We start from the raw sequence: 116,760 nt of genomic DNA on the forward strand, positions 1-116,760 counted from the left end.
AAAGAATTGATGCTTTTGAACTGTGGTGTTGGAGAAGACTCTTGAGAGTCCCTTGGACTGCAAGGAGATCCAACCAGTCCATTCTGAAGGAGATCAGCCCTGGGATTTCTTTGGAAGGAATGATGCTGAAGCTGAAACTCCAGTACTTTGGCCACCTCATGCGAAGAGTTGACTCATTGGAAAAGACTCTGATGCTGGGAGGGACTGGGGGCAAGAGGAGAAGGGGACAACAGAGGATGAGATGGCTGGATGGCATCACTGACTTGATGGACGTGAGTCTGAGTGAACTCCGGGAGCTGGTGATGGACAGGGAGGCCTGGCATGCCGCGATTCATGGGGTCGCAAAGAGTCAGACATGACTGAGCAACTGATCTGATCTGATTGATCAGGATGTGGAGAAATTGGAACCTTTATACACTGCTGGTGGAAATATAAAATAGTGCAGCCATTTTGAAAACAGTGGATGTTTTTCAAAATGTTATACATACTTATCATATGACCCAACAATTCTGCTTGGGTATAGGTATATACCCAAGAGACGTGAAAACATATGTCCATATAAAAATTTATACATGAATGATTATGGAAACATAATTTATGAAACAACTCAAATGTCCATCAATTAAAGGATTCATAAACAAAAAGTGGTATATCCCATTTAATAGAATATTTTTGTTGTTTAGTTTGTTGCTAAATTGTGTCCGACTCTTTTGTGACCCCAGGGACTGTAGCCTGCCAGACTCTGTCTGTGGGATTCTTCAGGCAAGAATGCTGGAGTGGGTTGCCTTGCCCTTCTCATTGCGGGGATCTTCCCGACCCAGGGATTGAACCCATGTCTCTTAAATCTCCTGCATTGGCAGGTGAGTTCTTTACCACTAGCGTCACCTGGAAAGCCCCACTAAATGAAGAGAGTCAGTCATAAAAGAACACAATACTCAACATAATATTAGCCAATCAAGTTTATCAACATATAAATAGGATAGCATACCATGAAAAAGAGATTTATCTCAAGAAAGCAGGAGTAGTTCAACATTTGAAAATTAACCACTGTAATTCACTATATTAACAGATTAAGAAAAGCTACACCCATCTCAATAGATGGAGAAAAGATTCAGCATTCACTCATAATAAAAACTTCGGCAAACTAGGAACAGAAGGGAACTTCCTCAATCTGATAAAGGGCAGCTGCAGTAAACTTATAGCTAATGTCGTGCTTAATGGCAAAAGACTGACTGCCCTCCCTGTAAGATCAGACAAGGCAAGAATGTCCACTGGCATCACTTCTATTCAATTTTGTTCCAGATTCAAGTCAGTGAAATAAGCCAGGAAAATGATAAAGTTTATAAAACCCGGAAAGAAAGAACTGTATTCTATTTGTGAAAAGTGAAAGTGAAGTCGCTCAGTCGTGTCCAACTCTTTGAGACCCCATGGACTGTAGTTTATCAGTCTCCTTCATCCATGGGATTTTCCAGGCAAGATTACTGGAGTGGGTTGCCATTTTCTTCTCTATTCTATCTGTAGGTGATATGAATAACTATGAGGAAAATCCCAAAGAATTTACCAAAGTATTACTAGAACTAAAAAGTCGGTGTAGCAGGGTTTTAGGATACAAGGTCAATATATAAAATTCAATTGTATTTTATGTATTAACAACAAATGGTAGGAAATTAAAATTAAAGATCAGTACTATTTGCAAAAGTACAAAAATTATAATAGGTATAAATCTCAAAAAAATACATGTGGAATCTTGTGCTGTAAACTAAGAAACACTGATGAATAAAATCAAAGAAGAACTAAATAGATAGTAATAGTGTTCTTGAATATGAAGCTTCAGTATTATTAGGATATCAAATCTTTCCAATTTGACCTATAGATTCAACGTCAGTTCAGTTCAGTTCAGTTCAGTCGCTCAGTCGTGAACTGAACTGAACTGAACTGAACTGACGTTGAATCTATAGGTCAAATTGGAAAGATTTGATATCCTAATAATACTGAAGCTTCATATTCAAGAACACTATTACTCTCTATGTAGTTGTGACACCAATCAAATCCAACAGGATTCTTTTGGTAGACGTTGATAAGCTGATTTTAAAATTTCCTATGATGGAAAGACAAATGAAATAAGAGTATCTGTAACAATCTTGAAAAAGAAGACTCAATCTAAAACATTCAGTGTATGTGATTTCAAGATTTATTTTAAAACTGTTTCAGTTAAGATAGTATAGTATTGGTGAAATAATAGACACATTGATCAATGCAAGAGAATAGAAAGTCTGGAAATATACATACATATATATATATATGTGTGTGTGTGTCTTATTAAAAGACAGTTGATTTTCAACAAAGATACAAATGCAATTCAATGGAAAGAAGGCAGGAAAGATTATATATCCATATGTAAGAAAATTATTTTCAACCCATACCATAAGTTACAGTCAAGAATTATTCAAAATAGATCATATCTTTAAATCTAAAATCTAAAACTATAAAAGTTCTAGAGAACAATGTAGAAAATACTTATGTGGGTTATTAGTAACCTTCCAAAAAAGAAACACATAGATTTCTTAGATATGACACTAAACGCACAAATCATAGGAGAAAAATATTGAGATCCCCCCACCAGACACATACCTCTTTATTTCCTTGAAATATGAAAGTATATTTTATGATTTATTGATTGTTATTTGTCAGAGACACTAACAGGAACTTAAAAAGAACAATTTATTTTTAAGAGCCATTTTAGGTCCACAGAAAAATTGAATGGAAAGTATAGCATTCTCAGGTACTCCTTGTATTCACTCTTTCACTAAGTGACTTGCATTTAAGATTATTTCATGTCTTTTCATGGTTTGACAGCTTAATTCTTTTTAATGCTGGATAGTGTTCTGTTATCTGGTATACCACAGTTCATTTAATCATTCATCTATTGAAGGACAACTTGGTTATTTCTATGTTTTGGCAATTATGAATAAAGCTGCTTTGGGGGCTTGGCCTCCCTGGAGGTTCAGTGGTAAAGAATCTGCCTGCTAAAGCAAAGGACACGGGTTTGACCCTTGGTCCAGAAAGATCCTGCATGCCATTGGATAAATAAACCCACGAGCCACAGTTACTGAGCCAGTGATCTAGAACCCGTGAGCTGCAACAACTGAGTAAAGCTTGCTTGCCACAACTAGAGAAAGCCCATGCGCAGCAAATGAAGGCCCAGCACAGCCACAAGCAGATAAACACATCTTAAAAATAAAATGCTGCTTTAAACATCCACGTGCAGGTTTTTAAGTGGACGTTAGTTTTCAGTTCATTTGGGTAAATATCAAGAAATGCAATTGCTGAATTGTGTGATAACAGGATGATTAGCTTTGTAAGAAATTGCCAGTTGGCTTCCAAAGTGGCTGTACCATTTTGCATTCCTGCCTACAATGAATGAGTTCCTGTTGCTCCACATCCTCTCCAGCATTTGATGTCTGTGTTCTGAATTTAAGTCATTTTAGTTTAGGCATGAAGTGGTATCTCCGTATTGTGTAAATTTGCAGTTCCCTGGTGACATATGATGTTGAGCATCTTTTCATGTGTTTACTTGCTGTGTGTATATCTTCTTTGATGAGGTGTCTGTTCAGGTCTTTTGTCCATTTAAAATCAGATTATTCATTTTCATATTGTTGAGTTTTAAATGTTCTTTGTATACTTTGGATTACAGTCCTTTGTCAGATGAGTGTTTGGCAAATATTTTCTCCTAGATGGTGGCTTGTCTTCTCATTCTCTTGATGTTATCTTTTACCGAGCAAAATTTTTTAATGTTAGTGAGTTCTTTTATCCATGGGTCAGGCCTTTGGTGGTGTATCTAAACAGTCCTTGTCATACCTAAGGTCATCTAGATTTTCTCCTACATTATCTTATAATTTTATAGTTTTGATTTTACATTTAGGTCTGTGATCCATGTTGAGTTAATTTTTGTGGAGGGTGGGAAGTAGCGTTTCAATATTTTGTCTGTTTGCATGCAGATATCCAGCTGTTTGAGCACCATTTGTTAAAAAGACTGTCTTTGCTCCACTGTGCTGGCTTTGCTCCTTTGTCAGAGATCAAATGTTGCTGTATTTATGTGGGTCTAATCCTGGGCTTTGTATTCTGTTCCATTGATCTTTTCAACAATTCTTTTACTGATATTACAGTCTTGATTACTGCAGCTTCATAGTAAGTCTTAAAGTCAGGTAGTCAGTCCTTTAATATTGAATTGGCTATTTTGAGTTTTTACCTTTCTATATAAACTTTAAAATCTGGTTGTGGATATCCATAAAATAGCTTGTGCATACCTGGGGTAAGCCCCTTTCGGTTGTGGTGTACCACATTCTTTTTATACATTGTCAGGTTTGATTTACTATTATTTTGTCAAGGATTTTTTCATCTATGTTCATGAGAGTTATTGATCTATAGTTTTCTTGAATGTTTTTGTCTGGTTTGATTTAGGGTAATGCTGGCTTTGTGGAATGACTTGGGAAGTATTTCCTCTGCTTTTATCTTCTGAAAGAAACTGTGGGCAATTTCTTTCTTAAATGTTTAGCAGAATTCACCAGTGAACCCATCTGAACTTAATGTTTTTTTTTTAGAAGTTTACTGATCATTGATTTACTTTTGTTCATAGGGAAAGGCCTCTTCAGATTTTCTACTTCTCTTTGTGTGAATTTTGGCAGATTGTGTCATTCAGGGAATTGGTTGTTATCATCTGCTGCTGCTGCTGCTAAGTCGCTTCAGTCGTGTCCGACTCTGTGCGACCCCATGGACTGCAGCCGACCAGGCTTCTCTGTCCATGGGATTCTCCAGGCAAGAACACTGGAGTGGGTTGCCATTTCCTTCTCCAATACATGAGAGTGAAAAGTGAAAGTGAAGTCGCTCAGTCATGTCCAACTCTTCGCGATCCCATGGACTGCAGCCCACCAGGCTCCTCCATCCATGGGATTTTCCGGGCAACAGTATTGGAGTGGGGTGCCATTGCCTTCTCCCTGATATCATCTAGGTTATCAGATTTGTGGGCACAGAGGTTGACGGTTTCCCTCTGTTATCACTTCGATGTCCGTGAGATCCATAGTGATGGCCCTCTTCCATTTCTGATATTAGTAATTTGTGTCTTCTCTTTTTTGCTTAGTTACCCTGGCTAGAGGCTTATCAATTTTATTGATTTAAAAAAAAACAAAAAAAACTAACTTTGTGTTTTGTTTATTTTCTCTATTGATTTCCTGTTTTCAAGTTCACTGATTTCTGTTCTAATTCTTCTTGTTTTCTCTTCTGTTCCCACGTGTGTCTTCCTGTCTGAAACTTCATAGTTTTCATTAAGGCTCTTATTTCTTGCTGTTTATGAACCTCTCTGATTTTAGGTCCTCTTAAGTTGTTTTTTCAGGTCAGAGATTCAATTTGTGAAAGATTAAGAGGTCAAGGGACTTGTGGGAAAAACTTTTCTTCTTCCTACAACAACTACAACTATTACTAAAATCTCCCACTTATTGAATATTTAGCATGTGCTAGGTATTTAAAAAGAAATCTTATTTAATCTTCAAAATAGTCCTACAGGGTAATTAGTATTGTTTTACATGAGGAAAGAAGATTCCAGAGGTAAAACAACTTGCTCAAGTCTGCATACTTTGTATAAGTGAAAGAATTGGGTTATATATATAAATAAATTCACTGCAGATATATAGTCACTGAGATACTGCAACATCACAGGCATTTTAAAAAACATCTTACACTTGAAAAAGTTTTAAGGGTAGTATATTTTGTTTATGAGACAGTGGTGTTGCTTTGTCAAATGAAGGGAATGACTTATTCAAAGGTAGATATTTGTTGATGGGTGAGGAACGGGGAGAGTTCTGTCTCAATTTTTAGTATTAGTCTATGACACAAAACTGGCCCTTTTTTTTTTAAACTAATTAACTTTTATTTTATTTTTTTTAATTTAAATTTATTTATTTTAATTGGAGGCTAATTACTTTACAATATTGTATTGGTTTTGCCATACATCAACATGAATCTGCCATGGGTGTACATGTGCTCCCCATCCTGAACCCCCCTCCCTCCTCCCTCCCCGTACCATCCCTCTGGGTCATCCCAGTGCACCAGCCCCAAGCATCCTGTATCCTGCATCGAACCTGGACTGGCCATTCGTTTCTTATATGATACTATTCATGTTTCAATGCCATTCTCCCAAATCATCCCCCACTCTCCCTCTCCCACAGAGTCCAAAAGACTGTTCTATACATCTGTGTCTCTTTTGCTGTCTCGCATACAGGGTTGTCGTTACCATCTTTCTAAATTCCATATATATGCGTTAGTATACTGTATTGGTGTTTTTCTTTCTGGCTTACTTCACTCTGTATAATAGGCTCCAGGTGATGGGCCCTTTTGGATGCCCATGTGTTTTGTCACTTATAAACTATAACAAATGAGAATTGACATGTTATGTCCCATATTTCACTCAGCCTTTAAACTATGATTTTTTTAAAAAAATGGTCATATCTTATATTGGTTTAGATGAAGTCTATGCATGATACTTCTTCATTCCTTTATATTTTATTTTGGAAAATCTGGCTTGACTTCCTTTAGGAGGTGGGATTGTGATCCAGGAAAGCTCTCAATCCAGCGATAGTGCCATGAATTCAATGTCAAGTTTAATAGCTCCTAAAAGCAGAGAGCTTAAAGCTAGGAGATATACTTAATTATTGACGGTGGAAGCTTTTTTGAGGTTCTTAGTGGCGGAGAAGTTTCCATAGGATAGCAAGGGAGTACTTCATTCCAAGATAGTATTTGCAGTATTAAATTGTGCCAATAGATGGAGAAGTTGTTCCATACAAATCAGAATGCTTGGTTTTTCCATGAAGACTAAAGAAATTCAGGTTTCTGGCAAGTGGAAAATGGATTTCCGCAATAAAAATGTGAAACAGGAAAAGTGGATTACTTATAAATTTTAATAAGAAATAACTTTTAACGGGGACAGGAATTTCACTAATTTCAATTATATCTACACGAAACCCTTAGTACCTCCACTGTTTTTACAATTTAACTGTGGTACTTTTAGATCTGTACATATGCACGTGGGTATGTGTATGTTTATTTTATACAAAATGCTCTTGTACATAAAGGATTTTTAACAACGTACAAAATTTTATAGGATAAAAAAGATAAAACATAACAATTTTAAAGTGGAGCAGGAAAGAATGAAATGAACCTAGGGAAATAGCATGTCCTGACTTGGTTCACAAATCTGACCGGGAGCTTCCTAGCAGCTAATGCTAGTAGGAAGACAGGATCAGTTGCATAATCCAGTGTCTATGACATAAGAACATGACAAGTGCTAGGAGAGTTATAATAATTCTGAGGTATAATGAATATTCTGGAGCTTCCCAGGTAGCTCAGTGGTAAAGAATCTGCCTGCCAATGCAGAAGACACAGGAGATGAGGGTTCAATCCCTGGGTTGGGAAGATCCCTGGAGGAGGAAATGGCAACCCACTCCAGTATTCTTGCCTGGAGAATTCCATGGACAGAGGAGCCTGGTGGGCTACAGCCCTTGGGGTTGCAGAGTCCGACACAACTTAGGGACTAAGCATACCCACACACATAATGATGCTAAGATCAGAAATTATGTTACTTGGGGATTCAGGAGGAGGATGCTATGTCACATAATACATACCATTCTTACCTTAAGCACATTAATACTTAAAAATAATTTTCTTTACTTATTTTTTTATCTTTGGCTGTGCTGGCTCTGTGTTGCTGCTGAGCAGGGGCTACTTTTCTCTAGCTGTGCTGAGCAGGGGCTACTCTCTAGACTTCTCATTGTGGTGACTTCTCATGTTGCAGGGCACTGGCTCAATAGTTGGGGCACATGGGCTTAGTTGTTCTGAGGCATGTGGGATCTTCCCGGAGCAGGGATTGAACCCGTGTCTTCTGCATCAGCGGGGGAATTCTTCACCACTGAGCCACCAGGGAAGCCCACATTAATACTTTTAACATGACTGCAAGTCATCTCGTGTCAGGTGGTGGTCAGTGCTATTCAGCTGAAGGAGTTGTAGATCCAAGAGGGAGGGTTAACACCAGGTACTCCCATACCTGTTGTGTAGCTTTCTGATTTAGTTTAGCTGAAGGATATAATTTCTAATCCATCAATCCTCCATAAATATTATTTCTCTAACTGAGGGGTTTGCTAAGGATGGAGGGTTGCTGTAAAGATGAAATCACGTGTTATATGAAGAACACTTAGCTCTGAGTCTGGAGAGAGTCCTCACTGAAAGCCATCTACAACCAGCGTGAGCCATGCACCAGTCTCGGGCAAAGGGCACACAGTGCTAGCCATGGCTGACTCGTGTGGTCATCTGGGTGGTCTGTTAAGCGTAGCAGTGTAGTTTTCAAAAGTGGTTTGAACTGGAATAGCTTTGACATCCCTTGCTAGAAGGAATTCCTCCAGCCTCATGTTCGCGCATACATCCTAGTTTCAGACCTCTTGTACAAGGCTCCTGGGTCCTGTTCATGTTCCTAGACTCTCTGCACATCTTCTCTAGCTTGCTCTTTCTCTTACTCTGTCTGCGATGTCCCAAGGACATTGCTGCTTCAGATCCTAAAACCCAAGCCAGACTTCTGCTGTCCCAACCATTTAAAAATACTGCTGTCCGATGAGGTTTCCCTCTTTCCAGGAAGGAAGGTTAGACCACAGATTTAAGGTTTTATGGCTTTATTCTTGGTCAACTTTCTGTAATCTGTGAGTCTGTGACATATTTATAAACTTTACAGAGCAGCTTCTGGGGCTGGAAGCTGATTTGAGAAAAGTCTTTCAGCTCCATCCAGTCACCGCTTGCTTTATTCACACGCAGACCCTGTACCTTCAAACATGGAATCATTACAACCTCAGGCTGGATGTGACCAGCGGTCATTTATCCCATCTATCCAATCATACACATGTCCCCCTACATCTAATCTTTCTTAGTTCTCCACTGTATTGCTTGCATATCCTACTACATAGAATGTTGCAAAATAATTTTGCATTCTATAGCCGGATGATATGCTAAAGGTATATTTTTGCTTATATTTCTGCCTGCTGTTTGGGAGAATGTGCCCCGAATTCTGTTTTGTTTCCATTAACCTTTTTCTGAGAAATTACTGACCCTGAGTATTGGAATCTGCAAATGGATTCTTTTAACAACTATCCTGTCAGGATGCAACCTCCGTGTGTTATGTGGCTTTTAGTCTGCAAATGCTTCCTCTTAATGCATCGATTACCTTAAGGAGTATTTATTTGAATGACTTTCCCTGCATTAGGATTTCAGGAATATATCCGTCTCTGCTGTTTTAGGAAAGCTCCAGTCAGAAGGATTTACAGTTCACTTACTTTTATAGCTGGCAGCAGCTATTTAAAACCTTGCTTCTCACTCTTACCTGTCTGAGATCGTCCCAAGTCAGTGATTCTTTGGATTTCTCTGTAGACTTTGCCTTAATCCTATGCACTCAGTCTTAAGTAAGATATTTGTGTCCTGACATATTTTTGCATATTTCCATCATCCTCGAGAAAATCATGCAAACTCTTCCCCAGCTCCATGCCAAACAGAGGCGCACCACTATCATTTAGCCTTGAGTGAGGCTGTGTTGACGGAAAGATCAAAGGATTTTGATCTTATGTGTCCACATGGGAGTCTCTTTATGCTTCAGGGCAGCACTGATATCTGTGAAACAGCTCCCCAGTGTCCCTGTTGGAGGACAGGTTAGGATTGGAGCCAAAAGTTTCACCGGTGGTTCAGTGGTAAAGAACCCGCCTGCCAATGTAGGAGACGTGGTTTTTATCCCTGGATTGGGAAGATCCCCTGGAGGAGGGCATGACAACCCACTCCAGTATTCTTGCCTGGAGAATCCCCATGGACAGAGGAGCCTGGTGGGCTACAGTCTATCGGGTCGCAAAGGGTCGGACACGACTGAGGGACTAATGACAACAGGATTGGATATATTTCTAGAAAACAAATCCACGGCACTCAATCTTGGATCATTTATTATTTTTAGGTGACATTGCCAGCAGCCTGGGACCCTGTAGCAGCAAGCATCAAGTGGGGACCAGGCCCACAGGAGCTGGCCAGTCCTCTGGGGAGATTCAGTGGTTAGGCCTTGGCAGATAAGTAGGGATTTGTCCTCATGATAATGATATTGTTCATTTTCTTCTCTATTTTCTATTATAATAAAAATTAAAAAAAAAAAAGCACACACAAAAAGACCTGTTGTAAACAGTACTTGATTCTTCTCAGTAAGTACACTTCGAAAGCCTTAGAATCTTGGGTATATATTTTCATGTGTATGTATGAGAGAGTGTGTGTATGTGTGTATGTGTGTGTGCATGTGAAAACTAGGGGGCACTCAGGGCACAGAGAAGAGACAGGAGGTGCTGAGGACACTGTAGTGGTAAAAAAATGTAACCAAACTGAAAAAACAAGTGCTCCCAACAGTCTTGCTGGAGAGCCAGCCGAGAAGTCAAATGAATTGCATTTCAGACTCTCCCCGCCGCCACCACCGCCCACCCCCGGCTTGCCCACCTCACCCTAAACTACTTGCATTGTTCTAATTCCTCAACCTGAGTTATTGGTGACAAGTGAAATTAGACAGCCTGGTTTCTAGGTAGCAGGTTGCATTGCAGTGAAATGTCTCCGTAACACCCCAGCCTTTGTCAAATAGCTAAGCAGAGCTGCCTCCAGATGGTATGTGGAGGGTAGACTGTAACCTTTTTGTGCTCATTACCTGTATCTGCACTCATGAGGTGTAACTGCTGGGGAACCAGATGTGCACTGAGAGGCTTGAGGAAAGACCCTTTAGCACAAACAACACCGTGCTGGTTTCGGTCCTGTGAGGAGGTGGTGGGAGCTGGAGATCACGGAGGAAGAGTGCAGATGAGTGGCAAGTCAGGAATGTGTGCCTGTGTGTGGCAGCAGCTAGCGGGTTCTTCAGATGGGATCACTTCCCAGCATCTCTTTATTACACAGAGCAGGGACTTGTCAGCTTCAGTGCCATTAACTCCTTTATATGCCAGGAGCAGCCTTGAATGAGCATGCCAGTTCAGGCGCAAAAGAAAGGAAACTTCTCTACCAGAACATGAAGCCCAGCGCTCACATGTTGATGGAGGAGATGGGAATGGGCTCAGGGAGAGGTGCAGTGAACAAAGGGAACAAGAGACGAAAAGGGAACAAGTATTGTCGTGCAGGGACACAAGCAGTAATGGAAATGGTGTGAAAGAGAAGAGAAATGGAAGAAAAAGAATTTGAAGCAAGAGGTGAAAAGCAAGAGAGAATGAGATTCAGCCCCTTGTTTAATGAGGCCGTACAAACAAGAGAAAAGATGGTGAATGTGATGTCTGGTCCCAGCAAGACTGAAGCAGAGGCCATGAGCTGTGACTTCGAAATGCTGCAGAGGGAACACTGCACAGAAAATGGTGCTCTGTATTTCCTGTATTAGTGCAACTGAGTCCTGGTCCAACGCCAGGGGAAAGTGGGACAGGAAAGCCTCAGGGGGCCGTGATTGGGAATCAGAGGTCTGTGCCCAGGCAGAGGTGGCTCTGGAAGATCTGCCTGGTGCCTTGTTCTCTCAGAGCTGGTCCAGCTAGTTGTAGAGTGATGAGATACATGAAGCTGTCTTCTCACTCTCGATGAGGCTGGTGTAAGGGGAGGAGGAGGAGCAGAAAACAGACATCACAGCTTATCTCACCATTTCTCTTTTCTCATTTATAAAAGGGTAAAACGTGAAAGTATCTAAATCAGAGTCCTTGTGAAGAGTAAGAGAATGCTAAATTAATTAAACAAGGAGGTCATTAGATTGACCTGCACCTATGGGAGCAAACCAAAATCTAAGCCTGTAAATGCCTCAACATTACTAAAGCTAACGGCAGCCAATCAAAACAGCCAGCTAGGCTTTAAGCTATAGCCAATCAACAGTTTTCTTACTTTGCTTCTGCACTTTCTCTGTGTAAGTCTCTCCCCTAACTCTTATCAGTGGAGTGCTCCCAACTGCCTTCAGACTGGCGCTGCTGGACTTAAACAGATTTTTGCTCAACTCTGAAAGTGTTTGCTCTTGCCTCAGTTTCCCTTTTAACAGGAGATACTATAGCACAGTTCCTGGCTCAGCAAATGTTACCTATTTTTAATGCCCATGTCTGTGATCTTTTAAAAAAATGTACACAAACATTTATATAGCAGTTTCAAAAGTAAACGTAATAGTTACAGTATTCACAACAACAAACATGCACACACACAGAAGCATGGAAGGGAGGAACTGCATTAAAATCATAACTGTGCTTACTTTCAGAGTGGATTATTGCTGATCCATCTTTCTACCATGCTTGTCTTTATTCCTACAGTGAACATGAATTACTTTTGTAATAAGAAACACATTATTCTTTACAGAGCTGCAGGAATCAATCCCAAGAAGATCTGCTATCTGTCCTTTTTCTCATACCTCCTCAAACATGGATTCAAGAAGCTCCAACATCAGCCCTTGTTCTCACTGCCCCCGACCCCCGCCATGTGGATTCATTTAAATTGGGGACTTTATGGCCACCCCTCCTGGTTCTTTCTGGGCAGAGGGAGAAGCACATTTGCATTCTGGTAAGAACTGGGAGAAGCTACTCTGTGCTGTGTTGCTCACCTGTGCTTTTTGAAAGGCACTTGGAATTTATAACAGAAGACCTAATTTGCTCACAACTGTGTTGGATAAAGGAGCCAGATTTGCAGGCAATCTTGTATCAGGCATGACTTCCCAGGATCTGCAATAGAAAGGCCAATTATTTGGAGGGCTGTCTCTTTGCCCATGCTTTATTAATCTGTGGGCATTGCCATAAAAAATTGGCTTTTCGCTGAGAAAGCCTTCTCAGGGGGGCTCAGTGGAGCAGCTGCTCTAGACTGGAAATTGCCACTCTCCAACCGGGTGTGCATGTGAACCACCTGGGGAGAGCTGGGCGCGCCCAAACACAAGCATTTGTCAGTGGAGTGATGCTTTCCCTGGGCTCTGTTTGGAAATGCAAGATGTCCTGTTGTGTTTCCATTGCCTTGCTGCTAAAATCCTAGCATCGTATGATATAGTAGAACCTGGTGATTCTAGGTGGTGCTAATGACTTTGAGGAGCAGGGAGGAGGGTGGTGATGTGGCATTCAATTAGGTTGCCACAATCCAACTGGAAACTAACTGGGGAAGCCAAGAAAGAGTTAAGTTAGACGGCTGTGCTGTGAATTGCTCTCTACCTCAACTTAAGCACTGCTTCATATTTTGATCTGCTTTGGCACGTTTTGATTTTGGGCAGGGATTCAGTCTTGTCCATGTTGCCAGAGGCTGTGTTTGTAATAGAGGCATCACATGCAGTGACAGGCTTGTAGAAAAAGCAATCTGTACAGATACAGATCAAATGGGAGCATTTCCATTGAAAAGTGCAGCACGGCTTGCTTTTTGCATCCCACTGGTAACATGACTGCTCACAGTCACATTCAGCAGTGTCCAAGTTTGTTTGACACTCAGTGATGCTGATGGGTGGACCTGGCCTCCCCTGGTAGCCTGGTTCTTAGGTGGAGAGGCTGGATGGGGAAGCTTCCTGAGCAGGAGGTCCAGGACTGGGGATACAGAACCCTGAACACTGGCTGTTCAGGGTTGTTCAAGCCTTGGGCATGACTCTGATCCTTTGTCAGAAACTGACAGTGCGTGACAACTGAAAGCTGAAGCTCTGGGGTTATTCACTCCCTTTATTCCTCATTCTTCTTCTGGCTATCGTCAGTTCTCAGGGCTCCCAGAAGGCAGGAGAGGAAATTTAGGGCATGGTTTCTGGTCTTTCTTTATTAGTGGTCCTGTTGTGGCAGTGGGAAAACTCATGGTATGAATAATCAAATGTTGGATAATTTTTTTTCAAATGCTCTCTCTGCTTCCATTTCCTCCATGACTCATTGCTAGTACAAGTGAACCTCTTTCCACAATGAGGGTGGGGTCTTTAGTTGTGAATTACATATTTGGTTGGGAAAATTTGCATTGATCTATTCTCATGTCCAGTTAGATGGATGAGCAAATTGACTGCTCAGTGTTATTCCACTTTGATTTTTGCTAAGGCTCTTGAAATGTGCTATGTTGACTGATTGGTAAATCCATACAAAAGTTCGATGCATGCCTACTATGCAACAGACCCTGAGCAGACATACAGGGTAACCTGGCCCAGAGCAATTCTGTCTTCATGGAATTTGATCTAATTAAAGGAACAGAATTAAGCAAATGATTAGGAGGCAATATAATAAGTGCTCTGATAAGTCCTTTGTGTCTTAAAACATGCAACAGGGACATTGGAAGGAGCAAAGAAGTTGTTCTAGAGGAACTGACTTCTAGGTTGATACCTGAAGATGAACAGACTTAAGAGATGGGGGACTTCCCTGGTGGTCCAGTGGAGAAGAATCTGCTTGCCAATGCAGGAGACGTGGGTTTGATCGTTGGTCCAGGAAGATTTCACATGCTGTGGGGCAGCTAAGCCTGCAAGATGCAACCAGTGAAGCCCTTGCAGGTAAAGCCTAGCCTGTGCTCTGCAGCCAGAGAAGCCAAGACAATGAGAAGCTCATGCACCACAGTGAAGGACAGCTCCCACCTGTCTCAACTAGAGAAAGCCCTCAAGCAGCAGCAAAGGCCCTGCATAACTGAAAATAAGTAAAGTTATAAAAAACAAATCACTGTGGACAGTGACTGCAGCCATGAAATTAAAAGATGCTTGCTCCTTGGAAGACAAGCTATGACAAACCTAGACAGCATATTAAAAAGCAGAGACATCACTTGGTTAACAAAAGTCTGTCTAGTCAAAGCTGTGGTTTTTTCAGTAGCATGTATGGCTGTGAGAGTTGGACCATAAAGAAGGCTGAGTGCTAAAGAATTGGTGTTTTCAAACTGTGGTGCTGGAGAAGACTCTTAAATGTCCCTTGGACAGAAAGAGGATCAAACGAGTCAATCCTAAAGGAAATCAACCCTGAATATTTATTGGAGGGACTGATGCTGAAGCTCCACCTGATGTGAAGAGCCAACTCACCGGAAAAGATCTTGATGCTGGGAAAGATTGAGGGCAGGAAGGGAGGAGGGTGACAGAGGATGAAATGGTTGGATGGCATCACCAACTCAGTGGGCATGAGTTTGAGTAAACTTCAGGAGACAGTGAAGGACAGGGAAGCCTGGCATGCTGCACACCATGGGGTTGCAAAAAGTCAGACAGGACTAAATGACTGAACAACAACAACAAAATTAAAAAGAGAGAGAAGGGGCAGGGAGGGGCCAGTGTTGTAAGCAGAGGGACCAGTCTGGGCTTCACTTCATAATCCCTTTCTAATGGGTGTGTACATATTAAGAAAGAAAAGTCTTAAGTGAGAAAAAACTTATCTGGTAATAATAAGATGCTTATTAACAGATCTCTTATCAAGCGGAGCTTTATTTAGCTCCCTCTTATGATCATACCCTTTGGAGTTGGTGTTATGGCTACTTACGTGCATCACCAAAGGATCTCTGTTGCCTCTGGAAGGCCTTCGGTTTGCTCATGTCACTCAGGTAGAGGTTTTTTAAGTGACCTTGTTGAATGTTGAATCAAAGAATAAACTGATAAAGAGTATCATAAAATGAAAAAAAAAGAATAAACTGATTCAGGGCACATTGGATATCCAGTCTGTGTCCCAGAGTCAGTAGGGAAGGCAACTGATCTTAATGTGTGATCTTGGCTTTTCAGTGTTACCCGGATTATTAACCAGTGGTGTAGGCCTATCTGACCTTCTTGAAGGTTCTTTTGGCCTCTCTACTTTGATCTGATATCCTTCTTTCTGCGAGGCTCACTGGGTTTAGCCTAGGATGGGCATGTTGGCCTATTTCCTCAAGTATCTCCCTTTAGCTACATTTAAGTTGTTATGTTTGCAGACCTGTGCGTACATTGCTCATTCAACAAATGTTGTAGTTCCACATATTTCAACACAATTAAGAGCTTCCTGTGCCCTGGGCTCTGTGGTACATGCTGAAAGTAGAAGAACGGATAAGACAGGATCTCCGCCCCAAGTTACTGGGAAGTATTGTGTGCCAAGATTCAACTAAGCTGGAGATGGTGAGGGCCTGGTGGAGTGGATGGATAGGAAGTCCCAGCATCAAGATTTTAGGTAGCAGTTCTCCATGACATCACAAGGGAATATGATCTTGGTTCTGGAGCTTCGAAGATAATTTCCATAGGAAATAGGACCTGGTCTCATCAGTTCAGTTCAGTTCAGTCGCTCAGTCGTGTCTGACTCTTTGTGATCCCATGAATTGCAGCATTCCAGGCCTCCCTGTCCATCACCAACTCCCAGAGTTCACTCAAACTCATGTCCACTGAGTCGGTGATGCCATCCAGCCATCTCATCCTCTGTCGTCCCCTTCTCTTCCTGCCCCCAATCCCTCCCAGCATCAGAGTCTTTTCCAATGAGTCAACTCTTCACATGAGGTGGCCAAAGTACTAGAGTTTCAGCTTTAGCATCATTCCTTCCAAAGAACACCCAGGGCTGATCTCCTTTAGAATGGACTGGTTGAATCTCCTTGCAGTCCAAGGGACTCTCAAGAGTCTTCTCCAACACCACAGTTCAAAAGCATCAATTCTCCGGCCCTCTGCTTTCTTCACAGTCCAACTCTCACATCTATACGTGACCACTGGAAAAACCATAGCCTTGACTAGACGGACCTTTGTTGGCAAAGTAATGTCTCTGCTTTTCAATATGCTATCTAGGTTAGGAGATTATAAATTTTTCTCCAACTTTTCTTTTTTTTTTCCTGGTGGGGATGAAGCTCTTTATATTCTTTCAGACTGAGTTCTCTTTGGGTCCTTGACTGATGGGTCTGAGGTAATTTGGAAGGTTTGTACCCACCAGATTCTCTTGGTAACTTGAAAGAATTTGTGTGCTTCTGTGATACTGTGATAGAAGGAGAAATATATACTTGGTCTTTGTACTCAGTTCCTGACACAGAGACCTTAAAACTCTTGTTATTTCTTGAGATAATAGGAGCATTGTTATTATAATATTCGGCCTTAGTCCATAGTTCCTAACCCAAGAGCTTCGAAGACCCTCAGAATCTCTGGGGTGATAAAGTGTCTCTTTGCATGTTAACGAGATGCCTGGTAGCTGGGGGCACCTAGGTATCTTCAGGATGGGGGCTGGTTGCCAGAAAGACCAGCACATGATTAGAGGGTTGGAGCTTTCATCCTTGTCTCCTGACCTCTGGGAAAGACTGTAAATTGAATAAATCATTAATAGCTAATGTTTAATCATGCCTACTTACCTAATCTTTCAGAAAAACTCCTAAGACACAGAGATCGGAGAGCTTCTAGGTCAGTGAATTCATGGAGGTGCTGGGAGGGGGGCACACTAGGAGAGGCCAGGAAGCTCTGTGCTACCTACCCTACACTTTGCCCCATGCATCTCCTTCATTTGGCTGTTTCTCAGTTGTGTTTTTTAGAGTAAGCCAGTAAGTAAACTTTTCCTTTGATCTGTGAATCACTCTAGAAGATCATGAAGCCTAAGGAGGAGGTCATGGGAACCTGGTTTTATAGGGGGCCAGTCAAAAGTTTGGGAGGCCCAGGACTGGCATCTCAGTCTTGTGTGACTGAGCTCTTAACCTGTGGGGTCTGTGCTAACTCTGGGTAATTAGGGTCAGAATTGGATTGGAGACACCCAGTTGGTTCTGGAGAGTTAGAGAATTGGTTGGTGTGGGAAAAAACCCCTGTGTATTAGGTTTCAGAAGTTTCATGAGTAAAAAGTTTGTTGCTGTTGTTCAGTCGCTGAGTCTTGTCCAACTCTTTTTGTGACCCCACGGACTGTAGCCCACCAGGCTCCTCTGTCCATGGGATTTCCCAGGCAAGAATACTGAAGTGGGTTGTCATTTCCTTCTCCAGGGGATCTTCCTGACCCAGGGATTGAACCTGCATCTCCTACAATTGGCATGTGGATTTGTTACCTCTGGGCCACCAGGCAAGCCCCTAAACAGTTTAGAACCTCCAGAAAGAATGCCCAGATGATGATGTATTTTGCTTTCAAGTAAATATATTTTTTTATAAAAAATCTCAAAAATTCATTTGGAGTCTATAACTTTGGAATTTGTGATTCTTTTGGAAACAACTTGGCTAATTTTTATTTTAACATTTTCTTAGAAAAAGGGGCTTGGACAGAAGATAATACTGAGAATGTACAAAAGACAGAAGAAATAAACTGTCTTTAGTAACTCTAGAAGCATGCAAACTTGACATACTAATTCAAAATAATAATTACCTTTTCATAAAGAGAAGTCTGCTAAACAGAAGTCATGCTATTATATATATTGTTAGACCATTTTGGTGCCAGCTTTTTGCTCGGGGAGACTTGAGGTACCTAGTGCTGATTTTCAAGCTACAAATCACCTATGTGTTTTATACAAAGAGACAAATGAACAATGACATAAATCTAATGGGTTGTTTATTTCTAGGAGTAGTGAAAGCTAGAAAACCATGGCAACCAATGTTGTCAGAGATGATGTGCAAAGGACTTAGACTCTTGGCAAAAATGAATTAGAAAAAAAAGTGTGAAAAGTCTTGAAACACTAACAGTTCTAGACAATTTAACTTTTCGTTTTTCATTCTGATGGAGGAGTTACATCTCAGCAGGAGTGGAAGTTACAGTGAAGGGTTATTTGTTGCTTCCTCTACTACTGTTATTTTATAATTCTAAGCTCAGTGGTAGAGGCCCAGTTAAAATCTCATGGACATGTTTTATAGTGAAGATAGTGATAATGATAGCATATGAACAACTCATGAAGAATTCAGTATATGTCGTGTACCTTAAGCTCTCAGATTCTCTCCTTATTAAAGTCATCTCTTGAAATTGAAAATCTCTCAGTTGTGTCCAGCTCTTTGCAACCCCATGGACTATACAGTCCATGGAATTCTCCAGGCAAGAATACTGCAGTGGGTAGCTGTTCCCTTCTCCAGGGGATCTTTCTGACCAGGGATTGAACCCAGGTCTTCCACATTGCAGGCAGATTCTTTACCAGCTGAGCCACCAGGGAAGCCCAAGATTACTGGAGTAGGTAGCCTATCCCTTCTCCAGCGGATCTTCCTGACCCAGAAATCAAACCAGGGTCTTCTGCATTGTATACGGATTCTTTACCAGCTGAGCTACCAGGGAAGCCCTAAAGTCATCTCTTAGGATCTATAATATATGAACTCAAGTAAGCCATGAAAAAAATTATTGTATCAGTTTGCTTATGGGTAAAAGACTTAGCTGTCAAAGCTGAGTTTATGGATGGTGAAATTGCTTTGCTATTTGATAGATATTCTCAGCTATGTTATAAACCAGTTGATCAACCAGAGCAAACTACATTTATTTGTTCAATGAATAATGGTGCCAACTTTCTGATTCAAAAGAGGACAATAATGGGACATGCCAAACATCACAAAGTTTGTCCTTTTTACTGAGATTCAGCCACTTTTTTGAATTAATACTCCTTGAATCTTTTCATGCCTTCAGTTAATTTATATCTGAAAAAATTAATTTTGACTTTTTTTTTTAAAGCCAGTATTCTGGTTGCTTTTACGGAGAAATGGAGTTTCAGAGGTTTTTTACCAAACTGAACTCAGGTTTGCTTGCCCAATACTTGCAGCAAAGCCAATTTTTTGACACAGGACTGTGGTGAAAGAAAGTGTAACATTTATTTGCAGGACACCAAGCAAGGGGAATGGGCAGCTAATGTTCAAAGGACTTAAACTCCTTCATGGCTTTTAAACATGGGTTTTTAAAGGCAACATTATGGGTGGGATCCTTGGGTGCCTGGGTCAGCTCATGAACACTCTGATTGGTTAGTGGTGAGGTAACAGGGTGGTGTTTTGAGAAATTTAATCATCAATATCTGGTTCCCCCCAGTCTAAGGTTTGTGTGTTTGTGGTCAACAAGTAGTTAAGGTTGTCCACTGGTTTTCATTGATGAACTGTTGTTCAGAACATTATTACTTTTCTTGCTTGACTGCTTTTCCTTTGTTTCTGCATTTTCTCACCTCTCTAATCATTAACTGGTTTAGTCTGCTCTCTGAAACTTGAGGAGAACTGAGGAGACTAAACTCTTTTACAAACCAGAAGTAAGGGACATGGAGGGGCTTATATCCAGGAAGGTCCTACAAGGTCCTGCTCAGTTTTGGTTCATACTCCGCAATTCTGGAAGTGCTTCTTTCTAGTCCCTTCATTTTTACTTTGTACATTTATCTGCATTAAAGGTCAGTGAGATTAAACGGGCTCCTGTGTACCCACGCAACTCCGCATGTGTGGGATAGTGTTCCTGGGTGATTGCCTGGCCTGAATGGCCTACAACTGTGGGTGTCTGAGCAGCTGCTGTTTCAGCTTAGCTATTCTTCACCTGGAGAGGAGCAAATGGAAGGAGAGCAAAGGGAACACCACTAACCAACAGTGTGGTCATGTGCATAGAATTTCTGGATGAGCATTAAATGTGGTGGCTTAAATTTATTAATTTATTTTTAAAAATATTTATTTAGTTGTGGCTGGTCTTAGTTGTGGCACACGGGGGTCTTCAATCTTCCTTGTAGCATGTAGGATCTAGTTCATGGGGGCCAATGCAGGAGAACCGGGTTCAGTCTCTGGGTTGGGAAGATCCTTTGGGGAAGGAAATGGCAACCCACTCCATTATTCTTGCCTGGAGAATTCCATGGACAGAGGAGCCTGGTGGGCTACAGTCCATGGGGTTGCAAAGAGTCGGACGTGACTGAATGACTAACACACACACACTACAATACACAGGACAGCTCTCCACAACCAAGAATTAACCCTTCCTGAAGGTCAATAATGCTGAGTTTGAGAAACTCTGCTCTAGTCCATGGATTTTAAGGCAGGGAGCTGGTAGCTAGGCATATAGACATAATAAATGGTACACATAACAGCTGGCTAAAGAACAGAGTCTGTTGGTTTCTTATCAGTTTTTGGCAGTTGTAACCAGTGGTCTGAGGGCTTGAAATTATGTATTTGCTTTCCTTCATTTCTTGATTAGTTACTGAACAGGAAATCCAGAAAGGTCAAGCAGTCCATTTATTTCTATGAATAAACATCAAAAATTCATGAAAAGTGCCAACCAATAAATGCTCAATACAGGGTAACTATTTAAACTGTCATAAAAGTCCACATCTCTTCCTAGATCATTTATGCATTAATTCCTCTATGCACACCCCTTCAGCAAATATTTCTGGTTGTGCGCTTTCGCTTTGTGTACACACGTATCCAACAGGACACTGATGGATGGGAGATGTGGGTGTGTGTTATCGGGCCCGGGCTCACGTTCTCTGCAAAAGCAGTATCTGAAAGGTGCAGGCCGGGCACTGCTGTCTGCTTTCACAGAGACCTCAACTACAGAGCGAGACCCAGGGATCCAGGGAATAGAGCTATCTCTTCCCTGGGGGCAAGACAGAAAATGCAACCCATATAACATTTCTTTAGAAAGGCATCATTCAGTCTTACCTGAGCTGATGGGGCTGGCAGTGCTCACCCATCAGAATAGGCACAGCCTTTTGTCTGAGTTTTACTCTTTCGGTGTGGCTTTTGGACGCGGACTTGATTCTCTGCCTTCTGTTATGAACAGTCTTGAGATAGCACAATGCAGAAAGACACAGAGAGCCGGGTAGCTGATGCACAGATGACAGAGGGAGGGTAGGGAGGCTGTAAGCAGAAGGGAAACTTTCTGCATCTCATTTATTCCGGTGTGAAAAGAAACCATGCCCTTGCTGTTTGGAGAGAAAAGATAAAGAGCATGGAGGAAGAGATAGCTCTATTCCCTGGATCCCTGGGCCTTGCTCTGTAGTTGAGGTCTCTGTGAAAGCAGACAGCAGTGCCCGGCCTGCACCTGTCAGATACTGCTTTTGCAGAGAACGTGAGCCCGGGCCCAATAACACACACCCACATCTCCCATCCATCAGTGTCCTGTTGGATACATGTGTACACAAAGCGAAAGCTCACAACCAGAAATGTTTGCTGAAGGGGTGTGCATAGAGGAATTAATGCATAAATGATCTAGGAAGAGATGTGGACTTTTATGACAGTTTAAGTAGTTACTCTGTATTGAGCATTTAGTCTGCCTGGACCTTTGTTAAATACTGTTTTCATTTAATCCTCATATCATTCCTGCGAGTGAGGAATGTTTATCTTCTTTTCACAGATTAAAAAACTGAAATTCAGAGAGGTCAGCTAGCTGGCCTAAGGTTTTTTTAAAAAAGTAAGTTATTTATTTTAAGTAGAGGATAATTACTTTGCAATATTGTGATGGCCTCTGCCATGTATCAACATGAATTGGCTACAGGCATACATGTGTCCCCTCCCTCCAACCTTCCTCCCTACCCGATCCCTCCAGGTTGTCACAGAGCCTCGGGGTTTGGACCTAGAATGCTAGGTTAGGATTTGACCCCAGGACCCTGCTGCACTGTCTCAGTCCTGTGAAACCTGAGAAAGCAAGATGGTAGAGGAGGTGGAATGGAGTCAGGACTCCTTCAGCAAACACCCTGGGTCCATGCTTTCCAGCAGAAATGCCAGAAGATGTTCTCCTAGCAGGTTTTTTTAAAGTGTTTTTTTTTTTTTTTTTTGATGTGGACCATTTTTAAAGTCTTTATTGAATTTGTTACAATATTTCTTCTGTTTTTTGTTTCGTTTCTTTGGCCCTGAGGCATTCTTTAGCTCCCTGACCAGGAATGGAACCCACACCCCCTACACTGGAAGGTGAAGTTTTAACTACTAGACGTTTTCAACTAGAAAGTTGAACGTTTTCAACTAGAAGTTTTAACTACTAGTTGTTGTTCAGTTGCTAAGTTGTGTCCAACTCTTTGCAACCCCACGGACTGTAGCATGCCAGGCTTCCCTGTCCTTCACTATCTCTCAGAGTTTACTTAAACTCATGTCCATTGAGTCAGTGATATCATCCAACCATCTCATCCTCTGTTGTCCCCTTCTCCGTCTGCCCTCAGTCTTCTCCAGCATCAGGGTCTTTTCAAATGAGTCAACTCTTCACATCAGGTAGCCAAAGTATTGGAGCTTCAGTTTCAGCATCAGCTGGGCCTCTGGGGAAGTGCCTTTTTGGCTGGTTTTTAATGAAGATATAAAAGGATCAGATGACAATGACAGAATACATCCTCTGTTGTAAGAACTGTAGCCTTTTTACAGATATACTTTGTGAATCTTCAGGCCACAGACTGTAGATGTGGTCCACATCACCAGCACCATCCATGCATCACACACTAGACCTCACTAGCTAAAGAGGAAACCCAGCCCCCTGTAAAGCTCTCCGAGATTCTCTGCAAATCTTGCGTTTTGGATAGGTCCTTATGCATATGGCAGGCAGCGTCCTCGCAACACTTGGAATTTCCTTCCTCTGTCTTTGATCTGACCCTGGTCAAGCGCTGTCAGTGCGGCCCAGTCCTGAAGAGTATAAACTCTGGAGTCAGACTTCCACCGTTCTTGTTTAGCCCCTGCCACTAACTCACTTCAAGCATGGACAGTTTGCTTACATCCACTTACCTTATCTATAAAATGACAATAATGATCATGCCTACAGCACAAAAGTTGTAAGGATGAAATGAACAACTAATTCAAAGTGCTTAGCATGGTGTCTTATAAATAGCTCTCCTTCAAGCTTATCTATTAATATTTTAAACTCCACCATACCTTCCAGACATGGTAAGAAATATCTGTGTTTAGAAACTGCCTGGGCAGAGCGCTCTGTAGAGAACTTTCTGTTGGGGACACAGGAGGTTTATGGATGTGAGAGAAAGTGGGGGAAGATATGACTTTCAGCAAAACGTGAGAGACTTTCTCTCACCTTCTCTTCATATCCCCTAGGCATTTTGGAGAATTTTATTGGCCTAAAACTGTGGCTTAACTTTTTATTAAACATTTCATGACAGTGTTATTCCTGCACGTTTAAACATATAAGTTGTATTATATACCTGTGATTTTCTGTTAAACTTTTAAATATATATTTTCAAGGAGGGGACCTTTGGGAATTCTCTGGTGGTCCAATGGTTAGACCTCCACATTTTCACTGCAGGAGGCACAGGTTTGATCCCTGGTAGGGGAACTAAGATCCTATGTGTTGTGTGGCATGGCCAAAAAAAAAAAAAAAAAAAAAGGAGGGGCCCTTTTCTGTGGTGTTAATCAAAATCAAAAGAAAGTTAGATACTCAAAAATTTTAAGCAAAAGTTGAAAATGTGAATTTCTAGTCTTTATCCCCAGAGATTCTGATTTAGGAGATCTGGCAAGGCAGAAATAATTTTTAACAAATGTTTCAGGTTTCTTAGAGGTGAGTGGTCTAGAAAGTGCTAGAACAATAAGGTAAAGTTTGAAGAATTATTTGGGAGAGGTCATCAAAATGTACATAGTGTATAATCTACATGATTCCTATTGCTCTTTGGAGGTGAAAATTTGACGTGGCAGTGCTGAGGTGAGGGAATTACTCTTCCCTCTCCCCAAGTGTTTTCTGGGCCTCCCATTAGATGCCTCATCGCACAACAAAGCCTCACCCTTCCTACATCCTGAGCTGCAGTGTAATTGGAGTTTGAGGTTGTTTCTGTCCACTGCTTCTATGGATCGGGAGTGGTGGGATTAAATGAAACCTGCATTTTTCACTCCCATGCGGAAAATCACAAACTCTAAAGACAGATTTAATGGAAGCAATATTTAACTCTGCTTACAGTTATGGATCTCTGCCTCAAACAGAATCAACTAGTGCTCTTTTTTACAAATAAGAGGATTCACTGTATTCAGTCAAAATGCAAAAGGGATTTATTAACGAAGAATATAAGGAACCTCCAGGTGGGCTTGGAGGCCCTGAAGTCAGTGTTCCAGCACACCTCATGTCTCCTGCTCACGTTGCTAGGGCGGTGGGACAGACATAGCAACCCATACTATAGGTGCTGGCTTGGGACCCTGGAACCACTGCGCCTTCCACACTCCTAGACAGGATGGTTCCTCTGCCAACTTCAAAAGCATAGATTCCTTGTGGAGCTTGCTTCTAATATTTTTCTGTTCTCTCTTCAAAGATTGTGTTTCATGCAGATGCATTATGGAATCTGAGTCACCTGCCTGTCTGATGAAACGTTGAAGCTGGCTGAAGCTAGCTTTGAGAGGTGATGGTTAAGGTTCAGGGATGTTATAGGTTAGTTTCTAAACTTTTGGTAACTTGAAGTAGGCCATAGTAGGAAGATTTACACCATGGAAATTGGCAAGTGATACAAAGCGGTGAAACTGAGAAACATTTGCCATTTGCCATTTGTCATCACCTCATTGCAAGGGATGCTGGGTAGATTTCACAGGCCCTTTGGAAAGGTAGACCTCATAGTGGGTGAAATTCTCTAGACAGGGGGATGCTGTTTAAAATGTGCCACACAACCACTAAAATAGTGAACCACTGCTTTCAAGGTTTCTTCCAAGTGATTCTTGTCAGAGTATCTTTTGGTGTCAGATAATGTGTAGTGAGATAGAACTGCAAATATGCTTCAGGTTATAGCCAGAATTTTCAGGTTCATCTCCTCCATTGTGCACCCTGCCAAGCAACTGTTTCCTTCAAGTTGTTCAGAGTGTTTGTTAAAGGACAAAAGGGAACTGTGAGGCCTTTTGAAACATCACTATGAGGCCCTGAGCCATGTCCATTCAGAGTATGATAGTCTTCTAGCTTGGGGTCTCCAGGAATTATTTCTAGGAGGGACATAAAGAGAGAGACTCCACAGATTAAAATGGTGAGAGAAATGGCCACACGGTAATGATGAGAGAGGTAGCAGAGAGTGCTTCTGTCCCTGAAGAAAGGGTGGGACCTAATTGGCAGACTCAGAAGTGGGAAATCCTATTGGTGAAGAATTTCTCCATTGGGAATAAAGGAGATTGGGCTGGCTAAGGTTGGGAAGATGCCCTGGAGAAGGACATGGCAACAGACTCCAGTATTCTTTCCTGGAGAATCCCCTGGACAGAGGAGCCTGGAAAGCTACAGTCCACAGGGTCACAAAGAGCTGGACATGACTGAAGCAACTCGGCGCAAGGTGTGAAAGTAGAACTACCGTCATCTCGTCGTCCCTTGGGAACCACAGGGGATTGGCTCCAGATATTACCTCCAATACCAACATCTGAGGATGCTCATGTCCTTTGTAGAAAATCATATAGTATTTGCTGGAGAAGGAAATGGCAACCCACTCCAGTACCCTTGCCTGGAAAATTCAATGGATGGAGGAGCCTGGTAGGCTATAGTGCATGGGGTCACAAAGAGTCAGACACGACTGAGCAACTTCACTTTCTTTCTTTCTATAATTCCTATTGGAGAAGGAAATGGCAACCCACTCCAGTGTTCTTGCCTGGATAATCCGAAGGATGGAGGGGCCTGGTGGACTACAGTCTATGGGGTTGCAAAGAGCAAGGCAATGGCACCCCACTCCAGTACTCTTGCCTGGAAAATCCCATGGGCGGAGGAGCCTGGTAGGCTGCAGTCCATGGGGTCGCTAAGAGTCAGACACGACTGAGTGACTTCACTTTCACTTTTCACTTTCATGCATTGGAGAAGGAAATGGCAACCCACTCCAGTGTTCTTGCTTGGAGAATCCCAGGGACGGGGGAGCCTGGTGGGCTACCGTCTGTGGGGTCACACAGAGTCAGACACGACTGAAGCGGCTTAGCAGCAGCAGCAGCAGCAAGCAACTAACACACACACGTATGGTATTTGCATACAACCTATGCACATTCCTCTGTATCCTTTAAGTCATTTCTAGATTATTTATAGCACCTCATACAAGGTAAGTGCTATGCAAATAATTAGTGGTGTGTGGCAAATTCAAATTTTGCTTTCTGGAGCTTTATGTAATTTTTTTTTTTGATCTATAAATATTTTTAATCCATGGTTGGCTAAATCCTCAGATGCAGAACGTGTGGATACCGAGGGCCAACTGTACCTCTGGGGCACTAGTAAAGGGTGAGAAGGTGTAGACCCACTGCCCTTTTCCCTCCTACATCCTGATCTTCTCCAGATGCCAGGAAGAGTCCTGGGGCTTCAGGAAATGCAGGAAAAACTGTAGCCCTGTCCAGGACAAAGAGCTCATGTTGACAGGCCAGATTTGTAGCTGGGTTGCCCCCAGTTAAGATCTTCTGAAACACAAGCATTGCAGGATCATTAGTCCTTCAGTGGACACACAGAGCAGTGGCCAGGCTATGGTGATGCCCAGTTTGGGATGCAGAGGTGTCTCTGGAGCCCTGGAGTAGAGACATAGTTGTAGGTTCCAAGCAGAATGTTTGAAGGAGGATTTTTGTGAAGGATACAAAGCCTTCTCTCAGCCACAAAGGACCCCTCCTCAGTGACCGCACTGACAGCAGCAGCTGTGAGGGGTGCATGGCAGGACAGACCACCCAACCCAGATGGTGCTGGAAGGTGACTTAGGGCACCAGTGGGGAGTCCCTGGCGGGTAACAGTCACTTCACCCACTGCCTATTAAAATCAAATAAAAATGCCACTGATTATAAAAGTTATATATGTTTTTGTGGAAATTAAAAATATTGAGACATATAAAGAAAAAAATTAATTACTATTACTTTGCATGAGTGTATGCAGGCTCACTCGCTTAGTTGTGTCTGACTCTTTGGGGCCCCACGGACTGTAGCCCACCAGGCTCCTCTGTCCATGGGGTTTTCCTGGCAAGAATACTAGAGTGGGTTATCATTCCCTTCTCCAGGGGATCTTCCTGATCCAGGGATCGAACCTGGTCTCCTGCATTGCAGACAGATTCTTTACCATCTGAGCCACCAGGGGAGCCCTTCATAGCCATAATTTTATTTATTTATGTTTTTGGCCACCCTGTGCAACTTGTGGGATCATATTTCCCCCACCAGCAATTGAACCCAAGGCCCTGGCAGTGGAAGCACTGAATCCTAACCACTGGACCACCAAGGAATTCCCACAGTCATCATTTTAAATAATTGTCTGATACTTTATCTATGTATCTTTACATCTTTTCCATTATAAATAAGACTAGGATAAACATCATTTTTCATGTACATTTCTGATTGTTTCCTTAAGTTAGATTTCTAGAATAGAAATAAAATTAACAAATATTTTAAAGTCTTTGGTATGGCCTCCTGAACTAACTTTCTGAGTTACCATCTAGTTTAATGTGTTGAGTATAGCCTAAAATTGTGGGTAAGCATGGGCTCAGGTCAGAAAAGAAGTCGACTTGAGTCCTTAACCTTGCCACTTCCCAGCTGTCTCATTTTGGGCCTCTAGCCCTCATTCCCTTTGCTGTAAGGTGGGCATAGCAATGCCTGCCTTATAGGGAGGATTAAATAAAAGAATGCATGTGAAACGTTTAGGCCATGCTCTGACCCATCTCAAGTGTACTGGACGCTTCTCAGATCAAACATGATCCCGATCTTGCCCCTGATGCTGACACGTGGTAACCAGGTCCACCCAGGCTCCGCCCACCTGGTGCAAACTGACAGCTCCTTACTGCCCTCACTTCCTGCCTCGGGCTTCTCTGACGCCTGAAGTAGGCACTCTGTGTATGCAGCGGAAGAGTGTGAGATTTAATGTCCTGTAGGCTTTGCAGCGACTTAGCAGCAGCAGCAGCAGCAGGCTGGCCCTTGACCACTAGGGGAGCCCTGGCCCCTCACTTCCCTGTCGATGGTTCTGAGAAGTGTTTCCTAAAGCTTCTTAGACGGTGCTATGGGATCAAGTGAGTAGTGGCCGCTGGCGGTGGTCAGTTCTATCCCGCAGGCTGGAGTTGGCTTTCCCTGCTCCCAAGCTCCTCCCCTCGTCCACACTCCTGTCCCTCTGCTTGGGTTCCCAAATACACCACCAGCAACTGAACCTTTGTTTCAGGCTCTACTTCTGGGGAAACCCCGGCTAAGGCAGTTAAGCATCCGTACCTTAGCTTCTGTTAATACTGTAAAATAAGGGAATTCCCTAGCGGTCTGGTGGTTAGGACACTGTGCCTTCAATGCCTGAGGTCTGGGTTCAATCCCTGGTCAGGGAACTAAGATCACACAAGTCACACAGCACTACCAAAAAAAAAATTGTAAAAACATATAATTTTATATGTTTATATATAAAAACATATATATGAGAAGGCAATGGCATCCCACTCCTGTACTCTTGCCTGGAAAGTCCCATGGACGGAGGAGCCTGGTGGGCAGCAGTCTGTGGGGTCGCCAAGAGTCGGACATGACTGAGTGACTTCACTTTCACTTGTCACTTTCATGCATTGGAGAAGGAAATGGCAACCCACTCCAGTGTTCTTGCCTGGAGAATCCCAGGGACGGGGGAGCCTGGTGGGCTGCCGTCTGTAGGGTTGCACAGAGTTGGACACGGCTGAAGTGACTTAGCAGCAGCATGCTGTCATATAGCATATTCTACAGGAAATTCAATTACCTACCAAATATTTCCAAGATTGCCTAGGAATTCCCAGATGCCCTCTCTGGTATTTCTGCACTCCTCTTGCCTTCTTGACATCACTGCTCTTGCCTTGTGCTACTCTTGCCTTCTCAGATTGGCTTCTGCCCAAACTATGAACACACGGATTTTCCCCAAACCCTGCCAGACACCCTTAACCCAGGGTTTTGTGGATGACAAAGATGCATACGAAAGACCCATGTCTTCACTGAATAAGGATATTTTCCTTTTTCTTGGAACAGAGAATTAACAAACTATGGTTGTTAAGGAAATGATACTAAAATCTGTGTTTCCTTTCCCAGAAGATACGTAATGCATATTTTAATAAGGGATGAAAACAAATAACTGTTTCTGGAGGCAAGGAGACAGCTGATTTACTTTCCCTCTTTGACAGGATGGCTCAAGAGACCAGGCTTTTGTTCTCATTTTCATGTAAGTAAACTCAGCTCCATCCTCGACATTACTGTCACTCCCCTGGGCCTTTGTTCTAACGTCATCATTTCCTGAGAGGCTGACTGGAACCCGGTTATAACTGCCCTTTGCTTCTACACTTCCACCAGAGTTGCCCTCTGAAAACACAAATGTGATGATTGTACTTTATAGCTTCAAACCTGTCCAGATAGTGATTGGTCTCTCCATGGGCCCCAGGGTCCCTTATGATCCAACGTGTCCCTGTTTCCCAGCATGCCTTTCTCCACATCTGCTCCCTACCGTGCCCTTAAGCCTCAGGTTCTCAACATTAGCATCAGTTGTGAAATCGTTGGAGATGCAAATTCCTGGATGCACTTCAAACCTAGTCAGTCAGAGACTCTGGGGTGGGGCTTTGCAGTCTGTGCTTTAAGACACTCTCCAGGTGACCCTACGCCTGCTGAAGTTTGAGAACTACCCATCTAAGCAAAACAGGACTGGCCTTGACCCATGAAGGTGTCTGGAAATTCCTACCCTTCTTCAAGAGTCAGTTTATCGTCACCTCTTCCATGAAGCCTTCTCTGCCTTCACCTGACAGCACCTCCCACTCCTTCCTGGGTCCCCACATGACACTTCCATTGTGAGATGTGATACACAGCTTTGCAATTAATGCACTTTACTTGTCCATTTCCTTGACTAGACTCTGAGATGCTTGCAAGAGTAGGAACTGTCTGAAAGCTTGCTCTAACTTTGATCCTCTGTCTATCTGTCTCTCTCTCCACACACACACACACACACACACACACACACTATAGCTTCTATAAAGTAGGAGATCACAGGATCTACTAGAAAGACACTGTTCAAAGTTCATTGGCCATTTCCACCAACCGGAGTCTTTTTGACTGTCTCTCTCTGAGCCCCACCATGAGGCAGTAAAGCCAATTTTGCCCAGATATCAAAGGCACAGATCTGAGATACCTGAGATACCTTAGCTCTTGAGAAAAGGGGGCTGTTATCAGAAAATGGCAACTATAGATAAGTAGTTCCCTTTTTGCTCCATGACCCTGAGTCTCTTTTTTAAAATAAATCAACTGAAACTGTAATTGATTATGTTTTCTCTTCAATCTTAGGGCTTTGAAGACTCTTTACTTAGTAAAACTTAAGTCACTTAAAGAACTCTTGGAATTGCCTGTTGAAGGACACTGATCTGTGTACAGTGTAGGAGAGCAGACCCTTGACTCTCTTCTCTCTGACTGTGGTCTGAGAGGCAATCCTGAACTAGAGACGGTTCTACTGTTAACTCAGAAAGGGAAGTGGAGTCCAGGAGAGCCAGGGAAGATGGAGTGGTGAGGGCCCTGCCTTTACCTTCCTCCCGTAGTGTCTCTGCACCTGTAAAGAGGTTGGGTCCTGGCTTCCAGTGTTGGTAGCCTGGAGGGAGTTTTGCTATTTATGTCTGGAGAGACAGATATATTTCAGATACGTGGTGAATGCAAAGACTTACCAATGGCTAATGGGCCAGGTCTCACTCTGTGTCCTTTATCTAGATATACCCAGTGAGTAGACAGAGCCCGTGTGCATGTGTGCTAAGTCGATTCAGTCATGTCTGACTCTTTGCAACCCTTTGGACTGTAGCCCACCAGGCCCCTCTGTCTATGGGATTTTCCAGGCAAGAATGGGTTGCCATGCCCTCCTTCAGGCGATCTTCTCCACCCAGTGCAGGATCTTCTCCTGTACTGGCAGGCAGATTTTTTCTTTACCACTAGCTCTACCTGGGAAGCCCCCAGAACAGTGCCCAAAGTATAGCAAATTTGAAATAAATCAGGGCTGAACTTTTACAGTTATGAATACCAGAGTTCGTGGGTGCTCAGATGGTAGAGAATCTGCCTGCAATGTGGGAAACCTGGGTTTGATCCCTGGGATGGAAAGATCCCCTGGAGGAGGGCATGGCAACCCACTCCAGTTTTCTTGCCTGGAGAATCCCCATGGACAAAGGAGCCTGGAAGGCTACAGTCCATGAGATTGCAAAGAGTCAGACACGACTGAGTGACTAAGCACAGAACTTTTACAGTTATGAGTACCAGAGTTTGTGGCTACTACACTACATAAATTTACTTTTCCCCTGCAATTGGGGCTTGGATCCTAGGCTTCCATGAAAAGTCTTAATTTAAAAAGAAGAGAAGCAAGCAGCCTATGGCTGCAATATAGTTTTTCTCCAGGCCAGAATCTTTCCTATAAACCATTTGATGAAGTAGCAGATGGCAAAGTTACAACCTTTGTAGCTCTAGGACTTAATAGAAACCACGATCGGCTACAGTAATGGACTGTCTTGGAGCCCAAAATGATACTTTTATTGTGCTCTGATGGGCTTGTCACTTGTTCTGCCTCTTTGTTAATTAGGACAAAAATCCCTATTATTACACATTTTGAACAAAAAATCTTTGGCCAGTATCCTTTAGATTAAATTTGTGTAACTGAATACTCTCTTTTGAGTATTGCTTTAAGAACTGAAAAGGAGGAAAGAGATGACTCTGACAAATCCAGGGCATTTCTAAATAAGCATGAATTGGATTATAATAGGCTCAGTGAGAGAGTGAGAATATGCTGGAATACTTTTTATTCAGCAGAGCTCATCTGGGTCCTGACAGGAATTCCGGGACACAGACTCTCTCCAGTGGATCTCTGAATTTATGCCTGTAGTAGACTGATTAAGGATTGATACGGTTATCATCATATCAGTGGAGTGATGTGATTATCACCTCAGCTTCTTCAGTCTGAAGTTATAGATCCCAGAAGCCATGTATTCTGTTTTTGTGGGATATTGTCTGGATGTGGGCCCTGAATGAATGTCCCTCTGGTGGAAGGTACCCTAGATGAATAGAAAAGCCTGCCTTTTGTCAGGGATTATAATCAGGAAGATGAAAGTTTCCTCTGTAATACCATTTTTGCTTCTACTTCCAGGATGCTGGCAATTATAGACCAGGACAGAGAATGGGGACATGAATAATGGAGGTGCCCAACATTAGCACAACACTCTATCCATCACTGCCAAAGGGCATAAGGTAACCCTGGAAACAGTCCTGGGGAGAGGGGAAGGGAGGGGAGTGCAGGTTCCTGGGCACCATGATTTACCTGCTCAGCAGAGGAGGGAACCTCTACACTAGAAGGGGCCACAGCTTTTGAACTTGTATGTCTATAGTGATATTTATAATATGATCATTATGTGGAGCTGATTCATCGTACAAGTGACAATGTAGAGATTTTCTAGGCAGGCATTTGATTTTAAATATATGTGTTCCCTGTTTGAAGGCAGGGAATGACCTCTTGTGAAGTTTTGCCTGAAAGGCTTTATCAAGGAATGCGTGCATGCATGCTAAGTCACTTCAGTCGTGTCTGACTCTTTGCGATCCTATGGACTGTAGCCTGCCAGGCTTCTCTGTCCATGAGTTTTTCCAGGCAAGAACACTGGAGTGGGTTGGCAAGCCCTCCTCCAGAGGATCTTCTGGACCTAGGGACCAAACCCGTGTCTCTTACGTCTTGTCGTCTGCTTTGGCAGGTGGGTTCTTTACCGCTAGCACCACCTGGGAAGCCCCTATCAAGGAATAATTCTCCAGAAATCAGAAGGAAGGGTTACTCTGACCAACTGGCCATGGATTAAAGAAGTGCACGATAATAGGACTTCCCTGGTGGTCCAGTGGCTAAGATTTTGAGCTCTCGATGTAGAGGACCTGGGTTTGATCCCTGGTCTGGGAACTAGATTCCATATGCTGCAACTAAAAGTTCACATACCCTGACTAAAGATCCCATGTGCTGCAAGGGAGACCCGGCGCTGCCAAATATATAAGTATTAAAAAAGAAGTGTATGACAGTATGGGCAGCAGGGGATGGGGAAGGCTAGGGGACTGCACAGAGTGATTCTCAGCCCCACTGAGCGATCATACCACAGGACACATTCTTAGACAGGTAAGCTCTGCCGACTGGATGCCTCCGTATATTGCGTGGCACTGGCACGGCTGAGACCCTGCTCTGTCTGATTCCTGGGCTCTCTGGCTCTCAAGACTGTCTTCTGTGTCCAAGTCAGGAGTGTGTAGGAGACAGTTACCAAACAGGTGATTTGCAGAAAATGATTGCCAGTTTGTACCTCTTTTTTGGTTTCCTTGAGCTGAGAGGGTTAAAATGGTGAGAAAGCTCAGAAGGACAGCACCCTAAAGGTAAATGGAAAGTAAAAGTGCGAAAGCGTTAGTCGCTCAGTCCTATCTGACTCTGTGATCCCATGGGCTGTAGCCCGCCAGGCTGCTCTGTCCGTGGAATTCTCCAGGCAAGAATACTGGAGTGGGTAGCCATGCCCTGCTCCAGGGGATCTTCCTGACCCAGGGATTAAGCCGGGTCTCCCACATTGCAGGCAGATTCTTTACCATCTGAGCCACCAGGGAAGCTCAGGTAGTAAATTAGGCATAGAGAAAGCCTCATTTTCTGTTTCTGAGAAGTATTCTTTCTTTCCATTGTCCACTGAGACCTGAAGGCTACTCTTTCCAGAGGGAATGGGACTTTTTGTTTCTGTTGGTTTCTGTGTTGTGTGACTCAGCCCTGGTTGGAGCTGAAATGTGACCTAAAGCCACAATGGGCTGAGTCACGTGTGCTGTGTCTCCGGCTTCCCCTGAAGTACTTTGTTTGGAGAGAATTATAACTGAAAAGGAAACGTTCCTTCTGGCCAGAAACTAGGCTTAGAAATGCTCATTTGGGGAAGCTCTTTTTGCTTGCCATTTAAATAAACCCACTGATAGAAATCAGTATTTGTGAGTATTAGGGAAGACAAACAAAGCCCTCCGTGTTTATTGCAAACAGAACCACTGTGGAGGTTTCCTGGGGGAATTGAAGAGTGTGGTGGGGGGTCATCATTTCCTGCACAGAGAATGAACTATTTCATCAGTTTCAATACAAACATATTCTTTTCTGTAAAAATAGTTAAGTAGTGAAACCTTGTCAGATTTGTGCCTCTTAGTAGGTATTCAAAACATCAAGAATATTAGATACGAGTAACAGCATTATTCTGGACTCTCACCTCATCTCCACCATCTGGATAGAACTCCCGAAAAGGAGGAAAGCAGTTCCTGACCTTTGAGAACTGGGAGGACACTGACCACCAGGCCGAATGGACATAGAGCATGTATCCACATAGAGCATCCACACCAGAGGAGGGCGTCCTGTAACTGTGCTGACGTGAGAGAAGAAACAAAGGAGGGAACATGATAGTTTTGTCCAGGTGCAGACAAAAACAAACCACAAATGGGAAGCGTTCCCGTCCTGGCTAACATGAGTGACTGTCACAGCCCTGGCCTCACTTCGTACCTTGTAGATCAAGATTTTCTAAGAATCTAGGCTAAAATTGCCCTTCTCTCCTGATGGCATCCAATCTACAGCAAAGTCCTTCAACCCTGCCTCAGATCACCTGACCGATGTCCACTCTATAGAAGTAATCGTTTTGCACACTTTGAAAAAAATTATTTTTGTCTAACTATTTGGCTACTCCAGGTCTTAGTTGCAGCATACAGAATCTTTAGTTGCAGCATGTGGGATCCCTGGCCAGGGATCGAACCCCAGGCCCTCTGCACTGGGAGCCCAGAGACTTAGCCACTAGACTATCAGGGAATCTCCTGACCACTGTCTTACTGAGTGGCCCCATAGTTCCCTGTGATGTGCGTCCCCCTCGTTGCAGTGAGCCCAGTTAGTTCAACTATAGGTGCATCGTTTTTGGTGATCTTTGGCTAGAGGACATAGATTTTATTACTGTTCACTGGTTTCTCAACAGCCAGCCCTTTCATCCCTTCTTTCCTGGAAACAGAACCATGATGTTTAGCAAGTAACACTCTGCTGTTCTCCAGGAAAGTCAGTCTTACTCCCAACCTGAGATGCCTCACGATTGGTCTTTATGGGTGTTAGGTCTAAGGATGCACGTGGGAACCAGACCTGGTCAACGTGGCCTGGGGGGAAGTGGATTTATTGTGCTTTTATCAGAAATACATATTAAAAAATTTAATGGCATTTATTATTTTATTTTAAATTTTATAAGCAATGTATGTTCATGGCCGATAATGAGAAATACATAAAAGCATAAAGTAGAAATTAACAGTCGCCCATAATCTCTACTCGCCAGAGGTAACTATCATTAGCGTTTTGATGTATTTCCTCCCGGGGTCTATGTATTTTTTTAATTGAAATATCATTGACTTACATCATTAAGTTAGTTCCAGTTGCACAACATAATGATTCAGTATTTGTATTTATTAGAAAATGATCACTGTGGTATGTCTAGTTAACATATGTCACTGTACAAAGATATTACAATACTGGGAATTCCTTGGCAGTCCAGTGGTTAGGACTTTGCACTTTTGCTGCCGAGGGCCTGGGTTCAGTCTCTGGCCGGGGAATTAAGATCAATCCTGTAATCCATGCAACATGGCCAAAAAAAAAAAAAGAGATGACAATATCATTGACTGTATTTCCCGCACTGTACATTTCTTCCCTGAGACTCATTTATTTTGTAAGTAGAAATTTGTACCTCTTAATATCCCTCACCTATTTCACTCCTCCCCAGCCTGCCTCTCCTCTGGCAAACGTCTGTTTGTTCTCTGTATCTATGAGTGTGTTCCTATTTTGTTGTGTTGGTTCATTTGTTTTTTAGATTCCATGTCTAAGTGAAATCACATGGTATTTATCTCTCTTCTTCCCTTCCTCCCTCACTTCCTCCTTTCTTCCCTCTCTTTTCTTCTCCTCCTCTTACTTCTTGTTATATGGTTAACCAACATTTATTATCATGAACAGTAATTCTGAGTCACAATATTTTTGCATTGAATCTTTGTCCATGTTGCTTCTTTGTCTTCTGAATTACTATTTTGGGGAAAAAAAGACTTTTTTCTTAGAATGAATATCTTAATAATTTTAGTCTTACAAATATGGAAAAACTCTCTTTGAAAATCCATTAGTTTGCTTCTTGAGTAATTTGTAGAGTCAATTGAACTATTGGTGAAACTTCCAAGAAAAGGCAGCAAAACATATTACTTCAAATGTTGCATAGCTAAAAGTCTAATCCTTTTTAACACTTGGCAGTATTTTAAATTTTAGCCATTCTGATGGGTACATAGTCATATCTCATTGTGATTTTAATTTGTGTTTTCCTGCTGACTTATGATGTTGAACATCTTTTCATGCTTATTGGCCATTTCTCTAACTTTTGTTTTGAAATGTCTCAACTGCTTTGTATATTTTTTGTTGGTTTGTTTTTCTTCCTCTCATTGATTTAAAAGTTATATTTATATACAATCTCTTAACTCCAGGAGTTGGTGAGGGACAGGGAGGCCTGGCGTGCTGCGATTCATGGGGTCGCAAAGAGTCGGACACGACTGAGCGACTGATCTGATCTGATCTGAATAGATATTTGTTTCACTTTAACATATTGGAGATTCAATATATGGGTGTAATTTACTGAAAAAGGACTTATGTAACTCCAAACTATGACATACATAAAAAGGTTGGCAGGTGAATAAGCAGTTGTGTGTTTTAACCTGAAATGCTTAATATATGTGTATTCATTTCCTATTCAGTTCAGTCGCTCAGTCGCATCCGACTTTTTGTGACACCATGGACCGTAGCACGCCAGGCCTCCGTGTCTATCACCAACTCCCGGAGTTTACCCAAACTCATGTCCATTGAGTCAGTGATGCCATCCAACCATCTCTTCCTCTGTCATCCCCTTCTCCTCCTGCCCTCAATCTTTCCCAGCATCAAGGTCTTTTCAAATGAGTAAGCACTTTGCATTAGGTGGCCAAAGTATTGGAGTTTCAGCTTCAACATCAATCCTTCCAATGAACACTCAAGACTGATTTCCTTTAGGATGGACTGGTTGGAATCTCCAACGGACTCTCAAGAGTCTTCTCTAACACCACAGTTCAACAAAGCATCAACTCTTCTGCGTTTGGCTTTCTTTATACTCTCACATCCATACATGACTACTGGAAAAACCATAGCCTTGACTAGCAGACCTTTGCTGGCAAAGTAATGTCTCTACTTTTTAATATGCTGTCTAGGTTGGTCATAACTTTCCTTTCAAGGAGTATGTGTCTTTTAATTTCATGGCTGTAGTCACCATCTGCAGTGATTTCGGAGCCCAGAAAAATAAAGTCAGCCACTGTTTCCACTGTTTCCCATCTATTTGCCATGAAGTGATGGGACCAGATGCTATGATCTTCGTTTTCTGAATGTTGAGCTTTAAGCCAACTTTTTCACTCTTCTCTTTCACTTTCACTAAGAGGCTCTTTAGTTCTTCACTTTCTGCCATAAGAGTGGTGTCATCTACATATCTGAGGTTATTGATATTTCTCCCGGCAATCTTGATCCCAGCTTGTGCTTCATCCAACCCAGCGTTTCTCATGATGTACTCTGCATATAAATTAAATAAACAGGGTGACAATATACAGCCTTGACGTACTCCTTTTCTTATTTGGAACCAGTCTGTTTTTCCATGTTCAGCTCTAACTATTGCTTCCTGACCTGCATACAGATTTCTCAAGAGGCAGGTCAGGTGGTCTGTTATTCCCATCTCTTGAAGAATTTCCCACAGTTTCTTGTGATCCACAAAGTCAAAGGCTTTGGCATAGTCAATAAAGCAGAAATAGATGTTTTTCTGGAACTCTTGCTTTTTCGATGATCCAGTGGATGTTGGCAATTTGATCTCTGGTTCCTCTGCCTTTTCTAAAACCAGCTTGAACATCTGGAAGTTCACAGTTCATGTAACTGTTGAAGCCTGGCTTGGACAATTTTGAGCATTACTTTGCTAGCATGTGAGATGAGTGCAATTGTGCTGTATTTTGAGCATTCTTTGGCATTGCCTTTCTTTGGGATTGGAATGAAAACTGACCTTTTCCAGTCCTGTGGCCACTGCTGAGTTTTCCAAATTTGCTAACATATTGAGTGCAGCACTTTCACAGCATCATCTTTCAGGATTTGAAATAGCTCAACTGGAATTCCGTCACCTCCACTAGCTTTGTTTGTAGTGGTGCTTTCTAAGGCCCACTTGACTTTACATTCCAGGATGTCTGGCTCTAGGTGAGTGATCACACCATCATGATTATCTGGGTCGTGAAGATCATTTTTGTACAGTTCTTCTGTGTATTCTTGCTACCTCTTCTTAATATCTTCTGCTTCTGTTAGGTCCATACCATTTCTGTCCTTTATGGTGCCCATCTTTGCAGGAAATGTTCCCTTGGTATCTCTAATCATCTTGAAGAGATCTCTTGTCTTTCCTGCTCTATTATTTTCCTCTATTTCTTGCACTGATCACTGAGGAAGGCTTTCTTATCTCTCCTTGCTATTCTTTGGAACTCTGCATTCAAACAGGTATATCTTTCCTTTTCTCCTTTGCTTTTCACTTCTCTTCTTTTCACAGCTATTTGTAAGGCCTCCTCAGACAGCCATTTTGCTTTTTTGCATTTCTTTTTCTTGGAGATGGTCTTGATCCCTGTCTTCCATACAATGTCACAAACCTCATTCCATAGTTCTTTAGGCACTCTGTCTTTCAGATCTAGTCCCTTAAATCTATTTCTCACTTCCACTGTATAATCATAAGGGTTTTGATTTAGGTCATACCTGAATGGTCTAGTGGTTTTCCCCACTTTCTTCAATTTAAGACTGAATTTGGCAATAAGGAGTTCATGATCTGAGCCCCAGCCAGCTCCTGCTCTTGTTTTTGCTGACTGTATAGAGGTTATCCATCTTTGACTGCAAAGAATATAATCAATCTGATTTCAGTGTTGGCCATCTGGTGATGTCCATGTGTAGAGTCTTCTCTTGTGTTGTTGGAAGAGGGTGTTTGCTATGACCAGTGCGTTCTCTTGGCAAAACTCTGTTAGCCTTTGCCTTGCTTCATTCTGTACTCCAAGGATTCATGGAGGTGCTCAGGAGGAGCACAGTTCAGAAACACACTGGGGACAATAAGAAACTCTCTAAGAAGAGACGAGTGACTTAGGTCAGGAAGTAGTTCTGCTGATGGAGGCTGATCCTGAAAATTTCTTACCAGATCTCATAGTCTTAATTGAATGTTTGGGTGAATGTGGCCTGGGGATGGTGGTTTACTGTTTAGTTGGGGTTTTTTTTTTAGTGTGTGATATATGAGTGATACAAGGGTCAAACTATAATTAAAGCATGAAGTTCACTACTGTAGAGCACAGGCAACTCTACCCAAGAGTCTGTAATAAGATATTGGAAAAGAATCTGAAAAAGAATAGTTAAATGTACATGTATAACTGAATCAGTTTGCTGTATACCTGAAACTAACACAGTGTTGTAAATCATCTATACTCTAAAATAAAATTTAATTTAAATAATTTAATTTATTTTAATTAAAAAAATTTTCAAACTAAAAAAACCCCCACAAAAACAAACAGGCAAAAAAATAGCATTAAGTCCTTGACTGTAAACTTCTGGTCACTCACTAAGGCAGCCATACTGTAAGACTTGTAGATGGACATAAGTGCAATGTATATGCATTATACAGGCAAGTATAGCTCCAATTGAGAACAGATCTATACTTGTATTTTTCCTACTTAAATGTATGTTATTAAAAAATTATTTATTTTTAATTAGAGGGTAATTGCTTTACAAGATAGTGTTGGTTTTCACCATTCATCAACATGAATCAGCCATAGGTATACATATATCCCCACCTCTCCTGAACCTCCCTCCCACCTCTCACCCATCCCTCCCCTCTAGGTCATCATAGAGCAGAGTTTGAGCTTCCTGAGTCATAGAGCAAATTCCCACTGCCTATCTATTTTACACATGGTAATGTATATGTTTCCATGCTACTCTCTCCATTTGTCATCATTTGCATGCTTATTTTAATGGTAGCCAATTGTCTCTTTCTTCTCTGCAGCTTGTTTTTAAATGTCTTTGATCCCTTTATTCTAAGATTACCTCCTATGGGATTGAGCAATAGTCTCCAGGAGCTTCAGGCTCTGCTTTAGAAGGACTGAGCCTCCTGATCAGACTGCAGGCTACTGTAGAGTGTCCAGGGCCCAGGAGGCTGAGTGGCATGACCTTGCCCTCCTCACTTTTGAGCAGTTTACCTCCTGAGCATCTGATTGTCTCCTGGGCAACAGAGGGGTCTCAGGTTAGTGCTAGAGGCCTGAAAAGACCAAGAGAAGAAAGTGACTGCATTTATCTGAGGAGTAGTGATATACGTGAGATCAGCACATGCACTCTTATAGCTGCAATGAGGTTAGTTACATAAAAGTAAAATTATGAAGGATAATATAAATATTTAAAAATTTTTTAAAAATTAAAAGTAAATGAAAAATAAGGCTCTTTTAATGAAGACTAATTGAAAAACAGTGCTTCTGAGAATTTAATTTCTTAGCTACTACTCTCTCTCTCTGTCTGGTTCTCTCTTGCTTTCTCTCTCCTTTCTTCCTTCATCTTCTCTACTCTCTTGATTGGCTTCTATTATGAGAAAATACAGGCTGCAAAGAATCCCCTCAGACCCTGAAGAAATTATTGTAGTGTTCAGTTAGTAATACTGAGCTGTTTACCTGTTTTTCACATGAAAGTCTATTGTCTAGGATCACTGAACCAGAGCAAATAGAGCAGACACATGGTTAAAGTGTTAGTGTAAGAGCAACAAAAGCTATCGAACACAATTTCTGATTGCCAGGGAGGCTGTATGTTCCCAGGTTTCATTCTGTCACTTGGAATCAATGCTACAGTCTATCCCTGATATTTCCCTGAGCCTCACAGGCGGCTTCCTCCTTATGCTTATGAGTCCACCGGTAAACAGGAGGTGTGTGCTCTATATTCTCCTGTCCATTTCTCGGATTTTTTTTTTTTTTCCCAGATGTTACACAAAACTTCCTTCTTTCATCAGTCAAAATAGAACAACAGCAAACAACTTACTTGTAAACTGATTCAGGCAAACTACTTTTTGACCTTCAATTATTTCACCAGACATTTGGCTCTCAATTATGGGCCTATTTGTTATTTAAAAAAATTTCTTTTATAAAAATTTTTTTTTTGGCTGTACCTTGTGACATACAGGATCTTACTTCCTTGACCAAGGATTGAACCTATGATCCCTACATTAGGAGCTTGGAGTCAGTCACTGGACTACCAGGGAAGTCCTGGGCCTATTTGTTTTTAATAAAACATTCATCATGCTCACATGCATATGAATTTCTTATCATTTTGGTTTACTGTTGAAACAGAAGTCTGTACTTTAATTAGAGGTTTCATATGAAGTAGTAAAACTGTGTTAATGGCTTTTCACTAAATCACTTTTCCTGTTGGCAAGGTTTGGTTTGTGGTTTGGTAAATGTCAAGGGTACTAGTTATGGTGATTTTGAATGACCCTCAATGGCTCTCTGAATGTGGGCAAGACCCATCTGGCTGTTTGAAGGTTTCACAATATCAGTCATTGCCTATTCAGTGATCATTTGATAGATTCAAGCTTAACTAGCATTCACACTACTCAAAGGCCCTGGTTTTCTGTTAGTTCTTTGTAGTTGGCAGTAAGTCTCAGAACAGATGGTTTTTTCTTGGCCTTGATCATGTGAGGTAAGAGGAGCAGGGTAAATCTGCTTTTCCTTGTGAATGGTCATGGTCTTTAGTCCAGAAGAAAAAGACCAAGTGCTTGTGGAAAGCAGTGTAGAATTCCCACGGGATGAAGTTCATTTAAGTAAGTGAAAAATGAATATGTAAGCTATTGCATCAAAACTACAATAAAAAAGTATGATGTAATTCTCAGCAGAGGAAAGTTGATGTTTTAGAAACTTTTGTTTTTGTTTCATTTGAGTTCCCAGAAGGTTCACTGGCATGAACACACAGGATTGTATTACTCACATGCTGTTATTCTCTCAATCTGGTATCGCTTGATGCCCAAACCACAGAGAATGCTTTTAAGGTGGAATCTAAAGAATATAGACACTAGCTGACCCGTAATTAACTGTGAAGCATTACTTTATTTGAGAGTCTCTCAAGGCTATGACACAAGGCTCTCTTTATGACCTGCAGTCATTTGTGTTGTCTCTCATCACACTTAAAAACTGCCAGTCTGCATGAATATGTATTTCGTTTAACCATTCCAGTAGTCTTATGAGAGAGAGGGCAGATGGTATTATTCTTCCATGGTAAATTAAGGGTCTTTCATGGCTTATGAAGGCTCCGAGATTTTATCCTATCTGTAAGCTGATGAGCTAGCCTGCTGTATTCTCTGGCTACTGGTAGCAGACATAGAATTTGAGTTTGAGTTGGTGATGGACAGGGAGGCCTGGCATGCTGCAGTCCATGGGGTTGCAAAGAGTTGGACATGACTGAGCGATTGAACTGACTGACTGAATGGAGAAACAGACAGAGAGAACAGCCTTATGGACGCAGGGAGAGGGGAGAAGAAGGTGAGATGTATGGAGAGAGTAACATGGAAACTTGCATTACCATATGTAAAATAGATAGTCAGTGGGAATTTGCTGTATCAAACAGGGGCTCTGTATCACCCTAGAGGGGTGGGATGGGAGATGGGAGGGAGGTTCAAGGGGGAGGGGACATATGTATACCTATGGCTGATTCATGTTGAGGTTTGACAAAACAAAATTCTGTAAAGCAATTATCCTTCATTAAAAAAAAAAAATATATATATATATATATATATGTAAAAGAATTCCTAGGCAAGAGACAAGGGTAGCACAGCAAACAGCATGAGACTGATGTCAGCTCTACTTCTCCACGTCCTCCCGGTCCCACGGGATGACGTAGATGGACCTAGATGGACACTGCACACGCAGTGGGTTGTGTCATAGAAGAGGAATCTACTGCTGCTTTTATACTGAGTGCTAAGCAAGCCTGCTCCCTGTTTGGGTGGAGACATTACCTTATCCTTCAGAATTGCTTGCTGCAAAAACTACCCTGAGAAATGGCCCAGATAAAGAGCCCCCAGGGCCTTGCATTCTTCGCACACCTAGAGAGAATGTGCAAGGGTGTTCAGGGCCCACAGGGATTATCTTTCTCAACAGAATCACGATTGAGCTAATGCTCACATCTAGATTTTCTGATGCCAGATTCAGTACTTAAATTTTTTTTAAATTAGTTTTTATTGGAGTATAGATGCTTTACAATGTTGTGTTAACTTCTATTGTACACCAAAGTGAATCAGCTCTACATATAAACATATCCCCTCTTTTTTGGATTTCCTTCCCATTAGGTTATCACAGAACACTGTGTAGAGTTCCCTGAACTATACAGTAAGTTCTCATTAGTTATCTATTTTATACGAAGTATCAATAGTGTGTATGTATGTCTGTATGTGTGTGTGTATATATATATATATATATATATATATATATATGTAATGTCAATCCCAATCTCCCAATTCATCCCACCCCCCGTTTTACCCCTCTGGTGGCATTATGTTTTTTCTCTATGTCTATGTCTCTGTTTTGCAAATAAGATCATCTATACCATTTTTTTTAGATTCCACATATATGTGTTAATATATATTTGTTTTTTCTTTTTGACTTACTTCACTCTGTTTGACAGTCTGTAGATTCATTCACATCTCTGCATATGACCCAATTTCGTCTCTGTTTATGGCTAAGTAATATCCAATTGTATATATGTACTGCATCTTCTTTATCTATTCCTCTGTTAATGGACATTTAGGTTGCTTCCATGTCCTGGCTATTGTAAATTGCACTCAGTGAATATTGGGGTACATGTATCTTTTTGAATTATGGTTTTCTCTGGGTATATGCCCTGTAGTGGGGGTATTTTTTGTTAATATTAATGTCTCTAATGTTAATACTTACACCAAAATGAATAGTAAATACCAATACCAATAATTTATAGAGCATTAAGCATCTTGAGAAACCTATATGCAGGTCAGGAAGCAACAGTTAGAACTGGACATGGAACAACAGACTGGTTCCAAATAGGAAAAGGAGTATATCAAGGCTGTAAATTGTCACCCTGCTTATTTAACTTCTATGCAGAATACATCATGAGAAATGCTGGGCTGGATGAAGCAAAAGCTGGAATCAAGATTGCCAGGAGAAATATCAATAACCTCAGATATGCAGATGACACTACCCTTACGGGAGAAATTGAAGAGGAACTAAAAAGCCTCTTGATGAAAGTGAAAGAGGAGAGTGAAAACGTTGGCTTAAAGCTCAACATTCAGAAAATGTAGATCATGGCATCTGGTCCCATCACTTCATGGGAAATAGATGGGGAAACAGTGGAAACAGTGTCAGACTTTATTTTTTGGGGCTCCAAAATCACTGCAGATGGTGATTACAGCCATGAAATTAAAAGACGCTTACTCCTTGGAAGGAAAGTTATGACCAACCTAGATAGCATATTGAAAAGCAGAGACATAACTTTGCCAACAAAGGTCCATCTAGTCAAGGCTATGGTTTTTCCTGTGGTCATGTATGGATGTGAGAGTTGGACTGTGAAGAAAGCTGAGCACTGAAGAATTGATGCTTTTGAACTGTGGTGTTGGAGAAGACTTTTGAGAGTCCCTTGAACTGCAAGGAGATCCAAGCAGTCCATCCTAAAGGAGATCAGTCCTGGGTGTTCATTGGAAGGACTGATGCTGAAGCTGAAACTCCAGTACTTTGGCCACCTCATGTGAAGAGTTGACTCACTGGAAAAGACTCTGATACTGGGAGGGATTGGGGGAAGGAGAAGAAGGGGACGACAGAGGATGAGATGGTTGGATGGCATCACTGACTCGATGCACATGAGTTTGAGTGAACTCCAGGAGTTGGTGATGGACAGGGAGGCCTGGCGTGCTGCAATTCATGGGGTTGCAAAGAGTCAGACAGGATTGAGTGACTGAACTGAACTGAACTGAAGCCTGTACCAGAGACTGTGGGTGCTAATTTATATTAGCACTTAATTTTGTCACATCCTTGGACAGTAGGTACCATGTTCTCCTTTAAAAATAAAAAAGAGTTAACTACATAGCCTATGTTCACACAGCTGAAAATGGTAGCCTCCAAAGCTCATACTATTTTCAGAAGTCTAGACTGTCTCTTTTGTGGATGTAAATTTAGCAGCACCAAAAATTTTCTGTATCCAACTATTTCCTTCACGACCTTGCCAATCCTTGAAACCCTCACCATTGGAGATTGAGTCTTCTGATTTATGAATCTGTTTTTTGTTAAAAATTCAAAATTTTCGGAAGGAGTAACAGTGTCCCATCAGTCACTGTATACTTTAGAATGAACAAGCTGAAAAGACTGTCACGTTTGTAAGTGTGGATGGAGCGGAGGGCAGACGGAACGTAAAGCTATAGGTGTTTGGGGAAGGAAAGGCTACCACAAGGAGAGACATCAAGGGCTGAAAGAAGGTTGGGCTGAGAATAGGAGCGTTGTCCGCCACAGTATTTGGGCAGTGCGCTACATGCTTTAGCTTGTTGTATTTAATGGCTGGATTTTGAACATGAAGAACGTATCAGAACTTGAAAATCAGTGCATAGAGCTGATTCTGTTTCAAATCTCTACAGAAGTAGTTTGTAGCCCCAGTAGTGCAGGTCTCAGAACCAGAGGGTCTGAGTTTACTCCTTCCTTTAAATTCTCAGGGGTTTGGTCTTATGTGTGTGTGTGTGTGTGTATTGGCTGTGCCAGCTCTTAGTTGTGGCACGCGGGATCCTCTCTCTTTGCTGCGGTGTGCAGATTCTTTAGCTGTGGCACGCGGGATCCTCTCTCTTTGCTGCAGTGTGCAGATTCTTTAGTTGCAGCATGCAAACTGTCCGTTGTGGCATGTCGCGTCTTGTTCCCTAACCAAGGACAGAACCCAGCCTCCCTGCATTGGGAGCTTGGAGTCTTAACCCCTGGACCACCAGGGAAGTCCCTGATCTTGTATATTTTCCTAAACATGGTGCCCCAGTTTTTTCTTATGAAATTTGGATAATAATAGGGTTGTTACAAAGATTAAATAAATAGAGTTGAAGCACTTAGAAGAAAAGTTGACTTTAGTAAGCATCTAATAAATATTAACTATTATTATTAATATTATATGTTCTTATTTAGGCCACTTAAAAGTCTTTTTTGGAATGAGAAATAATATATAAAATAAGAATATTTAAAACACATAACCATTTAATTTATTATAATGTAATGTTTTTTTTGTATGATTTAAATTTTATTTTCAAACTAAAACCAGTAGTGAAATATCATAAAGTAGTGCCATTCAACATTTAGTAATCTGTAACAAAAACACATTTTCTATTTCCATTTAAAAAATAAGATATTTACCTTAATATCTGGTGGTTTGTTTGAAAAGGTTGTCTGTTAGTCAAAAGACATGTAGAGAGGTCAAGTAACAAGGATAAACCCCATGAGTATGACAATCTATAGTTTCATCTTGTGGCATCTTTGCGCTTCGATTGTGGAACATCTATACTACAAATTAGTGCGGGTGGATCCCAGCATGGGCCTGAGCCTAGGCCCCCTAGGATTCACCCCTGAGGAGTGTCATCTCATCTGGAGTCTAGTGCCTAAGGCACCAGGGGATTTCCTGTACAGACTTAAGGGAAAAGAAAGTTGAGTAGCACTAAGACAACAGCTATTCTAGGTAATGCAAATTCTTTTCTTACTCAGTCTTCCCAGGCTCCCGTTTAGGGTGGTGAAGGAAACAATGTGTGCTCAGTCGAGCCCCACTTGGTGCGACCCTTTGGACTGTAGGATTTTTCAGGCAAGAATACTGGAGTGGGTTGCCATTTCCTGCTCCATAATGTAATGTTAATACTATATTTTTCTTTATGATTTTTGACTTACATGAAATTCCAGGAATAACTGAGAAATGTTCATTTAGGTGCAATGGATTGTTAATGCCATTTACATAAAATAATTATTTCCTGAATAAATTACAGCTAATTTGAGAATAAAATCAATTGCAATTTCTTTGCTTACAGAAGCATTACTTTATTGATTTGACATTTGGAAATTCCTATTTAGTATCAGTACTGTGCTGGTTCCTAGGCAGAGCACCCCTGTGAAGATAATGTAACCCCTTTGCAAGGAGCCTAATCTAGTGGAAAATACTGAGGTGAACAGATTAGTAGTTTTAATACGAAAATTATGAGATGTGAAAACATAAAGAAGAAAAAAATCACATGTAATAACTCACTCTTTACAATTTTGATCTTTTTCAGCCTTATGTAGGCATTTTAAACATATATACTATATACAGTATATATGTATAAAAGTATCCTGCTTTTTTCTTGACATGTTGTATTCCTTTACTCATATCATTAAATAATTTTAGGAAACATGATTTTAATGGCTGGTATTATCTTATATGCACATATCACAATTCATTTCAACATCACTCTTTTTATTATAAATTTAGGTTTCTAGTTTTTCACTTGACTATAGCTAAAACATGAGAAATATCTTCTGTACAAGTCTTTGTGTGAATCTCCGATGTTTTCTGCAGCATGCTGCTGCTGCTGCTAAGTCGCTTCGGTCGTGTCTGACTCTGTGCGACCCCATAGACGGCAGCCCACCAGGCTCCCCTGTCCCTGGGATTCTCCAGGCAAGAATACTGGAGTGAGTTGCCATTTCCTTCTCCAAAGCTTGAAGGTGAAAAGTGAAAGTGAAGTCGCTCAGTCGTGTCTGACTCCTAGCGACCTCATGGACTGCAGCCTACCAGGCTCCTCCATCCATGGGATTTTCCAGGCAAGAGTACTGGAGTGGGGTGCCATTGCCTTCTCCGTTCTGCAGCATAATAACTCCTTAAAATGAATACAGATAATGCATACATAATAAGAGTGGCCTGGCTAGTTAAAAAATTTGAAATAGATATTACCAAGTTCCCTGTAGAAAGTTCATATCAAGTTACACTATCAGGACTTCCCTGTTGGTTCAGTGGTTAAGAATCTGCCTGCCAATGCAGGGGATGGTGGGTTCAATCTCTGGTCTGGAAAGATTTCACATGGCCCGGGGCAGCTAAGCCCTTGTGTCACAATTACTGAAGCCTGAGTGCCTAGAACCCATGTGTGGCAAGAGAAGCCACCGCAGTGAGAAACCTGAGCACCACAACTAGAGAATAGCCCCTGCTTGCTGCAACTACGGAAAGCCTACATGCAGCGACAAAGACCCAGTACAGCAACCTCCCCCCCCAAAAAAATGTGTACTATGAGAAGTGTAAGCAAAGGTAAATTATGCTGCATTCTCAATAATACAGGTATCGTTTTATTTTTGTCAATTTATATATAAAGAAATTTATATATATATATATATATATATATATATATATATATATATATCATAGTTTTAATTTTCATTTCTTTGGTCACTCAGTTCAATTCAGTTCAGTCACTCAGTCACGTCTGACTGTTTGCAACCCCATGGACTTCAGCACGCCAGGCCTCCCTGTCCATCACCAACTCCTGGAGTTTACCCACTCAAATCCATTGAGTTGATGATGCCATCCAACCATCTCATCCCCTGTCGTCTGCTTCTCTTCCTGCCTTCAGTCTTTCCCAGCATCAGGGTCTTTTCAAATGAGTCAGCTCTTTGCATTAGGTGGCCGAAGTATTGGAGTTTCTGCTTCAACATCAGTCCTTCCAATGAATACTCAGGACTGATCTCCTTTAGGATGGATTGGTTGGATCTCCTTGCAGTCTAAGGGACTCTCAAGAGTCATCTCCAACACCACAGTTCAAAAGCATCAGTTCTTTGGTGCTCAGCTTTCTTTATAGTCCAACTCTCACATCCATACATGACTACTGGAAAAACCATAGCCTTGATGAGATGGACCTTTGTTAGCAAAGTAATGTCTCTTGCTTTTTAATATGCTGTCTAGGTTGGCCAGAACTTTCCTTCCAAGGTGTAAGCATCTTTTAATTGCATGGCTTCAGTCACCATCTGCAGTGATTTTGGAGTTCAAGAAAATAAAGCCAGTCACTGTTTCCATTGTTTCCCCATCTATTTCCCATGAAGTGATGGGACCAGATGCCATGATCTCTGTTTTCTGAATGTTGAGCTTTAAGCCAACTTTTTCACTCTCCTCTTTCCCTTTCATCAAGAGGCTCTTTAGTTCTTCTTCACTTTCCACCATAAGGGTGGTGTCATTTGCATATCTGAGGTTACTGATATTTCTCCCAGCAATCTTGATCCCAGCTTGTGCTTCCTCCAGCCTAGCATTTCTCATGATGTACTCTGCATGTAAGTTAAATAAGCAGGGTTACAATATATAGCCTTGATGTACTCCTTTTCTTATTTGGAACCAGTCTGTTGTTCCATGTCCAGTTCTAACTGTTGCTTCTTGACCTGCATACAGATTTCTCAAGAGGCAGGTCAGGTGGTCTGGGATTCCCGTCTCTTGAAGAATTTCCACAGTTTATTGTGATCCACACAATCAAAGGCTTTGGAATAGTCAGTAAAGCAGAAATAAATGTTTTTCTGGAACTCTCTTGCTTTTTCGATGATCCAGTGGATGTTGCTAATTTGATCTGTGGTTCCTCTGCCATTTCTAAAACTAGCGTGAATATTTTCTGTTCATTTGTGTTTTTATTTTAGTTTCCTGAATAAAATAGAGATTTTCATTCCTTTTTTGACCCTTTAAATGTCCTTGTTTCTGAATTGCATGTTAACTGCATGTTCTTTATCAAGTCATTCATTACTATATTCTTTGTTAATTAAAATTTATGTAATAAGAACATTGCAGCTTTGCCATATGTGTGGAGAAGTTTCTCCCCATTTCATTTTTTCTAATCGTCAAAGAGAAGAAAAGAACAGGTTTAGAGAGAAGCATATGGGACAGCCTGTGCAGGTCCTGAGAGTGAGAAAAAAACTGTTTGTAAGGTAGCTGTAATTCATATTCCCATTATACAGATGAATAAAAGGGACAGAGAATTTGTAAATATCAGAGGCAGCCAACGAGTCTTTGGATTGCTAATCTCTCATGACAGCAGTTACTGTCTGGGTGGGAATTGTAGAGGAGTGACTCTGACATGACTAGATTTATCTTTATCATTGTATTGCATTATTTCACCGATTATAATGAACAAGTTTTTATTAATTTTTCTGTTTGAAAAATATCAATTAAAGGAAGTGTAGTGTATGTAGTCATTGCTTCAGTGCACGTCTGTATCTGCTTGAAAAAATATGTGTTCTGCTGTAGATGCGTGGAGTGTTTTTTGTGTCAATTACATCCTGTTAGTTGATGGTGCTATTGGGTCCCTCAAGGCTCTTACTGATTGTGTTTAGTAGTTTTTCAGTTATTGAGAGAAGAGTGTTAAAAGCCTGCAACTCTAATTCTGGGTTTTCTATTTCTCCTTTTAGTTCTGTCAGTTCTTATTTCATTTATTTTGCACTCTGTTTTTTTTTTTTTTTGCATTACATATTTAGGATTGTTCTCTTTGGTAATTGAGTAATGTTCCTCTTTGTCTTTGATAATTTTCTTTGTTCTAAAGTCTGCTTTTTCTGATATTACTATAAGCAGTATTGCCTTCTTAATACTTTATATGTCTTTTCTCATCATTTAATGGTCAATCAGTTATAATTAAAGTGATTTTTTTGGTATTTTTTATTTCTTTTTTAGAATTTATTTTTCAATTGAAGGATAATTGCTTTATAGAAACTTGTTGGTTTCTGCAAAACATCAACATGAATCAACCATCGGTATATTAAATTGAGTTTTTACTAAGATAGCATAGGAATTCAGTCATTTGTTTTTATCTATTTTGTCAATCTTTGTCTTTTAATTATATTTATAAATTATATACATATAAATAAATATACTTATTAAATATAAATTAGACTATTTCCATTTAATGTAATTTTTGATATTTATTTTTTATTTTAACTCTCAGTTGTGTCCAACTCTTTGCGACCCCATGGACACCAGGCCCCTCCGTCCATGGGATTTTCTAGGCAAGAGTACTGGAGTGGGTTCCTTTTTTCCTTCTCCAGGGAACTTCCCGACCCAGGGATCGAACCCGGGTCTCCCGCATTGTAGACAGACGCTTTACCGTGAGCCACCAGGAAAGTCAATTTTTGATATGTTTGTGTTTAAGATTACCATTTAAGGATTTGTTAGCTTTTCCTCCTTTATTTATTTTCTCTTCCCTAATTTTTTTTTGTAACTTGAACATATTTTAGAATTTTTGAGTTGAATTCCATTTTGATTCAGGTGTAGTATTTTTGTGTGCATCTTTTGTAATGATTCTTTTAGTGATTGTAGTTATGCAGACATAAATTATCACAATCTACTGGTGTCAACATTTTTGTAGTTCAAGTGAAGTATAGAAATTTTACCTCCATTTAGATCCCTTTAATCTCCATTCATATAACATAAGATTACATAATATTATCTTAAAAATAAGAAAAAGACTCTGAAATGCAGAGTGGGAAAGGCACACTACTTAGGATCTTGGATCCAAGAAACAAGACAGTGATGAATTACCTGAGATTCCTTTTTGCCTCCCATTAGTTGTTCTTGTTCAGTTGCTAAGTCGTGTATAAATCTTTGTGACTCCATGGGTTGTATAATGCTAGGCCTCCCTGTCCTTCACTATCTCCCAGAGTTTGCTCAAATTCATGTCCATTGAGTTGGTGATACTATCTAACCATCTCATCCTCTGCTGCCCTTTTCTCCTTTTGCCTTCAATCTCTCCCAGCATCAAGATCTTTTCCAGTGAGGCGGCTCTTCACATCAGGTGGCCAAAGTATTGGAGCTTCAGCTTCAGCATCAGTCCTTCCAATGAATATTCAGGGTTGATTTCTTTTAGGATGGACTGGTTTGATCTCCTTTCTGTCCAAGGGACTCTCAAGAATCTTGTCCAGCACCACAATTTGAAAGCTTCAGTTCTTTGGTGCTTAGCCTTTCTGGTCTTCCGTGACTACTGGAAAAACTGTAGCTCTGACTATTTGGATCTTTGTCAGCAAAGTGATGTCTCTTCTTTTTAGTACCCTGTCTAGGTTTGTCATAGCTTTTCTTTCAAGGAGCAAGCGTCTTTTAATTTCATGGCTGCAGTCACTGTCAGCAAGGATTTTGTAGCCTGAGAAAATAGAATCTGTCACTGCTTCTACTTTCTCCCCTTCTATTTGCCATGAAGTGATGGGACTGTATGTCACAATCTTGGTATTTTGAATGTTGAGTTTTAAGCCAGCTTTACTCTCCTCTTTCACTCTCATCAAGAGACTCTTTAGTTCCTCTTCACTTTCTGCCATTAAGGTGGTATCATCTACATATCTGAGGTTGTTGATATTTCTCCTGGCAATATTGATTCCAGCCTGTGATTCATCCAGCCCAGCATTTCACATGATGTATTCTGCATAGAAGTTAAATAAACAGGGTAACAATATCCAGCGTTATAATAACTCCTCTCCCAATTTTGAACCAGTCAGTTGTTCCATGTTCAGTTCTTTTTCTTTTCTTCTCATGCACAAGGAAGTGGTAAATTTATTAGCTTTTTATTTTTTTTAAATACAAATTTATTTAATTGGAGGCTAGTTACTTTACAATATTGTATTGGTTTTGCCATACATTGACATGAATCTGCCATGGGTGTACATGTGTTCCCCATCCTGAACCCCCCTCTCACCTCCCTCCCCATCCCATCCCTCTGGGTAATCCCAGTGCACCAGCCCCGAGTAATCTGTGTCATGCATTGAACCTGGACTGGTGATTTGTTTTACATATGATAATATACATGTTTCAACTGTTTCTTTTTGACCCACACATAGATTTCTCAGAAGGGTAAGGTAGTCTGGTATTCCCATCTCTTTAAGGATCTTCCACAATTTGTTGTGATCTGCACAGTGAAAGGCTTTAGCATAGTCATTGAAGCAGGAGTAGATGTTTTTCTGAAATTCCCTTGCTTTCTCCATGGTCCAACGTATATTGGCAATTTGATCTCTGGTTCCTCTGCCTTTTCTAAATCCAGCTTGAACATCTGGAAGTTCTAGATTAAAATACTGCTGAAGCCTATCTTGAAGGATTTTGAGCATAACCTTGCTAGCATGTGAAATGAGCGCAGTTATGTGGTAGTTTGAACATTTTTTGGCATTGTCCTTCTTTGGGATTGGAATAAAAACTGAACTTTTCCAGTCCTGTGACCACTGCTAAGTTTTCCAAATTTGCTGGCATAGTGAGTACAGCACTTTAACAGCATCATCTTTTAGGATTTGAAATAGCTCAGCTGGAATTCTGTCACCTCCACTAGCTTTTTCGTAGTGATGTTTCCTAAGGCTCACTTGACCTCACGCTCTAGGATGTCTGGCTCTAGGTGAGTGACCACACCATTATGGTTATCTGGGTCATTAAGACCTTTTTTGGTATAGTTCTTCTGTGTATTCCTGCCAAATATTCTTAATCTTTTCTGCTTCTTTTCAGTTCAGTTCAGTTGCTCAGTCATGTTCAACTCTTTTTGACCCCACGGACTGCAGCACACTTCCCTGTCCATCACTAACTCCCAAAAGCTTGCTTCTTTTAGGTCCTTGCTGTTTGTGTCCTTTATTGTGCCCATCCTTGCATGAAATGTTCCCTTGATCTAATTTTCTTGAACAGATCTTTACTCTTGCCCATTCTGTTGTTTTCCTCTATTTCTTGGCATTGTTCATTTAAGAAGGCCTTCTTCTCTTTCCTTGCTATTCTCTGGAACTCTGCATTCAGTTGGATATATCTTTCCCTTTCTCCCTTGTCTTTCACATCTCTTCTTTCATCAGCTATTTGTAAGGCCTCCTCAGACAGCCCTTTTACTTCTTGCATTTCTCTTTGGGATGGTTTGGTCCCTGCCTCCTGCACAGTGTAACAAACCTCTGTCCATAGTTCTTCAGGCACTCTCTCTACCAGATCTAATCCCTTGAATCTATTCATTACCTCCACTGTATAATAATAAGGGATTTGATTTAGGTCTAGTTTTCCCCTACTTTCTTCAATTTAACTATGAGTTTTGCAATGAGGAGCTGATGATCTGAGCCACAGTCAGCTCTAGGTCTTGTTTTTGCTGAGTGTATAGAGCTTCTCCATCTTTGGCTGCAAAGAATATAATCAATCTGATTTTGCTGTTGAGCATTTGGTGATGTCTGTGTGTAGACCCACCTCCTGTGTTGTTGGAAAAGGGTATTTGCTATGATCAGTGCATTCTCTTGACAAAACCCTTAGCTTTTGCCCTGCTTCATTTTATTCTCCAAGGCCAAACTTGCCTGTTACTCCAGATATTTCTTGACTTCATACTTTTGCATTCCAGTTCCCTGTGATGAAAAGGACATCTTTTTTGGGTTTAGTTCTAGAAGATCTTGTAGGTCTTCATAGAACTGATCAGCTTCAGCTTCTTTGGCATCAGTGATCAGGGCATAGACTTGGGTTACTGAGATGTTGAATGTTTTGCCTTGGAAACAAATCAAGATCACTCTGTCTTTTTTGAGATTGCTGACAAATACTACATTTCAGGCTCTTTTGTTGACTATGAAGGCTACTCTATTTCTTCAAAGGGATTCTTGAGCACAATAGTAGATATAAGGGTCACCTGAATTACATTTGCCCATTCCTGTCCATTTTAGTTCACTGACTCCTAAGATGTCAGTGTTCTCTCTTGCCATCTGCTTGACCGTGTCCACTTTACCTTGATCCATGAACCTAACATTCCAGGTTTCTATACAATATTGTTCTTTACAGCATCAAACTTTATTTTCACCACCAGACACATCCAGAGCTGAGCATCATTTCTGCTTTGGCCCCAGCCGCTTCATTCTTTCTGGAGCTATTAGTAATTGCCCACCGATCTTCCTCAATAGCATGTTGGACACCTTCTGACCTGCAGGACTCATCATCTGTTGTCATACTTCTTGCCTTTTCATACTGTTCTTGGGGTTCTCGCGGCATGGATACTGAAGTAGTTTGCCATCCCCTTCTCTAGGGGACCACATTTTTCAGAACTCTTCTCTGTAACCTGCCTGTCTTGGGTGGCCTTGCACAACATGGCTTATAGCTTTATTGAGTTACACAAGTCCCTTTGTCACAGCAAGGCTGTGATCCATGAAGGGGTTGCTTCCATATATTCCAGTTTGAGTGTTGGAGACATTTGCACCCAAGGAAGATCAGTAACCAGGTTAAAAGTCCAAAGAAAATCTTTCTGTCTCTACATGGGAAAAAAGCAATTTAGCAAGACTGGAAACAGTAACCACCTATACCAGCCAAACATCATGGAAAAGCACAGGGGCTCTGTGACTTCAGTCAGCAAAGCCTGAGTAGAGAGCCTAAATTTCCACTCCCACTTGGAAATAATAAGACTTTATATTAAATTTTTAATATCAAATTTATATTATGATTTTTATTCTAAATGTGTTAAGTCTGTTTCATGATTCAGAGTATAATTATCTTGGCCATGTGCACTTAGAAATAAATTTTGCTGTTAGGTGGAATGTTCTGTACATTATTCAGGTTTTGTTGATTGGTAGTGTTGTTTAGTTCCTCTATGATATTTAATGATTTTATGTTTACTTGTTTTATCAGTTCCTGCAGGGAGTACTGAAGTTTTCAACCATAATCACAAATTTGTTAATTTCTTTCAATTCCATCAATTTTTGGCTCATATATTTGAAGCTCTGCTGTTAGTTGCATGTTTTATTGGAGGATTGATGTTCTTATCATTGTGTATTATCCCTTTTTATTCCCCAGTATTACTTTTCTTTCTGAAGCTTACTTTGTTTGATTTTAATATAGTTACTCCACTTTCCATTTGTATAATATTAGCATGATTTATGGAGAAGGCAATGGCACCCCACTCCAGTACACTTGCCTGGAAAATCCCATGAACGGAGGAGCCTGGTGCACTGCAGTCCATGGGGTCGCACAGAGTCGGACATGGCTGGCGTGACTTAGCAGCAGCAGCAGCAGCATGATTTATCTTTCTTCATCCTTTTCTTTTTTATTTATATTGATCCCTGGGTTGAGAAGATCCCCTAGAGGAGGGAATAGCTACCCACTCCAGTATTCTGGCCTGGAGAATTCCGTGGACTGTATAGTCCATGGGGTTGCAAAGAGTCAGACAGGACTGAGTGACTTTCACTTTTACTTAAACTTGGAGTAGATTTGTTGTTGGTAGTGCATATTTGAATCTTGTTTTTAAAAATCCAATTTGGAATTAAATTCACATTTAATGTAATTATTTGTATGATTGGATTAACGCTTTTTTCCCCTAGCTATTTTCCATTTCTTTTATCTGTTCTTTGCTCCCCTCTCCCTTTTCTGCCTAGAGCATTTTCAGTGTTTCTATTTTATCTCCTCTATTAATTTATTATTTATACTTCTTTTAAAATTTGTTTTAGTGGTTAAGGTAGGGCTCATCATATGCATATATAACTAATAGCATCTTCAAATGATATTATACTATTTCATTTGTACTGTAAGGAGCTTCAGCTCTATATTCTCAATTGTGCCTTCCTATCCCTTGTGCTATTGGCATACTTTTTACTTTTTTATATGCCATAAACATACAAGGCATTACTGTTATTTTTGTTTTAGAGTAATTAAAAGTAAGAAAATGTCAATTTTATCTTAATTTATTCCATTTCATTTATTCTTGTTTTTTTTTCGTAGATCCAGCTTTCAGTCTGATATATTATTTTTGCCTGAAGAAATTTAATAGTTCTCGTAGAGTAGGTATGTTAGCAATAAATTTCCTTAGTTTTGTGTGAAGGTATTTGTTTTTTCTTCATTTTCGAAAGTTAACTTAAACTATTTATTTCCTTGGCTGTGTTAGGTCTTTAGTTCCCCATGTGGGCTCTAGAGTGCACAGGCCTAGTAAGTGTAGCAGGCTGAGTTGCCCCACAGCATGTGGGATCTTCGTTCCCCCACCAGAGATTGAACTCCTGTCCCCTGCACTGGAAAATGGATTCCTGAGCACTGGACAACGAAGGAAGGCACTGAAAGTTACTTTTGCAGGATAAAGAATTCTGGGTTGACAGCAGTTCCACTCCTGTATATATCTGAAAAAACCAAAACACTAATTTGAAAACAAACATCACACACACACACACACACACGAATACTGCGGCTACTGCTGCTAAGTCGCTTTAGTCGTGTCCGACTCTGTGCGACCCCACAGACGGCAGCCCACCAGGCTCCCCCGTCCCTGAGATTCTCTAGGTAAGAACACTGGAGTGGGTTGCCATTTCCCTCTCCAAAAAAAAGAGTTTTTTTTGTTTCATTTCCCTCTATGAAAAAGGACAAAGGTTTGCCATTCCAACATGGATGGACTTGGAGAGCTTTATGCTAAGTAAAGTAAGTCAGACAAAGATGAATACTGTATGATATCACTTATATGTGGAGTATAGCAACTACAACAAACTAGTGAGTGTAACAAAGAGCAGCAGTCCCAACAGATACGAGAATAAGCTAGTGGTTACCAGTGAGGAACGAGGAGTGAGGGAGGGGCAATATAGGTAGGAGATTAAAAAGAGGTATTAATAGATTATATGAAATCATGCGTGTGAAAGTTTAAAACACTAAATAATTTAAATAATCTTTCATTCTATTAAAAAACAAAATAAAGTGAATGTACCTCAAAAGGAGGGAAGCTTATTACCATGAAGAGTATTTGCTGAATAAGTAAATGAATTCAATATTTAAAAAATGAATTCTGGGTTGACAGTTTGTCTTTCAACATTTAAATGGCATTGCCTTCTAGCTTAAAAGTTTTCTGATAAGAAGTTTGCTGCAATGATTGTCTTCGTCCCTCTGTATATAATGTTTCTTTTCAAAAATTTCTCATTGTCTTTGTTCTTAGCACTTTGAATGGGATAGAGCTATATATTTTTTAAAATGTATCATGCTTACTCTTTTCTGGACTTCTTGGATTTATTGCTTCATCAGTTGAGTTCAGTTCAGTTCTGTTGCTCAGTTGTGTCTGACTCTTTTCAACCCCATGAACTGCAGCACACCAGGCCTCCCTGTCCATCACCAACTCCCGGAGTTCACTCAGACTCACCGTCCATCGAGTCGGTGATGCCATCCAGCCATCTCATCCTCTGTTATCCCCTTCTCCTCCTGCCCCCAATCCCTCCCAGCATCAGAGTCTTTTCCAAGGAGTCAACTCTTCGCATGAGGTGGTCAAAGTACTGGAGTTACAGCTTTAGCATCAGTCCTTCCAAAGAAATCCCAGGACTGATCTCCTTTAGAATGGACTGGTTGAATCTCCTTGCCGTCCAAGGGACTCTCAAGAGTCTTCTCCAACACCACAGTTCAAAACTGTCATTAATTTTGTAAACTTTTGTCCTTTATTTCTTCAAGTATGTTCTATTGGCCCTTTGTTTTCTTTCTTGTCCTCTGGCATATTGTTAACAGCTTTTGATGTTCTATTAAAATTTTTTTCATTCCTTTTTTTTGGGTTAGGTTTCAGTTTGAGTAATTGCTATTGACTTTTCTTGAAGTCTATTTGTTCTTTCAAATGTCAAGTCTGTTGGTGAGCAATTGAAGTCATTCTTTATGTCTGTTACTGTTTTATTTATTTCTAGTGTGCCTCTGCTGAAATTACCCCTTTGATCTTGGATGTCTTCTACCTTTTAAATTAGAAACTTTAACTTATTAATAAAAATTACTTTAAATTCTCTGCCAAATAGTTTCAGGGTCTGGGGGAGAAGCTGGATTTTGCATAGGATTTTAAGCCATGCTCAGAGTTGCTTATCACTGTGTAAGTTTATAGAGAACCATTGCAGACCAGAAAGTTAGCCAGCTTGTTGGGAATAAAGTTGACATATTAAAACAGAAGAAATGTCTGGCACTCTTTAGAATTTTATTCTCACTGGAACACTTAAATGTGGTAAACTTAGTTCCATAGCTCTAAATTCACAATCTCTTCATCACAAGGGCTTTGTCTCTCCTTTGCTAAGTCACTTCAGTTGTGTCCGACTCTGTGCGACCCCATAGACGGCAGCCCACCAGGCTCCCTCGTCCCTGGGATTCTCCAGGCAAGAACACTGGAGTGGGTTGCCATTTCCTTCTCCAATGCATGAAAGTGAAAAGTGAAATCGCTCAGTCACTCAGTCGTGTCTGACTCTTAGCGAGCCCATGGACTGCAGCCTACTAGGCTCCTCCATCCGTGGGATTTTCCAGGCAAGAGTACTGGAGTGGGGTGCCATTGCCTTCTCCATCTCTCCTTTAGCTCATAGCAAGTGTTCTGAGCTCAAATTTAAGTATAATTTTGAGAAGAATATATTACAGGTTCTTTTTGACCTAATTTGTTAAGAATGTTTCTTTTTATCTGTCATAATCTTCTGTCCCTAATTTCTACAGGCAATATGTCTCTAGAAAATGCTCCAAAGTCTTCAGCACATGGCCAGACTACTAACATCAATATTTTTTCAAAATACAGTGGTGGTTTTAGTTTCTGAAATAGCTGCAAAAATCATGAGGGTGGCTTTGAGGCATAAACATACACACACAAATAATGCAATAGTTCTTTTTAAAAAATTCTTGGATTTTTTTTGCTCATCTTGATATTGGGGTATATGTTCTTACCAGGGACTTTTTTGACATGTGAATAATGTAAAATTTACTTCACAAGCTATTCACCCGTCTACCCAAGTCTCCACCCATTTATCCACTCATCCATTCCTTTATTCCACAAACATCTCCTAAGTGCCTATCTGCCAGATACTTCATGAATAATACAAAGATGCTTCTTTCAGGGAGTTTATCATTTACAGGAGGAGATAAGATGTAATAATAAGGAGCAGTAATACACAGTAAAGGGTGATGTTGTTACCGCTTCTTAGAAGCAGAGACTGTGAGGAATACCTGTGTGCCCTTTCAATTGCTAACTAATTTCCTGTCTGCATTCTCACCTGTGTTCAGTTGCACACCTCAGACTCAATAAGAAAGAGTCTGCTGGTGTTCCTTTCATGTTCTCTGGGGTTAAAAATCTCTCCCTGATGTACATGCACAATCCCAATAATATTTATGAGAGTTACTAGTGACAGCAGGAGGCTCTGCCCTCGAAGCTATCGGAAGGGATTTGAACAACTTTTCAGTGAAGATTAATGGTTACAGGAGAGAAAAAAAAATCTTGGTCTGTCAGCTGGAAGTTAACACAAAGGGATATAACAGAAGAAAACCAGCAAGCATACTTTACAAGAGAGGTGTGTTTGAAGAGTTTATGTTGAAACTGAAGCTTGATGAATTACATGTATAATGCTACTGACAGGAAGGTGTCAAAGTTGGTGAATAACAACAGAGAAAATAATGAGGGTTGCTATTCCGGAATGCCAACAGTCTGTTGGTTCAAGAGCATAGTAAGCAAATGGCATTTCTGTGGGTTAAATTCATTTGCCAAGACAGACTTAGAAAGAAAGCTGGCTGCAGTGCAACTGTGCTGTGGAGAAGGAGATGGAGATTATATTTCCAGTAATGACTCAGGCTTCCAAACTTCCAGTGAGTAAAGGACCTGGAATGAAGCAGAGTTGCTTGTACTTTGTCTTTTTGGTCTTCCCCTATCTTCTCTGCATTGAGAATCTAGATAGAAAAACACAGTGAAGAATGAAGTTTGTAGAGCCCTGGTTCAGGAATTTTAATTATTTCCCAAATATATGTTGTATTTTGATCATTCATCAGAAACACTGTTGAGACAAATTTGATTATCTGGTTTGCTTTGCAATATTACCTCTTCTTTTAAAATTAATTTTATTTACTTATGTATTCTTGGCTGCACTGGATCTTCATTGCTACTGGGCTTTCTCTAGTTATGGTGAGCAAGGGCTACTCTCTAGTTGCATTGCAGTGGCTTCTCTTGTGTGGAGCACGGGCTCTAGAGCAGGCTCAGTAGTTGTGGCATCAGGCTTAGTTGCTCTGGGGCATGCTCTGATCCTCCTGGATCAGGAATCGAACCTATGTCTTCTGTTCTGCATTGGTAGGCAGACTCTTCACCACTGAGCCACTAAGGAAGTCTGGAATATTACCTTTTCTTATTGTAACTAAGATGCTTATGCCTTCTTTGCCATAAGGCTCCTTCTTTAAACTTTGACTCAGCAAGTGGATGCTATCTGCAGGATCCTTCCTGCCCTCACTCATTTTGGTGGTCTGGAATCACAGACATTCCGCTATATTCCACATTACAGAAAGCTGCAGGGAAGAACCAGGCTGGGTGTCACCATCTTTACGAGTAAAACAGAGTTCTCTATTATTTGCCCTGCTATCAATATCCTCTACCTATAACAGAAAGCCATCAACTGAGATAGAATCTGTGGCTAAAGCTCCCCATCCTTCCAGAGCACTCTGTCCTGCTGTCCTCGAGGGAAAGCAGTGTCAGTGTGGGTCCAAGCAAATAGTTACCCTCCTTCTCAGAGATGGTGTGGTAACTGTGGTTTTGACAATTTGCCCCCTTATGTTTTATTTTCTTAATTCATCAGAGAAAAAAGTTATTCACAATGAACACATTTTAATATGTACATGAATATATTTACATTATATAAAAATATATGTTTCTATGTTTTTACTTGGATTTCATGAACCTAATTGAGGTTAATACATTTAAGAATGAGAATAAAAAATATTGGGTAGGCTTTGAATATTATGTACTACTGGAAACTGCAAATAAGTGAAGAATTAAATTTATTCAGGTTTGAATTTGTGCAAAGCAAGGTCTGAGTGATGGTATTTCCCTGGATATTTCAACAAGAAGTTGATGTGACATAAGACTAGAAATTGTTTTGTAAGCATGATGTGTAAATGACTGTGACAGCAACAAAAATAATTATTTTGTACTACCACTAATAATATTGTGCTATATGTTAAGATTTCTGAACATGTATTATCTCATTTAATTTTCACAGCTGTTAAGTGTGATATACATGGTAATATACATTTTATAGGGCTTAAAAAAAGTTAAGTGATTTGCCAAAGTCACACAGTGTTGAAACTTAGAGCAAAGACATCACCGAGTCTCATAAAATATCCCATAACATCTACATTTTGAGATTTGTTGCTTGAACAGTGAGTGGCCCAGGGCAGGATTATTCACACACAAGTACTTCCAGATGCTGGAGGAATTGCAGAGGATGCCTGGCATGCATTGCTTTGGGTTAAGTGGGTTCTTTTTCTTTGCTCAAAAGTTCATTTATACCCTGAGGTTTATATCTCTACAACTGAGGGCATATTAACAGAACAGCTAAAATCCTGACAGTAAAATTGATGGTAAATATTAGGTCAAAGGATGATAATGGGATAAATTAACTGCAAAATGTGAGAACAAGAAGGCTTAATTTTGCATTTTGGCAGTGTTTTAAATCCCTTTTCATTCAATTTAGTTCTGCTTTGTTTTCTTTGAACATTTTTGGCTGCATTTACTGCTCTATCCTTGAGAGGCTTGCTGATTGTAGCTTCATGCCTTTCCTTAATTTACAGTAAAAGTTTGTAGTTAAATTCTTGAGGTGCACTGAAATTTTGGATATTAATATGCCTGCATTATTTTCAAGTTAAGTTTGCTTTTTCCTGGTTTACAAAAATGGTAGTACCATTTATTAAAAAATGTTCAGCAAGTTCTCCTACCTCACTTTAAAGGTTGCTTCTGAAAAGCAGAACGTCCTTCACTGGATCGTATTTGAGTTTGCCATCCATACACTCATCACAAGGTTTGGATCCAGCCCAAGTTGTTAAGATGCTTTTCCTTGACTGGCACGAAGTGTTGATTAAAGTTCTGTTTGGCTTATACTCAGTGGTTGGCCAACTTTTGCAAGCAGTATTCCTAGGAATACTGTCCTCTGTATGACAACATTTAAAATATCATGTACCAGAAATGACACCTATAATATCTGGGCTGGGGCTTAGTCACTCAGTCATGTCCAACTCTTTGTGACCCCATGGACTGTTTTCTGCCAACTTCTCTGTCCACGGGATTCTCCAGGCAAGAATACTGGAGTAGCTTGCCACTTCCTTCTTCAATAATACATAGAGGGTATTTTTAAAAAAGAAGATCAGGTATTCCTACCTGAATAACGCAACTACTTGCTTTAACTCAGGGGTTTTTCCCGCTCAGGAAATTGCCTCATCTTTTCTTAGCCAGAGCTCATTTTACTTACTTATTTTAACAGAACACATTATATTTATTAGCTTGTTTGTTCATCAGTTCTTGCACTCATTTGTGATTTTGTTTCTTCCACCAGTCCTCATTTATTGAAGCCATACCCAGAATCTGGCCCAAAGGAGATATACAATAAATATTATAAATATTAACTGAATAACAGAAGGATTTTTCCCAACTTTATTGAGGAATAGTTAAGTATAATTGCATATATTTAAGTGTATAAAAATAATTTCACATACACATATGTACAATACTTGTATGCACATGTACAATACTCTGTGGGATGATTACCAAGATAAAAATAATTCATACATCAATCATCTTACATAGTTAAGATTTTTGGGGTGTGTGGTGAGAACGTTGAAGATCACTCACAGTGATTTTCAGGTCCATGATATTGTGTTATAACTGCAGTCACCAAAGTTTGTACCTCTTGACCTTGGTTTTGTTGTTCAGTCACTCAGTCATGTCCAACTCTTTGCAACCCCATTAACTGCAGCACACCAGACTTCCCAGTCCTTCACTATCTGCTGGAGTTTGCTCAAACTCATGTCCATTGAGTCAACGATGCAATCCAACCATCTCATCCTCTGTTGTTCCCTTCTCCTTCTGCCTTCAATCTTTCCCAGCATCAGGATCTTTTCCAATGAGTAGGCTCTTAGCATCAGGTGGCCAAGATATTGGAGCTGCAGCTTCAGTATCAGTTCTTCAAATGAATATTCAGGGTGGATTTCATTTAGGATTGACTGGTTTGATCTCCTTGCTGTCAAAGGGACTTCTCTACCACCGCAGTTCGAAAGCATTGATATTTTGGTGCTCAGCCTTCTTTGACCTAGATCTTCTTATTTCCCTCTCCCCCTAGCTACTGGCAATCACCATTCTACTCCCTATTTCTATGAAATTGACTTTTATTTTCTTTTAGGTTCCACATAGAATTAATACCATACATTATTTGTTTTTCTCTCTGGCTTATATCATTTAGCAGAATGTCCTTCAGTTTATTCATGTTGTAGCACATGGTGGAATTTCCTTTTTTCTGTGGCTGAATAATATTCTATTGTATGTATGTATGTGTATGTGTGTATATACATATATATAATTTTGTTATATTCACTAGTTTTAATTTTTCAGATTCCACATATGAGTGATAATATTTAGTATTTGTCTTTCTCCGTCTCACTTACCTCAGTAAACATAATATCCTCCAGGTCCATCCATGTTGTTCCAATTGGCAAAATTTCATTCTTTTCATGACTGAGTACCATTCCATTGTGTGTATATACCACATCACTTTATCCATTTATTTTTTGATGGACACTTAGGTTTCCTTCATGCTTTGGCTATTGTAAATAATGCTGCTATGAACATTGGGATGCGTGTATCTTTTCAAATTAGTGTTTTTGTTTTCTTCTGATATATGCCCAGGAATAAAATTGCTGGATCATGTGGTAATTCTAGTTTTAGTTTTCTGAGGACCCTCCATACTGTTTTCCACAATGGCTGCACCAATTTATGTTCCTACCAACAGTGTGCAAGGGTTCCCTTTGCTCCACATCCTTACCGACACTTGTTGCTTCCGGTCTTTTGATGGTAGCCATTCTGACAGGTTTGAGGTGATAACTCATTATGGTTTTGGTTTGCATTTCTATGATGATAGCAATGTTAAGCATCTTTTCCTATGCCCATTGGTCATCTGTATGTCTTTTTTTGAAAATGTCTATTCAGGCCTTCTACTCAGTTTTTAATCAGGTTGTCTGTCTTTTGATATTAAGTTGTATGAGTTGTTTATATATATTGGATATTAACTGCTTATAAGTCATATCATTTGCAAATATTTTCTTCCATTCAGTAAGTCTTTTCTGTGTTTTATTTTGTTTTGTCAATGGTTTCCTTTCCTGTGCAAAAGGTCCCACTTGTTTATTTTTGCTTTTGTTTCTTTTGTTTTAGTAGATAGATAAAAAAAAAAATTCGTGTGATTTATGTCAAAGAGTATGCTGCCTATTTTTTTATGTAGGAGTTTTATGGTTTCTGTCTCTTAATCCATTTTGAGTTTATTTTGTATATGGTGTGAGAAATTATTCTAATTTTCATCCTTTGACACATAGCTGTCCAGTTTTCCAAGCACCACTGGTTGAAGAGATATTGTCTTCTCTATTGTCTGTTCTTGCCTCCTTTGTCTTAGATTAATTGATGATGAGTGGGTGGATTTATTTCTGGACTCTCTCTTCTGTTCCATTGATCTATGTGTCTGTTTTTGTGCTATATCACATTGTTTTGATTAATGTTCCTTTGTAGTATAATCAGGGAACATGATTCTTCCAGCTCTGTTCTTTCTCAAGATCTCTCTCTCTCTCTCTTTTTTTCTTTTTTAAGATTTATTTATTTATTTTTCAGCTGTGGTGGATCTTTGTTGCTGCACTCAGGCTTTCTCTAGTTGTGGCAAGCAGGGGTTAGTCTCTAGTTGCAGCACTTGAGCTTCTCGTTGTGGTGGCTTCTCTTGTTACAGCTTGTAGGCTCTAGAGAGCAGGCTCAGTAGTTGTGGGGCATGGGTTTAGGTGCCCTGTGGCATGTGGGATCTTTGTGGACCAGAGGTCAAACTGGTGTTCCTTGGATAGCAAGGTGGATTCTTAACCACTGGATCACCAGGGAAACCCTCAAGATTGTTTTGGCTATTCAGGGTCTATTGTGTTTCCATAAAAGTTTTTAAAGTATTTGTTCTAGTTCTGTTAAAAATGTCCTGGGTATTTTGATAGGGATTGCGTAGAATCTGTAGAATGTCAGAGGTGGTATGGTCATTTTAACACAGTATATATTTCCATTTGTTTGTGTCATCTTTAATCTCTTTCATCTGTCTTACAATTTTCTGAGAAAACCTTTATGTTTATTGCCAGGTATATATATATTTTGATGTGGTGGTAAATGGGGTTGTTTCCATAATTTCTTTTCCTGATTTTTGTTTTTTTTTCAGTTTTGGCTGTGCTGGGTCTTTGTTATTGTGTGTGGGCTCCAGAGTGTGCAGGCTCAGTAGTCGCATAGCATGTCATTTAGCCTCCACTTATTTGTGGGCTTTTTTTTTTTTTTTCAGTTTTTTCCCTTGTAGTTGGTTTCTAGTTTTATAGTATTGTGGTTGGAAAAGATGGTTGATTTGATTTCTGTGCTGTGTGCTTAGTCACTCAGTTGTGTGTCTGACTCTTTGCAACCCCATGGACTTTAGTCTGCCAGACTCCTCTGTCTGTGGGGATTCTCTAGACAAGAACACTGGAGTGGGTTGCCATGCCCTCCTCCAAGGGGTCAGTTTACTTAAAGTTCGAAGGGCTTGTTTTGTGTCCTAGCCTGTGATCTCACCTGAAGAATATTGCATATGCATTTGAAAAGAAGGTGTATTCTGCTGTTTTTGGATGGGTGTGTATGTGTATATATATATAATATGTGTATATTTTATGTATATATGTTATGTATATATTGTATATATATATTATAATTAATTAGCTTTTAAAAATATTTACTTATTTATTTATTTTTGGCTCACTGGTCCTTTGTTGTTGTGTGGGAGCTTCCTGTAGTTGCAGAGAGTGGGGACTACTCTGCTGCAGTGTGTGAGCTTCTCATTGCTGTGGCTTCTCTTGTTACAGAGAATGGGCTCTAGACATGCATGCAGGCTTCAATAGTTGCTGCACATGGGCTCAGTAGCTGCAGCTCATGGGCTCCGGAGCACAGGTTCAGTGGTTGTGGCACATGGGCTTGGTTGCCCCACAGCATCTGGGATTTTCCCAGACCAGGCACCAAACCGGTGTCCCCTGCATTGCAGAGTGGATTTTTAACCACCAGACCACCTAAGAAGCCCTGTGTATCTATTTAATAGTTGAATAATATTTCTTTGTTTCTTTGTGTGCATATGTGATATGTATTTATTACATTTTCTTTATCCATTCATCCATTGAAGGACATTTAAATTATTTCCATGTCTTGGCTGTTATGACTAATACTGCAATAAACATGGGAGTACAAATATCTCTTCAAGATATGGGATTTACTGATAGAAGTATTTTTAATAAGGTTAGTGTTGGCAAGAATGTGAAAAGATGGTGGGAATGTATACAGGTATGACTTTATGGAGGGAAACTGACAATATGTGAGAAAGTCCTTAACAGTTTCCTTGAGAATTGTAAAGATTTATCCTATGAAAATCATCAGATATTTGACCAAAGATTTGTTATCTTTGACACAAGACATTCATCATATTATTTATAATAGTTAAAAGCAACCAAAACATCTGATATAGGATAACGTGCAATTATTAAAGTGATATTTTTGAAGATCTTTAATAAAATATCAATGATACTATTAAAATGAAAACTATATATAATTGGATAATTTTGAGTTTGTAGAAAAATTAAAAATTATATATACACATGTACATTATTTGAAGAAAGTTGAGAACAAATGTAGTGGAATATTTAAGGAGGTTATCTCTGGGTGGAAATAGTAGGTATAATTTTAATGTTCATTTTTAATATGCTCACTATTCCCTCCAAAATTGTTTGCAATGAGTATGTAATATTTCATGATTACTTAAATGTGTTATATTAAAAAATAGCTTTGTAAGAGTAATAACTAATGTAACTTTGTAGAAAACATTTCTTCCAGGCCCATTGAACTTTGAATAATGGTGTGTATAATTTAGAAAGCCAAGATGAGATTTTTAAATTGCTTTGAATCATTTTTTGGTCACTCAACAATAGAACATCAAAGAGAACAAATGTGTCTCTGAAGCTGTAATAAAGTCCATGTATCTTTCTTGTTGTCTTGTTCAGCAGTGTAAGATAATTATATTTATGATTACAAGCAATTGTTTCATTAAAATATCAGCCAGCCTTATATTCTTGAATAAATCAAAATCTTTAACATGAATAGATGTTGGTTTAATTAAGTTATGCATCATACAGACATTGATCCCTCAGGGGCTGAGCATCTGTCTATACCAGGTTCTGGTGGCTTTTGTGAAGAGCAGGTTTGTTTGCAGCAATATGTGATTCATTTAAGGAAATGTGGTGCTTTTAGACATAGCCTCATGGACTATGTGAATGATATATTGATGCTGTTGATACATAACCTGTTGGAGCAGCCCTGAATGCTCCAGAATTTCATTGTTGAAATGGACAACAAAGTTAAGCTCATGAAGGCACCTTTAAAAAGAAGAAAAACATGTAACTAAAAATGGCTATAAATGGGTTAGAAACATCTTGAGATTCTCCATGAAAAAAGACATTGCTTAAATTTTAGCTATGATACTGAAGGATAGAGAGATGTATAATTGTATGAATAAACATATACTCTTAAAGGTTAGCATTATTTTCATTTACATTAAGTTCACTGTTTTACATGAAGATAAAATTGATTGCATTTTATGATGAAAAAATGGTAATTACCTGGCATTAATCATTAGAATATTATTTCTTCATTTTAAAAATAATTTTATTTGTTTATTTTATTTTTGGTTGTGTTGGGTCTTCATTGCTGCATGGGCTTTTCTGTAGTTTTGATGATGGGCTTCTCATTGCAGTGGGTTCTTAACAAAGAACAGAGCGCCAGCTCTAGGGCACATGGGATTCAGTAGTTGTGACTCCAAGGCTTTAGAACACAGGCTCAATAATTATGGCCAGTGGGGTTAGTTGCTCCGTAGCATGTGGGATTTTCTCAGATAGGTGATTGAACCCATGTCTCCTGCATTGGCAGGTGGATTCTTTACCACTGAGCCAAATGGAAGCCCTATTTCTTCCTCTTGCAGGGGAGTAAATGGAACCTCAGTAATGGTGATTAACTTGGAAGTCATGCATCTCTTAAGGCAAGGTTCTAATTCAGCTTGGTCTACAAGCTATGGGCTTACCCTAGAACTCTACAACCCTTTGAGGGAACTTGACTCTTTCAAGGACACAGAATTGGTTCTTCAACCTACCCAAAGACATCTACTTCACTGAACATGAGCTCAAGGCAGAGATCACCCAAGGCAAGTCCCTGGGCGGGTAAAGCAGTGACATTAACCTCAATTCTGCCACCCGTGGCTGTGAGAAATGTTCCAGGGAAAAGTTGGGTCAGACTTTCTGGTTTGGTTGAGTCAATAGAGTCAAGTATTAATAGGGACAAAGGGTAGCTCTCTTCATTTCCGTGTCTGGAGCCTGGCCCTCCTAGTGAGGGCCTTTCCACCCGTGAAGGCAGAGCTTGCCAGATCATTAAAGCTTCAGCTGGGAAGGAAATTATCCAGTATCTTTGAATTAACTGTGTCCCTTGGGTCAGTGGTGCTGAACTATTTGGACTTAGATTTCGTGTATTAGAGACACAGAGTTTCCCTGGCAACACTTGAAAACATGTCAAGAGTGCCAATTCTCTGTTCACCTGTTCACCTGTAGGTATGACAGACATGCTGTCATCCTGTGGCCTGAGAGGGGTAACTGTACACAGTATTTCTCCTAATAATTACCCCTTTGCTTACTTCCTGCTATTTCTCTGCTAACCTTGTTGTGGATTATCTGCTGGCTTTCTGCCCTACTGCCTTCCCCTGCCAGGTGGTGTGTGTGCATGGGGATCTACTCCTGCTGCAGTGGGAGACCAAGATGCTTCTCTGCCAGGGCTATATGAAGAGGTCCAGGGACATGCACATCGAGAAGCAAGCCAGCCAGGGGTCCTTCATGCAGCACAAATAAACACCCTGGTTAGAACCTGGCATTTGCGTTTATCTCACTTAAGCCTTAAAAATCCAATGAGAAGAGGTGTTGGAACACCTTTCTCTCCCTTCTCACCAGTAGGGCATGACCCATGCTAGTTGAAAATTATCACTTTGGGTGACATCAGGAGGGTATTCCCTTAATTTGTGAAACCCAGGTTTCCAGAAATAGGGTGTGCTTTTTTTTGTTGTTGTTGTTTTTTGTGGTCAGTTGCTTAGAAATAGCTAAATGAATCAAACCTGCATTGTTTCTTCTTTATTAAAAAGCTTACCTTGGCCATGACCAATGTGAATATGAATGCAGTGGTCTAAATGAAAATTAATTCCTATTTTACCTTGAAAGAGCTCCAACATATAGGTTCTACCATATTATGTGATTCACATTGCTTTGAGACATCAAACATTAATGATTCATTTGTGGATTGTTGCTTGGTTGATAGGAAACTATCTTGGAGGCATTTTTTAAAAATAATATATTCAGGGGAAAAATTTGGCTGTTTTACACTGTCTACTAATAAGAAAAGGATGATAGATTAAACAAGAGTTTCTTTCCCAGGGTAACCATTAAATATTTATGTAGGACACAGCAAATAAGCATAATAAGAATGAGTTTTGGCAAGTTAACAGCACAATTTATCTTTAAAGCGCTTTATAAGAACAAGCTAATTAATCCTCCCACCCTCTGTATGATAAAGTGAAAATATTGTTACCCTTCCTTTCTTTGGTTGTTCATCAACCTAGTTTTGTTTGAATAACTTTTAGTTTGAATGTGTTTTGGATCCTACTTGATGTCTTCCTCAGTGATAGATCTATTGTTGTAACTTGGGAGACCCATCTGATGATGTGACATGCTCAAAGAAGAGATTAAGTCAAACTGAGCTGACCAATCACTGCTCCAGAACTCACTCACAACTTTCTGAAGTTGTAAATAGATTGGAGCTTCTCAGAGGACCGTGGGTCCAGATGAATAAGCAGATTCCTACCATATATTTCTCACTGACAGGAAAAAATAAAAGTTAGATTTTACCCACATGTGTCTGTTGTGAAAGTGAAAGTCACTCAGTTGTGTTCCAACTCTTTGTGACCCCATGGACTGTACAGTCCCTGGAATTCTCCAGGCCAGAATACTGGAGGGGAAATACCTTTCCCTTCTTCAGGAGATCTTCCCAACCCATGGATCCAGATTGCACTAAACCAGTGACCATCATTCTGCTGATTGTGCAGCAGTTTTACAGAAACTGATTTTGTGGTCAGTTTCTCAACTTACCAATTTTATCAACTTTTTCTCCCCAGTGTTGTTGAGATAACTCAATATGTTGAGATATGTCAATAATGTTGACATATAACATTGTATTAGTTTAAGGTAGACAATAGGGTGGTTTGATATATGTATATATTTAAAATGAATAAGGGTTAGTTGACAACCCACTCCAGTTTTCTTGCCTGCAGAATTCCATGGACAGAGGAGCCTGGCGGGCTACAGTCCATGGGGTCGCAAAAGTGTCAGCCATGATTTAGCGACTAAACAGCAAGACTTAGTTAACAATGGTGATTGCAGCCATGAAATTAAAAAATGCTTTCTCCCTGGAAGAAAAGCTATGACAAACCTAGACAGTGTATTAAAAAGCAGAGATATCACTTTGCTGACAAAAGTCCGTATAGTCAAAGCTATGGTTTTTCCAGTAGTCATGCACAGATGTATGGATCTAAGAGTTGGACCGTAAAGAAAGCTGAGTGCTGAAGAATTGATGTTTTTGAATTGTGGTTCTAGAGAAGACTCTTCAGAGTCCTTTGGACAGCAAGAAGATCAAACCAGTCAATCCTAAAGGAAATTAACCCTGAATATTCATTGGAAGGACGGATGCTGAAGCTCCAATACTTTGGCCACCTAATGTGAAGAGCTGATTCATTGGAAAAGACCCTGATGCTGGGAAAGTTGAGGGCAGGAGGAGAAGGGGATGACAGAGGATGAGATGGTTGGATAACATCATTGACTCAATGGACATGAATTTGAGCAAACTCAGGGAGATAGTGAAAGACAGGAAAGCCTCGGTTTCTGCAGTCCATGGGGTTACAAGGGCTTCCCAGGTGGCGCTAGTGGTAAGGCACCCAGTGGCTAACGTAGGAGATGTAGGAGATGTGGGTTTGATCTCTGGGTTGGGACGATCCCCTGGAGGAGGGCATGGCAACCCATACCAGTATTCTTGCCTAGAGAATACCATGGACAGAGGAGCCTGGCGGGCTACAATCCATCGCGTCGCAAAGGGTCTGACACAACTGAAGCGACTTAGCATGCGTGCACACATAGGGTCACAAAGAGTTGGACATGATTTAGCAACTGTACAGCAACAACCTCACATAATTACATTTCCTTCCTGTGATGAGAACTTTTAAGATTTATTCTCTTAACAACTTTCAAATGTGCAACTATTGTTACAGTAGTTAGCATGCTGTACATTATGTCTCCAGGACTCTTGGAGGTTTGTACCTTTTGACTACCCTCATCCATATCTTCCCTAACCCCTGGTCTTGGCAGCCATGGTAACCATTAATCTCTTCTCTGTTTCTATGATTCATTTTTTTTTTTTTAAGACTTAACATGTAGGTGAGATCATATGCTATTTATCTGCCTGACTTATTTCACTTAGTATAATGACCTTAAAGTGCATCTATATTATTGCAAATAGCAGAATTTCATTCTTTGTAATGGCTGCATAATATTTCTCTCTCTGTGAGCATCACATTTTCTTTATCCATTCATCTGTCAGTGGACATTGTGGTTGTTCCCATGTCTTGACTTTTGTAAATAATGCTGCAATGAACGTGAGTGCAGATATCTCTTTGAGATCTTGTTTTCATTTCTTTTGGATCTATGTCCAGGAGTGGAATTGCTGGATCATATGGTGGTCCTGTTTTTATTTTTCTCATTTTATTGGTAGATTTTCATTTTGACATAATTTAAAATATACATGGAACAGTTGCAAGACTACTGTAAACAACTGCTCTAGATTCTCCACTTCGATTGTGCCAAATGTTGTGCTTTTGCCCCATTTGCTTTATCATATTCTCTTCTCTTATCCAAAATGGATAAGATATAATCTGATTTTCTCATAATTCTGAGTATGCAGGTATTCAGTATTTGAAAAGTTTAACCTTAAAATGATATTATTGATTTGTTTTAAAGACAAGACTTCAACTAGCAGTAATATTTAATAGAGTTAAATAACTCAAGAATAAAAGACATACATTTTGAATTTAAGGTAAATCTCTTACATTGAGGGCTAGCTCTGACACACAGTAGGTATTCAAGGGTCCAGTGAATATGATCATAGGTTATTTAAATGCATAAATATTCCAAAATTGTTTCTATTTCCTCTGCTTAATACTCTTTCTTTCTGCAACAAGGAGATGAATAAGAGTAACTTTTATCCTGTAATTTAGAATGTGAGTGTTTAACCTTTCAAACTTGCTTAATAATGAAGTCATAGACAAAAAGTTATCTTTACATTAGTGAATTAAAACTTTGTGTTTTTATCAGCTTCTATTTAAGCTTAATACTGCAAAAAGTCATCATATTCACCACCGTAGTAAATCTTATGTTAATTACTGCCAGTTTGGATTTGGAATCAGGGAATATGCTTATCTTTAAGAAAGAAGATTATCAGGGACTTCCCTGATGGTCCGGTGGTTAAGGCTCCATGCTCCCAATGCAGGGGGCACAGGTTTGATCATTGGTCAGAGAACAAGATCCTATATGCTGCATGGCACAGCCAAAAAAAGAAAGACTATCATGACATAAAATGTCTAAAATCTTAAATCTGAAAGCATATGAATTAAAAGGAGCCCCTTGTCATTACTTCATCATATTTGGCAAGGAAAAATGGGATGCTTTACTTGTGTTAATGTCTTTTTTTGAGAGGAATTTGTAATCAGTTGCATTGTAGAAATACTTTCTGGGTCAAGGCACCTGCCTGGTATTCCACTTTCCTTCCAATTAGAGCACAATTAATTTTTATTAAAAAATTTGTTGTTGACATAATTTATCTATATTGTCCTAAGAAGTTAAAGTATCTTTAGATGAATATTCTAATCATGTCTATGTGGTCAGATTCTAGAAGACACTATGCTACTTATGGTGGAGATACCTACACTGATTAATTTTGTGTGTTAACTTGACTGGGCCAGGGGGCGCCCAGACATTTGGCCAAATGCTATTCTGAGTGTGTTTCTGGCGAGGTGAATGTCTGAATTGGTAGACTGACTAAAGCAGACTGGCTTCCCTGATGTTGGTGGGCCTCATGCAATGGAAGACCCAAATAGAACATAAAAGCTGAGTAAGAGGGAAATTTACCTCCTGACTGTTGAGCTGGGACCGTGGTGTGCTCCTGCCCTTGAATCGGAACTCGTATCATCAGCTCTTCTGGTTCTCAAGCCTTTGGACTTGGACTGGAACTGCACCATTGGTTCTTCTGGGTTTCCAGCTTTCTGACTGCAGATCTTCGGGGCTTGTCAGTCTCCATAATTGTGTGAACCAATTCCTTAAAAATCTCTCTCACTTTCTGTCTGGTATCTAAAGCTCGGATTAGCAAAATATTCTATAGGGTACCTGCCCATCTCATAGTCACTCCTCTTCTTTGGTATTTGCTTTCCAACCTGCATTGATGGATTCTATAGCCGTTTTATCATATTTAACTCTACCTTCTGGTCACAGTTGAATAGTTTAGAGATGGACACCTGGCTCCAAGTGGGTCTTTCACATTATTTGTCTCAAGAATTTGAAACTGGGCCTGAGAAAGAGGGAGAAAGCATAGTCTCCTACTTGGCCAGCATATAACATTGAAACTTGGGAGCTGTGGGTAGCTGTTTTCTGTCTTGTGGGTGAGAAGCAGAGAATGCTACTCTGCAAAGAGAATAGTCGTCGTCACTGGTGGAAGACAAAGAAGGGGCTCCTGACCCACTTCTCATTCCTGTTCCTGTCACTTCCTCAAGGCGGGATGCTTTTTTCTTGTAATCCTCCTGTACCATAACCCTTCCCCTCCACTGAGTATTTTACTTTTTACTTAAGTTGGCTGAAGTTAGTGTCTGTGTTTGCATTGGTAGCCTATAGTACAGTAGGGTTCACTCGCTCAGTCGTGTCTGACTCTTTGTGACCTCATGAACCACAGCACGCCAGGCCTCCCTGTCCATCACCAATTCCCGGAGTTTACCCAAACTCATGTCCATTGACTCGGTGATGTCATCTAACCATCTCATCCTCTGTTATCCCCTTCTTCTCCTGCCTTCAATCTTTCCCAACATCAGGGTCTTTTCAAATGAGTCAGGTCTTCACATCAGGTGGCCAAATTATTGGAGTTTCAGCTTCAACATCAGTCCTTCCAATGAACTCCCAGGACTGACCTCCTTTAGGATGGACTGGTTGGATCTCCTTGCAGTCCAAGGGACTCTCAAGAGTCTTCTCCAACAACACAGTTCAAAAGCATAAATTCTTCTGTGCTCAGCTTTCTTTATAGTCCAAATCTCACATCCATACATGACCAATGGAAAAACCATAGCTTTGACTAGACGGACCTTTGTTGACAAAGTAATGTCTCTGCTTTTTAATATGCTGTCTAGGTTGGTCATAACTTTCCTTCTAACTGCCTACCTAATACATTGGCCTGGTCTATTTGTACTTCTATTTGTTAACTAGGGCCAATGAGGAAATCGAAGAAAAAGTAGGGTGGGAACCTGAGCTCAGGTGTAGCTCACTGAGAAGCAGCCACGAATCAGTTCTGGTTGGAAGCCAACATCTTCATGGAATTTTCCAAAGTGCATCGTCAGTTTTTGTATTAAGAAAACAATGCACAAACCAGTAGTGTAAGTATGACTTAACTCATTTTTGAAACACCGACTTGGTACTGTCAGAAAAGACTATACCTGTCCTGCACGGATGAGTTTTTCCTAAAAATTATTTAGCATTGTGAATTCAGTGTTAAGGTTCTGGTTCTTCTCTGTTAGACTGTTGTTCATTAACTGTGAAGATGTAGATGAAATCCTTCTAAGGCATTATGAGAACAATGCAAAATTCATTGTGAGTAGTACCTACACTACTCACCTGGGGATTAAATAAGAAATGTGTTCAGTGCCTGATATGTAGCAAGGTCTCTATAAGTGTTAACTGTTATTTTCAGATTTAGACTAAAATAGTTTAAAGTTTTATTTATCTTTGCAATCCCATGTGATTCTTCCCACACATAATTTAAGCAGTATTTTTAAAAAAACTATTTACTACTCTCTCCATACATCTCACAATAGGTAGCCAATGGGAATTTGCTGTATGTCTCAGGGAACTCAAACAAGGGCTCTGTATCAACCTAGAGGAGTGGGATGGGAGGGAGGTGGGAAGGAGGTTCAAGAGGGCGGGGACATATGTATGCCTATGGCCGATTCATTTTGATGTTTGACAGAAAACAACAAAAGTCTGTAAAACAATTATCCTTCAGTTAAAAAAGAAATTAATTAAGAAAAAAAAGAAAAAAAAGTATTCAGTTGCATCCGTCTCAGTTGTGGCACGCGGGCTCTTTGTCGCATCATGCAGGATCTCCACTGTGGTGCATGGACTCTCTGTGGCTTCAGGGCTTAGTAGTGTGGCGTGTTGGTTTAGTTACTCTGTAGCGTGTGGAATCTTAGTTCCCAGACCAGGGACTGAACCAAAGTCCTCTGCACTGCAAGGCGGAGTCTTAACCACTGGTTGTTGTTGTTTATAGTCGCTCAGTCGTGTCCGACTCTTTTCGACCCCATGGACTGCAGCACACCAGGCTTCTCTGTCCTCCACTGTGTCCTGGAGTTTGCTCAAGTTCATGTCCACTGAGTTGGTGTTGCTATCTAACCATCTCACACTTTGCCGCTCTCTTCTCCTTTTGCCCTCAATCTTTCCTAGCCTCAGAGTCTTTTCCAGTGAGTCCAGTCTTCACAGCACGTGGCTAAATTATTGGAGCTTCAGCTTCAGCAACCGCTGAAGCACCAGGGAAGTCCCTAGGTGGTGTTTTTTGGCTCTGCACCTATCTGCCTCAAAAAGTACCCAAATGGATGTGAAGTAAATCACTGGGCTCCTGTCAACATCTAAACCAAGGCATTCCTGCTGCAGAACTTCCAGAGCAGTGCATTTAAAGGTGAGGACACAACATAATTCCTTTTGGTAGCAAAATGAGAGTAGGGTTTTGGTATCCAACTCCATCAACAGCCTAGAACAGCAGGGCCCTCCAGTGCTGTACTTAGTCCTTGTCAGTTCCTCCTTCTGCCCTTTCATTATTGACGGTTATGAATGAAGCTGCCAAAGAAAGGAAGGAAGGGAAAAGGTAGGCAGAATTCTTATTAAAGTATTTCTGTTTCTAGCAAATTACTACTTGTGATTGCTCTACATTATGTAGAGCAACACATTTATCTGGAGGCCTTTTTTTTTTTTTTTAAAAAAAAGTGAACGCTGCCTTATAACGCATACTAAATAAAACCAATAGATTCCAGATTAATTTTTAAAGAGCAGCAGTCATGTTCTGCATGTAATAATATTGAAATTAATACATAATTAAAGTAGATTTGTACAGAATAGTTCACTTGAGAGTTGACTAGTGGAGAACAAAATCGAACATCTCCAAAGGTGACCCACAGCTCTGTATTCACATTTTTCAAACAGAGAAATCAGTGTTTCCTTGAGGCAAACTCACACTTCCCAGAGGCTTTAGAGATGGTGGAGAACTTTGACCAAGGCTAAAACCTCCCATGTTAGCTCCTCGGAGGTGGCACTGGACACTAATTAGGACAAAATTCACACATGTCACAGCCTTGGTCAGACCTCTGACACCCTCATGATGACTTTTTTCTATAATTTCACTGGCTAACGATTTTCACCTTTCTTGCTGCTGCTGCTGCTAAGTCGCTTCAGTCGTGTCTGACTCTGTGCGACCCCAGAGATGGCAGCCCAACAGGCTCCCCCGTCCCTGGGATTCTCCAGGCAAGAACACTGGAGTGGGTTACCATTTCCTTCTCCAATGCATGGAAGTGAAAAGTGAAAGTGAAGTCGCTCAGTTGTGTCTGACTCTTAGCAACCCCATGGACTGCAGCCTACCAGGCTCCTCCATCCATGGGATTTTCCAGGCAAAGTACTGGAGTGGGGTGCCATTGCCTTTCACCTTTCTTAAGGCAAGTCATTGGTTCAAATCTTGTCATTCTGGAAAAGTAAGCAAGTAGTGCTGCCAAACAACATAGCTTTAAATATAAGTTGAACTTATTCTATTGTAATATTATAATGATAAAATGGACACCCCCAAATGACAGGGAAGCAGACTGGGTGTGATTCCTTGCCCTGCAGCTCTACTGCAGTTGCTTTAATAAATGTCCGAGTTGTTGTTTTTGGAGAGGGCCCCTCTGCGGGGGCAGATAACAGCGATGGACTTCATCTGCTAGCAGACAGCATCTATAGCCTTTGTTGTTGTTGTTTAGTTGCTCAGTCGTGTCCGACTCTCTGCAACCCCATGGACTGTAGCCTGCCTGGCTCCTCTGTCCATGGGATTTCCCAGGCAAGAATACTGGAGTGGGTTGCCATTTCCTTCTCCAGGGGATCTTCCTCACCCAGGCATTGAACTCAGGTCTCCTGCATTGGCAGGTGGATTATTTACCACCGAGCCAATAGGAAAATGCATTAGTGAATAGCTGTTGCTTTAAAAAAAAAAAAACCTCAGTATTAATCTCTCCTTCCTCTGCCATCTGCTTCCCAGTTTCTTTGGGGGGGGGGTGCCAATTCAAGTACTTCATGTGAGATTGACCTTATCCTTGGCTCAAAGAGTGGGCTTGAGATGCAGAGGGTCACATCCACCAGGCCACCAGGTGATTGGTTTAGGAATGAGCATGTGACCCAAATTGGAATAGAGGCAATAAAACTCAGATGTAGAATTTTAGGAGACTTCAGGGAGAGAAGCCTTCTCTCTTTTTGTGGACTTAGAACAGAGAAGAGGAAGACCTGGAACTTGGAGCTGTGCTAAGATACAAACCTTCCAGAGAAAGAAGCCAACACAGAGAAAAACAGATGCTGAAAAGGCAGAGGCAGCTTTCTATAACACGGCCCCACAGACTGCAACTCCATGCGTTGCTATCTAACCATCCCACACTCTGCTGCCCTCTTTTCCTTTTGCCCTCAATCTTTCCTAGCTGATTTAAATAGACCCAGCTGTGCCTGCAGTTGCTCCACACCCTCACTTTTCAGTTAAATGAACTGGTAAATTCTTTTTGTTGCTTACTCTTATTTGAACTGGAAGTTTTTGCTATTGCAACTTAAAAAGTATTGAAGAATACGGGATTCTTGGAAGTCTGTGCCTTTTCTCCAGTTTTATCTTAAGAGAATTCAGGTCACCTCCCCCTGACAAATTTGGGGAGGCTGCTGGAATTTGGGGAGGTTGCAGCACTTACTTTGGTCTTTGGAATCACTCCAGGCCTCTACCTTGAAGGGTAACCCTTATGGCCCAGGAAAGTGACGAGGAGGAGGAGGAACTAGAGGGATGGGAAGCTGAAGTTAATGATCCAGCTGTCCCACTTGTCTTCAGTTCTCACTTAGAGAAGATACCTCCAGGGTAGAGCCCTTCCGACTTTAAGATGTACGAATGACCCGAGGCTTTTGTTAAACAGGGAGACTATGGTTCACTAATTCCAGAATACAGTGTGTGGTTCTGCTTTTCAACAAGCTTCCAGGATGCTGCTGTTCCAAGGACCACACTCTGAGTTACATGGTTCTAGCTTGGTCTGTGCCTTCACTGTTCATCTCTGCTCCAATCTAAAGTCTAGACAGGATCCCCAGACTGATGGGATTCTTCAGGGAATCCTACTTGAGAGATTTTCCTAGACCCTTTTACTCCCCTCTTGGCAAAGCTGTTGAGCTAGATAGGGTTTTGCCTGAGGTTCATGGGTTATGCTATGGATGAAGTGTCTAGAAATATTCCCAGTTTCTTGATGAAAAATCACTTATTTTTGTTCTGAAATAGTTTATGTAACATTTATCTAGCTCTATTAATAAAATGAAAATTTCTACTTGGATTTTTGCTATTAAAGTTTTCCCAGAAGATACAACACTTATTACAGATGATCAAGAGCTAGTTTTGCCCTTCAAAACTGAGACATATCTTTTTCCCTCCAAGGGCTCCATGTAGATTTTCCAGACCAACCACTAACTGGTCCTGGAGGAACCCCAAGCCAATATTATAGTTTTAGGGAAATGGGTCAAAAGTCAGTCCTTTTTAAAATAAACACATCAATTCTGAGCCCACAAGTTGTTTTTACTTTTCTCCCTGAAATGACAGGCTAAGTAAAATGATAGGAAGAATTCCATGTTAGTACTGAAAGGGCTTCCCTGGTGGCTTGGAGGTAAAGAATCCTCCTGCTAATGCAGGAGATGCAGGCTCAATCCCTGGGTTGGGAAGATCCCCTGGAGGAGGAAATGGCAACCCACTCCAGTATTCTTGCCTGGGAAATCCCATGGACAGAGGAGACTTGAAGGCTACAGTCCATGGGGTCACAAAAGAGGCGGACATGATTAAGCAACTAAACAACAACAGCTGAAGGGGAGGGAAGAGTGTAAAGAAAGATTTGAATACTTCCTGAAACATATAAAGCATATGGAAGAAGGCTGAAGAGAAACAAGTAAAGGATCTTTCCCATAAAACAAAGGATCTGCTGCAGAAGTGACCAGCTGACTCTAGTCTCAAGCTCAGAAGTGACTGTGTGCGTTGGGCCAGTTTGTTGTGGGCACAGGGTTACAAGCTAGAATGTTGGCTGTTTTTGTCCATCTACAGAGATATTTTCATAGAAAATTGGTAGCAAATACTATGTTAAACTAGAAGTCTAGTGCAAGTGAAGGCATTACAAAACATGAGAGATGCTGGGATTAGGAAAGAATCTGAAGAACCACTGGAGAGGAAGATAAAGACAGTGAGGTAGACAGGTAATACTGATGAAGTGGGGTGTCTGTGTCTGCATTGCGTGTGTGTTGAAAATCAGTGACAGTCTCTCTGAAAGAAGGTTAAAAGGAGACAATGCCATAATAATTAGACTTCAGGAATCTGCCTCTTCTTAGAGTTATTAGAATAAGATACAAGCTTGATTAGTATTCCTACTGGGCCTTTTGCTTAACTTCCCAGCAAAGGGTTTTATTTCCCTGAAATATGATTCCAATATGATGATCATAAGTCTTGGTTAATTTTAAGACATTTCTCTTCACTTACAAAAAAGGGCTCATCAGCAGCCCCTGCCAAAAACTCATTAAAATACCTTTTAAGCTCTCCTTTAAGGTCATTTTTAGTATTCGTTGCAGTGTTAATTAGAAAACTGCAGTTTCCTTTATTCTTCCCAGAAACCCTCTCCAGTAGCATCTTTGATGCTGGTATTTTGCTGACTGCCTTGTTTCCCTGAATTGAACTCCAGCAGAATAAATGGCTCTATTTTTGCTCTGCTATATTTTCTTTAGCTATTAGTTTTGCAGCCTTGATCGCTGATAAATCTAAAGCTATCATTTATTAATTTATTGGGATGTTCTTTACATTCTCCACAGAATCAGAGAAGATGCCAATTAAATTTGGTACTGCAAATGTGAAATCACAGAAAATAAATGTGTATATTCACAGTACTCACTTCCATCATGTTGAATCCCAGTTTCCTAAGATTACAGAATGTCTTATATGCAAATTCAATATATACGTATTGCTGTATTTTGCAGACATCCAGAAAATATCATTCAGTTATTGCCTACCAGAAAATGCACACAGGAAAAATGTAAACTTTATGTTGTGTGTGTGAGAGACATTTCCTGAAGAAGACACAGGAACCTAGCTTTTAGTCCCAACATGGGTCTTTTTTCCGCAGCAAGTCAGGGACAAACACGAAGGCAGTCTTTGCAAAACCTGGCCATGCCTGAAAACTACCTGAAGAAGCAGTGTTAGTCGTTCAGTCGTGTCTGACTCTTCACGACCCCATGGACTGTAGCCCACCAGGCTCCTCTGTCCATGGGATTCTCGTGAGTAGCCATTCCCTTCTCTGTGCACTCAGGTGCTTTATTGAGTCATACTGGATCTTTAGTTGTATGCCGACTCTCTAGTTGTGGTACACGGGTTTAGTTGCTCCGTGGCATGTGGAATCTTAATTCCCTGACCCAAAGATGGAACCCTTGTCTCCTGCATTGCAAGGTGAATTCTTAACCACAGGACCACGAGGGAAGTCCCTACATCTGTCTTTAAAACCTGCACATTAGTCTGTGTTTCCTCCCCGCCACCCCCAGTTGTGCAGTGCACAATGCACACAGCTGCACATGACAGTCCTGGCTGAAACCTGAAAGGGCAGGGGCCAGATGCGGAAGATAAGAAGAACCTGAGATTGCCTGGGAAACTCTGAATGAGGAGCAGGGAGGCGTGTGAGGCAGTGGAGCACAGTGGTCAGGGGCTTCGGATCAAGCATACCTGTGTGATTCTCAGAGCTTACACTCTCTAGCTTTTACCTGTAATTTCCTCCCTCCCTCCCATTTTATTCAGGTATAACCGACAATAATTTAACATCTTAAGTTTCAGGTTTTTTTTTTAATTATAAAGGGATAATAAGTGGGCAGTAAGTTTGTCAACCCCTGTGAGGTCATTTCTCATATTGAATTCTTCTGGGAACCCCTTTAGTTCCATGGCTACAGCACATCTCAGTTCCGCCCACTTTCCTCCACTCTCCCCATTGGCTTCCTGGGCCAAGCCTCCACCATCTCTGATCTGGGTGGCAGTAATGGCCACCTCCTTACTGGCCCCACTTCCACTCTCACTTGCTTATCTAACGTTCACTCCCCACACAGCAACCAGTATCATCTTTAAAAAGTGCAAATCAGATCATGCCAAACCTCTGCTTAAAACATTCAGTGCTTTCATGTGGCTTTAAAACAGGATCACAATTCCTCACCTTGGACCCCAAGGCCCTGCATCATCTGGCTCTTACCTACCTTTCCAGACTCACCTTGGAATGTCCTACCTCTGGCATCTTTTCTGCTCATCTAGCAAGCGGGCTTTTTCGCATCTCAGGGCCTTTGCACTTGTTCTCTCTGTCCGGGATCTCTTCCTCTAGGTCTATGCATGGCTGTCTCCTTTGTGTTCTTCCTTAGCTTGGGTGTCACTATTCCAGAGAGTCTTCCCTGATCATGCTTTCTGAAGTAGACATCCCCTCTCTGGGTATTTTTAATATCTTCATTTAATTATTTTTCTTTCTAGTACTATCATCATCTGTAATCATCTAATTATTATTTGTTTTCTTTTTTATTACTGTCTCCACCCACCTGGAAAGCAGCCTCCATGATGTCAGGGTCGTGTTTGGTTTGCTTGGTGTATCCTTAGGGATTAATCCCCTTTCTTGGAAATTAATATACTCAATAAATAGCTACTGAATAAATGAAAGAGTGACAAGACATGTTAAATGTTTAGCATAATGCCTGGCACATAATAAGTTCAGTTCACTCAGTCATGTCCAGCTCTTACTGACCCCATGGACTGGAGCACACCAGGCCTCCCTGTCCATCACCAACTCTCAGAGTTTACCCAAACTCATGTCCATTGAGTCGGTGATGCCATCCAACCATCTCATCCTCTGTCATCCCCTTCTTCTCCCGGCTTCAATCTTTCCCAGCATCAGGGTATTTTCCAGTGAGTCAGCTCTTTGCATCAGGTGGCCAAAGTATTGGAATTTCAGCTTTAGCATCAGTCTTTCCAATGAATATTCAGGACTGATTTCCTTTAGGATGGACTGGTTGGATCTCCTTGCAGTTCAAGGGACTCTCAAGAGTCTTCTCCAACACCACAGTTCAAAAGCATTAATTCTTTGGTGCTCAGTTTTCTTTATAGTCCAACTCTCACATCCATACATGACCACTGGAAAAACCATAGCCTTGACTAGACAGACCTTTGTTGGCAAAGTAATGTCTCTGCTTTTTAATATGCTGTCTAGGTTGGTCATAACTTTCCTTCCAAGGAGCAAGCATCTTTTAATTTCATGGCTGCAGTCAGCATCTGCAGTGATTTTGGAGCCCCCCAAAATAAAGTCTGCCACTGTTTCCACTGTTTCCCTCTTTATTTGCCATGAAGTAATGGGACCAGATGCCATAATCTTAGTTTTCTAAACGTTGAGCTTTAAGCCAACTTTTTCACTCTCCTCTTTCACTTTCATCAAGAGGCTCTTTAGTTCTTCTTTGCGTTCTGCCATAAGGGTGGTGTTATCTGCATATCTGAGGTTATTGATATTTCTCCTGGCAATCTTGATTCCAGCTTTTGCTTCATCCAGTCCAGCATTTCTCATGATGTACTCTGAATATAAGTTAAATAAGAGGATGACAATATACAGCCTTGACGTACTCCTTGTCCTATTTGGAAGCAGTCTGTTGCTCCATGTCCAGTTCTAACTGTTGCTTTTTGACCTGCATACAGATTTCTCAAGAGGCAGGTCAGGTGGTCTGGTATTCCTATCTCTTGAAGAATTTTCCACAGTTTATTGTGATCTACACAGTCAAAGGCTTTGACATAGTCAATAAAGCAGAAATAGATGTTTTTCTGGAACTCTCTTGCTTTTTCTATGATCTAATGGATGTTGGCAATTTGATCTCTGGTTCCTCTGCCTTTTCTAAAACCAGCTTGAACATCTGGAAGTTCACGGTTCATGTATTGCTGAAGCCTGGCTTGGAGAATTTTGAACATTACTTTACTAGCAAGTGAGATGAGTGCAACTGTGTGATAGTTTGAGCATTCTTTGGCATTGCCTTTCTTTAGGGTTGGAATGAAAACTGACCTTTTCCAGTCCTGTGGCCACTGCTGAGTTTTCCAAATTTGCTAACATGTTGAGTGCAGCACTTTTACAGCATCATCTTTCAGGATTTGAAATAGCTCAACTGGGATTCCATCACCTCCACTAGCTTTGTTCATAGTGATGCTTCCTAAGGCCCACTTGACTTCACATTCCAGGATGTCTGGCTCTAGATGAGTGCTCCAGCGCCATGCAGCCCCTGGCACATAATAAGTGCCAAATATTCTATTGTTGTTTAGTTGCTCAGTCATGTCCGACTGTTTTGTGACCCTGTGTGCTGTAACCCACAAGGCTTCTCTGTCCATGGGATTTCCCAGGCAAGAATACTGGAGTGGCTTGCCATTTCCTTTTCCAGGGGATCTGCCCAACCCAGGGCTCGTACTTGCATTTCTACATGTCCTGCACTGGCAGGTGGGTTCTTTACTGCTGAGTCACTGGGGAAGCCACCAATATATATTAGACAATTATATTTTCGTTATTTTACCATCTATTTCACAGGGCTGGTGAAGTGATTAGTTGGGATGAAATGTGAAAGGCACTAACTGCAGCCACCATTTATGGAACACTTAGAGTTGCATTCATGTAAGGGGGATGAGGGATTCCCTGGTAGCTTAGCTGGTAAAGAATCCACCTGCCATGCAGGAGACCCTGGTTTGCTTCCTGGGTCAGAATGATCTGCTGGAAAAAGGATAGGCTACTTACTCCAGTATTCTTGGGCTTACCTGGGGACTCAGCTGGTAAAGAATCCACCTGCAATGCAGGAGACGTGGGTTCAATCCCTGGGTTAGGAAGATCCCCTGGAGAAGGGAATGGCTACCCATTCCAGTATTCTGGCCTGGAAAATTTCATGGACTTTCTAGTCCATGCGGTTGAAAAGAGTCAGACATGACTGAGCGACTTTCACTTCACTTCTCAATGGGGATGAAGAGGGTTGGCATTTGGCTGTTTATTAGGGAGCCCATAGATATTTAGCTGAATTTTCAAGCATTCGCACTAATATTATTCAGATTTTAAAATCCCAAGTGACCAAGTGTTGTATTCCATGTAGGGAAGTATAAGACAAGTGAGCATATTATTCTGGGCACAGTTTGTTCTATGAAGCAAGTTACTAAATAGACCTTATTGTTGGAAGCATCATTAACTCAAATATTCCATTAACTTGCCCTTCCTACACTTGACAGAATCAATCTTGTTTGTGCTAGAAAATTTGTCCTCCTATAACAGGGATATAGATGAAACTGTTTTTAGGTGAAATCTGAAAAACTATCAGCTGAAGGAAAGATTCTTCAAATATAAAGGCTGCTTTGTTGTTGTTCAGTTGCTCAGTCATGTCCAACTCTTTGCAACTCCAGGGAATGCAGCACGCCAGGCTTCCCTGTCCTTCACCATCTCCTGGAGTTTGCTCATACTCATGTCCATCGAGTCAGTGATGCCATCCAACCATCCCATCCTCGGCCATCCCCTTCTCCTCCTGCCCTCAATCTTTCCCAGCATCAGAGTCTTTTCTAGTGAGTCAACTACCAGCATCAGAGTCTTTTCCAGTGAGTTGGCTCTTCACATCAGGTGGTCAGAGTATTGGAGCTTCAGCTTCAGCATCAGTCCTTCCAATGAAAATTCAGGGTTGATTTCCTTTTGGAATGACTGGTTTGATCTCCTTGCGATCCAAGGGACTCCAGCACCACAGTTTGAAAGCATCAATTCTTTGACATTTAGTCTTCTTTCTGCCCAGCTCTCACATCCATAGATGACTCCTGGTAAAACCATAGCTTTGATTATATGGATCTTTGTTGGCAAAGTGACGTTACTGTCAGGAAATTTATTCTGGGTGTGGGATATCCCAGTGTAGCAGCCCAGAGGTGCATCTCACACTGCCTCTCTTGGCAAAGAGCCTGGCGCATGGACAATGCTCGTAAATGTTTGTTAAGATAATGGAAAAGTGAATTAAAGTCTAGGTGCATGCCTGCTGCATAGCCTGAGCAGAAAGAATATGAGATCAAAAGCTTTGAGTATGCACTGGTTCAAGTCACTATCCTGTTGTTTACTAGCTGTGTAACCTAAGGCAAGTGATTTAATTCCCTCAAGGTTGGATTTGGAAACCATAATGTGGGAAAGCACTGTTAATTCTGTAAGACTGGTGTGGTAACAACTGGGAGATAAGGTAGCTAGCTGAGTGCAGTTGACTGTTTTTACTTCTCTCCCTTGCAGCTGGTCTCAGAAAATTAGCTTGTTTTTCCTTCTTTTCTAATCTTTTCAGCCTCTCTACAGCCAAAGGAGACCCACAAGCCATAGGGTGGCCCATAGTCTCTACACACTCTTGTTTCCTAGAAGATAAATCCAGGGGCTTTTGATTGTATGTCTCTAAAAAAATTATTTATTTGGCTGTTTTGGGTCTTAGTTGCAGTGCATAGGATCTTTGTTGCGTATGTAGGGTCTTACCTTGAGGCACCTGGGCTCTATAGTTGTGGCGTGCAGGCGTAGTTGCTCCACAGTATATGGGATGTTAGTTCCCTAATCAGGAATTGAACCTGTGTCCCCTACATTGGAAGATGGATTCTTAACACTGGACCACCAGGGAAGTCCCTGTATGCATTTTAATATTATTTAAAATGTGAAACACAAATAGGAGATGGTTCATATAATAAACACAGTCACTGATAAATATTTTGTAATTTGCTTCTGAAAAACTAACTAGAATCCCACCTGGCCTCCTAACTCTATGCCCTTGTTCTTGTGAAAGGGGTCATCAAGCCTGCTAGCCTTCCAACTTCTTCCTTAGGAAGAAGGGATCTCTTCAAGCAGTTATGAAGAGACAAAGTAGATTAGTAGGTGCTTCTTCCTTGTTTCAAGTGAACAATTTGTATCTCTGGGGATCTTTAGCCTGAGTGATTTTCATTTTAACAGAATCTATGCCTCACCCAGGAATAGTCATCTCAAACATACCTCACCCTGGATAGTGACGTGGTCTGCAGGGGTTGTCTTTGAATAAATAAGAGACCTCTAATAGGTTTTCAGACTACCCTGATAATTCCCAGCAAATTCCTATATACTTGAAAGAAAACTTGACTTGTAAAGATTTTGCTTTAAATCTCAGTTCTGAAACTAGGTTGTAATTGAATTTACTCACTCAGTTCACTAAGTTATAAACATTTGTTGAGTCATTCCATGTGCTGTGTATTGTGCTAGGATCTCAGAATTAAAAAGATGGAACGACATGTTCTCAGTCTCCAAAGAGCTTCAACTAGAATGGGAGAGACAAGCACATAAAAGACAATTCTGTGATAGAGGTGGGCAGAGGGTGCAGTTAGTTAGAAAGGAGAGAGGAGTTATTTCTTCCTGGCTTGGCAGGTGCTAGGAACTTGAGTTTTAAATTATTTACCCCCCAAATTTGTGACTTCAAGCAAAACTTATCATAGCTTTTGTGGGTAGGAGCAAAATGATGTACCTGGAATGATGTACCCACATCGTTCTTTTTTACAAATGTATCTATTTGGCTTCATCAAGTCTTAGTTGTGGCATGCAGGGTCTTTGTGGTGTTATGCAGGATCATTTGTTGTGGCGCATGGAATCTCTAGTTGTGGCACGTGGGCTCAGTTGCTCGGTGGCAGGTGGGATCTTAGATTCTAGGCCAGAGATCGTACCTGCATCCCCTGCATTGCAAGGCAGATTCTTAACTTCTCGCTAAAGTCCAGGGAAGTCCACCTGCATGGTTCTTGCTGACATGTTCTTGCATGACAAGGCTGCAATTGACATGTCAGCCATCCTGAGTGCTTGGCTGGGGCAAGATCTGCTCCCAAGCTCACTCAGGCTGTTGAACTGAGGTCTTTATCAAGGCAGACTTAAGATGGTGGAAGAGAAGAAGCACATTCAAGGAAGAGGGACCCACATGAGCTGAAGCATGAAAGCATGAGCACTGCCTGACTTGAGAATATCAACATTTAAAAAAAATTAATTAGTTTACTTTAATTGGAGGCTAATTACTTCACAATATTGTGGTGGTTTTTGCCATACATTGACATGAATCAGCCATGGGTGTACATGTGTTCCCCATCTTGAACCCCCCCTGTCACCTCCCTCACCATCCCATCTCTCAGGGTCATCCCAGTGCACTGGCCCTGAGCACCCTGTCTCATGCATCGAACCTGAACTGGAGATCTATTTCACATATGGTAATATACATGTTTCGATGCCATTCTCTCAAATCATCTCACTCTCACCTTCTCCCACAGAGTCCAACAGTCTGTTCTTTACACCTGTATCTCTTTTGCTGTCTTGCATATAGGGTCATTGTTACCATCTTTCTAAATTCCATATATATGTGTTAATACATGGTATTGGTGTTTTTCTGACTTATTTCATTCTGTATAATAGGCTCCAGTTTCATTCACCTCATTAGAACTGATTCAAATGCATTCTTTTTAATGGCTGAGTAATATTCCACTGTGTGTATATACCACACCTTTCTTATCCATTCGTCTGCTGATGGACATGTAGGTTGCTTCCATGTCCTGGCTGTTGTAAACAGTGCTGTGCTGAACATTGGGATATACACGTCTCTTTCAGTTCTGATTTCCTTGGTGTGTATGCCCAGCAGTGGGGTAGCTGGATCGTATGGCAGTTCTATTTCTAGTTTTTTAAGGAATCTCCACACTGTTCTCCATAGTGGCTGTACTAGTTTGCATTCTCACCAACAGTGTAAGAGGGTTCCCTTTTCTCCACACCCTCTCCAACACTTATTGTTTGTAGACTTTTGGATAGCAGCCATTCTGACTGGTGTGAGATGGTACCTCATTGTGGTTTTGATTGGCATTTCTCTTATAATGAGTGATGTTGAGCATCTTTTCGTGTGTTTGTTAGCCATCTGTATGTCTTCTCTGGAGAAATGTCTGTTTAGTTCTTTGGCCCATTTTTTGATTGGGTCATTTATTTTTCTGGAATTGAGCTGCATGAGCTGCTTGTATATTTTTGAGATTAATTCTTTGCCAGTTGCTTAATTTACTATTATTTTCTCCCATTCTGAAGGCTGTCTTTTCACCTTGCTTATAGTTTCCTTTGTTGTGCAAAAGCTTTTAAGTTTAATTAGGTCCCATTTGTTTATTTTTGCTTGTATTTCCAATATTCTGGGAGGTGGGTCATAGAGGATCCTGCTGTGGTTTATGTCAGAGAGTGTTTTGCCTATGTTTTCCTCTAGGAGTTTTATAGTTTTTGGTCTTACATTTAGATCTTTAATCCATTTTGAGTTTACTTTTGTATGTGATGTTAGAAAGTGTTCTAGTTTCATTCTTTTTTGCAAGTGGTTGACCAGTTTTCTCAGCACCACTTGTTAAAGAGATTGGCTTCATAGGTGAATTCTATCAAAAACTTAGAGAAGAGCTAACACCTATCCTACCCAAACTCTTCCAGAAAATTGCAGAGGAAGGTAAACTGCCAAACTCATTCTATGAGGCCACTATCACCCTAATACCAAAACCAGACAAAGATGCCACAAAAAAAGAAAACTACAGGCCAATATCACTGATGAACATAGATGCAAAAATCCTCAACAAAAGTATAGCAAACAGAATACAACAACATATTAAAAAGATCATATATCATGACCAAGTGGGCTTTATCCCAAGGATGCAAAGATTCTTCAGTATTCATGTATCAATCAATGTGATACACCACATTAACACATTGAAAGATAAAAACCATATGATTATCTTAATAGATGCAGAGAAAGCCTTTGACAAAATTCAACATCCAAATATGATAAAAACCCTCCAGAAAGCAAACATAGAAGGAACATACTTCAACATAATAAAAGCCATATATGGTAAACCCCCAGTAAACATTATCATCAATGGTGAAAAATTGAAAGCATATCCCCTAAAGTCAGGAACAAGATAAGGGTGCCCACTCTCACCACTACTATTCAACATAGTTTTGGAAGTTTTAGCCACAGCAATCAGAGAAGAAAAAGAAATAGAAGGAATCCAGATTGGAAAACAAGAAGTAAAACTCTCACTGTTTGCAGATGACATGATCCTCTACATAGAAAACCCTAAAGACTCCACCAGAAAATTACTAGCGCTACTCAATGAATATAGTAAAGTTGCAGGATATAAAATTAACACACAGAAATCCCTTTCATTCCTATACACTAACAATGAGAAAATAGAAAGAGAAATTAAGGAAACAATTCCATTCACCTTTGTAAAGAAAAGAATAAAATACTTAGGAATAAATCTACCTAAATAAACAAAGACCTATATATAGAAAACTATAAAACACTGATGAAAGAAATCAAAGATGATACAAATAGATGGAGAAATATACATGTTCATGGATCAGAAGAACAAATATAGTGAAAATGAGCATATTACCCAAAGCAATCTATAGATTCAATGCAATCCCTCTCAAGCTACCAATGGTATTTTTCAGAGAACTAGAACAAATAATTTCACAATTTTTATGGAAATACAAAAAACCTCGAATAGCCAAAGCAATCTTGAGAAAGAATGGAACCAGAGGAATCAACTTGCCTGATGTTAGACTATGCTACACAGTTACAGTCATTAAGACAGCATAGTACTGGCACAGAGGCAGAAATATAGACCAATGGAACAAAATAGAAAGGCCAGAGATAGATACACGCACCTATGGACATCTTATCTTTGACAAAGGAGGCAAGAATACACAATGGAGAATTTCAACATTTGACTGGAGTTCAGGAGGCAGGGGTAGGATGGAGAGTGATGAGTGGTGATAGCAGTGGTTGAAAGTGAGGCTGCAAAGGTAGGGAAAATTCAGTTTACAATGGGCTTCATGTAGAGAAATAGAGAAAACTGAACTTTATCTCAAGGTGCTGAGGAACGATAAGGTTTTTTAAGGACAGTCATGATTATATATTTACTGTCAAAAGATCACCCTTGGCATTGTTCGTGTGTGTGTGTGTGTGTGTGTGCTCATTCGTTCAGTCATGTCTGACTCTGTGTGACCCTATGACTGTAGCCCCCTGGGCTTCTCTGTTCATGAGATCTTCTAGGCAAGAGTACTACAGTGGGTTGCCATTTCCTTCTCCAGGGGACCTTCCCAACCCAGGGATCAAACCCATGTCTCCTGCATTGGGAGATGGATTCTTTATCACTGAGCCAACTGGGAAGCCCTATTGTTGATACAGGGGTTATTTATTATACCTACAGTTGTCTCCATTAGATTCTCATAATCAATATGCATGCTAACTTCTTTGGTCTGTAGAAGCAAGGTGTTTTGGGGCTGTACAAGGAGCCATCAATTACCTATCTCTAGGTTACAGGAGCGTGTGTATGATGCTGGTGGTGGAATGGCAGAAGGATGTACAACTGATCTGTTTTTCTACCCCAGGAAAACCAGCTAAACTTACATTATGAGCAGTTGCTTGTCCATCTCTTAGTGGGATAAAATGGAATTAGCTCTACAGATTGTTCATTTTAGCCCCTCTAATTGAGAGCCATCCCACTGTCCCTGTCTTGAAGCTTAGTTTTCTGAAGTTGGAAAGTTTATTTACTTATTTGTCTGCACTTGGTCTTTGTTGCAGCATGCGGAATCTTTAGTTGTGGTGTCATGGCAGGAGCTGCATTGCTCATAAGCACCTCACTGTTTTGAGGGCTTCCCAGGTAGCACCAGTGGTAAGGAACCCACCTGCCAATGCAGGAGACATAAGACACTCAGGTTCAATCCCTGGGTTGGGAAGATGCCCTGGAGGAGGATACCGCAACCCACTCCATTATTCTTGCCTGGAGAGTCCCATGGACAGAGGAGCCTGGCAGGCTACGGTCCATAGAGTTGCAAAGAATCAGACATGACTGAATTGACTTAGCACACACTTGAACTCTTAGTTGCAGCATGTGGGGATCTAGTTCCCTGACCAGGGGTCGATCCTAGGCCCCCTGATTTGGGAGTGTGGAGTCTTAGCCAATAGACCACCAGGAAAGTCCCTGAAGTTGGAAAGTTTTGGAAGGCCATTAGCAAAATAGATACTAAAAGACAATAAATATGGGCATATTCTAGTGGTCTTTTAGAGATTTAGAGGCTTTTGACATGGAACACAATAAAGCAATCATACCTCGGTTTCTTGTTTATGAAGTAAGAATCTTGAACATGGTGGGCTCTGAGGCTCCAGAGTTTCACATTCTGAGCTTATCTGTAAGTTCAGACTGAGAAGTCTGCTTGTTTATTTTACTTCCAGAGATTAATCTTCACTCAGGCTCTATTCTTCCCATTTCAGCCTGATACAAATTCCTTGATGGTTGGGGTCATATCATTGTGGATAAAGGCTTTTCTTCTTGTATTGTTACAAAATGTGTAGAGAATCAGTTGCTAAGATAATATTGGGACTTGTAAATGCATTTACTTCCCTCTGTACTGCTGACAAACTGAACTGTTTTCCTTTCCCAGGAGAGACATTGCCATTTTCAACAGGGAGTATATAATGCATGAAAAGAGGAAGAGCCGCCTGTGATAAGGCAGCCGTGGACGGCCTGTCCCACTGCTGTCAGTCTGCTGGGAAGTAGGAAGAGGCCGTGCTTGCACTGTGTGCTCAATCCTCTCGGCCACACTCAGCTGCTGGTGGAGCAGAGCTGTAGTCAGTCCAAACCTGTTTGGGGGCCCATGTGGTTAAAGGCACAAATAAAGTTGCTATGAACATTCTCATATAAATTTGTGTGTGTGCATACATATGCTTCCATTTCTCTTGAGTAAATACCTAGGAATGAAATAACTAAATAATATGGTATGTATATATTTAGCTTTTGAAGAAACTACCAAACTGTTTTCCAAAGTTGAGTTACCATTTTACATTTCCACCAACAGGGTATGGGGGTTTCACTTCCTCCACTTTCTCTAATGCTTGATACGATCAATCTTTTTAGTTTTAGCTATTCTAATAGATGTGCAGTGGTGTCTCACTGTGGTTTTAATATCCATTTCTTTAATGGGTAGTAATATTGAGCACCTTTTCATGGGCTTGTCATTTGTATATTTTCTTTAGTGCAGTGTGTGCTCAAATCTTTTCCCCAATTAAAAATTGGACTGTTTGTTTTTCTTGCTTGCTTTTGATAGTTCTGTATTTTCCAGATGTATGTTCTTTATTTGGCTTCCCAGGTGGCTCAGTGGTGAAGAATCTGCTTACCAATGCAGGAGACACAGGAGACTCAGGTTAGATCCTGGGGTTGGGAAGATCCTCTGGAGGAGGAAATGGCAACTCAGTCCAGTATTCTTGCCTGGAAAATCCTGTGGACAGAGGAGCCTGATGGGCTACAGTCCATGGGATAGCAAAGAGTCAGACACAACTGAATGACTGAGCATGCATGCAAAGTTCTTCATCAGGTATACAATTTGAAAAAATTTCCTTCTAGCTCATGACTTGTCTTTTCTTCTTCTTTACAGTGTCTTCTGAGGAAGAGAAATTTTACTTTATTTTATTTTATATTCTTTTTGGACGTTAAATTTATTTTATTTAAAAAATTATAGTTGATTTATAATATTGTATTAGCTTCAGGTATACAGCACAGTGATTCAGTGTTTTTATAAATTATACTCCATTTAAAGTTATTATAAAATATAGGCTACATTCCCTGTACTGTAGAGTATATCTTTGTAGTTTGTTTATTTCACACATAGCAGTTTGTATCTCTTAATCTCCTACCTCTATTTTGCCTTCCCTTACCCTCTCCCCCCTGATAACCACTAACTGGTTCTCTGTCTGTGAGTCTGTTCTGTTTTATTTTTAATAGGTCATATATAAGTGAGAAAATATGGTATTTGTCTTTCTCTGTATGACTTACTTCACTAAGCATAATGCCTGTCAGGCCCATTTCAGTTCAGTGCAGTTCAGTCGCTCAGTTGTGTCTGACTCTTTGCCACCCCATGGACCACAGCACACCAGGCCTCTCTGTCCATCACCAACTCCCAGAGTCCGCCCAAACTCATGTCCATTGAGTCAGTGATGCCATCCAACCGTCTCATCCTCTGTCATCCCCTTCTCCTCCTGCCCTGAATCTTTCCCAGCAGCAGGATCTTTTCTATTGAGTCAGCTCTCCCCATCAGGTGGCCAAAGTATTGGAGTTTCAGCTTCAACATCAGTCCTTCCAATGGACACCCAGGACTGATCTCCTTTAGGATGGACTGGTTGGTTCTCCTTGCAGTCCAAGGGACTCTCAAGAGTCTTCTCCAACACCACAGTTTGGAAGCATCAATTCTTCGGCTCTCAGCTTTCTTCACAGTCCAACTCTCACATCCAAACATCACTACTGGAAAAACCATAGCCTTGACTAGACGGACCTTTGTTGACAAAGTAATGTCTCTGCTTTTGAATATACTATCTCGGTTGGTCATAACTTTCCTTCCAAGGAGTAAGCATCTTTTAATTTCATGGCTGCAGTCACCATCTGCAGTGATTTTGGAGCCCCCCAAAATAAAGTATGTCATTGTTTCCCCATCTATTTGCCATGAAGTGATGGGACCGTGTACCATGATATTAGTTTTCTGAATGTTTAGTTTTAAACCAACTTTTTCACTCTCCTCTTTCACTTTCATCAAGAAGCTCTTTAGTTCTTTGCTTTCTGCCATAAGGATGGTGTCATCTGCATATCTGAGGTTATTGGTATTTCTCCCTGCAATCTTGATTCTAGCTTGTGCTTCATCCATCCCAGCATTTCTCATGATGTACTCTGAACATAAGTTAAATAAGCAGGGTGACAATATACAGCCTTGGCATACTCCTTTCCCCATTTGGAACCAGTCTGTTGTTCCATGTCCAGTTCTAACTGTTGCTTCTTGACTTGCATATAGATTTCTCAGGAGGCAGGTCAGATGATCTAGTATTCCCATCTCTTGAAGAATTTTCTACAGTTTGTTGTGATCCACACAGTCAAAGGCTTTGGCATAGTCAATAAAGCAGAAGTAGATGTTTTTCTGGAACTCTCTTGCTTTTTCTATGGTCTAACGGATGTTGGCAATTTGATCTCTTGTTTCTCTGCCTTTTCTAAATCCAGCTTGAATAAACTGTTGGGAACTAATTAACCTAATTAAAAATAAACTAATGGGACCTAATTAAACTTAAAAGCTTTGCCCAGCAAAGGAAACCATTGATAAAATGAAAAGATAGCCTATTGAATGGGAGAAAATGTTTGCAAATAATAGGAAGGATAAGGAGTTAATATCCAAAATATATAAACAGCTCATACAACTCAATACCAAAACTCCCCATGACCCAATTAAAAAATTCATAGAAAGGCTGAATAGACATTTTCCAAAGAAGATGTACACAGAACCAGTGGGTCACATGAAACGTTGCTCAACAGTGCTAATTACCAGGGAAATGCACATGAAGGGTAGAGTTTTTAGATATAAAGTCCAGGTTATCGATTTGTTTTTTTATATATCATGATTTTGGTGTTGCTGCTAAAAAAATCTTTGCCAAAACCTAAAAGGTCTTAGCAATTTTTTTCTTGTGTTTTTTTCTATGAGTTTTATAGATTTTAGGCTTTACCTTTTTTTTTAAGGATTAATGACTGAATGAATTTTTTGGCTGTGTTGGGTTTTCATTGCTGCATGCAGGGTTTCTCTAGTTTTGGAGAGCGAGGGCTGCTCTTTAGTTGGAGTGTGTGAACTTTTCATTATGATGACTCCTCTCATTGTGGAGCACAGGCTCCAGGCTGCACAGGCTTTAGCAGTTGGGGCACATGGCCTCAGAAGTTGCGGCCCTTGGGCTCTAGACTGGGGACTCAATACTTGTGGTGCATGGGTGGCTGTTCTATGGCATGTGGGATCTTCCTGGACCAGAGATTGAACTTGTGTCTCCAACATTGCAAAGTGGATTCTTAACCACAAGACCACCAGGAAAGCCCTAGGCTTTACCTTTAGATCTGTGGTCCATTTCAATTATTTTCTTTTATATGATGTGAAGTATAGCTTAGGGATATCCAGTCATTTCACTTGTTGAAACGTTAGTCCTTTGCCACATATGTGGTTTCAAATTTTTCTTTCCATATGTAGCTTGTCCTTTTTACTCTTAATATTATCTTTTTCAGTACTGCTGCTGCTGCTGCTAAGTCGCTTCAGTCATGTCCGACTCTGAGCGACCCCAGAGACAGCAGCCCACCAGGCTCCCCCATCCCTGGGATTCTCCAGGCAAGAACACTGGAGTGGGTGCTATGTCCTTCTCCAATGCATGAAAGTGAAAAGTGAAAGTGAAGTCACTCAGTTGTGTCTGACTCTTAGCGACCCCATGGACTGCAGCCTACCAGGCTCCTCCGTCCATGGGATTCTCCAGGCAAGAACACTGGAGTGGGGTGCCATTGCCTTCTCCGTTTTTCAGTACAGTAGTTGTTAATTTTGATATAGTCACATCTGGCAATTTTGTCTTTTATGGTTTGTAATTTCGGAGTCATGTTTAAAAAGTCATTGCTGCTTAAAAAAAATTTCTAGGCTAGGATTGAATTTCCATCTTTTAGTTATCTGTCCACTGTGTGATTATCAAATATACAAATATGGATGAAATATTCTTAGTGTATGTAATATATAAATCTTATGAAGAATATATGTATTGTTTCAGAAATTTAAGAGGGGTTAGGGCAGTGATGTGTGGCAAATTAGTGACAAAAGGTATTTTGAAACTTTCATGGGAAGAAAAGAAGAAAAAATTGCCATGGATTTTTGTTTTGTTTTGTTTTTCTTTGAGAACAGATGAACAATAGTGGAGATGGGATAAAGTTTAGCATCAGTGCTAAATAGGTGGTATTTATATTTGGACTTAAAGTGAAAGATTAACCATAAAGTATTAGTGACTATCATCTTATCATGTGAACAATTACTGGGAATTATTTTGGGTATGGGCTTCTCTGATAGCTCAGTTGGTAAAGAATCCATCTGCAAGGCAGGAGACCCTGCTTCGATTCCTGGGTCTGGAAGATCATCCGGAGAAGGGATAGGTTACCCACTCCAGTATTTTTGGACTTCCCTTTTGGCCCAGCTTGTAAAGAATCCACCTGCAATGCGGGAGTCCTGGGTTCGATCCCTGGATTGGGATGATCCCCTGGAGAAGTGAAAGAATACCTACTCTAGTATTCTGGCCTAGAGAATTCCATGGACTGTATAGTCCATGGGGTCGCAAAGAGTCAGACACGACTGAGCAACTTTCACTCACTTCACTCATTTTGTGTACAGAAAATAAAACACTCACGTTCCTTTGTCTACATCTGCCTAGCAAATACCCAGTTTGGGACCCATGGGCCAATTTGCCTTCCTTCCACTTACTAAGAGCAGGAGACTATCCCTGGTCAGTAGCTTTTCCTGTTCAAATCATCGCTACTTTCCTTAGGCTCTCTGGCCAACTCATACATCTCCTTGATTCTGGCAGCTGCCTCACCTTGTACCTCATCAGTTCAGTTCAGTTCAATAGCTCAGTCGTGTCTGACTCTTTGCGACCCCATGAATTGCATCATGCCAGGCCTCCCTGACCATCACCAACTCTCGGAGTTCACCCAAACTCATGTGGATTGAGTCAGTGATGCCATCCAGCCATCTCATCCTCTGTCGTCCCCTTCTCCTCCTGCCCCCAATCCCTCCCAGCATCAGAGTCTTTTCCAATGAGTCAACACTTTGCATGAGGTGGCCAAAGTATTGGAGTTTCAGCCTCAACATTAGTCCTTCCAATGAACACCCAAAACTGGTCTCCTTTAGGATGGACTGGTTGGATCTCCTTGCAGTGCAAGGGACTCTCAAAAGTCTTCTCCAACACCACAGTTCAAAAGCATCAATTCTTCAGCACTCAGCTTTCTTCACAGTCCAACTCTCACATCCATACATGACCACTGGAAAAACCATAGCCTTGACTAGACGGACCTTTGTTGGCAAAGTAATATCTCTGCTTTTGAATATGCAATCTAGGTTGGTCATAACTTTCCTTCCAAGGAGTAAGCGTCTTTTAATTTCATGGCTGCAATCACCATCTGCAGTGACTTTGGAGCCCCCCAAAAATAAAGTCTGACACTGTTTCCACTGTTTCCCCATCTATTTCCCATAAAGTGATGGGACTGGATGCCATGATCTTCGTTTTCTGGATGTTGAGCTTTAAGCCAACTTTTTCACTCTCCTCTTTCACTTTCATCAAGAGGCTTTTTAGTTCCTCTTCACCTTCTGCCATAAGGGTGGTGTCATCTGCATATCAGAGGTTATTGATATTTCTCCCAGCACTCTTGATTCCAGCTTGTGCTTCTTCCAGCCCAGCGTTTCTCATGATGTACTCTGCATATAAGTTAAATAAGCAGGGTGACGATATACAGCCTTGACGTACTCCTTTTCCTATTTGGAAGCAGTCTGTTGTTCCATGTCCAGTTCTAACTGTTGCTTGCTGACCTGCATATAGGTTTCTCAAGAGGCAGGTCAGGTGGTCTGGTATTCCCATCTCTTTCAGAATTTTCCACAGTTTCTTGTGATCCACACAGTCATCAACGCAAATTGTACCTCATGGAAGCTATCAAATGTGCTGCCCTCCCCTGCGCTTCAACTTGTACCTACCTGAACATGTATTTATATCCGCAGCTATCCCTCCGTCTTTTACTCCAGTCCAGGAACAACGAAGGTTCTCCTTCTCGTTGCAGGTCACTTCTCACCTCCCTTTATCCTTGACACCCCTTTCCCTGATTCCAAGATGACCTTCCTTTGTTATTCCCTTTGTTTCTCATATCCACATTGCTGCTTTTCCACTGGGCTGTTCTTGCAGTAAATAAATGTGATCAATAAACGTGATCATCGCTCTCTTATCCTGAAATTATTTCTCCCTTGCACTCCAGAGTTGCCTTCATGCTTTTGCTTCCTATCTTATCCATGCTTTTTAACATTACTAGTGCTACTTCTCCTGTTCCAGCTTCCTCTTCCACCTGTTGCATCCTGGGCTCTGCCCCCACCACTCTATTTGAACCACTCTCTCCCTCGGGTTCAAAAACTCCTTAATTGCCATATCTAATGGACATTTCTCAAGACTATTTTTCGGACTTCTCAGTTGTATTTACTTCTTTTTTGAAACTCTACACCCTTGGGTACCATGAAATTGTACTCTGTTGGTTCCTCTTCTGCTTCTCAGACTATTTTTTTGTCTGCTCAATGACTTTTTCTTAAAGTAAGTGACACATCTAAAAGAGTGATAAATGTATGCACACTGGAACTGATTTTGTTTCTTTGTCAAGCTTTTTAGGTTGGGTATTCAAATGAAAATCTTATTGTTAACTTTTGTTTTTCGGTTTAGTAGGTCATATGTTCTAATTTTAGTCAATTAACTTTTGACTTAACATTTAGCCTAGCAGAGAAAGTGTCCATCTGAATCTGTTTACCTTCTCTCTTTGCAAGAATCTGGATAGGCATTAATCTGTGCCCTGAACTAGCTGAATTCAGAGTGTTCAACTCATAGGACTGAAATATATAATGCTGTGCTTTAAAATTATGCAAACCTTAGGAATCTGTAAATGAGAATTGAATTTGGAGCCTAGAGGTGGAAAATGTGATTAAAGAGAATATGATAGCTTCTGAGATTTTTTTTTTTCTGGGCAGGAGTAAAAGTAAAAGGCAAATCTTATTTGCTTTTTTCTCTAGCACGTAAAAAGGCAACACAAAGGCTTAGAAATACAAAGTTGCTTTTGGCATTTAAATAGATTTTTGCCATATAGTACCGTAATCCTTGTTTTAGTCAGCAAAGGAATGTGAAGGCTCAAAGTTAAGGATAAATTCTTTATACTTACAATTTTTTTGTTTGTTTCTGACCTTTAATGGTAAATTCGGTTAACTGCTTTTACTTTTTCTTTTTTTTTTTAAAAAAATTTTATTGGGGTACAGTTGCTTTACAATGCTGTGTTAGTTTCAGGAGAACAGCAAAGTGAATCAGTTGTACATATACATATGTCCATTCTTTAAACGTATGATTTTACTGCTGTGTTTGATAGAACAGAGAGAAAACATTAAATATAAATGTATTTTTTCTATCAGTAGTATTATACTTTTGCTGGATAGAATGAACCTCTTAAAAGTCTAGTCTAATTGAAACCACTTTGGTCATTTAAAAAAATTGTCAATGGTCACTTCATTTGTTTCAGAATTTCAAATATATAGATACTTAAAAAAAAGAAAACTATCTAAGTGGCTTAAAAAGAAGTCTGTGAAGGTTGATGCAGGATAAAGCAATTGTGTTTGTATTTATTCTGCATTTTATTATAAGAGATTTTGTTTCCTTTCACTTGCTCACATGAAATATGGCTGGCTGATGCCCCATAAACAGTACTAGCCTTCTGCAACTGAGAAGAGAAGTGGCAGCGTGCCTGACTAATGGCCGTTAAAGTCTCCAATGCACAGGGATCAAATTAAATAAGGCTCTGTGTTGTCAAGATTTAGAATCTACTGCTGCACCAACATTTATTCATCTGCTTTTTATTTAGCTCCAAAGGCTTGCAGGTCAGCCGCCTCTGCTCCGGCTGCCTTCCGGGGAGGCGGAAGGGACGGGCGCATTTACAATGCCTCGAGGTGGCGGTGTTTGACGGGTAAACCCCCACAAGTTGATATTCCTCTTTCTCTCCTTTCCTCTTCTCTCTCCCTCTTTCTTTCTCTTTTGCATGCTATTTTTAACCTCTTTTTCCCAAGAAGCATTTTATTTATGTCTTTATGAACACATGTATTGTTTACTTACCTTTCCATCTCCGGAATAATGGGAGGTTCCTGAGTGACATAGGAGGGACCATTTCCTTACATTTAATAAATGTACATAACAGGTGATTTTTAAAAATCAAATACGAAGCCTCACCAAAAAGAAAGTTACATAAAATAACCATAGACCAAATGTGATTGTAAGCCATCCTGCAGTCTGTAGAAAAAACGTGGCTGGGGAGACTGACTGCACGTGCTTCCCTGGCGGGTGAGGACAGAAATGTTTCCTGGTTGGTGGTGCAGACAGCTCAGGCCGAGATCTGAAAACCTCCTCTTGGCCATTTCGCTGCTAACCTCAGAGGACACTGCCGTTTTTTGCCTGGCTGACAGTTTTATCGATGGGGCTTGAGGATGAAGGAGGCCTGCTCTGCACTTCCAGGACTGATTGGTCTCTGCATGAGTAAGGGCAGGTTAGGGGTGGGGGGTCAGGAATCATGGTTTTACTAATCCTGGAGGCTGGATGCATGTGGGACAGGGTTAACCTGGCGCAGTGTGTTGTTCCACTCGGTCATCCTAACTGTACTTTAAATTATAGATGCCTCGTGAGTGCCAGTGTAACGTTTGCTCAGCAGAGCCAAAGCTTCAGACTTTCATTGCCAAGATCCAGAGCCGTCTAGGCTGCCTCCAGTTAAACTGCACCATGTTTGCTTCCTGATTCCTCTTCTTTCCTCCTATTAATCCTGTTCTCTACGTTTCCCATCTCATTTCTTTGGTCTTAAATTCAGTTTCCTGTCCCCTAGACCTTTACAGGTTCCCATGTCACCACTCATATGACCCTGGATATTATCAATCTCTGTGCTGCTTTAATTTTCATAACTTCGGTTATTAGTGAGATGGTACATGAAAAGCAAACACACATTACTTTTGTGAGTAGCTTGTTCATGTATTGTATTTTTCCCCCCATTGGAAAGTCATCTTTTCTTTGTTAGTTTTTATAAGTTTTTAAAATACATTATGTATATTCATTCTTTGTCATGTGTTTCAAGGGTTTTTAAAAACAATTTTCATTTTTCTTTTTTAGTTTGTTTATGGGAACTATTTTTCTGTGTAGACTTAAATCTCTGTGAATTTGAATCTATTATTTCTGCTGTGATTCTTAGCTTTGTTGTCTGGTTTTCAAACCTCAATATTGTAAAATCTATTTTTGTACATTTTTTTGTTTCTTTCCAAAACCATTGAGTTATCATTGACATACAAAAAGATGCACATTTTTAATATATTAAACTTAATGAGTTTCTAAATATTGCTCTTCCATAGAGAGGAACAAATTGTGCCATTTGCAGAGATGTGGATGGACGTAGAGACTGTCACATGGAGTGAAATATGTCAGAAAGAGAAAAACAAATATTGTATTTAACACATATATGTGGAATCTAGAAAAATGGTACAGATGCACCTAATTTCAAAGCAGAGATAGAGACACAAATGTATGGACATGGGTGGCAGGGGTTGGGGGGGAATGGGGGAGGGATAAATTCGGAGATTGACATTGACATATATACACTGCTGCTGCTGCTGCTGCTGCTACTAAGTCGCTTCAGTCGTGTCTGGCTCTGTGTGATCCCTGAGATGGCAGCCCAGCAGGCTCCCCCGACCCTGGGATTCTCCAGGCAAGAACGCTGGAGTGGGTTGCCATTTCCTTTTCCAATGCATGAAAGTGAAAAGTGAAATGAATTCGCTCAGTTGTATCCAACTCTTAGTGAGTCATGGACTGCAGCCTACCAGGCTCCTCCGTCCATGGGATTTTCCAGGCAAGAGTACTGGAGTGGGGTGCCATTGCCTTCTCTGCATATATTCACTACTATGTATGAGATAGATAACTAATGAGAACCTACTGTATAGCACAAGGAACTCTTTTCAATGCTCTCTGGTAACCTAAATGGGAAGGAAATCCAGAAAAGGGGATATATGTATATGTATAGCTGATTCACTTTGCTGTACAGCAGAAATGAACACATTGTAAAGCAACTATACTTCAATAAAAAAAACAAGGCCATAGTAAAATAAGAGAATGACTTAAAAGAATGATTTTCTAGATAAGTATTTACACGTGAAATTATCATCTTAATTTCTGTTGTGAACATATCCATTACCTCCATGAGTTTTCTCTTGCCTTCTTTCTTTGTTATTTTCATTGCATTTTGTGATGAGAATATACTATAAAATCTATCCTCTTAGAAAGTTTTAAAATATATAGTTCAGTATTGTTTACTACAGGAGCTATACTGTGAAGTACATCTCTAGGACCTAGTCATCTTGTATAACTGAAACTTTTTATCCTTTGCTAGGGAGTTTTTCCTTACTTTAAAATCTTTAATCCAATTATTACTATCTTCTGGTATGGGGTAAAGAGGAAATCTAACTTCATTCCATTTTGAGAATAATACATTGTTTGACCTAATAAACATAAATGCATTAAGTACCAGGCACATAAATGGACTCTGTGATGTAGGTTCTGTTTTTATTCCCACTTGTCATCAGAGAGCAGTGAAGCACAGAAAGTCACAGAAGGCTCTAGGAATCCTAAAGGTGAGTCTCTTTCAACAATCTCCCTCTGTCTCTTGAGGGTCAAAGATTTAAAAGTTTAGTGTAGGTCTTCCCTGGTGGTCCAGTGGTTGACAATCTGCCTGAGAAATCTGTATGCAGGTCAAGAAGCAACAGTTAGAACCGGACATGGAACAATAGACTGGTTCCAAACTGGAAAAGGAGTACGTCAAGGCTGTATATCGTCATGCTGCTTATTTAACTTATATACAGAGTATATCATGTGAAATGCCAGGCTGGATGAAGCACAAGCTGGAATCAAGATTGCTGGGAGAAATATCAATAACCTCAGATAACGCAGATGACACCACCCTATGGCAGAAAGCAAAGAGGAACTAAAGAGCCTCTTGATGAAAGTGAAAGAGGAGAGTGAAAAAGCTCACTTAAGACTCAACATTCAAAAAATGAAGACCATGACATCTGGTCCCATCACTTCATGGCAAATAGATGAGGAAACAATGGAAACAGTGAAGGACTTTATTTTCTTGGGCTTCAAAAAATCACTGCAGAGGTGACTGCAGCCATGAAATAAAAAGATGCTTGCTCCTTTGAAGAAAAGCTATGGCCAACCCAGACAGCATATTAAAAAGGAGAGACATTACTTTGTCAACAAAAGTCCGTCTAGTTAAAGCCATGGTTTTTCCAGTAGTTATGTATGGATGTGAGAGTTGGACCATAAGGAAAGCTGAGCACTAAGAATTGATGCTTTTGACCTGCAGTGTTGGTGAAGACTCTTGAGAGTCCCTTGGACAGCAAAGAGATCCAACCAGTCCATCCTAAAGGAAATCAGTCCTGAGTATTCACTGGAAGGACTGATGCTGAAGCTCCAATACTTTGGCCACCTGATGTGAAGAACTGACTCATTGGAAAAGACCCTGATGCTGGGAAAGATTGAAAGCAGGAGGAGAAGGGAATGACAGAGGATGAGATGGTTGGATGTGTTTGAGCAAGCGCCACGAGAATGGTGAAGGACAGAGAAGTCTGGCGTGCTGCAGTCCATGGGTCACAAAGAGTTGGACACAACTGAGCAACTGAACTGAATTGGCATTTCTCTGTGAGGGCTTTAGAAGTCTGGGTATATCGAAGAGCCGATATCTCTGTCTACAAGCATGAGAAATGGAACAATATGAACTCAGAGATTAATGGAATCAGAGAGAGTTACAGATTCAGGAAGCAGAAAAAAATCAGAAGGACTGGGACCAGATGACAGCAGTGCTATTTTCATTGTCTACACTTAAATCCTTTTATGCATCACAGCCTTGTCATGGTGAAGGGGCTTGCCTAACCCAGTGAAGTTATGAGCCATACTGCATAGGGCCACTCAAGATGGATGGGTCATAGTGAAGAGTTCTAGCAAAACATGGTCCTCTGGAGGAGGAAATGGCAACCCACTTTTCCCCCTATTTTTCTAAGTGAGAAGGATGTTGAAGCCAGCACTAAAACCATACCGCATATTATATGTAGTTAACTGTGCTTAAGTTAACTCCGCTAAATCGTCAAGTTTAATCCATTGTGTGGGGTCACTTAACACCTTATAGTTTCCTTTGTTACTATAAAATTCTTAGTAGAATAATTTCTTCATATACTGTGAAGAGAAGTGCCAGAACTTGAATCTCTGCTGATAGCTTTATGCATGATTCTAGAGCGTGGAGCAGATTTGCATTCCACAGAGGGATGGTTTGTTACTTAAGGCCTATGCGAGCATGCTAAGTTACTTCAGTCGTGTCTGACTCTTAGTGACCCCATGGACTGTAGCCTGCTAGGCTCCTCTGTTCATAGGATTCTCCAGGCAAGAATACTGGAGTGGGTTGCCATGCCCTCCTCCAGGGGATCTTCCTGATCCAGGAGTCGAACACGTATCTCCTGAGTCTCTTATATTGGCAAGCGGGTTCTTTACCACTAGTGCCACCTGGGAAGCCCATTTAAGGCCTCTGACTTGGGTTAACCCAGGAGAAAGAATTGTATGGCATTACAGGCAGTGAAGAGACTTTGTCTCGTATCTAACCAGACCTTTAAGTATAAAGGAAGTTGAGCTCAGGGCAATAAATGGCTTGTGCAAAGCCACTGAGGCCACCAAGCTTGGCCAGAACTGGTATGTTGATCTCCAGGTCCTACCCCTCAGTTCTTCACCTTCTGCATCTTGATTCCGCCAAAATTGCTTCTTCTGGCAAGGAAGAGAATCTCTCTTAATCTGTTTCTGAAATAAAATTTTCTCTGCCATTTGCAACACTCCAGAGAATAGGAACATAACAAAATCATTGTTTTGCGTTAATACTTCCATTTCCAGCTATCTTGGCAATCAATCAGAACTTTTATCTCCTTGCCTGAAGAGACAAGGACATTTAATTCACAGCAATTTCCTTTTTCCTTTCTCTCAGAGACTCTATTAAACAAAACATGATGGATCACACTCAATATTTGCATGCCAGCTAAAACAGGGACAGAACGCTGCTAGAACAGAGAGGATCCTACCTTTGCCTAAGCCTGACAGAGGTGAAGTGGAGGTTAGCTCTGGGAAATGCTCAAATTCTGCCCTTGTGAGTCTTCACTCTTGGAAGGTGGCCCAATTGACAGCCAGAATGAAAACTGGAAACTGTGCTTAAAATTAATAAATTCTCATCAACAAAGATCATGTTGTTTAGTCGCTCAGTCATGGCCCACACTTTGCAACCCCATAGAGAGACTCTTTGTAGCCAGAAACAAAGATCATAGTCCTACCTAATTAAGGCTGGGCTTCCCTGGTGGCTCAGTGGTAAAGAATCCACCTGCCAGTATAGGAGACACAGGTTCAATCCCTGGTCCTGGAAGACCCCCAGAAGAAGGAAATGGCACCCCAGTTCAGTATTCTTGCCTAGAGGATCTCAGGAACAGAGGAGCATGGTGGGCTACAGTCCACAGGGGGTCACAAAGAGGTGGACACGACTTAGAGACTGACTATCAACAATAATTAAGGGCACTTTTTGGTTTTGGCTGCTCCATAAGGCTTATGGGATCTTAGTTCCTGGACCAGGGACTGAACCCAGGCCCTCAGGCAGTGAAAAGGCCAAGTCCTAACCTTTGGACTGTCAGGCAGTTCCCAAGGCTAGTTGTTTTTTGATAACACTTGTATTTTAGAAAACTGATCTGGGGCATAGTCTGGCCAAGAATTCCTGTTACTGTACTGGTCATTTCAGTTCATTCGCTCCTTCCCATAGCGATTAGAACAGAAATTTTTTGAATCTGTGTATTTATAGAGACCATTCATCTTTCCTATTCTTCACAGTACCCAGGAGTGCTTGCCTTGTATGTATTTTAGAACAACCCAATGTATCTTACAGTCTTTTGCAAATGGAGCTGTTGATTGTAGTGTTGACAGGACCACAAGGGGATGCCCAATCCAGCTGCTAGTTTTATGCAGAGGATGATATTTCTACCTGTATTTTCTTTTCTACAGGGAGTTTATCATTTGCTTGAAAACAAGGTTAAATAGTGATATGTTGACTTGAATGTGAGTCTCCCGCCTCTTAGTGACAAAGCTGTTTTCATTCATATATTTATTCATTTAAGAGATCTTATTGTGCTGGGGATATAAACAAGATGTATCTTCCCACAAGAAATTTACAGACAGGGGAGGTATTATAGGTAAATTAACACTAATAATATGGTGTGATAAACACCATTGTGGAATGAATGTGAGATTCTGTGGGAGCACAGAGGAGAGATTCAGAATGCTATTTGGGGGATTTAGGGAAATTGTTAATTTCCTTAATCCTCCCGTAATGCAATGTAAGGAAAGAGTTCCAGAAAAAGTAAAATCTAAATTGCAACCTGAAGGCTGGACTGGAGTTAGCTTCGTGATGCAGTGGGGGAACCAGGCAGAGGGAATCATCTGAAATGAGAAAGCCTGGCTCATTCATGGGGAAATGTGCCCTTAGTGTACAGGATGACTGTACATGGACAATGATGAGAGAAGTTGGAAAGAGAAATTGTTTAGGCTCCATAAGCCATGTTAAAGATTTTGAACTTGCTATGTATTGCAGTGGGAAAATGTTGAATGATTACTGAAACACGAATGACAAAAATACCTTTAGGCTACAGAACAGTTCCCTTGTGTCTCAGAGGGTAAAGAATCTGCCTGCAATGCAAGAAACCCAGGTTTGATCCCTGGGTTGGGAAGATCCCCTGGAGAAGTGCATGACTATCCACTCCAGCATTCTTGCCTGGAGAATTCCATGGACAGAGGAGCCTGGTGAGCTGTAGCCCATGGGGTCACAAAGACGCGACTGAGCAACTAACACAGAGAACAACTTTTTGGGCTAGGGTATGGGTGATAGATTAGACAAAATCGAGGAAACAGACACCCCCACCACAGCCTGGATTGTCTACCTACAAAGTCTTTTGTCACAGTTGATTAGAAGGAAACTTACTTAGGAAATGAGCAAATGTTGGAATTTCTATTGATTTGGTAACCATGCGTCATAGTCCTTCCAGGTTCTCAAACTCCAGTACTCTTGCCTGGAAAATCCCATGGACAGAGGAGCCTGGTAGGCTCCAGTCCATGGGGTCGCTAAGAGTCAGACACGACTGAGCGACTTCACTTTCACTTTTCACTTTTCTGCATTGGAGAAGGAAATGGCAACCCACTCCAGTGTTCTTGCCTGGAGAATCCCAGGGACAGAGGAGCCTGGTGGGCTGTCATCTATGGGATCGCACAGAGTCGGACACGACTGAAGTGACTTAGCAGCAGCAGCAGCAGCAGCAGCAGAGTAGAATACCTTCCCCAGGAGGGGAAGGTTGTGCCAGTAGATATTTCCTGTCTTATGTCAGGGAATCTTCAGCTCATCCTGTCTTCAATCCCCTCTATGTTCTGGCTGGTGATTACTGTTCTGGTAGCAATACTCACAGCTCTTTTCCCTCTTTTGACATTCCTTATTATATGTCTCTTACTCATGGTCCTTGATTTTAATTTGTTATCTACTTAAGGAAGGAGGCTTTATGCAATCCCAAGCCTATGGGCCCTCCAGTGACTTTTCAGATTGCTCATCCTTTCCCAAATTGTAGATTGGCCATCCTTTCCCAAATCCTTTCTCTGTACAGTGGGATCCACCTGAGGATGCATTATGCTGCTGCTGCTGCTGCTAAGTTGCATCAGTCGTGTCCAACTCTGTGCGACCCCATAGATGGCAGCCCACCAGGCTCCCCCGTCCCTGGAATTCTTCAGGCAAGAACACTGGAGTGGGTTGCCATTTCCTTCTCCAATGCAGGAAAGTGAAAAGTGAAAGTGAAGTCGCTCAGTCGTGTCTGACTCTTAGCGACCCCATGGACTGCAGCCTACCAGGCTCCTCCATCCATGGTATTTTCCAGGCAGGAGTACTGGAGTGGGGTGCCATCACCTTCTCTGTGCGTTATGCCAAGTGAACATATATGAGAAGTAAATAGTCTCCAGTCATACTGCCTACTTCACTAGCTCCTCGCTGCCCATGACAGGCTCACCATCGTGCCATTTTGTAGAGACCAACACTGCTCTCAGGAACAATCCTCATGCAGGTCACGTCAGGGGATGATTTGTTTTGGCCCCATTCACTTTCTTTCTTTCTTTTTTGCAAACATTTTAATTTATTTATTTATATTTTTCCATCATGGTTTATCACAGGATATTGAATATAGTTCCCTGTGCTATACAGTAGGACCTTGTTGTTTATCCATTCTAAATGTAACAGTTTGCATCTACCCACTCCAGATTCCCAGCCCGTCCTTCTCCCTTCCTCCCTCCCCGTAGCAACCACAACTCTGTTCTCCATGTCTGTGAGTCTGCTTCTGTTCTGTAGGTAGGTTCATCTGTGCCATATTTTAGAGTGCACACATAAGTGGTAGCCTATGGTATTTTTCTTCTCTTTCTGACATACTTCACTTAGTATAATAATCTCTAGTTGCACCCGTGTTGCTGCAAATGTTGTCCCCATTCACTGTCAATGCTAATGTGAATTTGAATTTAGAGGCCAAGATGGATCACTTCTAAAGTCGAGACAGTGGCTTGGGACTTCCTTGGAGGTCCAGTGGTAAAGAATCCACCTTGCAATCTGGGGACGTGCTCCCTGGCCAGGGAACTAAGACCCCATATGCCACGTAGCACCTAAACCTGTGCCCTGCAGCTGCTGAGCCTGCAGACTGCAACAAGAGAGCGTGTGTGGTACACTGAAAAGATTCCACACGATGCAGCGAAGATCCTGTGTGCCTCAAATAAGACCTGATGCAGCCAAAAAAAAAAAAAGAGAGAGAGAGAGAGAGAAAGAGAGATGGTGGCTTATATATATTCCAAGAGGAGCTTAGAGAGTAACCTGACAAGGATCGGGTGATAGAAGGGCTGAAGAAGGTCTTTGGAGCTGCCAGGACCTCCTTTTCCCATGACTCCTCTTCTTTTATTTCAGACAATTTCCTGTATTGAACAGAAAGTGTTAACTCCTACCTTCCAACATAGGTGTTCACACTGACCCTAGAGTTGATCAGATCTCAAAGTTCGTATCCCCCTCCAATTCACTCACTAAGGTTATTGTCTCACAGATACACAGATCTGGCATTTATCCACCTAGATACCAGAAACAACCCTAGGATATGCCCTGTTGTCTCCAAGGAAACCTTTTAGGCAAAGCTATCCTGGGATTCCAAACCTGTTTCCGCAGAACCTATAATATTTGTTCAGCTAACATTTCCTAACTTGAATTGAACTTCCAAAGATGTGAATGGCTCGAAATCTCCACATGCAGCTTGCATTTTGCAGACAAGTCCCCATGCTGATGGTGCAGTGCTGTGGGGTGGGTAGGGAGGAGGCCTACTATTTGGGATCCAGAGGTGGCACCCGCTCTAGGCTGACAGGGGCCTATCAAGGTGAAGGTGATGGATGGATTTGCATAAGGGAGGCAGTTACTTTAATAAGGATTATCTGAGTTAGCTCAGAATAACCAGCTGCTTGTCTCCACAGGGAGCACCATTTGACATAAATGAAGACAAGGACAATGATTGAGTCTGAAAGAGAGTTAATTGAAAAGGAGTAACTTGCTCTGATCTGCAGATTGAGCTCCTTAGGAGGATTCAGGGGAGCCAGAGTGAGTCAAACAATTTTACATGCAGGAATTTCCCTGGAAGATGCAGACACTGTTACTCGATTGACCTCAAATCAGGAAAAGGCCAACATCACAGCAGCTCAAAGGGTGTTAGTTTCCTGGGGATACATCTCTTAATTGCAATGTTCATTACAGTGGTGCCTTTTATTTTTAAATTTTAGAGTTAGACAAGCTTTTAAAAAATATCAAAGGCAGGGAGAATGAAAGAGTGGGGAGTTAAGTATTTGACCCTTCTTCATCTAACAAATGGAGAAGGCAATGGCAACCCACTCCAATACTCTTGCCTGGAAAACTCCATGGACGGAGGAGCCTGGTAGCCTACAGTCCATGGGGTCTCGAAGAGTCGGATACGACTAAGCGACTTCACTTTCACTTCTCACTTGCATGCATTGGAGAAGGAAATGGCAACCCACTCCAGTGTTCTTGCCTGGAGAATCCCAGGGACAGAGGAGCCTGGTCGGCTGCCGTCTATGGGGTCGCACAGAGTCGGATATGACTGAAGCGACTTAGCAGCAGCAGCAGCAGCAGCATCTAACAAAATGTCTTCAGCTTTTGGATTGAAAGATAATTTTGTTCAGTTGAGGACCTATTTCTCTATTAATTCTTCTGGAAATCAAGAATTAATAAGCATCTGTTGAGGAAAGGCTGGTATTGATTTTTCTCTTGATGAGTATGAGCTACATTCTATACATTTTCTACTATGTTATTCAGATCTCTGCTCAAATGTCATCTCTTCAGACAAGTTGTATAGGACCAATCACCCTGTCTACATGAGAGCCCCATCATTCTCTATCAATAATTACCCCAATGCATTTTTTTTTTTTTTTTGGTGTTTAGTATGATATTATATTGAGCTTTCCTAGTGGCTCAGTGGTAAAGAATCTGCTAGCAATGTAGGAGACCCAGGTTCGATCTCTGTGTCGGGAAGATCCCCTGGAGGAGGAGGGCATGGCAACCCACTCCATGGGGGTTCTTGCCTGGAGAATTTCATGGGTAGAGGAGCCTGGTGAGCTATAGTCCATGGGGTCGCAAAGAGTCGGACATGACTGCGTGACACTCACTCACTCATGATGTCATACTGCATACTTATTTTTCTTTCTAGCCTGGGTGACTGTGACCTTCATGAAGGCAGGAACTTTGTTTAAGTTACTACTGTATCTTTAGTACCTAAAATAGTGTTTGTCACTATTAAAAACGAATGACCAAGGGCAGGAATTTTTGTGTGTATTTCTAGTGTGCTGTATTCACTTTTTATTTCCTTGTGTGGAAAGCTATTTTATTGCAGATTTTAAAGTTCTTTTATGAAGAAACAATAATAACAAAGAGATAAAAGTACTATTAGCAATAAACAACAGGAAAGCTGGTCACAGTGGGGGAAGAAACACCAAAAATTAACAGCTGAAGAAATAAAGTGTCACAGAAATGAGCAGCCTAAATATAAGTATACCACAAAACTAACTTAGGTGAAGTGAACTATGTAAGAGCCATGGCATAAATTTCATCATACAGTTGGTATATATGATTCTGTTAGGTGATCAATGAACCCTGTGACTAGTCCTTTGCTTTTTATTGAACTTTTTATTGAGATAATTATAGATTCACATGCATTTGTAAGGATTAATAAAGGAAGATCCTGGGAGCTCTAATGCCAGCAGGACTGGTCACGTGCCACCTATCTTTAAGGGCAGAGAGCCACACTGTTGATTTTAAGAAATGAAAAGAGGACAGTTCCAATGTAAGATAACATCATAGGGGGCTCCTGAACTCACATCCTCCTATGCACACGAAACCTATAGTTACACATGGAGCCGCTGCTGCTGTTGCTGCTAAGTCACTTCAGTCATGTCCGACTCTGTGCGACCCCATAGAGGGCAGCCCACCAGGCTCCCCCATCCCTGGGATTCTCCAGGCAAGAACACTGGAGTGGGTTGCCATTTCCTTCTCCACATATGGAGCAGTTCCCTCCAAAAGAAATCCAGAAACTAGCTGAATGACTCTTACACATCATGAATGGGAAAAAATCCACATCAAGAAGGGTTGGACAGGCTGAGATACACTCTTACTCTAAACCTTCCCCTGGCTCAGTCACCTACACTTTAGTGGGATCTTACAACTCCCAATTTCTCCTTGAGGAGTGAAGGACTTGGACTCAACATTAAGCAACCCAGCTTTTAAAACTGCCACCTGGGAGACAGGTCCCTCAGCTCAGAAAGCCAGGGGACTTGGCGTCTCAGAGACTCACAAGGCTGTAGCAAGCCGAGAACCAGTTATATTTAAATGTATTTATTTGAAATTAAAGGATAATTGCTCTACAATATCGTGTTGGTTTCTTCCATTCATCAACATGAATTAGCCATAGGTATACATTATGTCCCCTTCTTCTTGAACCTTCCTTCCACCTCCCTTCCCATCCCACCCCTCCAGGTTGTCACAGAGCCCCAGTTTGAGTTCCCTGAGACATACAGCAAATTCCCACTGGCTATCTATTTTACATATTATATGTATTTGTTTCCATGTTACTGTCTCCGTTTGTCCCACTCTCTCCTTCTCCCTCTCTCCCCACAGTTCCATTCTTCACATTTGCATCTCCACTGCAGCCCTGCAAATAGGTTCATCAGTACCGTTTTTATAGATTCTCTATATATGCATTAATATACGATCTTTTTCTCTTTCTGACTTACTTTACTCTGTTATGACCAGCCTAGACAGCATATTAAAAAGCAGAGACATTACTTTGCCAACAAAGATCTGTCTAATTAAAGCTTTGGTTTTTCCAATAGTCATTTATGAATGTGAGAGTTGGACTATAAAGAAAGCTGAGTGCCAAAGAATTGATGCTTTTGAACTGTGGTGTTGGAGAAGACTCCTGAGAGTCCCTTGCACTGCAAGGAGATCCAACCAGTTTATCCTAGAGGAAATCAGTCCTTAATATTCATTGGAAGGACTGATGCTGAAGCTGAAACTTCAATACTTTGGCCACCAGATATGAAGAACTGACTCACTGGAATAGGCCCTGATGCTGGGAGGGACTGGGGGCAGGAGGAGAAGGGGATGACAGAGGATGAGATGGTTGGATGGCATCACCAACTCAATGGATATGAGTTTGAGTAAGCTTCAGGAGTTGATGATAGACAGGGAGGCCTGGTGTGCGCACTCCATGGGGTCGCAAAGAGTTGACTCGTGAAAAAGAGTCACTCGACACGACTGAGTGACTGAACTGAACTGAATTCACTCTGCATAATAGGCTCTGGGTTCATCCATCTTATTAGAACTGACTCAGATGTGTTCCTTCTTATTTCTGAGTAATATTTCCATCGTAAGAAACGGTTTTTGAAAAGGACTGGCTGTGACTACCCCTGGCCCTCGCCCCCAGCTCAGCCCAGATGAAGCAGATTGAAAAGCCTATCTCTACCTTTCTCTGAAAGAGGCCTCTTCATACATCACAAGCTGCTGCCTGAGGGTCAGGTTCGTAATGCAGCACACCTGTGGGGGCTGACTGAGTTCCTCCCCTGAGACTGAGGAGGCCAGTGGGTGAGAACTATCTCCGAGCTCTCTCTCCAGCCTCCTCCAGGACGCTGGTGTCTCCACTGTATTTGCTGGAATATTTCCACAGAGATGTCAAACTGCCCTTCAGAAAGGTTTGGAAATGATTTTATTCTCTGGTAATGAATGAGAATGGAGGTTTCTCCTCATTCTTGCAAACATTGGCTGTTATTTATTTTTAAATGCTTGGTGTTTTTATTATTGTTTTTGATATGGACCATTTTTGCAGTCTTTATTGAATGTGTTACAATATTGCTTCTGTTTTGTGTTCTGGTTTTTGGCTATGAGGCACTGGGGCTGTAGAATCCCCAACCCCAGTATTGGAAGGTGAAATTAACCACTGGACCGGTAGGAAAGTCCTTTGGCTGTTGTTTCTTAAAATCGATATCATTGGCCATTTTCTAATGTGATGGTGGATTTTTGTCTATTTGTTTTGGATCAGTGGCTTTCAACTCTGGCAGCTTGTGGATCTCCTGGTGAACTTCTAAATAATACTTGAGTCTCAGCCCCAGCTGATTAAATTACAGACTCCTCAGGCAGTTCTGATGCTCAGCCATGGTTGACAGCCACTCTTTGGGGCTAGGATGGGAGTTGATGGAGGCACAAACTGCTGAGGTATAGATTTGGTTCAGGAGCTCATAGTACAGCATGACATCAAGTCAGAGCAACCACCCAAATAGCCAGATCAGCTGACAAATATTATTTAATGAGCTCTGCAGATAATCAAGGCTCATTCTGTTTCCAGTGACATCATTTCAAAGCAGTGTTTGTTGGAGAACTGGTGAATTTGGCCAACGCAGCCTGGGTGTGAAGTCCTGAGTCCCTGCTTAGAGTCACAAGTTTAATGAACATCTGGGTTATCAAGAATAGAAACGGCTTCTTGACAAACAATGCATATTGTGTGTGTGTTTAAGCTTTTTATTTTGAGATATTTGTAGATTCCCATGCAGTTGTAAGAAATAGTATCGAGAGATCTCACATACCCTTTACCCTAAACTGTAGGACAATATGGCAACAGGATATGGGCCCTGACAGTCAAGGAGCAGACCATTTCCATCACCACAAGGAATCGCCCATGTTGCTTTTTTTTAGCCACACCCACTTCCCTTCTAAGGCAACTCCTTCCTTAACTACTAGCTACCATGAAGCTAGTCTCCATTTCTATATACTTGACATTTCAAGAGTGTTACATAAGTAGAATCATACAAGATACAACCTTTAAGGATTGTTTTTTCCCACTCTGCACAATTCTCTTGTGATTTATTTAGTGTGTCTTATTTATTTATTCCTTATTAATCAATATTTATTGATATTCCTTTTTATTTATCAATATTCCTTTTTATTTCTGGGTAGTATTCTGTAGTAAGGATATATAGTTTAACC

General features: G+C 41.0%; 1 long non-coding RNA gene across 1 annotated transcript; it reads left to right on the forward strand.

The window, feature by feature from the left end:
* The first annotated feature begins 32,579 nt into the window (after nt 1-32,579).
* LOC113896935 lies at nt 32,580-94,156 on the forward strand. The gene is made up of 2 exons (XR_003512187.1): nt 32,580-32,914; nt 93,896-94,156. It is a non-coding gene; the product is annotated as an uncharacterized LOC113896935 (long non-coding RNA).
* The last annotated feature ends 22,604 nt before the right edge of the window (nt 94,157-116,760 follow it).

The sequence above is a fragment of the Bos indicus x Bos taurus genome, chromosome 8 (assembly GCF_003369695.1).
Source record: "Bos indicus x Bos taurus breed Angus x Brahman F1 hybrid chromosome 8, Bos_hybrid_MaternalHap_v2.0, whole genome shotgun sequence".
Lineage (NCBI taxonomy): Eukaryota > Metazoa > Chordata > Mammalia > Artiodactyla > Bovidae > Bos > Bos indicus x Bos taurus.